The 142,576-nt window shown below is 35.4% G+C and overlaps 13 protein-coding genes, 1 non-coding gene and 1 pseudogene across 18 annotated transcripts; 11 read left to right on the top strand and 4 right to left on the bottom strand.

Moving 5' to 3' along the window:
* Positions 1-6,981: 6,981 nt before the first annotated feature.
* On the top strand, positions 6,982-7,677 carry LOC126689970 (uncharacterized). Its single transcript, XM_050385119.1, has one exon. It carries the CDS (start codon positions 6,982-6,984, stop codon positions 7,675-7,677), a length of 696 nt encoding a protein of 231 aa, XP_050241076.1.
* A 19,042-nt stretch (positions 7,678-26,719) lies between these two features.
* On the bottom strand, positions 26,720-33,678 carry LOC126733193 (glutathione hydrolase 1). 2 transcript variants are annotated; one of them, XM_050436403.1, is made up of 9 exons: positions 33,514-33,655; positions 31,879-31,946; positions 31,493-31,781; positions 31,071-31,417; positions 29,745-30,260; positions 29,406-29,641; positions 28,371-28,635; positions 27,913-28,050; positions 26,720-27,160 (listed from the first exon to the last, which is right to left on the bottom strand). In XM_050436403.1, the coding sequence occupies exons 3-9, from the start codon at positions 31,503-31,505 to the stop codon at positions 26,921-26,923; spliced, it is 1,755 nt and encodes a 584-aa protein (XP_050292360.1). In that variant the 5' UTR covers positions 31,506-31,781; positions 31,879-31,946; positions 33,514-33,655; the 3' UTR covers positions 26,720-26,920. The 2 variants fall into 2 exon arrangements, with proteins under 2 accessions (XP_050292360.1, XP_050292361.1); XM_050436404.1 differs by lacking the exons at positions 31,493-31,781; positions 31,879-31,946 and having other exon boundaries at positions 33,514-33,678.
* A 17,350-nt stretch (positions 33,679-51,028) lies between these two features.
* Positions 51,029-55,841, top strand: LOC126733192 (uncharacterized). 2 transcript variants are annotated; one of them, XM_050436402.1, is made up of 8 exons: positions 51,029-51,708; positions 52,484-52,706; positions 52,997-53,153; positions 53,764-54,102; positions 54,198-54,244; positions 54,507-54,569; positions 55,186-55,318; positions 55,640-55,841. In XM_050436402.1, exons 3-8 carry the CDS (start codon positions 53,051-53,053, stop codon positions 55,654-55,656), a joined length of 702 nt encoding a protein of 233 aa, XP_050292359.1. In that variant the 5' UTR covers positions 51,029-51,708; positions 52,484-52,706; positions 52,997-53,050; the 3' UTR covers positions 55,657-55,841. The 2 variants fall into 2 exon arrangements, with proteins under 2 accessions (XP_050292359.1, XP_050292358.1); XM_050436401.1 differs by having other exon boundaries at positions 52,479-52,706.
* A 1,398-nt stretch (positions 55,842-57,239) lies between these two features.
* On the bottom strand, positions 57,240-57,343 carry LOC126690684 (U6 spliceosomal RNA). Its single transcript, XR_007644721.1, has one exon. It is a non-coding gene; the product is annotated as a U6 spliceosomal RNA (small nuclear RNA).
* Positions 57,344-64,058: 6,715 nt separating this feature from the next.
* LOC126733191 (short-chain dehydrogenase ptmH-like) lies at positions 64,059-68,950 on the top strand. The gene is made up of 3 exons (XM_050436400.1): positions 64,059-64,766; positions 67,823-67,982; positions 68,499-68,950. Exons 1-3 carry the CDS (start codon positions 64,430-64,432, stop codon positions 68,833-68,835), a joined length of 834 nt encoding a protein of 277 aa, XP_050292357.1. The 5' UTR covers positions 64,059-64,429; the 3' UTR covers positions 68,836-68,950.
* A 3,420-nt stretch (positions 68,951-72,370) lies between these two features.
* LOC126733190 (uncharacterized) lies at positions 72,371-74,679 on the bottom strand. Its single transcript, XM_050436399.1, has 4 exons — positions 74,364-74,679; positions 73,966-74,212; positions 73,138-73,482; positions 72,371-73,034 (listed from the first exon to the last, which is right to left on the bottom strand). Exons 1-4 carry the CDS (start codon positions 74,504-74,506, stop codon positions 72,546-72,548), a joined length of 1,224 nt encoding a protein of 407 aa, XP_050292356.1. The 5' UTR covers positions 74,507-74,679; the 3' UTR covers positions 72,371-72,545.
* A 1,371-nt stretch (positions 74,680-76,050) lies between these two features.
* Positions 76,051-78,478, top strand: LOC126733189 (uncharacterized). Its single transcript, XM_050436398.1, has 3 exons — positions 76,051-76,193; positions 77,262-77,606; positions 77,712-78,478. Exons 1-3 carry the CDS (start codon positions 76,140-76,142, stop codon positions 78,198-78,200), a joined length of 888 nt encoding a protein of 295 aa, XP_050292355.1. The 5' UTR covers positions 76,051-76,139; the 3' UTR covers positions 78,201-78,478.
* Positions 78,479-80,694: 2,216 nt separating this feature from the next.
* LOC126733188 (endoglucanase 24-like) lies at positions 80,695-84,645 on the top strand (annotated as a pseudogene).
* Positions 84,646-87,841: 3,196 nt separating this feature from the next.
* LOC126733187 (uncharacterized) lies at positions 87,842-92,277 on the top strand. Its single transcript, XM_050436396.1, has 3 exons — positions 87,842-88,086; positions 89,432-90,297; positions 91,744-92,277. Exons 2-3 carry the CDS (start codon positions 89,435-89,437, stop codon positions 91,916-91,918), a joined length of 1,038 nt encoding a protein of 345 aa, XP_050292353.1. The 5' UTR covers positions 87,842-88,086; positions 89,432-89,434; the 3' UTR covers positions 91,919-92,277.
* Positions 92,278-101,400: 9,123 nt separating this feature from the next.
* LOC126733186 (transcription initiation factor TFIID subunit 14b) lies at positions 101,401-104,813 on the top strand. 2 transcript variants are annotated; one of them, XM_050436395.1, is made up of 6 exons: positions 101,401-101,774; positions 102,720-102,808; positions 102,893-103,114; positions 103,192-103,379; positions 103,490-103,621; positions 104,371-104,813. In XM_050436395.1, exons 1-6 carry the CDS (start codon positions 101,646-101,648, stop codon positions 104,388-104,390), a joined length of 780 nt encoding a protein of 259 aa, XP_050292352.1. In that variant the 5' UTR covers positions 101,401-101,645; the 3' UTR covers positions 104,391-104,813. The 2 variants fall into 2 exon arrangements, with proteins under 2 accessions (XP_050292352.1, XP_050292351.1); XM_050436394.1 differs by having other exon boundaries at positions 101,402-101,774; positions 103,490-103,611.
* Positions 104,814-110,228: 5,415 nt separating this feature from the next.
* Positions 110,229-110,843, top strand: LOC126689667 (protein SMALL AUXIN UP-REGULATED RNA 12-like). The gene has a single exon (XM_050384881.1). The coding sequence runs from the start codon at positions 110,313-110,315 to the stop codon at positions 110,628-110,630; it is 318 nt and encodes a 105-aa protein (XP_050240838.1). The 5' UTR covers positions 110,229-110,312; the 3' UTR covers positions 110,631-110,843.
* Positions 110,844-121,011: 10,168 nt separating this feature from the next.
* LOC126733184 (60S ribosomal protein L8-3-like) lies at positions 121,012-123,005 on the bottom strand. Its single transcript, XM_050436393.1, has 2 exons — positions 122,503-123,005; positions 121,012-121,554 (listed from the first exon to the last, which is right to left on the bottom strand). Exons 1-2 carry the CDS (start codon positions 122,940-122,942, stop codon positions 121,209-121,211), a joined length of 786 nt encoding a protein of 261 aa, XP_050292350.1. The 5' UTR covers positions 122,943-123,005; the 3' UTR covers positions 121,012-121,208.
* A 1,139-nt stretch (positions 123,006-124,144) lies between these two features.
* Positions 124,145-127,243, top strand: LOC126733183 (peptide methionine sulfoxide reductase A5). 2 transcript variants are annotated; one of them, XM_050436392.1, is made up of 5 exons: positions 124,145-124,562; positions 125,699-125,811; positions 125,895-126,039; positions 126,716-126,887; positions 126,956-127,243. In XM_050436392.1, the coding sequence occupies exons 1-5, from the start codon at positions 124,272-124,274 to the stop codon at positions 126,970-126,972; spliced, it is 738 nt and encodes a 245-aa protein (XP_050292349.1). In that variant the 5' UTR covers positions 124,145-124,271; the 3' UTR covers positions 126,973-127,243. The 2 variants fall into 2 exon arrangements, with proteins under 2 accessions (XP_050292349.1, XP_050292348.1); XM_050436391.1 differs by having other exon boundaries at positions 126,716-127,243.
* Positions 127,244-128,649: 1,406 nt separating this feature from the next.
* LOC126733182 (60S ribosomal protein L8-3-like) lies at positions 128,650-130,603 on the top strand. Its single transcript, XM_050436390.1, has 2 exons — positions 128,650-129,165; positions 130,030-130,603. Exons 1-2 carry the CDS (start codon positions 128,726-128,728, stop codon positions 130,373-130,375), a joined length of 786 nt encoding a protein of 261 aa, XP_050292347.1. The 5' UTR covers positions 128,650-128,725; the 3' UTR covers positions 130,376-130,603.
* A 4,289-nt stretch (positions 130,604-134,892) lies between these two features.
* On the top strand, positions 134,893-137,782 carry LOC126733181 (peptidyl-prolyl cis-trans isomerase Pin1). The gene is made up of 2 exons (XM_050436388.1): positions 134,893-135,357; positions 137,385-137,782. The coding sequence occupies exons 1-2, from the start codon at positions 135,105-135,107 to the stop codon at positions 137,507-137,509; spliced, it is 378 nt and encodes a 125-aa protein (XP_050292345.1). The 5' UTR covers positions 134,893-135,104; the 3' UTR covers positions 137,510-137,782.
* The last annotated feature ends 4,794 nt before the right edge of the window (positions 137,783-142,576 follow it).

The raw sequence follows: 142,576 nt of genomic DNA, 5'->3' as shown, positions 1-142,576 counted from the left end.
CTTACCAAGAAGGGGAAACACCACAACGACCCGTTGCACTTCACTGTAGATGCCAAAGGGAAGAGAATACCGATGGTCTTGATAGATGATGGAAGTACTTTGAATGTGTGTCCTTTAAAGATTGCAAGTTGCTTGGATCTAAGCATCGAAAACTTTGTGCCTACCGATCAGCATGTAAGGGCATACAATAACAGTAGAAGAGAGGTCTTGGGAACCATAACATTAGAGCTCACCATAGGACTGATAGTCAAGAAGGTGGAGTTCGAGTCCTTAACATAGCTTTATGCTTCAATATGCTCCTTGGGCGACCGTGGATCCATGGCACAGAGGCCATACCTTCCTCTCTATACCAAAAGGTTCGGTCTCCACATGAAGGAGCTATTGTGACCATATATGGTGATACTTTGATAGTGCCTAAGCCTATTTTTGGTATTAATTCTGAGAAAGAGCCATTGACCTTGGATGGCTTTGAGATTGAAAGGCTTGATTTTGAAACGAGAGAAGAAGAAGTGGAGAAGATCCCGATGGACTTTGCTTCCTACGGCAACAACAATGTGGTAGCAATGATGAGAAAAATGAGTTACCTTTTGGGGATGAACTTAGGGAGAACTGTGAAGAAGCCTATTGTTTAGGTCCCGATAATTCCTATTGCCACACCCCCTTTTAGGCTAGGCTATATGCCCACTGATGATGATTTGTTAGAGATGGAAGTGAGAAAGATGGCCCGAGCCAAAGCAAAAGGACTCCCTTGTCCTCCAGAACCTCTGAAGCCCTATACTCCTAATTTGAACAAGAAGTTTTTCAAAGTTAAGGAAAGTCAACACTATTGGGGGTTCCCTGAACCAAGATTTGATCTTGTGACAAGGACAATGGTGCCAGGGTTCGAAATACTACTTGATTGCAGCTAGGGGTGTCCAATGACCCCGATCAACCGACTCGCCTGCCCAAATCCGCCCGAACCGAAGGTCCACGGGTGGCTCTAAATCCATTCTACTGTCGGTCACAAGCTGGCAAGTGAAAAACCCGAATAATTCGGTCAGATTCGGGTTTCAAAATATTTCACCCGAAAAACCCAAACCGACCAATTATTTATTAAAAAAAATACTGTATAGGATTTGACATCACATGCTAGGAATAGCCCATGCCCAGCAATGCCAACCCGAGACTCAAAGCAACTTTTTCTCACACACCATCCTAACATGAATATCAGGCATTCATCTTAAATTAAAATTTAAAATTAATGGTGTTGATGAGAGTAAAATTGACCACAATATGACCGGTTACAATGGCACAATAACCCATTCTAAATCAACGATTATAATCCAAGATGAAGAGCCAATCTAACGGTGAGAATTAAATAGGAAAGATCTGATATCTCTCACTTCCTCTCACGAGTCTCTTCACTCTTCAATTTTCACTTCAGAGACAGAGTTCAAGTCATGGACTCATGGCTTCCCATTCACGCCTCTTCCTCCCCTTTTCACTCTTCCTCACCTCTTCAATCTTCACTTCTTCAGTCTCAGACTCTCAGTTCTTTACTTGGCTCTCTCAAACTCTCACAATCTCACACTCTATAAAGTCTAAACCATTTCTCCAAATCCAAAGTACAAACCCTAGCCTCCTCTAATGCCGTTACCCACTCCCCTCTCTGCCTCCAATGCCTAGGGCTGCCGCCGCTGTCCACTCCTCTCTCCATAGCTACTGCTGGTGTTTAGTCCTCACCCCGCCATTATGTACTCTTCACTAAGTCAGTAAGGTAATTTTTCTTCGTTTCTCATCTTTCTTTTTTGTTAGTCTCGTTGGTTTCATTTGTTATGGAAATCAAATGTTAAAATCAAATAAACCCAAAGATTCATACTATGAAACCCTAACTAAAAAAAACTTAGAAACCCTAACTATTTTACTTTTATTCTTTGTTCTTTTCTTTAATCAATTTTGATCCTGTTTTAATTTTATACAGGATTGAAAGTTGACTCCAAGTATCATTATCTACCCTCAAGTTTGAAACCCATACACCCACGGTTTTTTTTAAGGTATGGTTTTTGCTTTCCTTTGTGTTTAGTAAAAAAAAAAAATAATAATGTGTAGTGATTGTGGTGATTATTTGATGTTTCTTTTTACAAAAAGGGGTAGAGTAATTAAAATGATGAATAGAAGATTGTTGAAAGGGAAACTATTGAATGTAATTCATGAGAGTTGCATTAATGTGGCTTGCAGATGCTTTTGATTTTGCTTTTCTATTAGTTTGTAGCTTTGTATGTTCTCTATTGCCCAAATGAGACAAGGTTTATTTAACATTTTTTGTTATAGCATCTTATGGAAGTTTTAGTTTACCTTGCTTTGCTTATAACACATTTAACACCTGGAAGTTGATTATATGAGAAGATTGTTATCTGTGATCTTGCATGTCCATAATTAATTTACTTCATTGAGTGATCTGTGATCTTGCTAAGAAGAGATATGCGATCTGTGATCTTTCTTTACCTTATTATTAAAGCTATGAATTATACATGTTACTCTAGTTTGCTAATACGTATCTTTGTTTTTTTAGGTCATGGAAACCCCCAATAATGAACCCTCTGTCCAAACACCAGCTGCTACAAAAGATGATGGTGCTATTCCCACCCAAGTTGAAGATTCTGCTGCTACCCAAGCTAAAGCAGCTGCTGCTTCTGAGTTGCCCCCAATTCCACCATGCCAAGTGAGTATGACAGCTCCTGTTAGTGGTACTTGTAGTGGTAGGAAAAAATTCCATTGTTTGGGGTCACTTTGAAAAAGTAAAGATAGGTGAGGGTGATACTAGTAAAACTAAGACCATTTGTAATTATTGTCAAAAATCATATAATGCTAATAGTAAGAGTTGTGGTACTAGTAATTTGTTAGCTCATGTGCCAATATGTCCCAAGAACCCTAATAGAGAAGATCTAGTTAAAGGGCAAAAAACATTAGCTTTTGAAGCCAAAAACGATGGAGAAGACGGATTCTACCTTGTGTCAACATCCTTTTCTGTTGAGGCTTCTAGAAAGGCATTGGTCGAAATGATTATAATTGATGAGTTGCCTTTTAGGTATGTCGAGGGGTATGGGTTTAAGAAACATGTAACTACCTTACAACCTAAGATTTGATTAAAGGATATCCCATCTCGTCAAACTGTGGCTAGAGATGTGATTGGCATTTATAATAGTGAGAGAGAGAAGCTAAGGAAATCCTTGAAGGGTTGTAAGGTGTGTCTCACTACGAACACATGGACTTCTATTCAAAATTTAAATTATATGTGTCTCACATGTCACTTTATTGATAATGCTTGGAAATTGCATAAGAGAATTTTAAATTTTTGTCAAGTTGAAGACCACAAGGGGGAGACTATAGGTAGAAAGATTGAGATGTCATTGCGTGAGTGGGGTATTGATAGGATATTCACCTTGACAGTAGATAATGCTAGCTCAAATTTAACAACAATCAAATTTTTACAAAGGGTGACTAAAGATTGGAATGGGACAGTTTTAGGAAATGAGTACATGCACATGAGGTGTTGTGCCCATATCCTAAATCTCATTGTGGGGGAGGGTTTGAAAGAGATAGATGCATATGTTGCTAAGGTGCGTGAAGCTGTGAGGTATGTGAAGTCCTCACCCAATAGAAGTCAAACTTTTAGGAGTTTTATGGAGAGGTTAGGTATGGAGTCCAAGAGTCTTCTTAGTCTAGATGTACCTACTAGGTGGAACTCGACCTATATCATGTTAGAAACTGCTGAAAATTTTGAGAAAGTGTTCCTTCGAATGAATTTTGAAGATGATGGTTATTCGTCATACTTTAGGACCAAGGAAGATAGTGGTGGCTTGGGGTCTCCGTGTATGACTGACTTCCAAAATTGTAAGGCATTTGTGACTTTCTTAAGGCTTTTTTATAATGCTACAAAGAAATTTTCTGGTTCTTTGTACGTTACTTCAAATGCCTTCTGTGATGAGATCTTTGTTATTCAGGAGAGTATTTCCAATTTAGTTAAATCCCAAAACACTCTTTTGAAAAGCACAGCCACAAACATGCAAACTAAATTTGAGAAGTATTGGGGGGAAGGGGAGAAAATTAATCCTCTTTTGTATGTGGCTATGGTTCTTGATCCACGAAAAAAATTGAGGTTTTTGAAGTTTTCTTTTTCTAAAATTTATGGGAATGCAGTTGCAAAAGTGATGGTTGATAAGGTGAAAGACCTTTTGTATAAGTTGTATAATTTTTACACTTCTATTCATTCACCAAATGTGCAAGAATAAAGTGGGAGTGAGAGGACAGAATTGGAAAGTGATGCTAGTGATCCATAAATGATGGTTCACTCGCGATATGAACATTTTTTGCAAGTTGAGCAATCTGTAGGTTGTAGTAATGAGCTTGAGAAGTATTTGGCTGAAAACTATGATGGTAGAAAGGAAGTGAATTTTGAGATATTGGAGTGGTGGAGGGACAATTGTAACCAAGTGTTGTCTAAAGTTGCTAAGGATGTGCTGGCTGTACCAGTTTCCACTGTTGCATCTGAGTCAGCATTTAGCACTGGAGGTCGAATTGTTGATCCATTTCGAAGTTCACTATCTCCTCTCATGGTTCAAAACCTTGTATGTTCACAAAATTGGCTTCAAGCCACAGTTCCAGTTTCTCATCGCCAGTCAAGGGATGATGTAGAGGCATTAGAGGAGGAGTTACTTGACTTAGGAAATATGTTTAAATTCTGAAACTTAGTCTATCAATTTTATTGAATGTCTCATGTATTCAAGCAAAATTTAATCTATTGTGTTTATTTCCTATTCTTTTCTAATTTTAAATCAACAACTAACCGCAAGTGCAACAGCAAATACCAGCTCAAGCAAGGATTCCACTTCAGGCAAACGACCCTTAATTAGCATTGATGATTAATTGCTGACTTGGTATGATATTGCCTTTAGCCCCCTACTATTATAAACTTGGTTTCCTTACTAGTTTGTCTTGTATTTGGTACTAATGTATTGTTTGTTGAATATTTTTTTGTCTATAGTAGGAGGATTGTAATTTATTTTGTAAATAAGGCAGCGTTTTGGGAATATTTTGGAAGCTGTTTTGGACATATCGCTTTTCTAACTTGTAACAATACTCAACTGTCAATGCTTATAGAAAAGAAATCTTAGTTCATAGGTTTTCTTTTCTATTAGTTATAGACTTATAAACTATAGAGTAGTCATTCAATGCTTTGGAAAAGCTATTTTTTGGAAATACCTATGGTATTTCATTGTTGTAACTAATTATATTGCTTGGAACAATGTATAACTAGCAAGCTTTCTGCCTTATGGGTTACTGCCCAAAAAACTTGCAATAATTGCCTCTATGTTACTAAGTATATATATCCATTAATTGGAATATTGCAGTATAGTATTATCTATTGTGATTTATTTGTTGCTGGAAATATTATTTGTTGTGGTTGGCAAGTTTTATAGGTGTTGAGCAGCTTACTGCCTTACTGCCTAGGTGCTTATTGTGTTGTTTAACAGATTACATATTATTTGTTGTGTTTATTTTTTGTGGTTAATGTGGGAAAGATTATGTATTTAGATTGATAGGTGCTTCTTGTTTCAGATCACAGGTGATTAAAAGAAAAGAAAAAGAAAGGTTTTTTGGTGTGTTGTGTTGATCACAGGTGATGAAAAGAATAGGCCTTTTTTGGGCCTTTTTGATATGTCTTGATTGAAGGCCCAATAGGTCTAGTGTAGTTAAGCTTGAAGCCCTATTTTAAAATAAATTAAGTAAAAAGAGGCCCAATTTGAAATATATAGGGAATTCAAAAAAAACTGAAATCAATGGGGTTTAGCAAACTGCCAAACCGTGTAATTTGGGCTAAAAAGGCCCAAAAAAAATGAAATTACCGTAATTTTAACTATGGCAAAAAGTCCAGCCCAATTTGAGACCCAGACCCGTCAAATCGATGACTCCGATCCGGACAACCGATTACCCAAAATGTCGGATCCAACCCAAATATTCGATCGAATACGGATCTAAAATTCAGTAAATGTCACCTAAATGTCACTTAGGTTTTTTACTTTTTAACTTTTGTCTAACCTATTTGTGCAAGTATGAAAACGTGCACTATGCAACACAAACTGTTTTTGTTTTTCTTCTTAATAGCCCATGTAGCAACACACTAAAAGTCCTCTGAAAACCCATGATCATGAGGGGCAAAGAAAAGAAACTCATTGAAAACGTGTATTGGGCTTTAGTGAGTTTCTTTTTTTTCTTCTTCTTCTTCTTTTTAATCTTTAAACTTCATGCTTTACTTCTCTTCATCATCATCATAATTTGTTTTCTTTTAAATTGGACATAATTTTCTCTCATCATCATCATATATATCATTTTTTTTTTCAAAATTGATTTGTTTTCTTTTGGGTTGAATTTTGGTGCCAAATAAGTTGTTCCAATAGTGATTTGTTCATAATTTGGGTTTGTTGCAAAGAGAAGATATATTTTTTTTTAAAATTTCCCTTTCACAGTAGAATCTTCTCAAGTTATTTATAATGATTTTAGTAAATACGTATGCTATACATAGTATTAAAAATATATATTTTATCTGCTTAAATTTTCAATTGTTTGTTAAGATTGATTAATACTAAAGATTTTTTTTTTTTATTATTGTGCTTAAAGGAGTAATTAAATATAGGAAGTGAAAGCCATACATTAGAGGGATTACTAATTAACATAAAACTATATGATTTTTTCTAGATTAATTTTTAACCATTTTATTAAAGATTAAGGAGATGCATGATAATGGATGATTTTATTCAATGAAAGATCATTTTTAAGCATAACTTTGATGGGAGATGCTAAATTCTTCATTAAAATATTTTGTACATCTTTATAGCAAAATAAATAATTTTTATATATTCATTTTAGTTTAGAAATATTAAAAATTTTTATTTGATATATATATATATATAATATATTTATAAAATAACGGCTAACATATGAATGTATAATCTGGCCCCCCCATGTGAAAATTCCTGGCTACGAGCCAATGATGAAGATGAGGAAGGGGGAGCAGCCCCTTGTGATGATGAGGATGGAAGTGATGACAAGAGTGATAGTAGTAGCAGTGACAGTGGACATGATGATGATGACAATAGCACCGACAGTGAGAGCAACAATAGTGAAGACTATGATAGCCAATATGGTGGCAATGATTGGGGTGAATCCCTTAATGATAGAGAAGATGAAGACGTAGATCTTTTCTATGAAGAATATGACGATGATGTGGACTACTACAATGAAGATATTGAAGATGATGCCAGAGCTAACAAGTGGAGTGACACTAATAGTGACCAATACAGGCTAATAAATGTATTGGAAAATGCAAGAGAGGAGAATGGACAAGCCAATGATGTGGACTATGATGGTTACCCCTACAAGCGTCCCTCAAATTGGAGTTGTATCACTGATGTTAGCTCAAGGTCTAGTCCTCAATATGACAAGCATGGAAGAGAGATTCCAAAATTTGGGTCGTATTATGATTCCGAACTTGGCTCATTGACCCCACATACTAAAGAAGAGGATGATATAGATGCTAGGTTGGTTGCTCTAGACCAAAAACTGATGGTCCACAATCTCAGAATCATGACACTTGAGAATGCTAGAGGTGATAATGAGAGGATGGAAGGAGGCGAGTAAGAACATCTCCCTCAACACACCTACTTGGACAACAAAGGGAAGCATGATTTGTTTGATAAATGGATGGATAGCATAGAGCGCCTAGATGCTTTTGTAACCAACAAGCCCACAAATATGGAAATTGATGATGAAGCCACTAATTATATGGATGAAGATCTCGTAATACTGATGCTGAAGGAAGAAGGAACTTACTGGGAGCCACCTGCCATCGTTGAAGCCACAACTGAGTTGAAGAACTGGGCATAGGAGGGAGTTGCCCAGCCCATGGAGGACTCCATGAAAAAGATCAAGACCGTCAAGTCAGTCACTCTTGCCAAGAAGATCAAGACCGTCAAGCCAGTCACCCTTACCAAGAACATTGTTTCTATCCCTATTGAGTCTATTTCTGCTAGTATTTATATTCCTGTTAAGTCTGTTTGTGATAGTTTTCCAGTTGAGTCTGATTTAGTTAGGTCTATTGAGCCTGTTAAGAACTCTTTTCCTTATAATACAATTTCTGATTCTACTTATTTGTTGGCTTTGAATGTTTTTATTTTTGAAATTGGTAAAGAAACTCTTAATAATAAGGAATTAAAACAAGGACACCTAGAACCCATAAAAGAAGAAACTCAATCCATTAACCTGGGAACCGATGATGAACCTAAAATGATACAAGTGGGCAATACCTTAACCACTTCTACCTTAACCACTTCTGAGAAAGATGCATTAGTGGCACTCCTGACAGAATTCAAAGAGATCTTTGCATGGTCATATGAAGACATGCTTAGGATTGATACAGATATAGTACAGCATTGCATTCCAATAGATCCAACCATGAAGCCAGTCAAGCAGAAATTAAGAAGAATGAAGCCAAAATGGACTCTCAAGATCAAGGAAGAAGTTGAGAAACAGTACAATGCAGGATTCCTGAGAGTAGTCAACTATCCAGAATGGTTAGCTAATGTGGTTCTGGTGCCAAAGAAGAATGGGAAGGTCAGAATGTGTGTAGATTTTTGAGATCTAAATAAGGCCAACCCAAAAGACAACTTTCCTTTGCCTTACATTGACGTCCTAGTTGACAATACAGCAGGTCATGCTTTGCTATCGTTTATGGACGAATTTTCAAGGTACAATCAAATAACGATGGCTCCAGAAGATATGGAGAAAACCTCTTTTACTACACCATGGGGGACATATTTCTACAAGGTCATGCCATTTGGCCTTAAAAATGTTAGTGCTACTTACCAATGTGCAACCACTACTTTACTACATGATTTGATCCACAAAGAAGTAGAAGCTTATGTTGATGATATGATAGTGAGGTCCAATGACCATGAAGGGCATATACCGGCTTTGAGGAAGTTCTTTGAGAGAATCTGGTTCTACAAGTTACGGTTGAATCCAAAGAAATGCACTTTTGGAGTTACATCCGGAAAGCTGTTAGGGTTTATGGTAAGCCAAAGGGGAAGTTGATCCTAACAAAATCAAGGCAATTGTAGAGATGAAGCCTCCAAGAACTGAGAAGGAGATCCGAGAATTTCTGGGGAGGATACAGTACATCTGCAGGTTCATAGCTCAACTCACCATGACATGTGAACCAATCTTCCAACTACTGAAGAAGGAAGTTCCTACAGTGTGGAATGAACAATGCCAAGAAGCCTTTGAAAAGATCAAGAATTATTTGATGAAGCCACCAAAACTTGTCCCACGGGTACCCGAAAAGCCATTGTTGTTGTATCTCACCACTACAAATACAACAATGGGAGCTTTACTTGCTCAATACTTAGAAGAGACTAGAAAGGAGAATGCAATCTACTGCATCAGTAAGAAGATGTTGCCTTATGAAGAGAAGTATTCGCCACTTGAGAAGACCTGTGTAGCACTTGTATAGGCAACCTGCAAACTTAAACATTATATGCTTGCCTACAAGGTTTTGTTGATTGCAAGAATGGATCCTTTGAAGTACTTAATGGAAAAGCCTATGCAAGATGGGAAGACTGCTAAATGGGTTTTGCTTTTGTCAGAATTTGACATTAAATATGTGACTTCGAAATCTGTGAAGAGGAGAGCGATTGCTAATCACTTAGCCCACTGTTCACTTGAAGAAGCTGAAAAAATTCAAGTGGACTTTTCGAATGAAGACATCATGGGGATTGAAGTAAAATCATGGAAGATGTACTTTGACAGAGCAACAAATCAAAATGGAAGTGGCATTGGAGTTCTTTTAATTTCTCCAAAAGGGACACATATCCCATTTTCTGGCAGACTCAACTTTCCTACCACCAATAGTGCTACTGAATATGAAGTTTGCATCATGGTGTTATGAGCAGCCCTAGGCCGAGGGGTGAAAGAGTTGGAGGTGTATGGTGACCCAGCGTTGATGATATCCCAAATTCAAAATAAATAGAAGATCAAAGAAGAAAGGCTGATGCTTATCATGAATGTCTTTAGAAGTGGGCCTTAAAATTCAGCAAGATCCAATATCAATATGTACCAAGAATGCGAAATCAGATTGTAGATGCTTTAGCAACCATGGCATCCATGATGGATGGGCCAAAAGAAGATGAAGCCAAATCAATAGTGGTGGAACAAAAAGAAGAACCAACATATTGCATGACAATAGAAGAGGATGAGGAAAAAAATGGAGAAGGTGAACGGTATTTAGACATCCTACAATACCTAAAGGACAGCATATACCCGAAGTTTGCAGACAAGAATGACCAATTAACCATTCGGAGGTTGTCTACTAATTACATTATTTGTGGTGAAAGGCTTTACAGAAGATCATATGATGAGATTGATCTCCTTTATGTAACCGCTAAGGAAGCAAGTTATGGGCCACATATGAATGCACACATGTTGTCAAGGAAGATAATGAGACAAGGCTATTACTAGACTACTATGGAAGCCGATTATGCGGCTCATGTTCGAAAATGCCATCAATGCCAAGTTCATGGAGATCTGAAGCACATGCCACCCATGCCACTACATACCATGACATCACCCTAGCCATTCTCTTCATGGGGGATAGACATTATTGGGAAAATTCACCCAACAGCATCCAATGGCCATGAATTCATACTTATAGCCATTGATTACTTCACTAAATGGGTAGAAGCTGCCTCATACAAGGTTCTGAATTCAAAGAAAGTTGCTCAATTCATTCAGACCAATATCATCTTCAGATATAGAGTACCACATGAAATTATCTTAGACAATGGGCAGCATTTCAAGGGAGAAACAAAGAAGCTGCTACGATAATTCAACATTCAACATCACAAGTCTTCACCTTATCGTCCTCAGACTAATGGAGCAGTTGAGGCTGCTAATAAAAATATAGGGCAAATCTTAAAGAAGAGCACAAAGAACAACAAGGACTGGCACCTAAAATTTCCCTATGCACTCTAGGGGTACAGAACATCAATTCGATCTTCCACAAGAGCCATTCCTTATTCATTGGTGTATGGGATGAAGCAGTCCTTCCCATTGAAATAGGTGTCCGTTTACTAAGGACAGTATTGGAAAGTGAAATCCCTAAAGTAGATTGGTTGCAAAGCAAATATGACTAGTTATACATGCTGGATGAAAAGAGACTTAAGGCCTTGTATCATATTCAAGGTTACCAAAGAAGGCTTAGGAAAGTTTTTGACAAGAAAGTAAGAGCCAGAGATTTGAAGTTGGGGGATTTAGTGTTGAAAGAAATCTAAGCCCCGATTCAGGATGCAAACGGGAAGTTCAAGCAAAATTAGGTAGGCCCATACATTATCAAGCAGATATACTTTGGGGGAGTCATAAGGTTGATGGATTTAGATGCAAACCCTTTCACTGAGCCAACCAATATGGATCAATTGAAGAAGTACCACGTCTGAGGTAGTAGTCTAAAAGCACCGCATCTGAAGTGGTTGTAAATAATGTTATTTCCCTTCCTAGGCTTGTTCCCAAAAAAAAAAAAAAAAAAAAAAAAACAGCAACAACAAAAAAGGTAGGTTGATAACCCAAAAGAGCAATCTATGCAAAAGGAGAGTAAAAAAAAAAAAAAAAAAGTGAGAGAGCCTGCTAGTCTGAAAACCCGAAAGGGCGGCCTAGGCAAAAATGAAGGCAAATAAAAAATCAATCAACTACATGATGACCTGATCCTTCTACAAAGGGAGTATGTAGGCAATCATGCATTGGTCCGGTCACAATTTCCCAAAACCACCACCTACCCATTAACCAAAAAATTCAACCATTCCATTAAATCATGTCATTACACAAAACCCTAAATCAAACTTGCAACCAAACCAAACTCAAGAACTCAAACCTTAAACCAAACCATAAAAAATAAAAAATAAAATAAAAAAAACAACAACAACAACCCTAAAAGCCTACACCTTAAACAGAACCCTTAACCTGCAAATCCTAAATAATTCCTAAACATAAGAGTTTTTACATCAACTTTAAAATAAACATGTTCAAAGCCAAAAATAAGGTCACTTTGTCTTCAATCTTTTCTCTTGTGGTTGATAATTGATTTCTTCTATGCTAGTTACTTTGTTACCTTCCTCCCTTCTTTTGAATTCATAGTTGTCTTCATCATGTCTTTCCCCGTTATCTCTAAGAAACTGCTTTCTCATAGCAATCATCTTAGCTTCCTTGTCAACAATCTTGTCCACCAGCCAGTTAGAGTATCCTGTAGTCATCCTATGAAAGTGAACCTTGACAAAAGACTGGTCCACTCGGTTAGCCATCTCCAAGCCCAACGGCATGTTCCTTATAGAAGTGGGATTTGTGTCCACAGGAGTGAAAGGTCTTCTTCTTTTTCCACCGGGCATTCCTTGCTCATATTGAAATTGCCTCAAGAGTCTATCTGCCTTATAGAAAGTTGCCCTTCGCAATCCAACAATGAAGATGTGATCTGATCCTGGAGATTGCAGTAGAGGGGGTGGGCACTTCCACCAATAACAGTTCCATTGGATTGGTAGGATCTGAATTCAAACTCAAGGACAAGTTCTTTTCAAGAAGGGGAGAATGATGCAAGAGCATAGTGGTAACTTATGTGGCAGCCACATAGGCAACATGTGTCATTTTCTTTTATCAATCTAGTTGTCTTTTATTTATTTTTATTATTCAATCAAAGTTAATCATGAGTCTTGTTGGTAGTTGTTCCAACCTAATAAATCTGATCATAGGGTGATGTAAAGTCTGTCTAGGGAGTCATCATCTGTATTGGAAGTTGTCATCTTTATTATTTTCGCTTGCAATGTATTCACCTATAATTATCAATAAGAAATCAGAAGAAGGCAGAAAGTTTCTATTAAGAAAATCATTTGCAAGTGTTCTTACTTTGGATTTGAGTGATTCCTCCGAACAATCAAGTGTGTGACTTGGTCGCATTGAGTGACATTCGCAATTAGTAGCGTTGAGTGACATCTGCTACCTCCAGTTTAGTGGCACCCCTAAACTATTCATCCTATCATTAGGTTAAATCTTTGATTTAGCCTATCTAGCGGGTCTCAGCCTGCATCACCTGGATTTTACTAACCTTATCTCTAAGTTTTTGCAGGTACATGATGATTACAGAGCTAAAAATTTTGCTCTCATAGCGTGGCTATTTAGGAACAGACAAAACTTGCTGCGCCTGAGCAAACCGATTCAACCACTGCAGCTGCTACCTTCCTTGGCTAGTGGTGTGCTTCAAGACTTCATCAATGCTCAAGACCCAGTCCCTTTGCCTATTAGGACATCCTCCACAAATCGTTGGTGTCCGCCTGATCCCCAATACTACAAAGCTAATTTTGACGGTGCTGTTTTCAAGTCGAGCAACATTGTTGGTCTAGGAGTGGTTATCAGAGATAGTCGAGGTGACATCTTGGGAGCCATGTCAGTTCATGTCCCTCTCCCTCAATCTATACCAGAGGTGGAGGCCCTTGCTTGTCATCATGGTATATCCTTTGCTGTCAACCTTGGTCTTCATGAGGTTATTTCAAAGGTGACTTGGCAATCGTGAATCAAGCTATCAACAGCGAACTGTCAAGCCCTGCATTGTATGGTCACATTGTGGACAACATCCTTCACCTAGCTTCGCAATTGCGATTCCACAAATTCTGTCAGGTGTCAAGAAATTGTAATAAGGTTGCGGATGCTTTTGCTAAGAAAGCTCGAGTTGGGTTAGATTTTAAGGTTTGGGTAGATGACGTACCTAGGGACAGTATCCCCCTCACATTGTTTGATGTTCATTAGTTTCCTTCACTTGTTATAATAAAAGCCCCAGTCTGCTCATAGATTGGTTTCTCAAAAAAAAAAAAAAAGTTAATATAACTTACAATAAATTATTTCTAATTTAGTTATTAAATGTCTATCTTTCCTTACAAAAAATTTGATGTCTATCAATAAATATGCTTGGTTAATAAATGGCGTAATGAGTACCTTGTAAGTAGTGTGATGTCCAATAGTTTCACACCATTTAGATTCTTAAATTACACTGTATTAAATGTCAAGTCTTTAAATGTTATCCATAATAAGTGACTATTATGTTGTGTATAAGTAAATGGTACTCCTTTCATTCCAAAATGTTGGTCATGTTTAGAAAATTGAACCTTTTAAGGCAATATTATTTAATGCACTATTTGTTAGTTAAAAATATACAAATTTCTAGAACCAATCTCATTAATCTACACTATTAAAAAATGGTATTAACTCTTCGAATAAAATTAAAAATATATAATTTTTTTTTTTTTAGAATACTAAGTATTTTTAACACACACACACGGGGAGAGGGGAGAAGGTTTTTTAAAAAAACTTACAGTGGCGTATATCCAAAAGGACTTATCTCTTGGATACACAGCGCAAGCTTTAAACCTCTTTTACTCACTCATTTTCCAATGTGGGATTAACCCTTTTTTAAAAAAAAAAAATACTAAGTATTTTTAACACATACACGCGGGGAGAGAGGAGAGGGGAGAAGGTTTTTTAAAGAAACTTACAATAGTGTATATCCAAAAGGGCTTAACTCTTGGATACGCAGCACAGACTTTAAACCTCTTTTACTAACTCATTTTCCAATGTGGGATTAACCCACTATTTTTTTTTTTTTTTTTTAGAATACTAAGTATTTTTAACACACACACAAGGAAAGGGAAGAAGATTTTTTAAAGAAACTTACAATAGAATAGAAAATTAACAATTTGGGTTGGCATAAGTAATATATATATATATATATATATATATATATATAATTTGTAAAACAACACGAGTCGTCAAAATTGTATAGAGAAGATGAGTTAAATGTTGTATTGATGATTGCATTATTGCACCATTGCATGTCGTTGTCCATTCACTACATGCCATATTACTTAAGCGACAAGTCGAGTGCATTAGTTTAAGTGACCTGGTGTGGATCAAGTGATTTTACTATGTTCAAAGATTATTGGTTAGAATTTTTAGTGTGGGTTGTTGGTTGAGTCATGCGAGGACCATAGCTTTTGCCGCAACTAGCTCATGTGGCAAGTTGTTAGGGAATTGTGGACCTAAATGGACCCACCACTCACGACTTGCTATGTGAGCAAGTTATAGTAAAAGTTGTGGTCCTAGCATTTTCCTTATTGGTTTGATTAGGAAGTCGTTATACAATTATAACGATGTTAGAGGCATTTTCTTAGACGACTAACTGGCAAGCTTAAAGCCCGTCAGTCCAATATCCTAGAAAATAAACAAATAAAATTGGGTTGAATTGGGCTGGGAAAAAAAAACTAACAAAGGCATACTAATTTTGCTTATTTTGTGAACCAAATTTATAGCCAAAAACCCCATTCAAATCAAGGCCCATTATCCATATGAATTAAGACTTAAAATAAGCTTTAGAGGGGGCCACTAGAACCTATTAATCATAAAAGAAAGCCGATTGTTCAAGGCTTACAACCCATGAACTCGGCCCATGCCAATGGCCTAGTGAATTCTAGAAATTAATTTGATTCACACACTTAGGCTATGTGGCTAATTAGGTTAACATGTAAATGGGTACGGCCCATTAATGTAAAACAAAATACCCATGAACTTGATTTATGTGAATGCTTCTACAAACATCAAATTTTTTTTTTTTTAATTTTAAAAATGCCTCCACAAAAATACACTTTCAAATGCCTATTGTGGGCACAATGCTTTTTAGAGGGGGGAGTATGCCTCAACCGAGTGGACTAGGGCAGAGAAAAGAAAATGGATTTGCCACCTAGTTTTATAACCTAGTAACCATGTATATAGCGCCCTTATGTGGAAGGGCTAAACTCACATAATGTGCTTTTGTTTTTTCCTTTTTATGCTTTTTAAGTCTCTATTCCTTTGCTTAATTACTTGTTTGCTTTTAATATGCTAGATTAGGGTTTTTTTTTTCTTTTCTTGTTTTAATACCATGAACATGCATACAACATGATCATGCATTAATGCCATGGGTGCTGAGATGCAGCAAAGTGAGTAAGGTAAGTCATGCATTCACATGAACATGCATTTGTTTGTTATAAAAGCCTTATCTTCCTTTAATGAACATATACGTGTAAGTCTATATGCCATGTTTTGAATGATAATATGATTTTTTTTTGTTGATGTCTACATTTTTGCCTTGATTTGATATGTACATGCTTCTGCCTTGGATGTAATGGATGCTATGTATGATAGATGTACGCTAGGGTTTGTGATGTGGTGATAAGCATGATAGATGTATGCTAGGGTTTGTGATGTGGTGATAAGCATGATAGATGTATGTTTGGTTTAGGATGAAATGTCATGTTGTATGCTTAGATGTATGCTAGTGTGTGTGTGTGTGTGTGTGTGTGTGTGTGTGTGCGTGCGTGCGTGTGTGTGTGTGTTAAGATGCAATGTTAAATGTGTCTTTAATAGGATTAAGACGTAGGACACAATTAGTGAAAGCCAACCCACAGGTCGAGCGATTTTGGGTGCCTAACACTTTCCTAAAATCATACCTAAACTCTGAACTCATACTTTGGTAGTAAGATCAATCCTTCCACGTAAGGGTGTTATATTCATGGTTTCCTAAACCATAAAACTAGGTGGCGACTCCTTGTTTCTCCGTCCCAGTCCACTTGGTCAAGGCATACTCCCTAAAACCACGCATTGCGCCCATAATATGGGAAATGTTAGACTATGGTGTTGCAAACTATGAGTGGTTGACAAAGTTCCCCACGGGTAGGGTACATCATCTGAACTGTTTTACTTCGGATCACCGTTCGATTCTCCTGTCACTTGATGACGACAAGGAACATCAAAAATGGAGAAGAAAGCCTTTTCATTTTGAGGCAATGTGGGTATCAGATTCTGGGTGTAGGGACATAATTACTAAAGCACAAGATTGTATTCCTGATGGTACTCAAAGTGGTGATAAGAATAAAGAGTTTTTTCATAGTCAGCAACTCAAAGGAAGAGGAATAATTTCATCAAGGGACTGAGAGATATTAATGGAGTGTGGAAGGAGGATGAAAAGGTTTTTTTGGGTTTGTTGACTGATTTCTATACACAACTTTTTACTTCCTCAAATCCACATGATTTAGAGCGTATTTTGGATGGAGTTCAAGCGATGGTAACTGATGAGATGATGGCAGATCTTGCACAACCCTATATTATTAAAGAGGTAGATGTAGCAATCAAGGAGATGGCCCCGATAAAAGCCCCAGGTCCAGATAAGATGCCCCCTTTATGTTTTCAAACTTACTGGACTAATGTAAGTATGGATGTTACTCAAGCTATTTTGTCTAGTTTAAATTTGGGTTCCCTCCTAAAATCCATAAATCACTCCTTTATCACTTTGATTCCAAAAGTTCATAATTCAGAAAGAGTGTATGAGTTTAGACCTATTAGGGGTTGTTTGGATTGGGTGGAAACTGAGTTATATAACTTAGTTTCCATCACCCATGATCCAAAAAATGTGGGACCCACAAAAAAAAGTTTGTTTGGGAAAATTTTTGAGTGTTGTTTCCATCACTCAAAACTCAAAAAATTGAGCTTGAGTGATGAAAATTGAAAACAAATTTTCTGTGTTTTCAAGTTATGGAATATGAGTTATAGTGACAAAGTTGTAAAAAAATCAAATTTGTGGGACCCAGTTTTCTGACTTGTCATTGTCAAGTCAATTCATACCACTTTGCTTTTCTTTTTTTTTTCTTTTCTTTTCTTTTTTTTCTTCTTTCTTCTTTCTTTCTTCTTCAGACAACTCCACCACCAACGACCCTTTTTTTTCTTCTTCTTTCTTTCTTCTTCAGACCCACTCCACCGCCAACGGTTTTTATTTTCTCTTTCTTCTTGCTGGTTTTTTCTTTCTTTCTCTTTTCTTTTTTCTTTTTTCTTTTTTCTTTTTTCTTTTTTCTTTTTCTTTTTCTTTCTTTCTTTCTTTCTTCTTCAAACTCACTCCACCATGGTCACCAGTCAAACACACAAACCCACAAGCATAAACCCACAACCATGGCTGAGGATTGGTTTTTTATTGCATTGAATGGGTCGGGTTTGCTTAACAAAGGGTTTTCTGACCCGTCTTTGGTGAATTGCTTGCTGGGTTTGGACGATGATGGTGTTGTTGGGATGGGATTTTTGACTTATGGATTTTGGTCTCTTTCTGGGTTTTGTGATAAGCATGGAAAAACAGAAAAATGAATTGAAAGAGTGAGATGTTATCGTTCTGTTTGTGGCTTTCGGTCTCTTTGTGGGTTTTGTGATGGGTAGCCATGTTACCATTCTGTGCAATACCAGTGGGTGGGCTCCATCATTTTGCCAAAAATTAAAGTTAAAGAGTGAGAGATATAACTCAGTTTTGGAACCAAACACAAATTGTAGAGAGATTTGAGTTATTGTGATTAGAGATATGAGTTATGGGTTTTGAGATATGAGATATGAGTTTTGAGATATGGGTTATGAGCAATCCAAACACCACCTTAGTCTTTGTAATGTGATTTATAAGATTGTAAGTAAGGTGATTGCTAATCGACTCAAGCCACTACTTAATTCTATTATTTCAAAAACTCAAAGTGCCTATACTGTTGATAGATTGATTACTGATAATATCTTAATAGCTTTTGAATCCTTACCTCATATGAAGACTAATTGTTCAAGAAAGAAAGATTTTATGGCTCTCAAGCTGGATATGAGCAAAACTTATGACAGGGTGGAATTGATTTTCCTTGAAAAAAATTCTCCTAAAGTTGGGTTTTCAAGATTCGTGGTTGGCTTTGATTATGAAATGTATTACCACAGTGTCTTATCCATACTTGTGAATGGAGAATCGAAGGGTATGATCACACCATCAAGGGTTTTAAGACAAGGGGACCCTGTTTCTCCTTATTTATCCCTATTTTATGCGGGAGGGTTGAATGCTTTATTTAGGAACACGGCAACAGAAGGGGAAATTCAGGGTTTTCCTATTTGCAAAAATGGCCCAAAACTTACTCATCTCTTTTTTGCAGATGATTGTTTATTATTTTGCAGATCTACCTTCGAGAAATGCGAAAAAATTCAAGATTTGTTAGCTTATTATGATGTAGCCTCGGGCCAAATAATGAACAAGGAGAAAACAACCTTATTTTTCAGTGGGAACATGGATGAACGAACCCCGGAAGCAATTAAAGTGTCTCTTAATGCCCCGACAATACAACATTAAGAGAAATTCTTGGGGCTCCCTTCTTTTGTTGGCAGAGACAAGAAAGCATGCATTACTCAGGTCAAAGAAAGGATATGGGTAAGGATGCAAGGGTGGAAGAAGAAGCTTCTGTCACAAGCTGGTAAGGAACTCATGATCAAGGCAATGGTCTAGTCTATTCCGACTTACTCAATGAGTGTTTTCAAATTACTGGTTGGACTGTGCAAAGATATAGAAGCAATGATTCGAAAATTTTGGTGGGATCATAGTGATTCAAAGAAGATACACTAGGTTAAATGGAGTTTTTTGTATTCCTCGAAATTAGTAGGGGATATAGGCTTCCGAGACATGCCAAAATTTCAATAATGCCTTACTAGCCAAACAGGTTTGGAGACTTATTCACCAAAAAGATACACTCTTATATAGAGTTTTTAGTGCAAAGTATTTTCCTAATGGTAGTATTCTAGATGCTCCAATTCATCCGAAATGCTCTTATGCATGGAGAAGTATTTTGCAAGCTCATGAAGTGATTAATAAAAGGGCCATTTGGCTGGTAGAGAATGGGCATATGATAGATGTTTGGAACCACAGGTGGCTTCTTGATCCCAACTACAGCAAAAATGTGTCACCTAGAGCTAGTTCAACAGTGAATCGGGTGAGTGATTTGTTTTACACAAACACTAGAATATGGGACCCGGGTCGTTTGAAGAGTAATTTCTACCTGTGGAAGGCTGAGATGGTGAGCAAGATTCATGTGAGTGAAGCTTGGGCCAATGACATTTTGATTTGGCCTTTAACTTCAAATGGTGACTAAAGTGTTCGAAGTGCTTATCGTATGTTGGTCGCTGATGTGGCAAACTCTAATCTGAGCTCCTCTTCTTTGGATAGCTCTCAGAGTGTTTGGAAGAAAATTTGAATGATCTGGGCTCCTAATAAGATCCGTAATTTTATTTGGCATGCAGCAAAAGACTCCCTCCCTACAAAGCAAAATTTGAAATCTCGACATATTCTGGTGGATGAAACATGCGCTCTCTATGATGATCATCAGGAAACTCTTATGCATTATCTTTGGTTATGTGATCATGCTTAGGCAGTGTGGAAGTCAGATCCTGGCTTCAACGTTTTGTATCAAAAATAGTACAGGTCTTTTGTGGATCTTGTGGAAGTCATGTTCCAAAACAGCTCGGGTTTTTAGGTTGCTTTGTTTTCTACTATTGCTTGGTGTCTATGGCAGTGGCGAAATCATTAGAGAGAACACCAACCTTCATGGGCGCTTCATGAGATTAGTGCCAAAGCTAAGGATTTGGTTATGGAGTATTTCGACGTACATAAACAAGCTCCCCGAGTGAATGTACGTCGTCCCCTGGTCCATTAGTCCCCTCCTCCTGAGCATTGTTACAAAGCTAATTTTGATGCAGCGTTTTTTGAGAACTCGGGCTGTGCTGGTATTGGGGTGGTGTACTGAGATCATGAAGGGAATGTCATTGCAGCACTAAACCAGAAAATTGCAATGGCCTAATCAGTGGAGTTGGAAGTGTTGGCAGCAAGAAGGGCAGTGGAATTTGCTAAGGTGTTAAGCTTGTTCCAAGTGATGATAGGGGGGGACTGTCTACAGGTAATCCAGGCTTTGAATAACTCAGGCCGATGTAACACTTTGTATGGCCATGTTGTTGAGGAAACTCAAAGTCTAGGGCGCACTCTCCAACACTGTCAGTTTCAGCATGTAAGAAGGGAGGTGAATAGGTTGGTTCACGCCTTAGCTAGAAGAGCAGTTATAACTGCAAACACTAATGTATGGGTAGAAGATCTACCTAGTTATTTGGATGATATGCTCCAATCTGATTTACTTTAATAAAATTTACTTACCTTTTTCTCAAAAAAAAAATTATTATATAAGGCGAGATATTTTGTAAATAATATAATGTGTGATTGAAATTTGTTTCTAGTGTTTCTTACAAACAGTTCATTTTCTATACGTCTTGAATAACCTAAAATGGAAGCAAATATAAGTAAATTCATTACTTATATTTAAAATATATAATAAAAAAAAACTTTAACAGCATAATAATAAAAATGTAAGACCTAAATGAATGTAGACTGCAATTAATCGAAGTGGACTGCAATTCTATGCTGACTTAGCTCAATAAGAGCGTAGTAATAATACATACTATACTTTTAGATATTATATATATAGATACAGATTTTAAAATATAAATAACTTGATATTTAAATATTTTATAGTTGAGATAATTATTAAAATCTATAATCATAGTAGTGTAATTAATAATCTTATTTAAGATAAAATTAGTAGGTTCGTGGATTAAAGTATAAACTCTGTAATTTTAAAGTGTCCCAAATAAAAACTCTTTGTCCTGCATTTTAATTTCTCACTTTATGTTCACTAATTTTGTATGCCATATGTCTAATTCAGATGCAAGGGAGACCTTTTTTCACATACTGACAACCCAATAAGTTCCGCTCCAAGTCTTCAAGAATGAAACTAATATTCCAAATAAAAAAGATTGTGGTGATTACTAACAAGAATTTTTTTCATATCTTCCCACCTTCGGTCACATGAACTACTTCTAAGTGCCAGGGTCAAGCCAACATATAGATTGGGGCTTAAAACAAAATTTATATGGAGACTTTTATATGTAAATATTAATTAAACAAAATTATTTAATACTAATAAATCAAAGTTAATTTGATAAACAATACCAACTAAACGAATGTTGATTTCATATAGAGAATTGAATATCATAGTTAAACTAAAAATTTTAATAAAATTAAATAAAAATATATTATGATTAAAAAGATACTTTATTTTTGATATATGGTGGAGCATAGTTAAATAAAGTTGTAATCTAATTTTTAATTCTATATCTTATTTTTAAGAGAGAGAGAGAGAGAGAGAGAGAGAGATTATTTTGTGTGTGATTTTGTGGGATATCAGTTTACAAAAATTAGTCTCAAACTATTATGGGAGATTAATCTATAATTGATAATTTAATACATTTGCAAAAAAAATTTGAAAACATTTTAGGCTTTCAGGTCTTATATTTTGGGAGTCTTGATAGAAATGAAAAGGAAAAATGTGTTAAAAACACTACAAAATGTTCACCACATGATGTGACAATGACTATAATTGATGAATTTCATCAATCTAATTAATAAATGTTTAAATTACTTTTTTTGTGATCAGCGACATGCTAATTTGTAAGTTTATAGTAAAATTTGTGATATCTTTAGTATCACTAATTTAATAATAATAAAATGTGCACAACCATTAATATATATATATATATATATATATAATTTTGGGCCTTAGAAAATGGGGGAGGGGCCTTTTTCCCTAAGGGTTTTTTTTTTTTTTTTTTTGGGCGGTGAGGCCTTAGTCCTAGGCCTAAGTTGCCTAGGCTGCTAAGTGCTTATTTGCCACACCCAAGTACTTTTGAAACCTATTTCCTAAGCATGAGTCCAAAGCATTCTTCATTGCTTTCAATAAAATGCTTTTGAGTTTGTTTAAGGGACTAATTTTTTATTTGTGGAAAGTAAGCTTTTAAACGAGCTAAGTTAAGCCAAGTATCAAAAGTTCAAACTTGTTTATTTAATTTTTTTTTTTTTTTTTTAGTACAAATTAGCCAATTTCAAGCTCAAAGATTTTATATTCAAGTTTGGCTTATTTTCTTTTTGAGCAAGCTTGAGCTTGTTTAAGAGTTACTTGATTAACTTATTTGTTTCCTATGTATTGTGAAATCATGACTAAAATGTTTTACATCTTCATAATTCTATGAATTTTGACTATTAATAGACTATATATATCATCAATAAGCAACAAATAATAATTCAATATCATATGAACCTATTAACAAACTTATAGTCTTATACAATCCAATTTTAAATTTATATTAATATAATTTTTAGACAAGTACACATATAAAATATACTCCCTCCGTCCCACTTTGTTTGTCCTCTATTCTATTTTTGGATGTCCCAAAATATTGTCATGTTTCTAAAAATAAGAGTTATTAATTTACTAATGTTCCTATTATACCCCTATTTACTAATGTTCCTATTAATAATTCAATTTTTTGATAAAATTTTTTTTTTTTTTTTTTTTTTGAGAAACCAGACCCGAAGGTCAAGGAAATATATTAAAGAAGAAAAGAAACAAATTACAACGCGTCACGCGCAACAAGAGGAGCTATATCCTCAGGAATGGATTCAGACCAAACCTGTAGCTCATCACCAGACTTACACTGTCTAGCGAGAAAGTGGGCAACAGAGTTACCTGCTCGTTTTACATGAGAAAAAGTGCATACACAAAAGTCAGCGGCTAGGAATAAAACATCACTAAGGACTTGGCCGTATTCTGGATGCGTAGAATCTTCCCTCCGGATGGCCTTAACTATGACTTCGGCATCTCCCTCGAATACACAATCAAAGAGGCCAAGCTCCTTGGCAAAAATCATAGCTCTTCTACAAGCTAAAGCCTCCACCGTAGCTACTGCATTTAGGAGTGGAATCTTTTCAGCTAGAGCACCAATGACACGGCCAGAAGAATCACGCACCACAACACCCATACCAGCACTACTCAGCTCCTTAAAAACTGCCCCATCGAAATTGATCTTGTATGATGGAGGTTCGGGTGGAATCCACCTCACAGCTCGAGTTGCAGCAACAGACGACTTCTTGAGAGTAACTTGGGCTGTCCTAAATTCAGAGATCAAACTTTCTGCCTTAGACTTTATCAAGTGATTATCTATAATTTCCCCACCACATCTTTTAGCATTTCTATTATTCCATATTAGCCAAAACATCATGGCCAACACCTCCACATCAACACAACTTTGCCTACTGAACACCACTTCCAACAAATCAGAGAACACACCAAATTTAAGCCTAACCATCTTCTTCAGCTCTTCATGAGGATACCAAATTGCTGAGAGAGAACTACAGCCCCACAGGGCATGGATTGTGTCTTCAGGTTCTGCCTTACACATTGGACAGCAAGCTACATTAACCACCCTCCTCTTCCACAAGTTGAGCACAGTGGGTAAAGCTTCATTTGCTGCCCTCCATAGAATGTTTCACCTTTTGAGGGGCCTGGAGATTCCAAATACCCTTCCACAAGGATTTTCCACGGCTGTTAGAAGAGGGTGATGGATTGGCAGCCCGGCCTAAGGTGGCTAGGAGTTGATAGGCTGATCGGGTTGAGAAGTCACCATTAGCTGAAGGCAAACAGACTTGCCTGTCCGGAGTAACTTGAAGGCTTAAAGGCAAGCCAACAATGAGACTTGCTTTGTGTGATAGAAACTCCTGGGCAATCAGCCCCTTCTTCCATGTATGTGTCGCTTGGTCTATAAGGTCACAGACCCGTGAATCTGGGGGCAAAACAGAGGCCAGAGAGACCACCTTTGGGGCAAAAGTTCTTGGCAGCCACTTAGCCACTTATACATTTTTAAAAGGTAGACAAGATAATAAATGATGTTTCCTTAAAAAGTTTGACTTTTCAAACAGGACAAACAAAATGGGACGGAGGGAGTAATATTATATATAGTTTAATGGAGCTCTCTTGTTCATGAGCTTGTTCACGACCACATTATTATGTTTGAGTTTGGCTCGTTTAATAATCAAGCCTAAACTTAAGACTTAAACTTGGCTTGTTTTCTAAACAAACGAACATAATCGAAATTTTTCCCAAACTGAGCTCGAGCTGTTCATAAGCGGCTTAGATCAATTACAAAGCTAGCTCAAAGTATAGTGGAAAAAGAGGACAAAAGTAGTTTTTTTTTTTTTTTTTTTTTTTTTTTTTACTTTTTACTTTTTTGGTGTGGCACCAATCATAATAAGCCAAAAGGCAGGTGTTTTAGACCTGCCAGGTGTAGCAACTCCTTAGCATTCACAAGGCTGTCCACAAGTCTAGGTCGGGTTTGTGCCCAACCCGGAACCGTCTCGACCACGTCGAGTCTCCAACATCTAGACCCATCGCCGACCATAAGATGAGTCAGTTCGAGCGACTCAGATATCGGTTGGTGTCGGTCGATAGTCAATCGGAATCAGGGAAGACGAAAAATGCCAAAATGTGCCAGAAATGGCCAAAATCAGGCTAGAACTAGCCAAAATCTACTAGATCTGGCCGAAACATGGCCGGATCTATTGAGATTTCTAAAGTTACTCACCAAATCTTGAAGAGATCTTGCTGGATCTCAACGGATTTTTCGAGAAATGATCGGAAATTCCTCATACCTGTGAAAATCAATGAGTGTTTTCAATATATAGGCAGTCAGATCAGTTGGAATCGAATTTTGAAGAGTAGACCCATCAACCAACCCCCCGGTCTTAGTTTCTGGAGATTGAGACCTGCTGCCGACCGATACAGGTGTCGGGTCGACCAGTTTTGGGTACAGATCGGATGGTTTGTCTCTGGTCGAGTACGGGTTTCAGTGGACAACCCTATTCACAAGAAGCACCAGTCATTAATTCCAACTTGAAACCGATATCAAGAAATTAAAGCTATGGCAGCAGTTCATCCAAACAATCATTCATAAGCAGCTTGAATTTAATAGCTGCTTAAAACACAGCTAAGGAACTGACATAAAGGCACGTAGATACGCGTGCATGAATATAGGCAAAGTGCTCGAAATGATTTCCATATTGAGTTTTCATTTTTGTGAGTTTTTTAATTAGCTGAAAGACATAGGTGAATTAGATCAAAGGTCTCAACTTGAAAAATAAAATTGTTGTTGCATTTCATGTACTTCCAGGATAGTAGCAAGGTCAACATTGCAACTGTCTTAAATTGAAACATTATATACTTTCTAAAATGGAAATGTTAAATATGCTAGCAGATGCACAAGCGAACCAAAACCATGTTGTACTGAAAAACAAGTGATGACATGCCAAACTTTCAATTAGGAGTGGCAAAATTGAATACGACCCGCAAATCTGACATAACACGAAATTAACAGATTATAGGTTGAAGCTTAACGGGTTCGTGTCATATTCGGGTTAACACGACTGACCCGTTTAATAAATGGGTTGGGATAGTGTTGAACACATAGAACCCGTTTGACCTGTCTGGCCTGTTTAATTAAATGACATTTTATCAATATAACCTTCAAACTCAAGATATATAAACTTATTAGTCGTTATGGTTTATTTTCTTTGAAATATCGTGATTGATTATTTGTGATATTGGGATATACTTTAGTTTTGAAAGATTATTTGTGATGCAATTACTCGTTAGTTTTGAATTTTATATTAAAAATATTGTTTGTTTTTTCACAATTTTTTTTTTTTAATTTTGATAAAATCTTATAAACAGGTACACAACTAACCCGTTTAATAAATGAGTCATGTTAGGTTTGAGGAATCTTGACCCGTTTAATAAACATGTCGGGTTAGTGTTAACTTATATAATCACGAACATGACACATGAACACAACACACGAACACGAATTGCCACCCCTACTTTCAATCCTGGTTAAGAACAGAAAAGTTGTATCTATCTCCTCTCTTACAACAACTAACAATTTCACCAAATTGGAAGAAAAATCATCTGCCAGCAGCAGAAATAAAAGACACAAACTTTATTGAATTGCCTAATACTACTCCAGCGTATCAAGAGATGCCTAATATTACTACAGCATTTCAATAACCAGCAGGAAACCCACCTTTTCTTGGATCACTAACAGCCACAAGCTTTCCAATGCCTCCATTTTTCTTCGAAGTCCCTACATCTTGAACTATAAACTGGCAAATAGTCCCACTGGAGAGGCTCTGTAGGATATGCCCCTTCTTTTGAAGAGCTACCCTGATATCAGCAGGAACTTCAAAGTGATCACCAATCACAGTTGTCCAGTTCTCATAGTATACAACATTAGGTATCAGCTGGTTAAACAAAATTGTCATATTAGAATTTCTAGTGGCTACTTATGGTACAATATAGAGTAAAAACTAATCCTCCACATTCAAAATAGAGGAAAAAAAGGGGGGGAGGGGGGGGGGTGGTTGTAGGAGGGAGGCTAACTGCTCAAAAATGGGCGAATTAATGCATTTGGCAGTGAGCTTATAGTGAAATGGATTGGTTAAGAGAAGCAAGAAACTGAAGTAGCAGTATATGACTAATATGGTGACCAGAATCCTACAATTACTTAAAAACAGAAAGCCCTCCAACCTAAAAATACAGCCTGCTCTTCAAGACACTTTTCTGTAAGACATTGATGTAGTCTTATATTAGATGAAATATTTTAACTGAACCCACATCTCTAACTAACAAGATAGGTGACCCAATGACATTCATCTTTTATTATATTATTCTGAACGTGCAAAATTTATCCTACAAGGAAATTTTATGCAGTTGAACCCAATCCACCCGTGAAACTTCAAGAAAAACATTCTACCTGTAAAATTTATCTTTGTTCACATACTGAGAAACTTGACCCTAACCCATAAACTTAGCAAAGGATTGACCAATCAAATCAGATATCTTTAGGCCTAAGCAGCAAATTTTTCTTGATCTAAATACAAGCATTATCACTTAGCACTCTATCAACAGCGTGCATGCATCATGATAGAGCTTTATATTGCAAGTGAAAATTGTAAAGTATACTCAGAGAGAGAGTTGGAATGTTCATAACGACCTGGTGATAGATTCTTGGTGCCATGACAGAAGAGAGTGGATCCATTCCCCTGGCAAAATGATTCAAGAGAACCTCTGCAGTTCCAGCAATGATCATGCCTCCCCCACTAGCACCTACCACGGCTTGCACTTGTTCATCCTGTAAAAAGCATTGACAAAAAGGTCACATGATTTATTGCAAATGAATATATTCCATAATATAAAAAGCTTAAAAATAAAAACAGATATCAGTATATCACAAAGGAACATAATATGATAAATAGACATGACAAACATTATTCTAAAACATTCCCTGAAATAAATTCTCCCAATATTGTACTATATGTGACTCTACTATTTAGCTGTTCATTCTGAAGGTCCCAACAAGCAATAGGAAAGTTTTGACCATTAGAAAATTAATCTGGTAGTTTGGAAATGCCACCAGTCCTAACTTGAGTGGAGAACACTCTTAAAGCATACCTTTAAGACAATAGTAGGTGACATGGAAGATAATGGCCTTTTTCCCGGGCGGATAAAATTTGCTGGTGCTGGTGGTGGAAGATCTGCGGAAACATTCATAGGGATCGAGAAATCATCCATTTCATTGTTTAGGACTATTCCTGTACTAGGTGACAGGAATAGTGAGCCAAAATATGCATTCACAGTAGCAGTCATGGATACAGCATTTCGCTCATGATCTATGATAGAAAGATGACTGGTGCCATGATCATGGATCTGATTCCATCTGTTAGAAAACAACATTTAGCATAAACATTTGGGTTCTAAATTGTGAATATATATGGCGGTCTTCTACAACCAAAAATGATAGACATGAAGAGGTAAAGACAAGTTACAGTTATAGTTAAGCATTAACTTCTGCCCATAATATCTAAATTGCAGCCTCTATTATAGACATTTTCATTATATTTCAACCACCCAAATGAATGAGAAGTGGCCTTTTCAAAAAAAAAAAAAAGTCAACCAATTTAAATCTTGAGGCAAAAAATATTTCTATGTAAGCAACACTGAATGTCTAATTAGAATAAATCTCACGTACAATGTCAAGATTATAATGCTTTATAAATCATCTTCATACTCGTCCTAGATTTATTACATCTCCACAATACTCAAATGGACACTTTCATTACCACCTAAATTGTGACACAACTAACATGGACCGCAAATTGATGATTTATTCAATGTCTGAGGAGCATCACCAGAAAAATAAACCAGAAAAAGTTCAATCTTTGACACGCAACCATCGCTTTTCTGGATTAGACACTTCAATTTTTTCATAAAAGAACCAAAAATTGAACTAAATTTAAGACCTTAACTTTGGCACTAAGATGACACAACAAGATTGGATTCTGTAAAATTACATGCAAGAATTTAAGACAGCACAAAGCTAAGTTCTTCAAAAAAATCAATATAATATAATATAAAAAAGTTGGATATAAGTTATTTATCTTTAAAATCTTATACACAAACCAATTCTCTACCAATGAAGCAGCTTACCTGCCACCATAAAGACTAGGATCAAATGTCATATTGTCATTTATTTGTTTCTTTAATTCTTTAGCGAACTTAGGAGAGAGCATATCAGCTAGAACTTTTGACACATCAACAAAGTCAGGATCACCAAGATTCATCCTCACAGCAAATACATGTTTCAAAGCCTCAATTTCTCGATGGAACCCAAGTGTGCCAGATACGCCCAAAGGGATGGCATATTGAGAAAGAATGTTTAACATCTGTGGTAGCAGACAAATAAAGCTGGGTAATAAAAATCCAAAAAAAAAAAAAGAGAAAGAAAGGAAAGAATATGACACCATAGCTGATCAGAAATATACTCACGAGTATCATTGGAGGACCCCCTGAAGGAGGAGGCATTGCAAGCAATTTAAGCCCTAAAATGTTAGCAGATATTGGTTCTTTCAATTTTACTTTATAATTTTGCAAATCCTTCATTGTCAGTATGCCTCCAACATTCTGAATATCTCTAACCAAATTGAATCCAATTGAGCCATTATACAGGGCCACTGGACCAAATTTTGAAATTTTTCTTAGTGTATTTGATAGTTTCTCATTGCGACAGATATCACCTGCCTGCAAAAGACTTCCATTTGAAGTAAATATATCTCTGAGTCCCTTATTGGCCAAGATCCCAGATTCTGTATTGACCATCTGCATGTGGAGATATGGTGATATCTTAAATCCCAAATGAGCAAGACGCTCAGCCGGCCTCACAAGCCTCTTCCAAGGAAGCCTTCCATGTTGTTTCCAAGCTTTGTAAAGGCCTGCAAGTGCCCCTGGAATTGCTATGGAGAGGGCACCTTTACGTTTCAGAGTAGCATTTCCAGCATACATATTCTGATAATGAATAACCATGTAAGAGAATGATTTCAAGAATCATTTACATAGAACATAAAGTTTAACAAGCAATATGAGTTCACAATTACAATTTCAATATATGTCAATTTCATCTGTATCTTAAAATGGTAAGTTTCCCAGATGTCTTCATGTTCGAAATATAAACTATGCAGATATGTATTAATTGCAACTACTAAATTTTATTTATACGGATTATTGGGTCATAATCTTTGGACATGCATGTGCACTCTTTCATTTTTTGGGGGATGGGGTGGTGATGGGGAAGTTGGGGGGCAGAATTGGACAGAGCTAAATAGAAGACCATTCATGGAAAAGAAATTGAGTTTTGTAGATGAAATGGATAAACATGGGAAATTACACAAATTATAAGATGGTTAAGATCCATTCAGCTAGGCAATGTTTTGACTGTCTTGGGTCTTTCAGGTGCAGAATTTTATCTAGCCAAACACTGGTGCAAGCTTCTGATCAGGTAAACAAGGTCCATTATTGTAATAGAAATTGAGTACTAACTAATAAGAGCTCTTCAACCAAAGCATACAACTCAAATGCTCCTCAACAGTAGACATGAATGAGATAGAAAAAATAAAAATATGTCATTTTTTTTTCTTTTTTAACATGTAAGAAATTTATTAAAAAGTGCCAATTGTAATGTAACCCTTGTAAGGAAGTATAAAAAGAAAGAAACCCCATTCTTTTGTTACAACTTACAATATTGAGCTTAATAGGAACTGTTTGCACTCAAGTTCAAAACCAATCCAAAGAAGATTTAAGTAAAGATATTTGGATTACCTCAGAAGCTTTCAAGGGGGCAGTTTCTCTCATATCAAAGGCTTGTGCCTTCCCACTGGATAGCCTGAGAAGCATAAAGGCTCCTCCACCAATGCCACTTGATGCTGGGCTTACAACCCCCAAGCAAAGAGCAGAAGCCACTGATGCATCAACAGCATGACCTCCTTCCCGAAGAACTTCCATCCCTATTCTGGAGCATCGACGATCATCAGTGGCAACAGCACCATGATGTGCCACAATTACCTCATGTCTACGTTTGGTTGGACCACTAACAGCATTAAGGCTTGAAGTTGGACGCAACAGCATAAAAAAGAGAAATGTAACGGCAGGCCATAAAAAAAAATGAGCTGCAGCCAAGAGATACAAGAGGGTTTAGTTCCCCAAGAAAACTTGTTATGATCAGAGGGAGTTAGATAACTTACATGTAGATGCCATCAAGTAGAGCAAAAGATCTCAGATTATTTTGCTAGAAGATTTACTTTGCACAATCAAGGAGAGGCCTAATACTAGTCCCCTATGTGGCACTGTTGGTTAGGTGCTTGCATGTTCTTGTGGTTGAAGGTTTAGGGGCCATTATACAGGGTGGAAGAAGAGTCTTTTTTTTTTTTTTCTTTCTCTTTTTTCACTCTTGCACAACAGGGTTGATGTGTAGAATAGAAATAGGTCAATGCCTCACATATACAGGGGATGTTTGGTACAAGCACTTAAAATCTGAAAACATGTGTAGAAATACATATGGATAAAAAAGCGTGTAGAAATATGTGTAATGTTATTTAAAAACTGAAAACATGTGTTTGAGTGGGTATACCAAGCGGGGGCATAGTTTCTTTAAATATCTTTTCCAGAGTAGACTGAGTTCTATGTAGTTGATCTCAACTAGCACATAGAAAATATAGGTAACTTTAACAAAATTAATAACCACTGACCAAATTAGCTTTATCATGATCTGAATATAAAAAATAAAATAAAAAATGCAATTAATGTGAACCATATGAGAAGGTCATCAATGCTAAACGTGTTGATAGGCAACAAGTTAATGTCAGTCTATATGGTGTGTAGAATTTGATAAGCTTTCATTATAACTAACTATAAGTAGTATCACCAAAACAATAACTCCAAACAAGGCCATAATCTATTATAACATCCTAATCCCACCGTGCACCCTTTTCACGTACAAAATCTTAAACTTGGAGATTTTAAATCTGTGGATTACCATACTATGTTGTGCAACTGAGCACCCGAGCGCAATAAGCATTCATGATCAAGTAAAGTTACATAATTATTGTTTCTACCTTTACCAAATCCAGTTAATTCCACCCTTGTAAATCTGATGCCTCAACAGACTAAAATAAGTAAATCAGTGGGCTTCAAATCTAAGTATTAGCACATAACATCCTTGTTTTCCTCCATATTTCCAGGCAAGTGTTCACATGTAAGCTTTCCTCTTGTGTTTATTTCTAAGTGTCTATGATGCATCCCCAGTTTGCTATACCCCATATTATGCCTTTTTTTTCTTTTTAAATTAATAATTTACTCACTTGTCTAGAGGATCTTGAATCCATGACCTAACCTTCCGTCTCATTTTTTACAAGAAGAGAAGTGTTACTTGAACTAAAACTCATTGGGACAGGAAAATTTTTTGAATACTCCAGAGCTAGTGCTCACTCTTCTTACATGAATAATAGATCCTATTAAGAATTTAATTAATGGGACCTATCATCATGTGAGATGGAACATTGCATCTATAGTACTGAATAATTACTTCATTAACAGGTATTACAAATCTTTAGGACCAGCTTCATCACATTTCCCACATGAAAACCAAACTCTGCCACTCTGTTATATTATTTATGAATGAATTATAAACAGCGTAAATATCATAGTTCAGGACATGGCAAAACAAATCCAAACAACACCCATTAATCTTTAATATTTTAGTTTCTTACCCAATGAAACTTATTACTTTATTATTGCTTCGACTATCCTATCAAATGGATAGTTGAATCAAATATTTTAGTTTCTTACCCAATGAAACTTATTACTTTACTATTGCTTTGACTATCCTATCAAATGGATAGTAAACGGTAATCATATTGAATCAAATATGGTAACGTTAAAAATAATGGGAAATGACTCTCAAATGAATACAAACTTATTAGAAAGAAAACTGATGATATTACCATTTTGATTTGAAACCAATCTGTTATTAACGAAAATAAATTTGATTTCATTTTTTCACTTAAATAAGCATTCAATCATTAATTGAAATATAATGATTTTATAAAAATACTTCAATACCTTGCACTAATCCGCATTCAATTTCCTTATCAAGAAAAAATCCTCATTCAATTTCTTGAAGCAGACCTTAAAGCAACATACTATACTAATATGAAAACCCATTAATAAAAACAAACAAACAAAACAGAAGTCTGAAGTCACTCACATGACATTAATCTCCTCTGCACAAATTAGCTCACACCCTTTGTGACTGTGTTATCTTCTTCTTCTTCTTCTTCTTCTTCGACTACTAGTACTACTTCAGCGTCATGGACTTTGATGGGACCGTAGTTGGGGTGGTACATGCACAGATGGCGTCTACCCATTGGCAAGAATAGTATTAAAAAAATAAGACAGCGACGTGGCTTTGGCTTTTGAAGTGCGTGCGGAGAAGTTTGGGCTGCAAAGTGGTCCAGTGCGCAGTGAGCTTTGAGTTTGAGTTTGACCAAGATGCAATATATAAATTGTTAATTTTTCATTCAAAAAGCTGCAAAAAGATTTTTAGTATAAAGCTGCAAAAAGTTACAAAATAGTACAAAATAAATTGTAAAAAAAAGATGTCGGTGCCCGTTAACACAATTTTTTTAAAACGCAAGGTTGGTAGCTGAACAAAAAGACAACAGAGAGATAAAGAATCATCTGATTGTTGCTAATTAAAATTTAAAAGATAAAGGTTTAAAAAATTAAAAGACAAACATACCCATCAACGGTTCAACACTGACTAGCTACTTTTCAAGGACAAAAAAGTCATTACGTTTAACATAAGCATCTAAACTTTCTTTTTTTGGCTAGATGCATAGGAAAAAGACAAAACAAATTCTCAAAATATCTAGCCTACTCGTATGATAAGGGTACAACGGATATTGCATTTATTAAACAAACAATAAAAGCCAAATAAATTTTTTAAAGTAGAGCAAGCAAGGTGCTCAGGTAAAAATAGTGAAATAACACGTTTTGATAAAATTTATGAGAAATTAGTATTGTTTTAAAAATGTTTAGCAAATTATCATTTTTTTTATATTTGAATTTCATAAAATCGAATTTTAAATAGTACTATGATACTTGATATTATGAAAATCAAATACTCCTCTATTCTTTACAGTACTCAAGTTTCACGAGTCAAGTACCTTATTTTTCTTTTTCTTTTTTCCTACTTTTTTTTATCCTACTAACTTATAAGGCTGGCGCTACTGCAGTACTTCCTGAAGATCTATCCTAGACCCATCTTCCCTTCTTTTCAAATGACAACAAGCCCGTTTGGTTTGTCATTTGAAAACAGTGTTAAGTGTTTAAACACTGAACACTAATGTCCAAAATTTGAAATAATATATCTGGTGGCAGAGTTTAAAATAGGGCTGTTTAGAAATGGTTGTTCAAAAACCCATGTTTGAAATATATTTTTTGAAACATGCTCGGCTGTGATTTTAAACACAGATGATTCGGATGGCACAACGGTAATAAAAATTGAACTCAGTTTTGACTGTGTCCGGACCCACTGATCAGTTTGGTTCTCTGCTCTGAGGGAAGACTGAAGAGAAAGGGATAAAGACGGAACAGTAGGGATAAAGAAGGGATTAAAAAATTATTATTTAATACGTTGTCAGCTTTTTTTTATCATTAAAAACATACATATCAAACACATATTTTACATTTTTTGAACACTGAAAAATATTGTTTAAACTATAATACCAAACACATTTTTTTTGTTTTATTCACACTAAAAATATGTTGTTCAACAACACTTTTTAAACCACAATTTTCACATCTTTTTAAACAATAATTTTTAAAAACTAGGACCAAACGGGCCCAGCGTAGATTTGGGTTCGGTTCTCAAAAGTTACCAAAGCGTAGATTTGGCCCATTTGGGTGAGTAGGAAAGGTGAAATATACTAGGCTTAAGGCTTGACAAGTTCTCAAACATCACAAAATCAAGCAGCTTGAGACGTAAAGTAGAGTAAAGAAAAATCAATCAGAGTCAAAGCATTAAATCGCGCATGCAGATTGGCTCAGCGAGCCAGCATAGCATGGCAGCAGCAAAGCAATAGTAGTAGCAGAGAAAGCAGTACTGTGGACTCATTCATGTATATACACATTCATGCTCAGTCCTCTCCGTTCTCATACTTCAAAGCAAACCCAAAACCCATACCCAATCCTTTATCCACCAGTATCTAACATGTGAATCCCATCAAAAAAAAAAAAAAAAAAGTATCTAACATGTGAATGCCAGACCAAATTCAATTTTGAACGCAAAAAAAAACATACAGTCAGAGAGAGAGAGAGAGAGAGAGAGAGACGAAAAAAGGCTTGATTTTGACCCATGAAAGCTATCCACCATTAAAGAATGACAGAGTACTAGTTCATGACTTCTTCTTTTTCCACACAATGTGAATATCTGAACCCAGTTCTTCTTCTTTTTTTAAATAAATAAAAATTATAAAAAAAAAACCCATTATTTAAATTTCCCAAAATAGAAATAAAATATTAATTTTTTTATAAGAAAAAAAAAACCCCTAAACAGCTAAACTAAAAAACGCTAACATTAACATTAACATGAAATTTATACAAAGAAGTTAATCCAACGGGTGAAGTGTAAAAAGGAGCTGCAGATTTAGGCTTTTGGGTTCGGCACAAGTTACCAAAGTGTGGATTTAGGTGAATAGGAATCAAATAGACTAGGCTTGAAACTTGACAAGTTCTCAAATATCACATGTGGTGTTGTCCCGGTCTCAAAAGAAAATTAATCGTAGCAGGTGGCAAAAAAAAAAAAAAAAAAAAAGACCGTATGGAAGAAGATGGGTCTAGGATGGATCTTCAAGAAATTTTGTAGCAGTGCCAGCCCTAAACCTTTTTAGGAAGTCAGTAAGATACAAAAAGTAGGAAAAAAAAAATTTGTGAAACTCGAGTACTATGAAGAACCTGGTGACTTATCTAGGAACTCGAGTTTACGAAACTTTAGTATTATTTAAAACTCAATTTTGTAAAACTAGAGTATTAAAAAAGTGATAGATTGCTAAATATTTCGGAAACAGTGCTAGTTTGTCACAATTATTATAAAAAAAAATTTGCAAACTACTAATGTGGTAAGTAGTTATTATAAAAGTAATATTAGTGGTGAGCCTAGATAAGAACTAGTAATAATTAGCCATAACAATAGTTTGTAAAAATATTATAAAATTGTTTGTAGATATAACATTATTTCTTTTTTTATTTTTATTCTAGATTTCTCCATTAGAAATACTAAAATGTGTCGATTGAGTTACAAGCTAGGTTCTTAGCAACCCCTTCAATTACTCTAATTTGAATTGTACTATCTAATTTTTCTTAATATACACATCAAATTTTGTGATACTCTAATGTTATTTACTATATGATATATAAACTCATATTTTGTATATAATTTTTTTTTTTTGAAGGATCATATATAATTTTCAAATATAAATAACTTGATATTTAAATATTTTATAGTTGAGATAATTATTAATATCTCTAATCATAGTAGTATAATTAACAATCTTGTTTAAGATAAACTTAATTATTAGGTTTGTAGATTAAAAAATAGACTCTCAATGTCCAAAATAAAAATTCTTTGTTCCGCATTTAATGTTTCACTTTATATTCCCCTAATTTTGTATGTCCTATGTCTAATTCAGTTACAAAGGAGACCTTTTCTTCATATATCGACACCCCAATGAGTTCCACTTCTAGAGTGAAAAAAATAGAGTGAAACTAATATTCGGGGTATAAAGGCTTGCGGTAATTATTAACAAGTTTTTTTTTCCCATATCCTCCCACCTTCAGTCACATGAGCTCTCGAGGGCTCGATCCAAATCTAAAAAATTATTTTTATGTATGTCTCACATCTTTCAGCTCAGTGAGAGTTTGAACCGCTTTCATCACATCGCTTATAATAACATAAGTACGCGTAGCATCATTTTCAACAGACCTCCATTGTACATATCTTTTTATACAGCTGCCAAAAAATTGTTTATACATTAAATTGCTGCTTATACACACTTACATCAGAGAACTCATATAGAGAAGGAATTCCCATGGTACGACAGTTCTACACTTACGATGGATTGGGGTTGGGTTGGGTTGGGTGAGAAGTTTCTCAACCCGATAAGGTTGTGTTGAGTTATGAAAAACCCTCCAACCCTATGCATACCCTTATATGCTTCAATACTACGTCTTTCTCTGCCGCTCGTTCCTCAAGGCACCAGTGTAGCTATGCAACAACCATAGTAGTCATTTTTGGGTCAATATTTTACATGTTTTATTTATGGACCATCTTACATTCGATTTGATCATTTATCCCCATTTTGGCCGTCATTTCACGTTTGGTAGTTTGGCCATTATAATATAGGAGTAATATAATATCTAATTTAAAAAGATTGTGTCGTTTTAGACTTCTCTTTTTAAACCATTTAATCACCAAAAGATGTCATTTTAGAGTTCTTTTTTACACAACTCTCAGTCTCCTTTTCAAGTGAAACGTAGTCTTTTAGGTTATTATTACTGATGATGCCGAAAATATCACCAATAGGTCACACAGCACTCACGACTCGAAGCAAACCTGCACAACAAAAACAATCGAAGGAAGACCTTAGAGAGCACCAGTGTGGTGCCGGCCAAATACTCTCCGAATGTCAAGTTAGAACTATTCTCATAACTCTAGAGTGTTAGAGAGGGTAAATTATGCGTACCTTGATTTGTGAGGGTATTAGGGCTTTTATAGTAGTAGAGAGTCGGCTTTTCCTTCTTGGTGTCCAAGTCTTTTCCATATGGGACTCTACTTCAAGTCTTTCTGAGCGTGGTGAGCAAGGTTTTCCTTATAGAAGAGATCTATTTTCAACGTGCGTGTCTTCTAGAATCACCCTTATGCTCGGATTTCCATATTGGAATTCTAGGGCGTTTCTAGGCTATGAGCGATAGAGATCTTAGATCATGGGCCCTTACTGTGCCCTTCGGCGATGGGCCTTCGAAGAGCGTTGGATCATCTTTACACTGGCCCAACAGTTCCTATCTGTCAGACCCATTACCATAGGCCCATCAGACTCATATTTTATCCTCTTCAGTTGGCCCCTTCACCCCAAAGGTCCGTCAGTTTTTAGGACAAAGGAACCATGGGGTGACGATCCTAAGGTAAAGGGTGTGACGGATATTTTCTATGACAGAATGAGGCCAATAAGACAAAAAGGAGGTTTTTAAGGTTATGGTGACAATGGGTTGACGGATTCATGCAAGCTAGGATGACGGTGCAAACAAGGAGTCCGTCGACCATACCAACCACAGACAGACTGTACGAAAGTCATTAAATGATGGTGACACGTGTCATAATTTGATTGGGTTTTATCTCGGATCGAAGCAACGCTTCGACTTCCGTGCATCTCCCTTATAAATAAGGGAGTTATCCCTCTCATTTCTCCAGTTTCAGCAAAAATTAACCTGTCAGAGCTCACCCGTCACACCTGTCAGAGCATACCCGTCACATTTTGTAAGGGGCTGAACCGTCCAGTTGCTTCAATCGTCAGTGCTATACTTCCTCATTTCGTTTATAAAATTGGTAAGTGCTCTTCTCAAAGTCAATCTTGTTTTAATTTTCCTTACCATCTACACCCGTTATGGACACATAGGCCCCGTCAGAGTCTTAGGCTCTTGTCGTTTCATGTAGGAAATGTCTAGTGCGTCCAGTAATCAGTCGGTTGTTCGTGACGGGCTGGATTACGAGGAAGTATATCCGTCCGGTCATAGAGAACAAGATAGTCCTGGTGATGTTAGGAGTCCGTCCACCTCCTCCTCGTCCTCAACATATGAGGATATGGAGGTGGTTGAACAAGACGAAGGCTCTGATGACGGTGAGGAACAGATTGTTAGATCCGTCGTTGGTGCTGATGGGCTCAGGGAGTTCGTCATGCTACCAAAGTGAACGGTGAATTACTTCTCGTCTGTCATCAAAGAGAAGCACTTTAAGACATTTAGGGATAACTATCAAATTCCAGAAAATATTTCCATCCGTCTACCCTATAAATCAGAGAAATGTTATTATGAAGGGGTAGAGGGTGTCAGGGTATATGAGCAAATGTTGAAGGCCGGACTCAGGTTCCCATTGAGTTCGCTTCACCGTGAGCTCCTCCGTCATCTGGGATTATCCGTGAACCAGATTTCCCCTAATGCTTGGAGGGTCTTCATAGCGATGGAGATCTTGTACGGCGCAATGTCCGACGGAGCCAAGAGGCTGACGGTTAGAGAGTTCCTTCATTGCTACCGTCCGGACGAAATCGATAGGTCTAGGGGAATATATAGCTTCGTCCCCAGGAGTCCGCTATTGAAAGTTATCTATGATACGCCGGACTCAAATAGGGATTGGAAGAGCCGTTACTTCTTCCTAGAGGGTGACGGTTGGATGTGTCGTCCAAGGGACACGGACTTCATGCCCGTCGACACCACCTGGGGCATATTACACCCGTCTAGTATGGACCGTCCTCAAAATTTTAACTTAATTTCATTATGTATGTTTGAAACAATCTAACCGTCCTCTCTTCTTTGCAGTTAGACGACGCCACCAAGTCGATTTTAAGGAGTTCGCCTTCCTTGAGAAAATTTTCTCAAAGACCCAGCCGGAGGAAAGGACTTGGGCGAAGCTGGTGACACTTAAGACCATTCATTGGTATTGCGACGGACCAGAGCCAACAGCAGCAGCCGTCAAGTACGAGGCACAGATTAGGAGGCGTAAGTTCGTCACCCTACTCTTAATAATTTGCGTAACTTATTTTGATAATTAATACCCCCGTCCACGTTTCAGAAATGGACGACACCAAGAGAAGAGCTTTGATCAGATCCAAAGCCGCAAAGAAGACCGGCGATGTTGCTCCCTCTATGACGGGCCCAAGCAATCCGTCTGCCAAGAGGAAAACTCAGCCCAAAGTGGATCGTCAGGCCAAGAAGGCCAAAGTGTCTTTGGAACCCGTCGTGGGACTTATGGCGGAGCCTCCGAAGACGGCAACTCCAATCAAGCACGGGGTTGGCAAGGGCCTCATGAAGGGACCTTCGAAGGATCAAGAGAAGCCGCCCATCCTTCTTCGAGAGGATTCTAAGCACGCCTTAGAACAGATTTCCTCCATCATGTCAGCGGAGGATTATGAAGACCTAGGCAATCACTCGACGAAGGCCATGGGTGAGACGGGCCTTTTTGCAATTACACAGGTAAGATAGCCCGTCTATTATTCAAATGCAAATTACATCTTTTTTGCCCATAGTTCATTTCATGACTATATCATTGTTATCATTTTTTAGGCAATGGTCATGATGAAGGGGTTGATGGGACGGTGCCTTAGCCACGAGACGGCCCTGGATCGTGTACGGGCGAAAGCGGAGCAGACGGAGGAAGAACTTCTTCAGTTGCGAAATTGGAAACCCAAGATGGAGAAGAAGCTTGAACTTTCCGAGAAGGCAAGGAAAAACCTTGAACAGGTGACGGAAGAGGTGAAGAAGGCTCTAGAGAGCAAGGACAAGGAGATAGAAGATCTTAAAAATGAAGTCCGTCAGGCTAAGGACGTTGCGGTTCGTGAGTACCGTGACTCCGACGCCCTAATTATTGAGCTGGGCGACTCTTTCCATCAAGGTTTCATGGATGCCATCCGTCAGGTCAAGCAAGCTTATCTGGACTTGGACATTTCAAAGTTCAAAGTTGAAGACCCAGCTCAGACATCCGTCGTGCCTGCTGCTTCAGAGGATACAGATGACCTCTTTGCTGATGACGATGCTCTTGGTGACGGGGAGTCAGCACCAGCAGAAGTTGAACAAGCTAAGCTTGATACGGAAACGGTTCCTCAGTCCGTTGTCAATGAGGACAAAGTTCAGTAGCTATTTTTTTCTTTTTTATGTACTTTGGGAACAATTCTCATCCGTCGTTGATGATATGTAAACATTGCCTTTTGATGGCCTATTTTTTGTCAAATGCATCCGTTCATTTCATTTATATGTTGAATGCTTTAATTTTTTTGAATTTTCTAATTTTGCGCGTGAATTCTGTCATTGTGGGACCTATTTACATCCGTCCAGCTATTAGTTACTATTGGATCCGGCATGTATAGATATGCTTTTGGTCCTAAGAATTTATTCTTTGGAAACCCGTCTATCCGTCCACTTTGGACTAGACTCGTCACCCTTGTAGAATGATCCGTCCACTTTGTGGACTCATTTTGGATTCGTCCATTTTGGACTTCCAATCGTCATCCTCGTGGGATGGTTCGTCCACTTTGTGGACATGTTTTATATCCGTCCATTTAGGACTTCAAATGGTCATCTTGTAGGATGATCCGTCCATTTTTTGGACTTGTTTTGAATCCGTCCGTTTTGGTCTTCAAGTGGTCATCCTCGTAGGATGATCCGTCTATCTTGTGGACTTTATTTTGTATCCGTCCATTTTGGACTTCAAGTGGTCATCCTTGTAGGATGATCCGTCCATTTTTTGGACTTATTTTGAATCCGTCCGTTTTGGACTTCAAGTGGTCATCTCGTAGGATGATCCGTCCATTTTTGGACTTCAAGTTGTCATCCATGTAGGATGATCCGTCCATCTTGTGGAGTTTATTTTGTATCCGTCCATTTTGGACTTCAAGTGGCCATCCTTGTAGGATGATCCGTCCACTTTTTGGACTTATTTTCAATCCGTCCATTTTTGGACTTCAAGCTGTCATCCATGTAGGATGATTCGTCCATCTTGTAGACTTTATTTTGTATCCGTCCATTTTGGACTTCAAGTGGCCATCCTTGTAGGATGATCCGTCCACTTTTTGGACTTATTTTCAATCCGTCCATTTTTGGACTTCAAGCTGTCATCCATGTAGGATGATCCGTCCATCTTGTGGACTTTATTTTGTATCCGTCCATTGTGGACTTCAAGTGGCCATCCTTGTAGGATGATCCGTCCACTTTTTGGACTTATTTTAAATCCATCCATTTTTGGACTTACTTTGTATCCGTCCATTTTGGACTTTCAAATCGTCATCCTCGTGGGATGATCCGTCCACTTTGGGGACAATAATAACACATCCATGTAGAAAATCAAAATTGTATCTGATTATTATTCTTAATAGAAATGCGTAAGGAAAAAGTGCCTGCCCTCTTGGGCTTAAAAAGGCACGACTAGATTGTAGCAAAAAATAGCTAAAGAAAAACTAATAATAAAAAAAACTTAAGAAAAACTGGTTGCCGTTCGTCTTTTTACTATTACTGGTAGTACTTTCTCAAGTGCTCGGCATTCCATGGATGCGGCAGCTTCTTTCCGTCTGTCGTCTCCAGGTGGTAGGTTCCTTTCCTTTTCCATGACGTAACTCGATAAGGTCCTTCCCAATTGGGGCCGAGCTTTCCCTGTGTAGGGTCTTTAGTTGCACCCATGACCTTCCTAAGTACAAGGTCTCCTACTTGGAAGTCTCTGTGTCGGACCCGGGAGTTGTACTGTCTGGCCATGCGATCCTGGTATCTAGCGATCCTTTGCTCTGCCGCCGACCTAACCTCGTCTATCAGGTCTAGCTGTAGCCTCATTGTTTCATCATTCCTGCTCTCGTCATGGTTGTGAATCCTGTAACTTGTGAGCCCAACTTCTGTCGGGATGACCGCCTCGCTCCCGTACGTTAGTCGGAATGACGTCTCTCCTATTGGGGTCCTCGCCGTTGTCCTGTATGCCCATAGTATGCTTGGCAATTCTTCGGGCCATATGCTCTTTGCCCCCTCGAGCCGAGTCTTGATAATCTTAAGCAGGGATCGGTTCGTGACTTCAACCTGGCCATTAGCTTGAGGATGGGCGGGTGATGAGTAGTGGTTTTTTATTTCTAGCTGTGAGCAGAAATCCCGGAAGTAGCCGTTGTCGAACTGCCTCCCATTATCTGAGACAAGGACTCTAGGAATACCAAACCTGCATATGTTGCACCTCTAGACAAAACTTCTAATGTTCTTCTCTATAATGGTGGCCAAGGCTTCCGCTTCTACCCATTTTGTGAAGTAGTCAATACCCACTACCAAGAACTTCAGCTGCCTTACCGCCGTTGGGAAAGGTCCCATGATATCTAGTCCCCATTGAGCGAACGGTCATGGAGCCGTCATAGGGGTTAGCTCCTCGGCTGGCTGTCCAATAACATTGCTGAATCTCTGGCATTTGTCGCAGCTTTTGACGTAAGACTCGGCATCCTTCTGCATGGTTGGCCAGTAATACCCAGCTCGTACCAGTTTGTGCACCAATGACCTCGATCCAGAATGGTTCCCGCATATCCCTTCGTGTACTTCCCTCATTACGTAGTCTGTCTCTTCGGCACCCAGGCATCTTAGATATGGACGGGAGAAACCTCTCTTGTACAGGATGTCTTTTATCAAGACGAACCTTGCCGCTTGGACCTTTAGCTTTCTTGCTGCCTCCTTCTCATCTGGTAGTAACCCGTCCTTCAAGTATGAAATTATCTGTGTAGTCCAGTTACTTTCGGAGCGTATCTCCTGCATGTTGCCGGGGTCTATTAGTGGAGAAAGTTGAACAAAAGAAAGTATATTACCCGGTGTTATCATATGTTCTGCTGAAGCGGCTTTGGCTAGCCGATCGACGAGCTCATTTTCTCCCCTGGGGATTTGGATGACCTTGGCTTCTAGCCTGTCGATTCTCGCCCTTACTTGATCAAGATATCTCTTCATCCTTTCCCCCTTGCATTCATAATCTCCGTTTACTTGATTGGTCACGACCTGAGAGTCATAATAAACGACTACGCTCTCGGCTCCGGCGGCTTTGGCTAGGTCGAGGCCTGCCACCACTGCTTCGTATTCCGCTTCATTGTTGGTGGTGGGGAAGTCGAGACGGACCATACATTCAATCTTGTCTCCTTCAAGTGACAGCAATACGATGCCGGCTCCCCCGGCTCGCCGATTGGATGATCCGTCGGTATATATGCTCCACTGAGGGGACTCTTCTGCCCCCTTGTCTTCGTCACAAGTAAATTCTGCTATGAAGTTGGCTACGACCTGTCCTTTAATGGCTGCACGTGGACGGTACTTGATATCAAATTCACTCAATTCTATCGCCCACAGCGTCAGTCGACCTACAGCTTCAGGATTACTCAATGCCCTTCTCAAGGGCTTGTCGGTCATTACGTTCACGGTATGGGCTCGAAAGTAGGGCTTGAGCTTGCGAGCCGCCGTGACTAATGCAAAAGCGAGCTTCTCCATAGGTGGGTATCTTTCTTCGGCACCGCGGAGCGCCCGGTTGGCGTAGTATACGGGCTTCTATACCCTATCCTCTTCTCTAATTAAGGCCGCGCTGACTGCGACAGGGGAGACAGCCAAGTAGAGGAAGAGTTCTTCACCTGGTTGCGAGGGACTCAGTAGGGGTGATGAAGATAGATATGCTTTCAACTCCTCGAATGCTCGCTGACACTCGTCCGTCCACTCGAAAGACTTCTTTAACGTGCAAAAGAAGGACAAACACGTGTCCGTGGCTCTCGACACGAATCTATTTAATGCCGCTATCTTGCCGTTAAGGCTTTGTACTTCCTTCACATTTCACGAGGGGGCCATCTCTACTATGGCTCGGATCTTGTCCGGGTTAGCCTCAATCCCCCTTTGAGATACCATGAATCCTAGGAATTTTCCTGCTGTTACGCCGAATGCACACTTTCCCGGATTGAGCTTCATGTTATAGGATCGAAGCGTACCGAATGTTTCCCTAAGATCTTCCAGGTGGTCTTCCTCCTTCCAGCTCTTCACTAGCATGTCATCGACGTAGACCTGGACATTCCTCCCGATTTGCTGCGCGAACATCTTGTTCATCAGTCTTTGGTATGTTGCCCCTGCATTTTTTAGGCCGAATGGCATTACTTTGTAGCAGAAGAGTCCTTGACTGGTCACGAACGAAGTCTTCTCCTGATCAGCCTCGTGCATGCGGATCTGGTTATAACCCGAGAAAGCGTCCATGAAGCTTAGTAACTGGTATTGAGCCGTCGAGTCTACTAGGACGTTGACCCTTGGAAGGGGATAGCTATCTTTGGGACACGCTTTGTTAAGATCGGTGAAGTCCACGCACATCCGCCACTTGCCGTTCGCTTTTTTCACCATTACTACATTCGCCAGCCAATCGGGATAGTAGACTTCCCTAATGAAGCTTGTCTCTTGTAGTTTGCGGACTTCTTTCGCTATTGCTTGGTCTCGTTCTGGGGCGAACACTCTCTTCTTCTGTCGGACGGGTGGAAAGGAGGGCAATACATTCAATTTATGTACCATGACTGAGGGATCGATTCCTGGCATGTCGTCATGACTCCAGGCGAACACATCTTGATTGCTCCTCAAGAAAGTTATGAACTCTTGACGGATTGTGGGTTTGGCGAGCGTTCCGATCTTGGTTGTTCGGTCCGGATTGGAGTTGTCGAGAGTTATCTCCTCCAGCTTCTCTGTTGGTTCTGCCACCGTTCGGTGCTCTTCTATGTTCAAGGCCTGGATTTGGTCTTCCATCTCCATCATAGCCACGTAGCATTCCCGTGCAGCCATTTGACTTCTGCGGAGCTCTCCTGCTCCATAATCCGTAGGAAACTTGATCATCAGGTGGTAAGTTGATGTCACCGCCTTCCACGAGTTGAGCGTGGGTCGTCCGAGGATAGCGTTGTAAGCGGACGAACAGTCGACCACTAGGAAGGTTACGTCCCTGGTGATTTGCTGGGGGTAATCGCCTACCGTCACTGATAACGTGACCGCGCCCAAAGGGAATACCCGGCTCCCTCCGAAACCAACGAGCGGGGCGTTCGTCGGTATCAATCGCTCCTTGTAAATCCTCATTTGCTGGAACGCCGGATAGTACAAGATATCGGCTGAACTACCATTGTCGATCAACACCCGGTGCATGTTGTAGTCTCCTACCCACATGCTGACGACGAGGGCATCATCATGTGGATGGTGTAGGCGTTGTGCATCTTCTTCTGAGAACCCGATAATGGGGCCTTCTCTCCTTGCTATCTTCGGCACAGTGCCCGTCAGCTGGACGCTCTGCACCATCCGGAGGTACGTTTTGCGGGCCTTTTTTGAAGACCCGGCTGCAACTGTTCCTCCAATTATCATCCTTATGTCCCCTATGGGAGGTCTTGGTCGCTCGTTCTCTCGCCGGGGGTGTTGTTCTTGCGGGGGTGGATCCGTTCTCTCCTTGCTGACGAAATTTTGCAGCTTTCCTTGTCGGATAAGGGCTTCAATTTGCTGCTTCAAGTCGTAGCAATCGGTTGTGTCGTGACCATGATCACGGTGGAAGCGGCAATATTTGTCCCTGGATCGTTTGTTGGGATCACTCTTCAGCTTTCCTGGAAACGTCAGGGTCCCTTCATCCTTAATCTGCATTAGGACTTGGTCTATCGGGGCGGTTAACGGGGTGAAACTTGTGAACCTTCCCCCCATGGGTTTAGGGCGTCTCTCCTCCCTTCGGTCTCCCATCCTACCCTTCTTCCGCCCCTGGTCCTGTCGGGGGTCTTCTTGTCTGTCTCTTTTCTTGGGCCTATCTTCTCGGGCTAATAGCGCGTCTTCAGCGTTCATATATTTAGTGGCCCTGTAAAGCACCTCTGACATGGTCTTTGGATCGTTTTTGTATAGGGAGAACAAAAACTTACCCCCCTTCAGCCCATTCATGAATACTGCTACCAGTATCTTGTCGTCGGCTTCGTCGATCGAGAACGCCTCTTTATTGAAGCGTGATATGTAGGCCCTTAATGTCTCCTCCTCTCGCTGCTTGATATTCATTAAACAAGCTGTGGACTTCTTATACCGATGTCCTCCAATGAAGTGCGTAGTAAATTGAGCGCTTAGCTCCTTGAAGGTGCTGATGGAGTTGGGTGCTAGCCGGCTAAACTAAACCCTTGCTGCGCCCTTTAGGGTTGTAGGAAAGGCCCTGCACATAATCGCGTCTGCCACTCCCTGAAGGTGCATCAGGGTCTTGAAGGTCTCTAGGTGATCTAGAGGGTCCTTGACCCCGTCATAACTATCCATATTTGGCATGCGGAACTTACTTGGCAAGGGGAAGGAGTTGACGGTTGTCGTAAATGGCGAGTCAGTCCGGTTGACAAGGTCGTCAAGATCACTGGACACTCGTCCCTTGAGAGTGTTCATCATCACTTCCATCTGTTCCTTCATCGCCTGCATCTCCGCGATGATGGGTGGTGGAGCCGTATCTGCCAGAGAGGGAATGCTAGTGTCCTGTCGTTCTGGTCTGCTTGGGGCGTTGCTCTCCTGTGGTCCTTCGTGATTCCTCCTTTCAGCACTGGTCCCTTCTTGATCCGTTCCTTGGTTATTGGTCGCCGCATTTTTCTGGTTCAGCTGCTCTTCTAGGTCGTGGTTTTGTTTGGTGAGGCGCTCCACGGTTGTGGCGAGCGTCCTGACCTGTCTCTCAAGAGCAGTCGTAGGGGCTTCTTCTTCTTGAACGTCGTTAGTGGTCGCCATTGAGCGAGTGAGTACCATGTAACTCTTTTGTCTAGGAAGCGATAATGTGCTACGTTTCCCACAGACGGCGCCAACTGATGATGCCGAAAATATCACCAATAGGTCACACAGCACTCACGACTCGAAGCGAACCTGCACAACAAAAACAATCGAAGGAAGACCTTAGAGAGCACCGGTGTGGTGCCGGCCAAATACTCTCCGAATGTCAAGTTAGAACTATTCTCACAACTCTAGAGTACTAGAGAGGGTAAATTATGCGTACCTTGATTTGCAAGGGTATTATGGCTTTTATAGTAGTAGAGAGTCGGCTTTTCCTTCTTGGTGTCCAAGTCCTTTCCATATGGGACTCTACTTCAAGTATTTCTGAGCGTGGTGAGCAAGGTTTTCCTTATAGAGGAGATCTATTTTCAGCGTGCGTGTCTTCTAGAATCACCCTTGTACTCGGATTTCCATATTGGAATTCTAGGGCGTTTCTAGGCAATGAGCGATAGAGATCTTAGATCATGGGCCCTTACTATGCCCTTCGGCGATGGGCCTTCGAAGAGCGTTGGATCATCTTTACATTGGCCCAACAGTTCCTATCCGTCAGACCCATTACCATAGGCCCGTCAGGCTCATATTTTATCCTCTTCAATTACTATGCAATTTTTTTTTCAACTCTTTTACTCTGTAACTTTCCAATTCTAAAATACACACACAGCCCAATCCCACCCAACAAACAGTATTTTTCCCTCTTATTCTCATATTCTCACCTAACCCTTCACTAAAATTCTAAAATACTTAGGTTATGTTTGGTAACAATTTTTGTTTTCTATTTTCAAAAACTTGTTTTTCGGAATATAAAGAAAAAACAATTTTCTTGTATTTTTGAAATTAAAAACATGTTTGGTTAGTTGAAATTAAAAAGATAATTTTTTGAAGAACAAAAAAAAGAAAATACTAAAATATGTTGTTACTAGGATTTGAACTCTAATGCTAACTCATTAAATGATATAGATTCATTAAATTAAATACGTTTTTTCATTGACTTTTAAAAATTAGAAACTGAAAACAGCATTTTGCATGTTTTCAGTTTCCTTCACAAATTAAATTTTGAGAACAATTTTTATTATCTGTTTATTTTGGATTGCCAAACAAGTTTTTTATTCTCAAAAATAGAAAACTATTTTTGAAAACAGAAAATAAGGGGAAAAAATAGTTACCAAACATACCCTTATACTTGGCCTCTCCTCTCGCTCATCTCAGACCTCACTCTCATAGTCACGGTCTCACTCTCTCTCACCCTTTGAAAAAAAAAATCTTCTCACAGTTTCACACTTCCTAAGCCAATCAATCTCTCTCTCCTCTCAGTTCTCCACCGTAGAGCTATGTAGCTCTTTCTTTGGTAAACCCTAATCCCTAATTTTTTTGGTTTTTTTAGTTCACCGATCTACTTATTTGGTGATTCTAATATATATATATATATTTTTTTGGGTTATTTTCTTGCAATTTCAGGGGCGTTTTAAGTGATTTAGCCTCATAAAGAATAATTTTGAAAGGATCAAAGACTTCTAGGGTATTTTCTAAATCTATTTTTTATTTGTTTTGAGTTCACTAATGTTTGATTTTTTTTTCTAGGGTTCAAATATTGTAATTTTATTTCTTGATTATCCTATTGTTCCATTATTCTGCTGTGATTTTAGTTGATTATGTCTTGCTATTGTGGTTTTCGGTGATTATCTTCTTGTTGTGAGTTTAGCAATGAAAAAGCTAATGTTATTATTTTATTACCAAGCTAATGTGTCATTTTAGCATTGGGAAAGCTACTTGAATGGTTGTTATCTACAGATAGTTATAGAACTTGGTGAATGGTTCTGTATATGTTGTAATTAAGTCAAAATGGACTCAAATGCTATTCTTTAGAGGCCTAAAAGCCCAAAATTTAGAATAATAATTTTAAAAAAGTCTAGCCCAAATAACCGAACTAACCACACTGAACTGCTAAAATTGACCGCACCTTGTGTAGATCAGTTTTACCCTTTAAAACTAAGGTGCGGTCATGCATTGGGTGAAACCGTACCCTCTAGGTGTGGTGCAAAAAACCTCTTTAAAACCGACCAAACCGAACCATGTACAGCCCTACTTGGAGTCATGAATCAGAGGTTCTAGTTATGAACATGAACGGGTTGTTCGTGAATGGGTGATGTACGAAGAGTTCATAAATTCTAAAACTGTTGTAAGTCATACCAATAAGTTCAACTATTAGGTAGTGTCTATGGTCAAAGGTTTTGAACTAGGTTTATAAACTTCTCTTTTATAGTAAATTACTTTAATCGGGGTGGGTGGGTCATCATGTAGTGGGTTTTTCTTTGAAGTTGTTCTACGTGTCCCTTTGGAATAACTTATTTAGTTGAAACTGAAAATTTTTTATTAAAAGTATAGAAAAAATATTTAAAAAATAAACTGAATAATATAGTGAGACCCATGAATAGTATCAAAAAGTGCAGTGGAACCCATGAATAGTATAAAAAACAAACTGAAAGTGGAGATAAGTTGAAAAATTCAACTCATCCCAAACACACACAACATCTGTTTTTCACTTTGTTATCATATTCGCTATGTTATCTCTTCAATGCTTTCTTTGCTTGCTTTATAGATTTGATGATGGCTAGTTTCATTCATTAAATTGTCGTAATTGTAGCCACATGCTTCAATTAACCGGTTATAATCAGTTAATTCATCGCATTATCATTTTACTGTTTTAGGGTTGAAATTGTACAACATGGAAGAAAAATGGAGTTTGACAATACACAAAGTGCAGTTAATTTTAGGCGAAAGCCACATTTTTGTCCTTACATTTTTACGCAATTCCACTTTGGTCCTTAACTTTTTTTTTTCCACTGCTTTTAGTCCCTAAAATAAAAAAAGCGATCTCGTTTTTGTCTTTATCGCCAATGCCCTAACGGCAAAACCTTAGGTGGCAAATGAAACACCCTATTAGCTGACGTGGCGCTAATGTGGCGATTAAAATATTATTAAAAAGATTATTTTGGCATTTTTATATGCCACGTCAGCATTTTAATTTCTTTAAAATGCCACATCAGAAATTTTAAAAAAATTAAATTTAAACAAAAACCTTAAATCTAATTAATTTAAAATTTTAATTAAAATTTTCTTTCCTTAATATTCATGTTCTTCAACTTGTTCTTCCTGTACTTCACAGACCAAACCCAGCAACGAAGAACTCAAACCCATATCAGAAGAACACAAACAAAAACAAGAAGAAAAAATTAAATTAAATACTAACAGGAAATTTTCATCATGTTCTTCTCAAATCCAAGAAACAACCAAACCAATCTCTTAGCAAACCCCAAATCCAAATCCAGCAACCAAACCCAATCTCCATCAAATCCAGAAAAATAAAAAATAAATACAATAAACAAACCGGCCCAATTTCAAAAAACAATATACAAATCTATATCAAACGCATTTGAGAATAGAAAGAAAAAAAAACAAAACAAAACAAAATTAGAACCTAGAATACAGACACTAACCCCACAAACCCAGACACAGCACAGGCCGCCACAAACAACACAAAGCTCAGAGGAACCTTAGCCCGGGTCCGAAAATCCGGCGATACAGAAGCCGAAGAGTCCGAAACGAGAAAGAATCGGACGAGGCCGAGAAAGAGCTCAAAAGGGTAAGCAGGGGAATGGGGATAGGGCGAGGAGACGAGTGAGAGAGAAGCAGAGAAGAGGAGCTGTGAGAGGTGGAATGTGAAGAAAGTGAGGAGTGAAATGAGTGATGGAGCAAAAGAGAGTAATGGGTTTTTACTAGTGGAAGTGGTGGTGGGTCCGATCTGCCACCACAAGGTCCGATCTAGCACCTCTCTCCGCAAGGTCTCCACCTTCGACACCGTCGAAGATTTCTGGTGGTACCTTTCTAACCTTCCTCAATTCCCTGATTTATTCATGTTTTTGTGTCTATTACTATGATTCTTGATCTGGGCTCCTCTTCATCTTTGCCCTCTTTCGTTTTTTTATGTGTTTATGGTTTTGTTTTTGGGATTTATTTTTTGTTTTTCTGGATTGGATGGAGATTGGGTTTGGTTGCTGGATTTGGATTTGGGGTTTGCTAGAGATTGGTTTGGTTGCCTCTTGGATTTGAGAAGAACCTGAAGAAAATTTCCTGGTAGTATTTAATTTAATTTTTTTTATTTTAGGAACTAAAAGCAAAGAAAAAAAAAAGTTAGGAATCATAATGGAAATTGCGTAAAAATTTAAGGAGGAACACGTGGTTTTCGCCTTAATTTTATCCCCAAAAAAAAAAAAAAATGTGTTTGTTTGAATTTTGTTTGACAAAAGGGCTCCAAAACGTTAAAACGGAAGGAGTGGATTTCATTTTGGGTTTGTTTAGTGTGTGAAGAGGAATTTACGCTTCTATCCTAAAACACTTTTGATTAAAAAAGGAGAGTTTGTTTGAATTTGGTTTGACAAAACGACTCCAAAACGTTAAAACGGCAGGAGTGGACTTCATTCTGTTTTGGGTTTGTTTAGTGTGTGAAGATGAATTTACGCTTCTATCCTTAAAAACTTATGATTTAATAAGCGAAAGAGCTGGGACAGTTTCGACTATCTAATCTCTTTGTTTGCTTTAGCCGTGTTTGTCAGAGAGTGAGAGTGAGTCTGTTCATTTTCACTCTAGTGCAGACTGCGGAATGCGGATTGAAATTTGAAAGAGAGACGGAGGGAAGCAGATCAATTGCCGGACCGGATACTTCGGCAGAAAGTCAGTGCCGATTGCAAACACTTTATTTGAGGAATTTGTGTTTGATTATCATACATTTATTCCCACTAATAACACCGAGAGAGAGGGAAAGGGAAAGGGACGAAATTCAAGGATTGCTTTACGAAGTGTCCCATTTTGTTCAAGGTAGGCATTCAAACCCTTCAATTTAATATTCTGATTTTGATCTTGATATTTATCGGCTATATTCTCATCTTTGGTATTTTCGATTGAAGGTTATTTTAAAAAACAATTGAAATATCTTATGATTGAACTTTCAGTCGTGTTTTAGCTCTTGAATCAGATTACTTATTTCACATTTGCCACTTAAAATTAGGGTTCCAAGTTAACTTAAACTAACATTTTGCAAAAATTGGAAAAAAAAAATGCTAATTATTTTCAGTTTATTTACATTAACATATCACTTTGCTTTGCAGAAAATTAAAAAATAAGAATAGCCGTTTGGTTGAGATAGAATTTTGCTTGTGAAAATGGCAAGGCGAAGAGCCAAGAAAACTGTTAAGAAAGTGGAGACGTCACCTGTGAATGATGAAAACGACGTCGTTGAAAATGAGGTCCAATTTGACAAAGAAGGTATGATTTTCCCTTGCCCCTTTGGTTATGTGCTTGCTGGCACAAGTTAGGCTTGGAGATGCTAACTCTTAAATTGCACTATATCGAGGCATCGTTCAAAATTATGTGTTAACTCTATCAAAAGAACGTATTAAGTTTCAACTCAAATTTTTGTGCCGGATCGTATGTGTGGATCAGACCTGCGTGTATTATGTGTAATACGCAATATGGTTTTCGTGTTTGGATGATACTTTTAAACTATGTTGATGTTATTGCTATTTCTTAAAATGATATCCCCGTTAGCCAAGCATGCCGAATTCATTTGCTTTATTTGAAAATGGAGAAGCTTCCTTTTACTTCTGTTCTTTTTGGAACACCATGCTTTTGATTTTTTTCATTTTCTCTAGGAAACAATATTCTTATGTCTTGTCTATCTTACTTTACCAGCTAACCAGCTGTGTTTGCGTGTGCGTGTGTGTGTGTGTTTATTTGAATCATGAAATGAATGTAAGGACTCAATTTTTATTGAACTTTTGATTTATGGTGTGTAATTCATTGGAGTGATTTTAGAATTGTTTCTCAATTTGTTACCTTTCTTTTATATTTTGTCTTTCTTTCCCTTTTTAAACAGTTGAGCGACAGAGTGGTGCTATTAGGGCTATTCGTGATGTGGAGATTGAGCATTTACTGACTGAATTGCGTTTGCTTCGCTCATATTTCAGCGAGGAACAACTACAAACCCCCACAATGCAATTTTTTAAAGAAAATCTTCCAAACCTTTCAGTTGTAGGAACTGAAGGAAACAAACAATTTGAAGTTCAATGGAATGATAAGGAAAGTAAGGTATCCATGAACCATGCTGATGAAAGAGACATACATTCTTCTCTTCTGCGCCAGTTGTCTATGGTTTATCCTGATTGCCCTGCTACTGTTGCATCTTTGGGTGGCTTTGAGTTTTCTAGCAAAGCAGGTATCAACAAATTTCTGATATTTTGATGAATAAAAATTGACATTTGAGTTTTTTATCATTGATTGTATCTCACAAGAGTGCTTGATTGGTGGCAGTGAAAACAAGCTATCTAGGTGCTGGTAATCTGCAAATAAATGACTTTGTATGTTCTCTAGCTTTTTATGTTATTGCAAACAAGGTTTCTGGATACAACTCTTCCTAACAAAAAAAAATAAAGGATAGTCTCAACTTTCATTTGAGTTTGTTTAATTGCATTGAAATGTGCTTTTCTTTTGCACCTCATGTGATTAACTCATTAAAGCATGGTTTGAGCCAAAATCCAAAGACCCTTTGACACACACACACACACACATACACTTCAGTCCCTTTCTCTTGTTATTCTGATTGAAATTTCCATTTTGTAGGTTTTGGAGGAGCCATCAGAAACTCAGATACTTGGGATGCAAGATGGTCTTCAAACTCCTGGGGTTTGTCTCTTCTTATTTATTTTTCATATTTAATTTTGTATGAAGCTTCAATCTTATTAAAATGTAACTAATCCAATATCTTGGTAAGTTTTAGTTAGGAACCAAATTCTTGTTTCATTTGTTGAAACAAGTAGAAGGGAAAAAATGTTTACTGAATTGCACAATTCATCAATATGCTATAGTCCAACTTCAGGACCTTGAAGAAGTTTTCAGCTGATGCAAATAAGTGCCTACAATGACCAGTGCGCCCTAGATGCTCCAATGAATTTGTACATATGGGTAGATGGGCTTGCTTATCCTTTGACAAGCCCATCTAAGGATAAGCAATGCGCCTGCAATTCATTTGTTAAGGGAGAAAATATAAGCATAAGCAGCTAGTGATTGCAATTGAGTGAACCATAAAAGCATGCTAACTTTCAAGTTTGTTAGAAGAGTGCATATTAGCTAGGAGTTTCAAGGGTTTTGGAGAGGGAAGGGGGGGGGGGGGGGGGGGGGGGGGGAGATGGGAACAACTTATGGTTGATGACTTCCCTGATACTGTGAGATTTCTCATGGGAGGTGTTGGATGGTTATCAAACGGGCATGACTTGATGTGACATCTGAATCATATTTGCAGGTGAGTAGCCAAAGGCTGTCTGTTGGAATGACACCCAAAACATTGAGGCTGCCTAAGCCTGGTGAGATGCTTTTATCCGTACATGGCTCACCCCTTGGAGTCTACAAAGAAGACAATATGGAAGCCATACACGGTATGAAGAGTATCTATATCTTCTCTTGTTCATGTTGTCAACACTGCATTGAGGGGGCATGCTTGCTATATTGGGGTTTTTATTTTATTTTATTTTATTTTTTATTTTATAAGTAGCTTGCTATGTTCATATTGTTAAGAAAGTGGAATACCAAATTCTCCTTGCTGTTTTACATCCTCTACTGTTATGGAGATTTGTTCCCCTTATAAATGTGAATTGAATGGGCTAATTTTATGCATTATAGGGGAAGAGTGTGTTCTTAAACTTTGATTATTATCTTAGTTTTGTTCTGATGTGTAAATTGAATCAATTGATGTGCAGAGTCAGAAGAGGATTGACTGGCTTCAATTTTACCATCAATGTGGTTCAAATAGATGCAAATACTTGCAGTTTCTAGTCCATTAGAATGTTTCTCTTTCACTGTACCAATGACTATTGTAAGCACTGAAATTGTTCTTATATTATAATGCACTGTTACCTTTGCAATGATATTCAAATTAAGAATACTTGAGCATTTCTTATTCGTATTGGTCTGTGTAATTCTTCTTCATTTGCTCTAATAATCACAATGGAACAAGCCTACTCCAATCCACTGATCATATAACGGGGTCCTGATGAGATTTGTCTATATTTGATGTTGAATTAGATTCAAGGTAGCATTTAAGTGGGTTTTCATATTATGTTGGCATGGCTCTGGGTTTATGAGATTCAGTATGCTCATGGTCCAATTTTCTGAGAATGTTATGTCTAAAATTCTGAATTCATGTTTACTTTTGGTTTGATTAAGAATATTTAGATTTCTATAAATGTGATAATTACATGTTCAGCTTATTCTTAAGAATCTTGTGGGATTTATTTATGTTGTTCAAAACTCTATAGTCTATACAATGAGAAATTATTCAATACAACAGGACTATCATGTAAGAGGTGTCTAGTATTCTTCTCACCCAAAAAACTACCGTCATCTGTTTCAAATTGAGTCAGGCCATTTTAACTTTTAAGAGTGGTCCACCCATAAAAACTTACCCACTCACCCAAACCCACTCAAAACTCAACGATCCACAACAACCATCATTTAACCCATATAATCGACCAAACAAATACTCACCCAAATTAAACACCCAGCTCTTCCATTTGCATTTTTTGCAACATTCGGGCATGAAAAGCCTTGATTCCAACTCGTACCATGAAGTCACCATGTATAAATGAATTATTTTCAAATGAATGCGAAAGATTTGCTATTGAAAATTGAAATCAACAGTTACCAAGCATTTTGGACTTGAAAACTCTAGATTGCCCACAAATGCCATTAGTTGAATTTTTGCATAAATGAATCATTCTCAGACTCGGAATGATATGGGTCAATTGCATTCAAAGCTAATACCATCCTTGTACTTTAATGTGAGTGTATTTGATCTGTAAACCTTCCAAAGACTTGTTCAAACTGAAAATTCAAGACTGATATTAACACTGACATCAAAGTTCAAGTGTGATATTTTAAGAAACCTCTTAAATAAATATATATACCCAAGATAGGGTGGGACAAAGTAGAACAATATGGACAAAGCTTGGCCAATGGTTACAACCCTATTCAATATTTTCCCATCGAATGTGAATTTTGACAAATTCACCATTAAATAACAATTTATTGCGAAATTTCCAAAAAATCAAATATCAATAGTTATATTATTAATTAATGTTTAAATTTCAAATTTTTGTAATTTAAAATTATGCGTCAAAAGTAAGTTTATGAATTAAATAGTAAATAATATTCGATTGACATGAAATTTGACACATGTGTTAAGAACATAAGAAACATGCAATTCAATGACTAAAATTTTGAAATATGTAGCAATGTTAAATCTTTTAGTGGAAGTTATAACCTTTAACTATAACCAAGTTTGTAATCAAATTTTGTCCTAACAATATAATCTAAATTATTGATTTATGCTTGTCATCCTTGCGCAGGGGCCATGCTAATCTTCTCTGTATCGTTCCAATTTTATCGGATGTCCCCGAAGGGACAATATAATCTAAATTATCAAAAGCATTAACTATTAACAATAGAATCATCCAATAGCATCAACATGCTCAAGTAAAGACAAATTCAATAAAATCAATATTAATTTCATATAGAGAATCAAATATTATGTTTCATGAGTAAAAATTAATAAAAAGAGATAAGCTTTTGTTATTATTTTTTTAAAAGTGGACTTTACTTTGTTTTAGTTAAGGCATGGTGAAAGAAAGTTGAACTTGAATTCCCAATTCGTGTGAGAGGGTGAATGACTAATGTTGAAAGTGTGAGAGATTGGTTTACAAAAATTGACATCTCATGCCATTGGCAAATCGATACTTAGTTTTGGGGTCTTATTAATAAGAGTGGGAGAGAAATACAACAAAATAAACTCAGATGCGAAGATAATCTCACTCTGTTTTTTATAACTATAAATCTATAAATGCTTTAAGCCAAAAAAAAGAGAGGGTGTTTAGCAGCTTACTAATAATAAAGGGTGTTTAGCAACCCACTAAAAAATTGTTTTATTGGATCTTCAAGTTGAAAATAATTTTAAAGATGATTATAAATTCATTATTTACTATTTATGTTTTATAAACTCAAAATTTAAAAACAACATTCACCATATTTTGTAAAACACTAAAATTCTACTAGTAAGATTCAACTCCTAATAAAATAAACTAGCACATGTTATAACCAGAAATGCATAAGGGGTAAAATGGCTAAATATCACTTATTTAAAACATATTTAACCAAACACCACTGTTTGCAAACTATTTAGCAGAATACCACTATTTTAGAACTCCATATTATGAAAATTGAGTTCCACATAGAACTCGATATTTCAAATATCAAGTTTCATGCATTTTTTTTTGCCACGATTGCAAGCGGTGATGTGGCTTTGTTCAATAAAAAAATCATGGAACTCGATATTATGAATATGGAGTTCTATGTAAAGTTGAACTTGATATTCATAATATTAAGTTCTTTGCAATTTATATTTTAAAAAAAAAAAAAAAAAAAAAAAAGAGTGAAACTTGATGTTAAAGATATCAAGTTCCAGTGCAGCTTAAACCCAAAAACAAAAGAATCTGTTCTCTCTCTCTCTCTCTCTCTCTCTCTCTCTCCTTACCATGGAAATCAAATCCATCTCTCTCTACCTCTCCTCTCACCAAAAACCCAAATCCCCCCCCCCCTTCCCCCCCTCTCTCGCTCAATCCATAGCTCTCTTTCCACCAGAAGATCCCTAAATCTGATCCATTTGAGCAAGATCCCTAAATCTGATCCATTTGAGCTCTCTCTCTCTCTCTCTCTCTCTCTCTCTTTTGAGTAAATTGAAGTTGATTTGTCAAACCCATAAGGTACAATTTTTAACCTAAATTACTGTATTTTCTTTACTAGTGGGTTTGCTTACCAAGTGGTTTGATTTATTTTTACTTATTTAACATTGATGCTAATATGAAGTTGTAGCCTACTGAATAAAAGAAACCATTTACATGATTTCATTGTACTATGGTTCAAAAATATTTTTTTCATTTAATTTGGATGTATATGGTTGAAAAATAATTTTTCATTTAAAATAATTTTTATTTTAATTTGGATGTATATAACTCGACTTTATCTTGCTGCAGTTTAGATGTATATTTTTTATAGTGAAGTTAGTTCAGTATGTCATGTTAAGTGGTAGCCGTGTATCTTATTGAGATGAGAATATCAATTACCATTGATGAAATCATTGTTGCTTCCATTTCAATATAGTTACTATGACACTAGTTGTCTGAAACTAAGAAGCATTTTAGATCTATATTGTTTATATAAATAGCTGTTGTTGCAATCATGGGTGGAGCCAAGGGTGGGGCGAGAGGGGGCAAGTGCCCCCTAGCTCCTTAAAAAAAATGACTTTTAAATGAACAACAACTTTAACTCTTTTAGGTCTTGCCCCTCTTGACATGAGAAAAGAAAAAGCAAAGAAGCATTCTCACAAATAAACTAATCTGTATCATTGACATAAGAAAAATCCAAAAAACCTATACTACTTAATCAATAAGCCTAGCACCTAAGAACAAGACACCAACTGTCACTTCTTTAAAGTCACTATCACCCATGATTTCACAACACCACACCATTCCTGCTATCCTTTTATATTTTCTCCCCAATCCCCGTTTTTTTTTTCAAACCGGCCACAACAACTCAATCAATGGGTCCCATATTAATATTATACACAATATAATATAATAATAATAAGTAATTTTAAAGGCACAACAAAATGTTATAACAATTATAGTTGTTTACAGTTATTTATTTATTTATTATTAATATTGATTAATTTTCTTTAGGCTATTTTTTTATAGTGTCTTTTAATTTTGCCCCTCCTAAATTGAAATCCTGACTCCGCCATTGGTTGCAATCGACTAGTCTCTTCTTCATAGTTGATGTTGTATTTTTAACCATTTTGGATTGTTTGGATTTTGTAAATGTCATTGGTTTTCGGCTTGTGTTTCAAAAAATAAATAATAAAATCTAAGTACCCAAAAATTTCCTTGTGTAAAAGACACTGCGGGACAATATTTCAAAAAGGTCTATTGGTAGTTAGCACAAATTTTTAAATTACAAAATTTCAACTTACATAATCACCTTTTGTTAGACATTAACAACAATGTCTTAAGTTCATAGGTAGTTTTTGGAAATAATCATTGCTTGAATCTGAAAAGTCTGAAATTTGTTTGTCATCTTCTAAGTTTGTAATTTCATCAATGGACTTGATGCTCACTCTTGTGCCTTCCCCTTTAGATGTTTCCTAACTTTTTGGATTACATGGAAACAATATAATCACATTTGCATTTGATTGTTCTCTCTTTCAAGGTGATCAAGTACCTTTGTAGATTCATCTCTAGGTAACTTTGTGTTAATACCCATTTTCACGACACATTTTTACAAGCCCAATTCATGTATTATGTTTTATTTTATTCTTTTAAGCATGACCCAAGCCCATGTGACTTTTTGAGGAAATTGAGGAAATGTGGTTTGGAGGGTATGGGTCGGTTCCTTTCGGACCTTTTACATGACCCCAGCCCATGTGTGCTACCAAGTGGGCAAGGGACACTTGTAGCACCTCAGGCTCATGGAAGAGGACTTGTATCCAAAATTTCCACCCCAAAACAGCTTTTATGCTCTATGTGATTGTGGCCCAAAGTTTTTGTCCAAACCTTTTTTTTCCTTTAAAAATGGTTGGCTCTCATTGGCCAACTTCAGCTGCTAGCTCTCATCTAGTTGAGCCTCCCAATGGTCTGAAACAACTGAAAATGAGAAGCCAATGAGGGTTTAGTCAAGCATTTCCCTTAATGATGATAAAAGTAATCCTTCCTTTTATCCAAATAAAAGCAAACCTGAAAATTACTACTTGCTTAACACCTTGGGGTCCAAAACCTTTTCTATTGACCAAAAACCAGTCACTTAAAGCACCCTAAACTCAATATAAATTCCACAATCAGATTCAAAACAAAGGAGGACGTTTTACTCTGAGAGCAACACCCCGAGCTCAATATAAGAGTCTTTCTTCAACTAAAAAAACAACCAACCACGTTCTACCTAAAGAGCTGAAATTTCAAAGCAAAATCCCATTAAGCCAGTCAATAATCTCACAATTCCAAAGCTTGGGGGTGGAAATATGGGTACAGGGGAACCTTCCCTCTCTTCCTCACGACCTCCCTCAATTTCCTCTTCTGTATGACTGTGGGTCGAAGTTTTAGACCTATTATGTTTTTATGCTTTTTCTGCACTTTTGTTGTTAGCATTTTGATTCTCTCTTGTCAAAGCACCATTAGCCTTTGTTTTTTATACATTGTGAATTTTGGGCTTGATTCTCCATAAACAAACACTTCTAAAGAACCTAAGGGGAGATTTGGGCTGTTTTCGCATTTTTGGCTGTTTTCGCATTTTTGGCCCTTGTCGCAAAACGTCCCCGACACTTTGCAAAGAACTAGATATTATGAATGTCAAGTTCTAAATTACACGCAACTCGATTTTGAAAATATTGAGTTCCATTTGATATTTTTTTATTAAGAAAAGCCACATCATCGCTTGCCACTACGGCAAGTTACTCATGTGGAACTCGATTTTCATAATATTGAGTTCCAAAAGGGTGGTATTCTGCTACATAGTTTGAAAATAGTGGAATTTGGATAAATATTTTTAAAATAAGTGGTATTTAGCCATTTTGTCCATGTATAGGATACAAATTCTCTCTGCCTAAATTATCGAATTATAAGGGGGAATTTTTTATATAAAAAAAAAAAATCACTTCTGCAATAAATGACAGAAACTTGGCAAAACAGGTCGGATTCTTTAAGCCAACCTGAACCCAAAATTTTTGACTCAAATAAAAAATGGGTTGATCCAGGACTCGACCCTTTTTTATGGGTCAACCCGACTAACTAGTGTCTTGGTCCGTTTTTAAATACTTTTTTTAAAAAAAAATTTAAGACATAGTTGGTTTACTTGTTTGTTATGGGTTTTACATTGTACAACCCAAACTCAATTGACAAATATAACGCACGTGACTTTTTATTCCCTAAAAACATCAAATTTTGAAGAAAAAAAATTTGGATGACACCATTTAAAAAAAAAAAAAAGCATCTATTTATATTTAATATCATTCAAAAACATTAGTCTCAAGAAAACAATTGAGAATTTTATCTAGTTGCATGCAAATGAATTGATGATTACATGCAATAAGTAAAGATTGAGACATTCTTCTTGCTTGAATAACAAGATAAGTAAAGATTTTAGATATTAAATAACAAAGTATTTATCAAAATAATCTGGATGCAGTAGACTTTAAAACAAAAATTTGAAATTATAGACATATATGAGAAGTATTTATAAGTGTGTAAAGGGTAAAGATGGAGTATATCAATGAAATTGGCTTAAATTAGGAATGATTAGGCTTATTTTTTATCAATCCATAGCCAAAATAAAATAAAATTTTCCTGGAGTGTATATTGCCTAACAATAATATAATATTTATAAAAGAGATCATATATAAATAAGTAAATAATCAAAATTTGATATATATTCCCAAATTGAAATAGAGTGCCAACCATAATGCATCAAAAATTAAATACAACTTTTAGATCATTTTTCAAGGTATTAGACTATGATATTAGTTTTCAAGATTTAAAAAAAAAAAAAAAATCATATGTTTTTATTCTTTGTCAAATTAGCTATCTAATTGGACATTTGTAATTTTGTTTTATATTTTGGGATGTTGATATTATGTAGTAGTGAAATTTATGTGTTTGTTCTAATTAGATTTTCAAATGGTAGATGTAAGGACCAGATTCGAGACTCAGTCCAGGATGAATGGACTTAGGTCCAAAAAGCTCAAAACAATGAATTTGTAGAGAGTGGGTTAAAGAACTAGGCCCTAATGAATTTGACAACGGCTAGTATGGATGTAGAAGATGATTAAGCAAGAACAAAGAATATAGAGCTAAATGAGTTCACCGTCCGAGGAGGTAAGTTTTTATATAAATCAATTAAACAGAGTACAAGTGCAATTTAGATTGCTACAGTGCCTTTTCTTTATTCCCCCCCCCCCCCCTTTATCAATGAAGGACCTCTTACATTATATAGGTCCCTCAGGATGATCTCGATCCTACATCTGTTGATTATTTAAGCCACTATTCTAGTGTCTGTCCCATCAGACACCTCCTCTGGCCTTCTGTTAGTTGTGATAACCAAGACAACACTGTTTAGTTGTTTTTTCCACATAAATGTGGTCAGAAAGTTAGCTGCATGGCATTAAATGCGGTGGCAACAGCTTTCCTTTAGATATTTCCTAGCTCCCATCCTACTTGTATGTTCATGAGGCATGTCTCTATCACTAAAGTTTCCTCGAAGGTCACCTTGACTTTTTAGGAGACATATTTGAGTTGTGCTTAGTCTATCCGAGGAGACATTCCTCCTCGGACTATCCTCCCATTCGTATTTCACTTATTAAATTCTAAGTTTGACTCTGCCACATCCATTTATTTGTCTTCAGATCACCATGCTCTCGCCCAGAGCCCAAGGCTCAATATGTGGGCTGGGCCCTTGACCCTACAGTAGACTATTCACCTTTTTGTATGTACTATTTATTTTGATCAGTAATATTAAGATTTGTATAATTTTATAATTATTGAATAAGTATCAATTTGTTGAGCTCAACTCTTGGATGGTGAATTTAAAGTTATATATATATTTTTTTGGATAGAAAAAGTAATGCATTTCATACTAAATAATTTACAATTATTATATGACCAAGATAAAGACATAATTTTTAAAATAATAAAAAATTTCATGCGAGAAAGTACTGATTGACCCGACCCTATTAAAGCTCTAACGAGCACATCTAGTGCGGTTTTTGAGTGTTTCTAGTGTCTCATAAATTCGCATGATAAATATCACAACTCATCATGTGATTAATAAGAGATAATGATGAGCCCATATAGGGACACTTCTCCACTAACTACCGCCCACGACTAATCCACGGTTTTTTTTGGATGGAATTGGAAACATCAAAATCATTATCAGATTTTCTTCTCAACCAAAAAAAGAAAATCATTATCAGATTTCATTTAGTCATTCCAGCCAGCTGGATGAACCACTGGTGGTGTGACACGATAAAAGAGAAAACTTATGGCCATAAATTATGGGTAGAATAATAAATAAATTAATAATAATATATCCATCACTAGTAATACTAATAGTGTAACTAATAATAGTACTACTGAGAGGGCAGAGGGCAGAGCAGAGAGATGAGAGGAATGAAAAATGGCGTGAAGCTTATCTTTTGATTTATTTAAAGGTAATTTGGTAACTTCATCCGGATTCTAACGGTAGGATTTCTCAACGTGCACGGGCTTTTGGAAAAGACTCCTCACAGCTCCATTAAGAGAACGCGCAATCTCTTCACATGAGCTAAACGCAACTTTTTCTGAAAAGTTGCTTTTTAGCTTCTACCAAACGCATATATTACATTTATGGTTACGTGCTTTTTGGGCTGGGAAAGCTGAAATAAACGGGCACTAAAACTCTTTCAGAACCGTGAAGAAATGGAACCTGACGGCAAAGAAGTGGTGCTAATCACGGGGTGTTCGGCTGGCGGTATAGGCCACGCGCTGGCACGCGCGTTCGCCGCCAAAAACTGCCAAGTCGTGGCAACGAGCAGGTCCAAGGTTTCGATGGGAGACTTAGAGCAGGATCCTAGGTTCTTCCTGCAAGAACTGGATGTCCTGTCCCACGACAGCGTGCAACGCGTGGTGTCCAGTGTCGTGGAGAAGTACGGTCACATAGATGTGCTGGTGAACAATGCTGGGGTCCAATGTGTAGGCCCTCTTGCTGAGATTCCTCTCTCTGCTCTCCAACGAACTTTTGATACCAATGTCTATGGTAACATACTGAACTGACTTATCAGCCTAATTTTTGTTAATTATTGTTGGATAAATTATGATAAAGATATATATATTTTTTAATTGATTTAAATGAATTAGTATGGATTATAATTAGTTAGATTAGTTTTGTTTAGGATGATTTTTTTTTGATAAATTTGATAGGTACAATGGGGAAGGCTGGATTCGAATATAGACGGCTGTGTTGAAAACATTAGGAGCTCTAGTTGAACTATGAGGCTCTTGGTGGTTTTAGAATGAATTGTGATTAGTTTTATTGATAGATTATAAGAATTTCGTATTTAAATTTTATCTAATACCAAGTCTATTTTGTATAGCTAGACTAACTTGAGGTATACACTCTCTTGAATAAGTATTTTTTATCAAAATTTGGAGGCTTGGTAATGGTGCCTTCAAAGCAACTAATAAAAAATTGTGCACATAACATATGCTTTACTAAATATTCTTCTGCTAACCTTTTATTTTGGTTTTTTTTTTAAAAAAATTTTAAGATGTGCTTAATCTGTGTTTTTGGTTTTCGTTACTGCCATGTTGTAATTGTGATGGTTATTTCTCAAAATTCACCGAGCTTCAACTTTGGGACAATTGAGAATAATATTAAAACAGTGGTTGTGACTTGTGAGTTTGATCCCTGCATTCTACACCTCCTCCCATTTAACCACTTATTAATAACGGGAGTCTGGGTCCACATGTGAGTGAGGGTGTTAGAATAATGATTAAGTGATTAAATTCACTACTGCCTATAAGTTTAAGCTTTTTGGACAATAGGTAATTTATCATTGCTATATGCTACTGTTTTAAAGGTTAATTTGAATGGGCATTTCTTCACTTATTACAGATTGCCCTGCCTGAGGTCAGCTTGTTTTTCCTTACTGCAATACTTTTTTTCAATGTTTCACACACGTGTTTTGTTTTGTTACCTCTCGGTAGTGATTGATAGCAGTTAAAGTTCTTGCTGCTATAATAGAAGGAAAACGGTATGACATTCAGAATTTATCTTTGGAACTTTGACAAACTTGTAAATCTCAAAATATTGGGGTACTTGCTATTTGAAATTTGATAGCAATATCTAGAAGGAACAAATTTGAAAAGAAACGAGTTTTATGTCCTTTAGGGAGAAAATTGTGATTTTTTTTAAAACTTAATGAAGCAATATCTAGAAACAGGTTCTTTTGTAATGCTTTTTATAGGAAATGTTAGAACTGAATATCAAAATGGTGCTAAACAACAATAGTAGACCCTAAAATAGATGCCCATCTTGATGCAGGCTGGTTGGGGTTGCTGTTTATGCTTAGAAATGAAATGAGAATGAGGCAAGCTTATAGGTGGATAATACCATTGCATAGAGAGAACACTTTGAAATACTTGTATTGCAATAATAATCTGTGTAACAAGTCATGCAGCAAATTACTTGTATTGCAATAAGTAGTTTGATTGGCTCAAACGTCGCTTATTTCTGATTAGTTCCTACAGAGCTAACTAACTAAGGCACTAACTAGTTAGTTACAAACTAATCTCATTGGCTGCTGCATTAACAGACAGCTAGAAACAATGTGATTGGCTGCAGCTTAACTAACTGGCAGCCTAACTACTTCTGTTACAACAAGTTGCTTTCAAAACCACTAAGCCTACTTCTAAAGCTTTCAACTAACCTGACATGAGGCTTCACCTTGAACTAAGCCACTGCACCAAGCCTAGCCCAGTTGCTGAAATCACTAGCTGGCTTATTACCTGCTGCTGCACTGGATTATGCCTGCTGTTACTGCACTCGGTTGTTGCTGCAACATACCAAATTACTACACAGCCAACTACTCCCAAAGGCATTTACCTATGTAGATGCTCCTGCATCACATCTACTTGGTATCTGCTATAGAATGAGTTTTTCAGAGGCCACATCACTTATGTTTATGCTGCGTCAGCACACTGATACTTTGCTAGTATCAATTCTTTAGTTCACCCAATGAAGAATTTTCAGGCCTCACTCAACGCTATTCTTTGTGATGGTTCAATTGGTAACTGCATGACAGCATTACAGTTAAGACGATAAATGTATCATTAATCAGCATCGATGCACTCCTTTGTATGTGTATATATGTATAAACACACAAGTTAATAACTTTTTATTGAATGTTTTTGTTTTTTGGATAAATTCGCTATCGGGTTAATTATCTCCTTAAATCAATAGCTATTTCATCTATGATAGTATTAAACTTAAAGTTTTTTGCACTTTAAAAATTATATAGTTTGTCATGCACATACATGTATATTTACATTTAGTTGAAAGAACTGAAGGATCAAATTTTCTACCTTCTTGTTTTTTAAGGGGAGATCTTTTGCTGGCCTTTCCATTTAAAATTGCATTTCAAAATTCCTCCCAATATTTGCCATTTGGAAACACAGATCTTCGCTAAGGTTGAACTTTGCCCTCAAATCCCAAGCCATGCAATAGGACTTGTGTAAACTTCAAAACTAATACTCTGCTGAAAAAGCATTGCCTCTCTGAATGATAGGATCTATTATTGCAGGGTTTCTGTTGCTCAGTCTTCATTACAAAGAACTTGAACAGAAAATGGTCAGGTTACATCCTGTGAATAGATTGACCACATCCTCAAAAACTTCTGAACCTCACTGCATTATTGACTTAGTAAACACATTGAAGTGATGCAAAATACAAATTACATCATTTGCATTATGCAATGTTTCTAATTATTTCTCATATGTTTGGCTTTGGATATGAAGCTTGTGTTTTCTTTACATCATACATGGTAACACATGGTGCTGCCTCTGATAAATTGGCCTTGTAACAACTATATGTATATGGCATTGCTACAAGATTGTTCTTTGTATTTGAATCTGTCCATGTCTAAATTATCTGTTTTTTAATCTGACCCTCACAGCAGATTTGATATGTTCTTCTATTTTCTTCCTGTAATATCTCATGGTTCTTTGTTTTCTTTGATTACATTCCTAAATCAATGAAAAAAAATTAAAACAATGAATAATAATATTCATTTATAATGTCATACTCTAAAATAGGTCCCATGCGGTTGGTTCAAGCTGTTGTACCTCACATGGCATCCAGGAGAAAGGGAAAGATTGTCAATGTTGGAAGTATTGCTGCTCTGGCTCCGGGACCATGGGCTGGTGTATATACTGCATCCAAAGCTGCTCTTCATGCATTGACCGACACATTGAGGTTTGTATACAACCTGCATACATCTTAATGCTGGGTTATATCTGCATAAAAACAATGATTGTCACATAGATAATTTTAGTAGGGCAAATTATTTATGCTATTAGGCATAAATATAGCTGTGCAAAGCCGTTGACAATAATTATCTTACCAAACGAAGAATTGCTGTTTAACAAATGAAAATCTTGGAATTGTCAAGAAGAAACACAAGAAGGCCTTCTTTAGGATAAAACCGTGTATGACTTTTCCAAGTTAAACTTGTATGAATACATTTAAGAATAAACACAATTTAGGGTAACTTTATTTAAACCTAAGAATGGGAACAGCATAGTTTTTAATTCATAAGATAGTCATCTCCTAGCCACAGCTTTTATGACTTCCACTTTCTTTAAGCCAGGCCAATGGTTAATTGAAATCTACCTTTGTAGTAGGAATATTGGTGGATCCTTTGTTATTTGATGATCGCTTAACGCTTAAATTCTCAATTAATATTCCATATACTTTCCATGTAACATGCAGATTGGAACTAAGACATTTTGGGATCGATGTTATCAATGTTGCCCCAGGAGCTATTAGGTCAAACATAGGAAATGCTGTCATAGCTAACTACAGCCAAATGCCTGAGTGGAAGTTGTACAAACCTTTTGAAGCTGCCATCCGGGCCAGGGCCCATTTTTCACAAGGAACTAAGTCAACCCCTTCGGAGGAGTTCGCGAAGAAGACTGTGGCTGCAGTGCTGAAGAAGAATCCTCCAGCCTGGTTCTCCTCTGGTCATCTCTCCACCGCAATGGCAGTCATGTACCATCTGCCCCTCTTTATTAGAGATTTCATAATTAAGATAGCAATGAAAGGTTGAATTTTACCTCTTTGGTTTCCTATATTGATTTTGGTCATATGTTGTACATTAACTTCTTGTTGTGTGTTCTGTTTTGTCCTTTCTTTTTTGTATTCATTACGCGCCTTCTTTTGTATACGGCCTGTGTACTGGGGATGCACTATTTTTGGTTTGAATGAATTTATTCACTCATAAGAAAAAAAAAAGATCATATCTGGTAGCCCCCAAATGCTAAAAACATGCACACGAATCCTAGTATTCCAGCACGATGATGCCTTGTTAGGTGCATATAGCACTCTGTTTCATAATACAAGAGAGAGAGATGGAATAACTTGCTGTTTTTATCTCCTGAATTATATGTAATCTTTGACTTCAATGGATGATGACTTCTCGTTGTTCTCGATGTTGCATTGGTGACAATTGAAAGATCCTTTTAGAGAAAAGTTGAGTCAGGATAGATGGTGAAAGTTGGATAAACAGAAAATTGACAGAAGTGTCTCATAGGACAATGTCAATATAGGAAAATATTACACATGATTCATGCAGGTCTGATCCACATATATGATCTGTACAAATATTTAGTTAAAACGTAATGTTTTGATACATTTAGTATGTCGTTTTGAACAATGCCTTGATATATTACAAGTTGAGAGAGAGCATCTCCAAGCCTAATATGTGCCGTCAAATACATCAATAATGGGTAATTAAACAATGTAAAAATACATTAGTCTAATCTCTTTATTATCCCAATATTCTGATCAGATTTGTACCTTTCATAAGTTAAAAAGATTAAAGGGAAATTACACCAATCTCCCTTGAGGTATAAGAAAATGAGAGTGATCCCTAATTTAGTTTTGCACAAATATCTCCCTAAACCCCCTTCCTTTTGAAGGCAGGGGAATCCATTTCCTTGTATTAAATATTAAAAATGATTGATTTGTAGTTCAAGGGCACTCTTCCTAATCTTTACCTAATTGAGCATTCATAATGTTTGGGTAAATAAGGTGAATAAGATATCTCAAGGGTTAGATAGAAGCTTCATCGATAAGACGAACAAATTAGGAACATGATCTCTTAATCAAGTTCAAAAAAGATATTTCATTGTATTGTAATGTTTATCACAAATTAAGGGGAATTTCATTTTTGCAAAATTTCAGGGTCATTGTCATTTCTAACCTCAAGGGAAGTGAGTATAATTTTTCAAAGATTAAATTATTTACTAGAATAATCAATTCTAACTAAATTTACTCACATTTTTTTTTTTTTGAGAAAGAAATTTACTCACATTTGATTTACTAAACAAGAACTATTAAATAGTATATATTCTAACAAACTTAACCTATGAAAATTTATCTGAGCTTGCCCACACTTAGTTAAGAAAATAACATACAAACGCCCCCTCCAAAAGTTGAAAATTTATCTAACTCTTAACAAATTTCATACACACAACAACAACAAAACACCCCACTATAGAGAAGAGAAGTAAAAATCATACCTTCTTTGACAATTTGGGCCTTCTCTTCAAGGACGTCGTTTTCATCAATCAAAAAATGATTTCAACAATACTTATTAGTCACCTAGGTAATCTTGAATATCCAGGCTTGTCACACCAATTCTTTTAAATAACAAATAAGCCCCTGGTATAGACAACAAAAATTGAATAGTTAGACTTTGTTAGAGTGAAATGTAAGATCCATGGGTATGAGTGCATTAGTTCTATTATATAAGGAGTTATCACAGTACTATTTTGAGAAAATACTAGTACCAAGCTTGAAACAAACAAGTAGTAGAAGTGGATGAGAAATTACAGATGTCACCTAAGGCAAACTGAAAATACAGTACCAACTAGCCCAAACAACAATATTGTGGTGAAATTCTTGAAAATTTTGCTTTTTCTTGGCCTGAAAACAGGAAACAAATGAAGAACCCATATCAGTATCAGCATGATGCAAGATTCAGTACATAATTCAGTCAGAGGACATTACATTTTCATAGAGATAGCATATAAGAAGAATCAAAATTAAGCAGGTAATGAATCTCACAAATATCAAGACTGATAAATCTAAATTCAATACGATTCAATTATTTGTTCATAATTCACATCATCATGTAACACCTTTCTTGCTGCATTACTTTAGCAAGCTTGGAATCAACATTGAAACTGGTACATTCAACTCAACATTGGATACTGTTTGATCTCTACTAAATTTATATAGAGAGAGACTGAGAAGAGAGGAGAGGCAATGGTGCCTTCAAGAGAGAGTGAGAAGAGTGTGAAAGAGAGAGAGAGAGAGAGAAACATATTAGTTCATTTGGAACTCAAGTCTCTCAAGTCTCAAAGACTTGAGTTCCATGGAGAGAAAAACATCAATTGATTTTTATTTTTATTTTGTTTTTAGTTCTTAGTGGAACTCAAGTTTCGGAGACTTGTGTTCCAAAGAATACTACTTAACTAATATGTTTCATTTTCGGCCACACTAATATGTTTGCAAAATAAACACAATTGGCACACCAAAAAAAAAAATTTTCACACGGAACAAATTTCTATAGGACTTGAGATTACTAATGTCGAGTTCCACCTAAGGCTAGGCTTTTCATATGTCACTGAGTTGTTTATATAGTTTGAGTTTAGCTAAAAAGGAATATATTCCCTTTTATTTAATAAGTAAGTTCAAACCTAAAAGTTTAGGCTCAATTATCAAACTATATGAACTTAATCATAATTGTATGGGTTGCGGGTACAAGACTCTAAATGTGTGTGTGAACTTGAGTTTAGCTTGTGTAAATTTGTAAATAAGTTTGTAAGAAATCAAATTAATTTGATATTCTACAGGGTAACGCTATCAAAGGTGTGTGTAACTCCTACTTTCCTAAGTAACTCCTATTTTAATGGACAAGTAAAAATTAATTGTACAAGAAAACATGTCGAGAAACACCTTAGGAAAATTTTAATTGAGAGGTAAATATAACAAATAAATACATCAATTGACCCAAAAGTTTACGTCTAGCTATGGGTTTGTTTGGGGTTAATTGTGCTATATTAACCACTCACCCGTGTTAGAATCTAATTTCCTCTCTCAAAGTGTGTTTGTTTCTCAAAAAAAATAAAAAAATAAAAAAATTACTCACACTTATCATTATCCTTTTTATTATTATCTAACATGGGCATTACTAACCAACCACTAACACATCAGTACTTCAATAAAAAGTGTTGCCTGTCTTTTCTATTGCTGCAGGCATAGTTGCGCTTTTATTTTGATTGTATAGAAACAACCTGTCCAAATCTTATTCATATTGGATGACAAAAATGCTTGACAACTTCCAATAGTTTCAGAGCCTGAGGATGCCTGGACTACTCACACAGTTTTGCAAATACCTAAAAAGCTATCAACCCGACTGAATGTAAGGTAAGATTATAATTCGTTTGCACACAAACAACAAATTAAGTTTTAGCATTAATATCATACTGTACTTCTATTGCTGGTAGTAACTAATTACAGCAATTGCCTTTTTCATCAACAAAACACCAAACAGAACCATATGGAGACTCGAGTCATTAACTTCACAACAAAATATGTTCACTTATGTTTGTCCCACGGATATGGTAATTTCATGCCATTTCCTAGTGAATTATACATGGATCATTTTCTAGGTCTCATTGTCCAAAAGTAAACAGAACCTACAATGACGTGATTACAACTGCCCAACTCCCTTGCCTATTAGCCTTTGCATCATGGAACACTAGGAAGCATGGCTTTCAACCAGGTCAACCTCTTCTCACTTTTTGTCGATATGAATGTTTTTCTCCAGGTTGGGTGCTGAAACAAATAACAAGCAACACTATAAGTACTGCAATCAACATCTTGCATACCATTTAGTATAGCAACACAATGACTTTCAGAATATGGGTCATTAGTTTGAGGTGTTGCAGTTCCATTTGATTTCAAGACAGAATTAATCTCCCTTGAATTCTCAGTTCCCTTGTGATATTTCTTGTTGGGTCCTGAACCCAAAAGCTGTGGTGACTGGCGCTTGTTGCATCCATGTAAAACGATGTCATCAACATTCTCCCTTGAGCGTGCAAGATAGTTTCTTCCAGACCCATCTCCACCAATTACAATGGCTTGCTTTCCAGTGACCATTGGCTTTGTAAATATTTTGCATAGCTCTTCATAAATAGGACACCCCCATTTCCTGTATGGCGCAATCTCAGGATGCACCTATAAGTTTCACAAGTTGAAATTTTGGAATACAGTTAAAATTAGATGTAAAAGAATGTGTGCATGTGTCAAGAGAGGGAGAGAGAGAGAAGAAAATATGTACCTGAACATATTCTTTCCACACAAGATCATCAACATCCATCATCTTCCTACGATAATTCCTACCAAAGTTGCCATGGTTATACAAAGGTTTTACGATGGAATATCGTTTTCTTAAAACAGCTAGGCGTTTTTTCAATTCCATCTTATCGTAATTTAGACCTGTTCGATGATTAAATTCTTTGCATACATGGTCCCATGCCTCCTCATTAAAGGCACTGACACACGCGTCTGGATGGTAGTTCATTTCTTCAATCAGCAATTCTACGAATATCTTCTCCAGGTGTGGTGCCCAGTTTGGACTGAACCAAACATCCTCTGATTGCTCTTGATTTGTCTGATTATCAATCTAGAATATGAAAGATTTTGCCCACATTTAGGTACAAAAAAGACTAACTTTCTACTAAATTCCATCTTTGATATTTCATAACCAGCAAAAGGATGATACAAATACAATCCCTTAATTCTTGCATATGCAACTCAAACGTGTGCTATTGACAAATTGTATTACATTATGAAGTAAAATTTGAATGCAAGATACCATTTTGGTTAACAGAGTAAAGATGGACACTTTTTGAACATTTCTTTTACCTGTAAGCCTACCATAAGGCACCATCACTAGAAATGTTCATATTCACTGATGTCATGTATGATATATGCAGAACCATAATACATCTGACACAGAACCCATCACAAAACCAATAATGAAATGTACTGCCAAATACCAATATCAGAGTCAAACAAAAGGGAACCACTTTTTTGCAATAATCCAAGCAACAAAATCAACAAAAGTGATCAATAAAAAAAAATGACAAAAAGCAATTGAATTTACCCCTGTTTTGAGGTCCTTCCCCTGGAACTTGAAAAGAGAGCTAAGCCCATCAACCTTGTCCTCCAATCTCTGAATTTGGCAACGCAAGTCTTGGGGATCTTTCTCATTCTTAGCGAGAACGGAATTGTTGGAGTCCTCGACTGACTGAAAGTAGAGGCGACTGACATTTTTTGCTGAACATTTTTGCATGCACACAGGGCAACTATATCTCCTCCTTCGCAAGCAGTGCTTGAACCAATGTTGTAAACTATGGATTCAAGCGCGCACACACCACCAGAATAAGTAAAAAACATCAATTCCATATTCTGACTTTTCATTTTTCAACTCATGCATTTATAGATAAAATATGATACATACATAAATATTATATTCAATGAGAGAGAGAGAGAGAGAGTGACCATGGCTCGTGGAAGACATGACCGCAGACGGAGATGGCTTGGAGATCTTGAGCAAGGGGCTTGAGATCTTCGAAGCAAATCGAGCAAATGGTCTTGACAATGCTCTTGCCACCCACCATATCTCTCTCATTTTTGGTGACCATATTTCTCTCTGTGCTCTGCGTAATTTTTTTTTTTTTTTTTTTTCACAGGCTTCTGTGACTTCTGTCTCATATATATTTTACTCGGTGGGGGGTGGGGAATGGAGCGAAAAGTTGAAGTGGTAGCGGGAACAAAGTGGAAAAATCCAACAATTTTACCCTTTTTGGCTCCAAAATCCAAGGATTTGCAGTAAATCACATTATTATTATTATTATTATTTACACTTATTTTCATTTCCTCCAAAAACAATGATTTATTTATAGATAAAATCTTAGAATAAACTATATGGGTAGAAAGTTAGTACACTTTTGACTTTTCATGGTTGGCTGAATCACCTTAATTAAATAAATAAATAATAATAAAAAAATAACCATAGTAAAATCAACATACATCATCTTCTTAAAATAAAACATAAAACATTCATCATCTTCTTAAAATAAAAAAAAACATACATGCAATGTGTCCTTCTCCCAAGTACGGTTTGGTTTGCATCTTCACAAGATTTTCCATCTTTTGCACTTTTTCTATCATCTGAAGCAAACATAGCTTAAAGTTAATACAATATTATTACTTCTTCATTTTTTTACTATGTAATTTTTGTATGAATAAAATCATGTCATTATTCATCAATTTTTTTTTTCATCAATTTTTTTTTTTAATAAATAATGACATGATTTTATTTAGAGCTGTAAATATGACGAGTCGAGTATTAAAAATTCAAGTTTGTTCATTTAATTTAATTTTTTTTCAAATATGAGTTGAGTTTGAGCTTATCACCGATCAAGATTTTATATTCAAATTTGGTTTATTTTCTTATCGAGCAAGCTCGAGTTTATTTATGAGTTATTTGATTAACTTATTCTTTTTCTATATACTATGAAACCATGACTAAAATGTTTTACTTTTTCACAATTCTATTAAATTTTACCGCAAATAGACTAATTATATCATCAATAAGATACAAATACAATAATTTAATATTATATAAACCTATTACAAACTTGTATAATCCAATTTCAAATCTATATAAATGTATTTTTAGATAAGTATAAATATAATTATATATAATATTATATATAGTTAAATCAAGTTCTCATGTTCACAAGATTGTTTACAAATGCATTATTATAATTGAGTTTGACTCGTTTAATAATCAAGCCTCAACTTAAAATTTGAACTTGACTTGCTTTCTAAACAGTTAGAATAAGTTATAAGGGTAAAAAGTTAGTACATGTGCAAATCTCCCCTCAAATTATTTAAAACAAGAAAAAAGTTTGTTTAACGGGTGTTTTAAAGTATTTGTTAATAGAGCATTTTAGAAATGTTTTGAACAATTTTTATGAAAAATGTAAAAGATTATTTAAAAAATTAGTTGTATCTTTTCCCATAAAAAACTTCTAAAAATATTTAATAAATCAATATCTATTAACTTTAATAATTGTAAAAAAATTTTAAAAAAAGATTTTGCAATCCCGCGCATTCGCTTCCCGCTACTATAAATCATAAATGGCTCTAATTACTAATTAGTAATTAGTTAGCTCTCAAAATATAAAGTTACAAAACTAGTCTTTGGCTTATGCTTAACAACAAACCCTGTGTTTCTCTGTCAGGGGTTTGCTCTTCGAATTTCCAAAGATGCCTAAGAGAATGTCAAGAAAGAAAGGCAAACGTGGCTCCGATTCTGAAAGGGTGAGTTTGTCAGAGTCACTCATGGCTCCCACCACAACCATGTCCTATTTATAACTTAAAAACATGCTTGTTTTATATATATAATTTCATTCACTTTTTATTTTTTGCCAAATCTGGTTTATGTGATTTACATGGTGATAATTATGATTCTCTAATTTGCCTTTTGATTCTGGTATACTATGTGTTTGATTTATGCTATGCTTATAAGATAACCCTGTTGTTTGGATATTTTGGCCTATTATCTATTAAGTAAGCAATCTAGTTAAACCTTTGACCACACTAAGTTATCTTGTTGCACTGCTTCGACCCTCACACTTATAAACCTGGAAATTATGATTTCAAGCAATCTAATCTGCGATAGGCGTTTATGTAGTTTGAATTTTACTAGGCAATGCATATGATTGTTGGTTTTGCAATAGATGTATAGTCCTACATATATGACATCAACAAATATCAAATGTTGTCTGTTCTGGTTGGGAAAATTTCGTTCAATCTATCTAACCTGTACAATATACTACAAATCGACCCTATCCCACCTCAGTCTAAATTCTGGCCAATTCCGTTCCATTGCCCATTTCGGATCATTCCACTAAATTTAGGCTATTATGTAAAAAAAGATTTTTAAATCGTTGATGTCATATTATTTGATTTTGAATTGATAATTTGATATGGTAGGAACCCTATGTGATGAAGACTTTTATATATATAGTGGTAATTTGGAATGGTATGCTGGAATAAATTAGTACCGAAATATTCCATTCCATTGAACAAATTGGAATGGTCACTGGAACGGAATTGACAACTTATAATTCAAGTAAAAGTTAAAAAGAAATGTTGCTATTTTACTGTATTAAATCCTGCTTTAACTTCATATTGTAATACAATTTGTTGATAGACAAAGTGTTTGAGCTGCAAGTGCAAGCATTAACTAATTGTATTTGTATGATTGTATCGTCCTTTTGTTAGCCTGTTTAATTACAATGCTGGCTTTGAATATCAAAGATGGAATTTAAGTAGAAAGTTATTGCCTCTTTATACCTAAACGTGGCAAAATGCTGCATATTCTAGATTGATAATCAGGCAAATCAAGAGCAATCAGAGGATGTTTGGTCCAGGCCAAACTGGCCACCACGCCTGGAGAAAGTATTCGTTGAATTGCTGATTGAGGAAATGAAATACCATCTGGACGTGTGTGCCACTGGCTTTAATGAGGAGGCATGGGACCATGTGTGCAAAGAATTTAATCAGGAGACAAGTCTAAATTATGATAAGATGGAACTGAAAAAACATCTAGCTGTTTTAAGAAAGCGGTATCGCATTGTAAAACCTTTGTATAACCATGGAGGCTTTGGTTGGGATTATTGTCGGAAGATGGTGGATGTTGATGATCTAGTGTGGAAAGAATATATTGAGGTACATATTTTCTTCTCTTTAGAGCTAGAGCTATCTGTCTCTCACACATTCTTTTTATGTTTAATTCTAGTTACATTACAAAATTTCAACTTGTGAAACTCATAGGTGCATCCTGAGATTGAGCCGTACAGGAAATGGGGGTGTCCAATTTATGAAGAGCTATGCACAATATTTACAAAGCCAAAGGCCACTGGAGAGTTTGCCATTGCAATTGGTGGATACAGCAGGTCTGGCAGCAACAATCTTGCACACCCAAGGGGGAATGTCAATACCAACATTTCAAATGGACGGAATAAGCGCCAGTCAGCACAGCCTGTGGGTTCAGGTCCCAACAAGAAACATGACAAAGGAACTGAGAATTCAAAGGAGATTAATTCTGTCTCGAAATCAAATGGAACTGCAGCACCTCAATCTGATGACCCAGACTCTGCTAGTCATTGTATTGCTATAATAAATGGGATGCAAGGTGTTGATCGCCGTACTTATAATGCTGCTCTGGATTTGTTTCAGAACTCAACCTGGAGAAAAACATTCATATCATTAAAAAGTGAGAAGAGGTTGAACTGGTTGAAGGCCATGCTTCCTAGTGTTTAATTTGCATGGGCTAATAGGCAAGGAAGTCAAGCAGACGTAATAACGTCACCTTTAGGTTCTGTTTACTTTTGGACAATGAGACCCAGAAAATGATCTCTGTATAAATAACATGAATTTCAGTACTATTTTCGTGGGACATATGTGGTGGACATCTTATGTAAAATGAATGACTCCAGTGTGGTTCTGTTTGTCATTTGATTGATGTTCTCATGAAAAAGGAAACTTCTGTTACCTTAAAAAAAAAAAAAAGTATTAATGCTAAAACTTATTTGGTATTTGTTTGCAAACCAATTACCATCTTACCTTGTATTCTTTTTTGGAAAATAGGTTTTTAGGTATTTGCAAGACAGTGTGAAGCAATTGCTGAGAAGGATTTCATACCAATTGGCCTTGCCGTCTAACGTCTATGAATTTGAAGATGGCCGTAATCGGTAAGGTTGTTCAGGCACATTATAACCACAGAAGTTAAAAAACAGTAGCACTAAATTCTCAAGCATTCACATAATTTTACATTCTGAAGTCATCTCATTTCCAATAAGAGATATCACAAAAATTATCAGTGTCTCTTCCAACTCTGTCAACCCAGCTAGCAATATTTTGTTACCAGACTTGTACTAGCTACTTTATTATTAAGCTTCTTTAGCAAGGTTGTCAAAATCGGGATTCTATGTAGGATCGTTGAAGGTAGGTGAGATCGTAGATCGTAGGATCGGATCGTGAATCGTAAGATCCTACATATTTTCAGATTTAAAGCAAAAAACACATTGATAATGACTTTGTATGTTGAATAATTATGTAAATTATAAATTCATCCATAAAAAAACTTAGATTTGCATCATATGATGTAATTTGCATGTCATACATCGCTAAGTCTATACTAACAAAACAAATATATTTAAGTTTTGACTTAATGTATCTAAAAAGTTCAATAAATATTTAATTAGCAACCAAATACCAAAATATTTACCAAAACATAAGGAAAATATTTTTAAGTTCTAAGTTTCAAATTTGAAATCCAAAATAAGTTAGCAAATGAAAACTAGCTAACTACAATATGAAATCCAAAAGTAAGATGAATATTAAGATAAAGTGAATATTTAATTATTCACATTCTAAGGTTCTTATAACCACCGTCCTAAATTTCTAATCATCATCATTCATTTCATCATCTATGTAGACATTATATATTTGTATACTAGAGTTGTAAAAGATATCAAGATACAATTTCACACTCAACTATTCAAGTTATACCACTCAGCAACAATTAAAGAGTATACTCAAAAAAATCAATCAATCTATATACAAATACAAGCATAACTGATAAAATTATATATAAAAAAATATATATATTTTAGTAATATTAGAACACAAATTAGTATATTGATCAAACAAATTTAATAATATTATAGCTTAAAATGCAGCAAAGCCAAGTCAAATTCTTCATTTAGAAATGATGAAACATTCTTTCATTTTGATTACAAGTGAACTAGAAACTAGAAAACATTTGCTTAGGTTGACATAATTTTATAAAATAAAAAATAAAAAGTCATACCATCACAACATGAAAAAATAAAAATCCTCAAAACTTCATCAAAACAAAAAATTTATCCAAAAAAAAAAAAAATTATGTTTTTGGTAGGATCGGTAGGATCGGTAGAATCCCATACGATCCTACGATCCTATACGATCCTACACGATCCTACGTACGATCCTACCATTTTTACGATCTTAGTGCGATTTTAATCGTTTTGGTGAGGTGGGATCGTAAAATCGTGCGATCCTACGATCCAGATCGCGATTTTGACAACCATGTTCTTTAGTCGTTTCCTTTCTCTGAGCATTTAAATCAGTGAAAAACTCTGAATATTTTTTGAAAGAAATAATCAAAGTAAAGTTAAAACATGCAATTGAATTCTTGATAACATCAAAGGAAAACATCAACTATAAAATATCCTTACCCTTAATAGTTCATACATACATATTTCCGAAGCAAAATTTTGTAAAATAAAAAAATCCAGTGCTTTGGTTTATCAAAATTCTAGGAAATATGTTGTTTACTAGACTCGAGTTCCAGAGCCAATCTCAACCTCGTGCACGTGCAGGCACTGAAAGCAACAAAAGTGATCTTCCATTTTAGCTGTTTCTAACAAAAACGACAAGCCGACCAGTTGTTTTCACAGAATCACAAAACAACGTTGCCGGCTACCTTGACGTTATATCTCCGGCTATATCTCCACCTTCCACGTCATCCAGGGCCCACAGTTCACACTGTTCGCCCAAGCAAGCAAGGGCATCTTTGTCAATCCACTTAAAAGAGGGAATATTACCTAAAAATTTGGCTCCAACGATATTCCAAACTCTCACCCACTTAATAAAATAGTACACACAATACAACAGTCCCTAACCTTTAAAACCTTAAAAAGAAAAAAGTAAATTAGCATTAGAAACTGTTTTCTTTGAACTGAATTACAGTTACACTTCTGAAAAATTGAGAATGGGAGCTGAGTTGGCTGAACAAAGAAAGTCCAAGGGCTGGTGTTGGTATTTAATTGTGTTTGTGATTGGAGCTCTGGTTGTAGCAGCGGCTACACTCACTATATTGAAAAATTTTCATAACTAAGCTAAGCCTAATTCAATTCCCGGCGCCATTGTGGAAAAATATGTGGACGCCTTTGAAATCACTTTGCAATTCTTTGATGTTCAAAAATGTACACAATTCAGTCTAGAAAGTCTAGAGACAACTTTTACTACAACTTTGATATGGTCAACTATGTGTGGTGGAGAAAAAATTGTGAGTCCATTTGAAAGTGATTCTCTACCGGTCAGAGTCGATCACTTCAATAAACTGCAATTTGGTCACACACCTTATTGATCTTATTTTTTAAACCTTAAGTTGAATGTCCTTAATTAATGAATTAATTAGTTTGTTTGAATTTTGTTGTTGCAGCTGGTAAGTTGGTGAATAATAGGATTGCATGGAGAGGGGACTCGGGGTTAAGAGATGGGAATGAGGAAAATCTGGATTTATCAAAAGGAATGTATGATGCAGGTGATCTCATTAAGTTTGAATTTCCAATGGCTTTTACAGCAAACGGTGTTGTCATGGGCGATTCTTGAATATGGAGATCATATGAATGCGGTGAAGCAATTGGAACACGCTCAGGACTCGCTTAAGTGGATAACTGATTATCTTATCAATGCTCATCCTTCTGCAAATGTGCTCTCTGTTCAGGTTTGTCACTTGTTTTTAACTATTACTTCCTTTTGATCTTATGATAAGTTGATACTTGATAACATGTTGTTTCATTTAATATACCAATTTCATAGGCTACAGAATCACAGAGATAAGTGCATAAACTATTTTGATACGTGCACATGGCATTGGGATATCTGTAATGTTTCAACAAACTTACAACATTGTCAACAACAGGTCCACAGGTCTTGTATTTTGTGACAAATTTCTGAAACTCCCAAAATCTTAAGCTCTGAGAAAATAGTAAATTTAATCATTTAATCAATTTTCTGCTTTTTTTTAATAAAAAAATGTATATGTTTCACAAGCACCAATCCGTTCACCATTACAACTTATGTTTTTGTATGCTTTTAGTATAGCATGATATGTAGTCAATCAGGTTCGTGTGTTGAGGATCCATAGTTGACTCTTTAACTTTGGGACTAAAAGGCTTTATTGTTGTCAGCATATGCTGTTCATTCTTAGAACCCACATTTGAAGTTCCATAAAAATTGTGGAGTATACCAACTATTTGCCTAGTAAAATTTTGTATAAGAAAGAATTATTGTCTAAATTGTTGTGTTCTTTTTGTTTTTGGTGGTTGAAGGTGGGTGATCCTGAAGTGGACCACAACTGTTGGGAAATGCCTGAAGCCATGAATGAGAAAAGGCCTCCTGTGCAGGTTAACATGTCATTCCCAGGAACAGAAGTTGCAGCAGAAACTGCAGCCACTATGGCATCAGCATCAATGGTTTTCAAGAAAATCGATTTTACCTATTCTAGTATGCTCCTTATGCATGCCCAGCAGCTGTTTATTTTGGCTGATACTTACCAAGGTTCATACAGTGTCAGCATCCCCCAAGTGCAGAAATATTACAACTCCACAGGATATGGAGATGAACTCTTGTGGGCAGCTACCTGGCTCTATCATGCAACTGGGAAACAATTTTACCTCAAATATGTAACTGAACAAAATGGGAAAGAATTTGCGTGCTGGGGCAGTCCAACTTGGTTTAGTTGGGATGACAAGCACGCTGGAACTCAGGCATATTTTATGATACAGTGCTTTTGTTGTTTCAATTCTTGTTTTTAATGAAGTACTTTATCTTTTAGATAGATGTTGATGTTAGATCAGGTAACGCATAGGCTAATATCAAAATTACTATAGCTTGTTTTTAGCTTCTTTTTTGGTCCATTACTTCATATGAGCTTGAATAGTGTACCTTCTTAATATGTTGTTTATATCTTATGTTACTTATTAGAGCACTCTTTGAGACCATACTATCCCCTGTATGATACTATCCATATCATAATACGGATTCAATCTACTGTCTAATTTTGTATATTGGAGGTGTGCTGAGAAGAGAGAAGGCAGCTCAAAGTTGTACATGCAATGTGGTCCTGGGTGTTTTGGAATTCAAAAAATGATGCATCAAGTGCTAGGCTGCTAGCTGACCTTAAATAGTTGCATAATGTGAACCTATGCTGATAATTTTGCAATTTCTGAGCAGGTTCTCCTCTCGAGGATAAATTTCTTTGGTGCAAAAGATGAGTCAACTTCTGAGAATCTTGATCTCCAGCTCTATAGGGAATCTGCTGAGGCCATCATGTGTGCTCTACTGCCAGATTCACCAACAGCCACTTCAAGCAGAACAGAGAGTAATTTTCTTTTCTCATATATATGCATATATGTGTGTGTGTGTGTGTTTCCTAAGACCATGGATATACCGTAAAGTCATTATTTTGTTTTTATGGTGTGCTTGTCTTTATGTGTGGGATATTGAAGAAAAATAATACTAAACAAAAAAGGTCGAAAAACTTGGTCTGCCTTTTTTTTTGGCCCCAAAAGAAGAGGGAAATGGAAAAGTTGAACCAATAATCTCCTAAATAATCCTTTTTAAGAAACATTTCAAAGGAAAATTTGGTGGTGGGTACCAGCTAATCTGGTTAAAGAATCTGGCATATTCACTAGTGAAGGTTCTACTATTTTCTTTTTATATTCTTTATTTATTTGTTATGTATGCAGAGCTATTAATCAAACGCCTGAAAAATTAGCATTAACAATGGACAGTCAGTGTGGATCTCATTGCAAGGCTTCTTAGTTTTTGGACTACCTTTCTTTTCTTGAAAGCTTTGTTTCCAATTCTTGCAAGCTAGGTTCAACTTAAATAGCACTGATGTCATGATCACAATTCTATTAATGAATCATGCACCCTTCTTGTTTGATATACAGCAATATTAATTCCACTTGCATCATGAACTCAGTCTTAATTTTTGGATTGGAACCTGTGCTTTTAAAATAGGTGGTCTGATATGGGTGTCAGAGTGGAACTCATTGCAGCATCCTGTGGCATCTGCATTTCTAGCTGTTCTTTATAGTGATTACATACTTCCACCCCAGACTGAAACTCTATATTGCAATGGTAAATCTTACAAGCCCGAGGATCTTCACAAATTTGCCATTTCTCAGGTATTCAATTTGTTGGAATAAGGTGCAATGATTTTGCACCATTAATCAGTCTGGACTCATTATTCAATGTGTTTCTACAGTGAATTCCTGAAACATCCTGCCTGCATTATCTGTGGTCTAGTTTATCCCTAAGCATATTCAATTACTTTCTTAGAGTGCTTTTAAGCATGCCCTTAACGTGTTGCTAGAGACATATTTCAACATTCATATTTAATGCACTTCTCAGCATTGCTCCTCACCTAGCAAGATATATACAACATGCATAGTTCTTCACTTCTCTGTATAACTCCTGAACCCATTTCAAATACTTTCAGGCAGATTATGTGTTGGGCAATAATCCAATGAAGATGAGTTATCTCATTGGATATGGGAGTAGCTACCCTCAATATGCACACCACAGGGGATCTTCAATTCCTGTTGATGCTTAAACTGGCTGCAGAGATGGGTTTAAGTGGCTTAACTCTTCCCATCCTAATCCAAATGTAGCTGTTGGAGCACTAGTGGGAGGGCCCTTCCTCAATGAGACCTATAACGATTCCCGAAGAAACTCAATGCAATGTGAACCAACAACATACAACAGTGCTCTCATTGTTGGCCTCCTCTCCGGCTTGATAACCAGTTCTTCAATGGTAGAGTCTTTTGCATAAAAGAGCATGTTAGATGATTCCATGTTGTACCCTATGAAAGAAATATAATTCTTTCCAGAGTGAGCCACATTGTAGAGGACCTTCCATGTGCTTATTAATTAATGTCTGCTAGTAGTGTTTGATTCTACATTATTTTTTTTGTCTATGAACTGCAAAGTCGTCTTTTTCAAGCTTTTTCTTAGTGTATATATAAGCTGAAAGGAGTTGTATGATTATGTGAATGAAAATAAGATGATCAGGCATTATGAGTAAGGTTCCCGTTTGTAGACAAATTGTACAAGACAGGAAGCCGATACTTGTCTTGCTTAAACAAATATGGAATCTGTTTGATAATTGAGTGAGATTAACTTTAACAATATTTGGCGTAGAGGAAACTATCATAACAATTGAGAGGAAAGGAATGTGTACATCATTCAAAATACCTGCATAGTGAGGCCAGGGGCACGAGATAGCAGACTACAGATCATCCGAGCAATGCTTCCCTGAGATATCTGGAGGCTAGAACAAATTGGCAAGTCTACCATAGAGCATAGACTATTCATTTAATTAATTTTTATCATTCTTCTAGAATGGCTACTAAGAGAGTTCCTTCAGTCTTCCGACAGTTCAAGTTCAATCCTTGGTCTTCTTTGGATTAAGATAATTCAACCCACCATAATGCTACAATCTAAAGTAAACCCATGTATGTATGCAAGATGACCAAAAATATGTACTACATTAAGCAGATTTCACAGGAATCATACCTTTCAAGATCCACAATGAATGTACATATGTAGAACAAAATAGTAATACAAACATGTGAATATGTGATAACAAAATGAAAAGATTCTATGTGGTTTTTACTTTGTATACTGCTTTTAGTGCGGATCACATAACAAATCTTCTTGATCCCTTGCAGTGAGATTAGTAATTAGCTCCAAAATTCCTTTTAGAGACGTGGATGTGATGACACCACGCCTTAAGACGTCTTCATATTAGGGGCACCCCTGAAAGCAAAGGTGCGTGTTAAGCTTGAAGATGCATTCAGTAATAATAATTATCTTATGCATTATTTATATGCATCATTTCACAACCGTGTGAGACCCACATACTAGAAGAGGTAGGATATAAAGTGATGTTATATAGTTCATTAACATAAATCTACAAGATTTTATAAATTTTTGATACAAATGTTATCACAAAAGTATATTCGAGTATAAATCTAAAGTTATTCATACAAATCTATAAGTAAAATGATATAGATTTTATAGGCACAGATCTAAAGGTTTGACACAAATTATTCACACAATTATACACAAGTAAAAATAAATTTATTAACATAAATCTGCAAGCAATGATCTTATAAAGTTCATTTACACAAATATACAAATTTCGTACAAACTTTCATTCAAGTATATACGAGTGAAAATTCGAGTCATTGATGCACCTCTACAAGCAGTCATGTGAATATAGTTTGATTGGAAAAAAAGGTTTGATATTAGAAGCCTACAATTGGGAATAGTAGAATTATACTTTACGAGTAATGAATAATGATTGCACATTTATAGTATTGCGTAGAAACCTAATAAATTGAAATTGAATCTTTTTATATTTTTTAAATTTAGATGCATGAATTTGTATGTAATGTAATTGACGTAAAATTAGATAATAATTGGAATGAAATTAGAGTGCCTTTTTTTTTTTTTTGAGAAAAAATTAGAGTGCATTTAAAATATAAAAACACTCAGGCATCAAATTATAGGACAATGAAAAGTACAATTCACACAAAATAAGAGTTTAATTATAATCAAATTTGGATTCTTGATTGAGCATAAAGATTTAAAACCTAACAAAATTAATCATTGTTGTCTCTTTGGGGACAGCCTGGGTGGTAGATTAAATGAACTTATGGGACAAGTCCTAATCTCAAGAGGATTTAGGTTCTATCTATTGTGTTGCCGGCTAATGAGTTTCTAAGCTATCTCAAAAGCAGGGAGTGGACTAGTCTAACAAAGTTGAGACATCATTTCTCTTTTAATTATAATAATAATATCTAGCCTTATCGCAGTGTGCATGAGACTCTTTGCTCTCTTTTTTTTTCTTTTTTCTTTTTTCTTTTTTTTCTTTTTTTTTTTGGGAGCAACCAGAGAAAGAGAGACAAACAGAAAAACAAAGGAAAAGAGAAAACAATAGATAATTCTAAGTACTCACACCTAAGTCAAATTAATATTCCTTATCAAATACTGTAATATCACATTTACAATAAATTCTAAGCGATAAATTGTTAAGTAATAACCCACCACTTAAGATTTGCTATGAAAATGTTGTATCAAATTTGGTTATTGAAAAATGAATTTTATATATATATATTTATGGCAACAAATTTTCGGAACAACTAGATTTTTTTTTTTTTTTTTTTTTAAAATGAGAGTGTCCAAACCTCTTCGAGTATCTGATTAATCCCCTTAGGTGTATGCAATCATCCTGTCCCACACGTACCAAGTTATTACAGGGAGAAATCCAATGGAGTGGCCCCAAAATGCGGGCAAAAGCTTTCGAACTTAGCTTAAAAAGCCAGTTTTTTTTATTATTCAGCTTATTTTTGCTACTATTCATAAATCCTATTGCTTTTTTGGTACTATTCATAGGTCTCATTGTACTATTTTAATTACATTTTAGTTTTATCTACAGTATTTTCAGCAAAAAAATTTCAATTTCAATTAAATAAACTGTTCCTAAACAGACACTTAGGATCTTATAAATATCATAAAGCTTTAGAAACCACTAAGCCAACCCCTTTAAATTGAGACTTTGAATCTTTTTTTTTTTTTTTTTAGAAAGAGAGACTTTGAATCTTGAATGATTTTCTTTGCAGACACTACAATGTGCCAACTAATTAAGCTCCAAGATTTTTGTCACAACTAGATTCCACTTTGGACCAATTTTCATCTCATCCTAATATCTTACCTGATTTTTTTTCCTTATCTTTCCCCATCGACAATAATCTGTCAATTTCCTTTTTTTAGAGTTACAAATAGTGATAAACTATATTAAATTAAATTAATTATAACTCAAAATATAATTCATAATAGCCACAGAATTTTTGTCTTTTTTGGATAGTTTACTGGTTAACCGTTTTTTTTTTTTAATTATGAGAAGAAGAATTCAATACTTAAAAATTGATCTCATAAAAGTCATCTACCCTGTTTAAATTTTCAATAATCTGCTTCATACAGATTGAAAAATAATTATAATAAAAAAGTTGGAAGAAGAAGAAAAAGGAAAGGAAAAAAGAAGAGAAATAGTATAGACAAAGAAAGAAGCACCTTCCCATCAAAAAAAAGAAAAAAAAAAAAAGGAAAAAGAAAGAGGCACCTGCCCCCGCTACCTTCCTCATAATATTCTTTTGTTGTTTTTATTTTTCCTTTTTGTTCTTTTTATAAGATCGACGCGTACTATACCAACCAAGAATACCCAACTCCAACATCACCACATTTCATCGTCATCTCCATCTTCATCTTCATCTTCATCGTCATCGTCATCGTCATCCATCCCAAGGTTCTGTTTGTCTTTTATTATCCTCTTTTTTTATTTCCTTTTGTTTTTTCAGTTTTGGGTTTTCTCCGTTTGCTTTTAAGGTTAGTGTCTTGGTTAAGATCCTAATTATGCTTCTTCTTTTTTTTGAAGATTAAGTTTGTTGATGGATTAATTTGAATTTTAGGGCTTATGGTTGTCCTTCTTTTTTGCCGATGTGATCACTTTGAGTTTGGGATTTTGTTTGTTTCTTCACTTGGTAAAATGAAAATTCACATTTTGATTTGGGTTTTATTCCTCCTTTATTTTTAAAGAAAAAAAAAATTAAAAGAAAAGAACTTTGAAGTGGGAATGGCTTTAGATTTGCGATTTATATGTTGCATAATTGCATTATATTTAATTTAATTTTGGCTATGACCTGCTTGTCAATGATGATTATGAGCTGATTAGTCATAATAAAGCAACAACAGTTACTTTGAGAATAGAAGCAGTTGATTTTGGCTAAAAATCTTAGTTGGTTTGTGTAATACAAGGAGGTGCAGTTTAGATGTGTGAGAACTGGGAAGGTTTGTGATTGCAACGATTTTTTCCTTGTCTCTCCATATTACATTTTGAGGTATTGTGTGTATCTGTGATGCATGAATAAGTGTCATTTTTGCCAATTAGCTCTAGCTTAGATCACACTTCCTCCCCTTGTAGAACCAAAGTGGATGGTGAGTTTGTGAGTTCAGGACTTATTGGGTGCGTGCGTAATTAACAATTTGGGATGAAAAGAAGTAGAAGAAGAGAATAAGTGTCATTTAAAGTATTGAACAAACTTCTTCTGATCTATTATGCATGTAATATGTTTAGTCAGTTATCATATATTGGTTATAATACTTTTTCGGTTTATTTTTTTTGTTTTATGGGTGGACAATGCAGTCCTTGTGAAGCTTGTGAGCATTGTAAATATGTATAGATAATGCATTTGTAAGGGCTCATTGTAAGAATTATGTTTGTTTAGTTGAAGAGGCTGAATGCTTTCAGTGTGGATAAGCATAGATTTTCCAGAATAAGTGTACAGTTACATTCAACTGTTTTTACCAGATAAGATATGCATTCCATTATTCATCCAAAAAAAAAAGGCAGGAAGAAACAAAGATAGACCTTCTTTTGCAAGATGGAAACTTTGATGTATGGTGTTCAACCTATTAGGACCTTTGTCTGCTTCATCTTGCTTGGTTGGGCTAGCTGGCGTGTTGTTAACTACTGTGTCTGAGCTTCATAGCTTTGTAATGCATTATTATTCTTATCTTCAAGGATCCTATAAGAATCTCCATGTAGTCAGTCAATTGGAATTCTCATGTTCATTTCTGCATAATTTTGACAGGGGATGGCTGCAGAGAATAATATTGACTTGTCAAATTTGAAGTCTCAGCTAAGCCAAACACATGAAGAGTGGAAGCACGAAATGGAAAGGAGCCAGTCCCAAGTGGATGTCTTGCAAACAAAAATTATGGAGGTAAAAATATCTATACAGGGGTCTGAGGAAGATGCAAAAAAGGAGTTAGAGGTTCTTTGGCGGAGAGTTAAAACTACTGCAACACTTTTAACTTACTTGAAATCAAAGGCACGACTCATGGCTGTTCCCCATTTAGCCCATACATCATGTGGCATCAAACAATTAGAAGGGGTAGGGTTTATTGACAAAAATGGTACACCATTGTCTGGCTGGACTAGGAATATTGATCTTTCTTCATTTGACAGTCCAGATGAAGATACATTGATTGGAATTAGTGGGAAACATGTTTCATCACTGGATGAACAAGATGCAACGTACACTGGTGAAATACTCAAGTCTGTGCAGATGGTTACAGATGTAATGGAAGCTCTTGTTAAAAGGGTTATATTAGCAGAATCTGAAACTGTAATTGAGAAGGAGAAGGTAACTTTTGGCCAGGAAGAAATTAAACGGAAGTCAATCCAAATTGAGAACATGTCTTTGAAATTAGAGGAGATGGAACGTTTTGCTCTAGGTACAAATAGCATACTGAATGAAATGCGGCAGAGAGTTGAGGATTTGGTTGAAGAAACATCTAGACAGAGGCAGCGAGCTGCAGAAAATGAACAGGAGCTTTGTCGTGTGAAAAGAGACTTTGAGTCTCTAAAATCATATGTTAGCAGTCTCATCACTGTGAGAGAAACACTTCTTTCATCAGAGAAGCAGTTCCAAACTATTGAGAAGCTGTTTGAACGGTTAGTATGCTTTTTAAAACATAAAAAAAGGGCATGTTTTTACTTTTAGGTATCTCCAATGTATAAGATGCTTTGGTCACATCCTTTTCGTGATTGTCAAGAGTTTACTAGATATTATTTGGTTGGCTGTGTAAAGTGTTTTATTACACTTTCTTATGCATTTCTGCAATTCATTAGCTTTCTGTTTTGTTGATGCTTGCATCTTCTGTGTTTCTGTCTTGTGCAATTTGTCACATATTAGCACGCTACAATGTTAAGGTTATTAACCTTATTTCTTAGTTGGACAGGCATCTCTTTGGTTTTAAAAATATACATTAGCGTCCAGATTTTGGAATTTCTGGAGCTATTTAGTAGGTAATCAAATGAAAAAATGTGTGAAATTGGTACCATAGGATTTATGATTAGTGCCAAATAGATAATTTGTGAGATTAGTACATTTAAGTAATATGTCTCATATTAGTGCACTACAATGTTAAGGTAATTAAACTTATTTCTTAGTTGGAGAGGCATCTCTTTGGTTTTAAATATTTACTTTAGCATCCAGATTTTGGAACTTCTGGAGCTATTTGGCAGGTAATCAAATGAAAAAATGCGTTGGATTGGTTACTGTTAATATGATCAGTTTTTTATGATGACAATTTAGAAACTCGCTTTATAGGTTTTTTGGCTTCTTTATTTTGATAGCCGGGTAGACATCATACTAGCACAATAATGCATTGAAAAATCAGTGCTTAATCATAACTCTTTGATTTGAAGGAGAATTTCATCCCTCAAACATGAAACCATTCCTTATGCTGTATCTTATTTCTGTTGTTTTTCTCTATTAGCAAGTAGCAAATTATTACTGAATCAATATCACTGTTCACTTTGTGTTTGAGAAGAGATGGCTAGAATAAATTATTTACTAATACACTTCTTTTCTTCGTCTCTCCTCTCTTTCGAAACATAGGGTCAGGCAGACAGGTTGGTAGATGTTCTGATTGACTTTTTTTAATTGTCTATCAGATTAAAATTTTTATAAAGGTTGTTAGACTCTGTTTAGATCTTGGAAAAGTTGAAAGAAAGGGAAAAAGATCACACAAAATGATTAATGAAGAAAGTTGACTGGAAGCCAGTCTCAAATTTTGAGTTGCCAACCCAGAATAGTTTGAGTAACGAAAATAAAATTGTAAAAATATATGAAAAAATGAAGTTTATTTGTTAAGCAGAAATTGGTTTCCTCTCCTTTTTGTCTGCTTTCCCAATACAGTTGGACCATATCTAAAATCCCCAACCTTCAGGCTCAGCAAGCTTGTTGATATCTTTTCCTGGTATGGAAAATTTGCTTCCCTTGATAATGCCGGTGATTTGCATTGTCTTTGTAGCTAAATCAATTTTTCTATTCTTTCCCGTTGCTATATTTTTAAATTTTTGGTGGTTTTATTATCTGATGTTGCCATGAAGCAGGCTAGTTGCAAAGACAACACAGTTAGAGGGTGAGAAGATGCAGAAAGAGACTGAAGTGCAGAAACTTATGGAAGAGAATGTGAGGTTAAGTGCTCTTCTTGACAAGAAAGAGGCTCAGCTTTTGGCCATGAATGAACAGTGCAAGGTAATGGCCTTGAGTGCTTCGAATATCTAATTTGGTAGGCTGCTCTTGTTCGACTGCCTGTTGGCTTGCCGTGCAAGGTGGTTTGATTCTTACCCTCCTGCTGACCTACCATGGAGTCTGAAAATCAGCAGCACTGGATCAGAGCTCTTTCTGGGATCCTTTCTTCCATATGTAACTTTGTGAAAAGCCCTGTGAGCTTAGCATCCAGTGCTCTTTTCTTTTATTAGTTGGTGCTGCACACTGCTGTTAAATTGAACCCAGAAAGTAATTTTAATTGGAAAGAAAACTTGGTGTTGTGTTCATCAAGTAGCCAAGATGTGCTAAAATTAATGATGTAAATGGTTGTGATTGCAGTTTGTACTTTCAATGTTTGCATTGCGATTTCATCAGTTCTTTGTTTCAGTTTATGATACTCTTGATCAAGCTGCCACCTTCAAAGCTGTTGACCAAATAACAGTTTCAGGGTTTTTTTTTTTTTTTTTGAGAAACACAGTTTCAGGGTTTTATCTTGATATTTTGGCCAGTATTAGTATAAAAAATTAATGACCAGGTTAAGTCCACGTTGACCCTAGCATCTCAAAGGGAATATTTAGTATTTCTGCTAAAATATAAGGAGAATCTTTTTGGTTTTGGGTTATGACACATTATTGCTAAGGATTGAGGACTAATGCCATTAACTTGCTAATGTGATTTTTGTGTACAAAAATTCAGGAAATCAAATGAATAGCTCTTTGGCGGAAAATTAAAAATGCCTCATATTTTGAAACTGTGATTGATATTGTAAAAGGGATGACTCTTGAGATTGATCACCAGATTCACCCACCTCCAGTTATATAGAAATAAGTTTGGTTGAGAACTCTTTAGTTTCATAATCACCTCAGCTTATATGGTAGTAAGTTTGGTTAACGACTCTTGAGTTTAATCATCACCTCCATTTATCTGTTAAAAAGTTTGGTTATGTTAAATCCCTTAACTATGGTATAGTTATGTTCCTAGACTATAAACTGAGTAGTATTTCCCTAAACTATTGATAATAAGCATTTTGCTCATTGTATGTTAGGAATTTTGTTAAAATCAACGGGGAATTAAATTTTTTAAAATAAAAAAATTGACATTTCTGTTAGACTTAACTGAAACCCTTGCAACAGTAGGCAAAATAGTCATATCCGATTCAAGATACCGTACAATACCTATTCCTTGGGGTGCCATTACCCCTCGTTCTTACACAAAAAAGCATTAACTTCTTTACTTTTTAATTTTTCACTGTTTTACCTTTTAAAACTTATTTTATTAAATAATTAAGATTTAAAGTTGCTTCTTAAACTTTTAATCTCAGTTATTGAGAACAATTGCACCATTTGCACGTAATAATATTGCACATAATCTTAATCCGTCATATCCAATAGTTAAGGGGAACACTACCCAATTTCAAAGTTTATAAAATATTATAATAACACCATAATTAAGGGAAAGCGCAATTAGCGTAAACGTTAAAAGTTTAAATAAAAGCAAATAAATTTAAACTGTGTTTTCATTTCAGTCTAGTGTATTATATATAGGGAAGAAATAAATTAATCAAATATTTTGTGACCAAGATAAAGCTTGTCTGGCGCGAGCACACACACACACAAAAAAAAAAAAAAAAAAAAAAAAAAAAAAAAAAACCAAAATTAAATGAGAAAGTCTAACTAGAGGCATGACAACATGTCACAACATTTTAATAATACTTTTATTTTTAATTGTGGTGGTCTAATATTTTATTATTTTATATTAACCTATGAGAGACTAACACCACAACTATTATAAAAACGAGTTTGAGATTTATATTTTTTAATAAATTAGGATTTAGAATAGGTACTCTCAACTTAAGCCAATCTTTTTCCATTTGCACCAAAATTGACCAAATTGGATTGAGTAGACCAAATGGAACGAAGTGGATCAAATGGACCAAATAGGACCAAAGTGGACTGAAATGGCCTGAATAGACAGAATGGGATCTAAATGGACTGAAATTAACCAAAAATGGACCAAATTAGATCAAATGGACCGAAGTGAACCTAATAGGATCGAATTGACCAAAATGGACAGAATTGGACTGAAATGGATCTAAGTGGACCAAATAGACAAAAGTGGACCAAAATAGACTGACTATGATAGAATGGACTGACGTGGACCAAAATGGACCAAATAACATTGAGTATACTAAAGTGAACTAAATGGAATGAAATACTATGCAGATGTGACTTAACAAGAGCATATCAACCATAAAATGCTACGCTTTAACTTTTTAAATATTAATAACGGTAGTTCGTGCGTTGCACAATTTTGGTTATAAACTTATAAATATAATTTTTTATATATAATTTTAGAACCTAATATGATGTAAATCATTTTCAACATTTCTCTACCCATTAATAGAAGTATGCATAGAAAAATTTGAGTAACAACATGTCTTTCAAAATAATATTTAATGCTCACACCCAACTAAGTTAAGGATGTCAATTTTGCCACGCTCTACTTAACCCACCCCTCTCCGCTTCACCCCGCACTAGTTATCCCTTCCCCGCGAAGATGGTAGGATAGGGATGGAGCAAGATTTTAGCCCTTCAGCACAAGGCAGGATGGGGATGAGTTTAGAATTTTTAGACCCACTCCACCCTGCCCCACCCCATCCTTGCCCTGCCCTGCGTTGATAAAAGGGCTAAATTATAAATTTCTCATACCCTATAACCCTACTATTTAAACAAACATATCATCATCTTATTTTATTCTACCCAATGTGGTTCTCTGCTTCTTTTTGTTCTCTAGCAAGATTGGAAATAAGGTACCAATTTTAACGTTTTCTTTTTTCTTTATTAGAAACAAATTTATATACTATTGAACCATTGATTTTGTATTATGAGATTTTTGTTTTTGTTGTGATATTGCCTTGTTAAAAACTTGGATAATATTATTCAATTTTTGCTAAAAATTTGTTTGATTTGATGGGATAAATTTATTTGCAATTTCAAGTATATTTTTATCAATGAAATAGGTTTTATTTTAAAAAAATTGTAATAGTTATGGGCAAATTAATAAGAAGTAGAATTTTACGGGGTAAGGTCAGGCTTCGTGGGACCCTAAGGGGCAGGGATGGGGCAATAAAATTTTCCCCGAGACGGGAATGGGGTAAGACAAAATCATGCGAGGTGGGAGCAAATATCTCATCTTTCAGCCCCGCCCGCCCCATTGACATCCCTAAGTCAAGTAACTATAAATCTAACATACAACATAAACTAAACCAACATATAACCTTCTTCTTAAAAAAAAAAACATATAACCTGCGTAGCAAACTCTATTTGAGGCTTTGAACTTTTCAATTCGTATTCCTTAATTTCTCCGTCTTACAAAAAAACATATAAAAATTATTTTCTTAATGAGAAAATTAAAAACAGTTTGAAGTGATAGAAATTGTAAATTTATTTTTGAAGTTGTACTTGCTTCTTCACAATAATTTTTTTTAATCTAACAATACTTCTAAACATTTGTAGGCCTCAATTTGCATAACAAATCTCTAGAATAATAACAAAGATGAAGATGATATTAAAACAAAGACAACATACCTATCTACAACAAACAACGACATATCAATATGCATGTAAATTACATATTAAAGAAGGAAAGATAGAATTAGTAACAATCTAGCATACATCAATCAAACATTACTTCTCAGCTCTCGATACTCTTCTCAAATTCTCCTCTCTTTTCAACATCAACATTGGATAATGCAGTTTAAATGTCTGATTGTTATGCAAAGTCAAATATTTTCTTAAACAATTTAATAAAAAAGAAGAAAATGTAGATAAGAAAAATGCAAATAATTATACCATAAGAAAATTTTCCATCAAAAAAGAGTTTATATTTATACTTTTTTTTTAGAAAGAGTTTATATTTATACTTGATAATGAAATCTTTTTCAAGAGAAATTTTCTCCTTAACAAACTATATATTGTTTGAGCTCTTATTTACAAATAGATCCAGTTAATATATACCCTAGGAGTATACATTAATCATTCATTTTAAGAAAATTTTTATGAAAAATTGAAAAAACTATCTAAAAAGTTAATAGCTTTTTTATTTTCCTATAAAATATTTCTTAAAATGATTTATTAACGCATGTTGTAAGAACATTCGTTAGAAAAACTAAAACCCTTTACAAATTACAATGGCGAAGAATGTCCATCTATGCCCTGTCAAAGCCATCAGCCCCAAAGCCCCCAACAAATGATGAATTGAGAGGAGAATAGAATCAATAGATGCATTATCCTCCTTTCAACAACAGCTTAAAGAAAGATATGAGGAAGTCATAATGAGAGTAATGTGACTCATGTCACACATATCAAGATTAACATATAAAAAAATAAAAATAAAAATAAAAACTTCTAAACCGTGTGCGCAGGATCCCAAGTATACTGTAGAGTATATACTATTTTGGATTAAATAATAAGAAAAATGATTAGATTGTAAATTTGTAACCATGCCTACAATTGAGTAAAACTTGAATGCACAGAAGTAAACTTTAACGCAATTAAATACTGTGAGGTTGAGATATAAATATAATGCTTTAATTACCCGTTTAATTACAAAAGCAGATTCTTGGAACATGTGAAAATGGATCACAAGAAAAATGCCTGTGTATCAAATAGATTTTGTCGTTTTGTCGTTTAGAGGCAAATAGATTTTGAGTTTGATGCTCATCAAAGATGCTATAAGTGCTAAAATGCTATTTTTAGTATCTGAAACCACAAAATGCTTCCCCATCAAACATGCTATATCCTAAAAAAAATTTCATCTTGCTACAGTGTACTCTCATTTTTGAGAGCACACTATAGTAAGGTGTTATCATTTTTTTAATATTTTTTCTCTCTCTTCAGACTATCACTCTCACTCTCTCATTCTCGTTCTCTCTCATCTCTCTTTCTCAGATTCTCCCTCTCGTGAGTCTGATGGGTCTCGATGACTACAAGTGGGTCGTGGGTCCGACGGTGGAGGGTCTAATGGTGGTGGGTTCGACGGTGGTTGGGGTTGGTTGAGATTGGGGGTTGAGGTTGGTTGAGGCCATGGGTTTGTGTCGTGGGTTGAAGTTGGTTGAGGCCGTGGGTTTGTGCCGTGGGTTGAGGTTGGTTGTGCTGGTGGGTTGAGGCCGTTGGTTGTGTATTTGTGGTGGTTGGGTTGCTGGGGTGGTGGTCATTAGAGAGGTTGGGGTGGGTTTTGGTTGCGGTTTTGTGGTGGGTTCAGATCGGGGTTACTAGGGTGGTGGGTTTTTGGCTACGGTTTTGTGGCGGTTTTGTGGTGGGTTTTGGCTACGGTTTGTGCCATGGGTTTTTTTTTTTTTTTTTTGGTGGTTGGGGGTTGAGGTTGTGGTTGGTGGTGGCGGCTGTGGCTGTGGCTGTGGCCGTGATTAGAGGTGATGAGCTTGAAAAGCTCAAGCCATGGAGGTTTTGAGAGCAGAATATCAAAGAAAGGGAGAAGCTTCTAGACCGGGTTGAGAAAGATGGAGAGACAGTGGGAGAGAGAGACAGAGGGAGAGTGAGAAATAAAAAAAATGAATAAAAAATAATAAAGAAATAATATTTAAATGAAGTGTTAAAAAAAATATAAGTTTTGATGTAAGGGATATTGGAAAGTGATGTATTATATGTTATAGAACCCAAGCTAGGCCTTCCCCATGTTCTCCAACCTGGACAGCTCTTAAAAAAGGGAAAAATATATTCATTAAGGGCACTAAGTGGATTCCTGGAAGGGAAAGTAGCTTATCTCTTTGGTTTGACAAATGGATGGACAAAGGTACTCTCCGAAGCCTTATCTCTGGTCCACTGAATAAGAATGAGGAGAATTTAAAACTTAAGGATGTGGTTGGGTATGTTGGTTGGAATCTGGAGAACGTATCCTTCTTTTTCCCGAAATCCATTCTTCTGGAGTTAAAGGCAACTCCCCTCTCATTCTCTTGCCAAGATGTGGATAGACTTACATGGCACTTTTTTTCAAATGGTGAGTTTGATCTGAAAGGAGCTTACCAGTTGGTAGTTAATAAGGATGAAAATTTGAGTAGAACTTTTTTTTCCAGGTGCTTAGGTGTGGAAGATCTCATCCCTTCCAAAAATCCAGCACTTTTTATGGCATTGCTGCCATTATAGCATTGCTGTGAAAGCAATCCTTAATGAGAGGGGGTTGGGAATCCCACCAGTCTGCCCTGTTTGTAACTCCGAACCAAGGACCATTGTTCATGCCTGAAGAGATTGCCCCAAAGCCAAATGTTTTTGGAACTCTTTGCTTCCTCCCATGCCGCCAAATATCTTTTATGGAGTTCCTCTAGTTGATTGGCTGAAAATCAATAGCAGAAGCACACGGATTAGTGCTATTTCTGAGATGAAGTGGGGCACTATTTTTCCTGTGGTAGTGTGGATTCTTTGGCTTCACCGTAATAGCATTGTGTTTGGTAAAGCAGGGCCACATCGAAGCCTTTTAGATGAAACTTTGGCTAGAGCAGCAAAGGTAGCCTATTTGGTGAGTAATGGGAATCAAAGCACAATTAGAAACCAAGTCTAGGTGAGGTGGCTGAATCCTCCATGTAATTGGTTCAAATTAAATTCGGATGGTTCGTCTAGGGGAAATCCGAGTTTGGCTGGTGGTGGAGGGCTTATCCGTAATGAAAAAGGTGAGTGGGTGAAAGGTTTTGCCCGAGCCATTGGTATCAAGACCAGTGTTGTGGCGGAATTATGGGCTTTACAAGATGGCATTCGTCTTCGCATCGCGCTCAAGCTTCCAGCAGTGGAAATAGAGTTGGATGCCAAGGTGGTCATTGATTTAGTGAACAAAGATTCCAACAATCTTAACAGCTTAGATGCTCTAGTGGCTGATTGCAAGGAGGGTCTGAAGCTAATTCCTCATGTAAGACTTATTCACTGCTTCAGAGAAGCCAATAAGTGTGCAGATAACTTAGCTAGGCGAGGTGCTCTGTTGAATCAAGATTTTGTGGTTTTTATCCACCCTCCTTCAGAGGTGGAGTTGCTTATTAGATTAGATTTCGTTGGCACTTTTTATGACAGATATGTAACCTCTTCTGCAGAGGCCTTTTAATTTGTTTATGAAAGTTCCTTCTTACCAAAAAAAAAAGTTGGTTTTTAAGATGGTAAATGCTAAATTTTTTAGAAGCTTTGATGGGAATGCTCTAATATGGCTCTTTCATTTGAATCATTTCAAATCCTAGAACATAGGTTGGATAATAACAAAAAAGTCATATATATATATATTATGTTAATAATATATCAACAAAACCTAAAATCAAATAGGATAAAATTTACAAAAAGAAAAAAGAAAAAAGAAAAACCAAAAACTTAAAGGGTCCGATTAATATTAATCATCCAATTTTGAAATATTTTATAGGAAATTGAAAAAGCTATCAAAAAATTTGATTACTTTTTCCTTTTTTTTTTTCATAAAAATTTTCCTAAAATAATTTACTATTGTGTGCCCTTAGAACATACGTTAGTAAAATCCAAATTTAAATACTATTGTGTCTTTTTTTTTTTTTTTTTTGTTCAAAAATACTATTGTGTCTATTAAAATATTATCAAAAAAATATATAATCAAATAGGATAGAATTTTAAGGAAAAAAAAATGTAGGGTTGTGTAAGGACCAAATTTGGCTCCCTAGCCCAAAAGGTGGATGAACTTAGGCCCAAAAAGCCAAAAACAATGAATTTATAGAGAGAGTTGGAAAACTGGGTTTTAGTGAACCAGAAAACAAGTAAAGTAGGTCTTAATGACAAGAGAATGAAGATAGATAAGTTTAAACTAAAGAAAGTCATCCTCAGCATAGTCCGAGGATATCAGTTCTTATATATTGATTCTCAAATTTGATTACAAGTTTGGTTCTTGATTGCTATAGTGTTTTTCCCTCAATTTCTCTCCTTGAACCATGAAGGGTCTCTTCCATTATATAGTTCTCTTTAGATGATCTTAGCCCTCCAAGCCACTACTTAAGTGCTTGTACCATCGAACACCCTCTCAGGCCCTCTGTGCGTTAGGACAGCCAATGCAGTACTGTTTAGGGGTCTTCTCCACATTAATACAGCTAAAAAGTTAGTTGCAAAGCATTTAATGCGGTGACAGTAGCTTTCCCTTGAGATATTTCATGGCCCCCTCTGTCCTGTTCCTTTTGGATATTTATCCACATTAGTGGAGTCGTCCGGATCGTTGCCCCTAGTGTCAAACCACACCTTCTGACCTCGGCTTTGCCCTGCCTAGGAATTACTCCTCCTTGGACAGCCTTCTCGGATGATTATGATCAGACCTCACCTCTTTACTTACCAACACGGGTTCCTAGGAAGGTGTTTTTTTTTTTTTTTAAGAAATAAATATATAATTTAGTGTGCATTTGGGTAGAGATTAAAAATTAAAATGATTTCACTATTCAGTTTATTTTTGTTACTATTAATGGCCCCCCTGCACTTTTTGACACTATTCATGAGCTTTACTGTAGTATTTCAACTAACTTTTACATTTATTTACAGTACTTTTAGTAATAATTTTTCAGTTTCAGCAAAATAAGCGGTATCCAAACACACACCCTTAGTTTAGTAAAGAGTTGGTAAAAAAAAATTTGAGAAGAACGTTAGTTATAAAATTAAGGCAAAAATCCAAAACTGACCCTCTAACTTTTAGCTTTTGTCATTTCAATCCTCTAAGTTTTAATTTTTGTTAATTTAGTATTCTATTAGGTATCAGTTACTCCTCCCATTAAGTTTGGCCTTTTTAAAAAAAAAAAAAAAATCGTAATTAAAAGAAAATTTAAAAAAAAAAAAAAAAACCTATGAAAAAAAATGTAAAGGGAACAACATCATTCCCCTTCTCCTAAAATCAAAATCGGAAAATGGAAAAAGTCAATCTCAATCTCTCTCTCAAGATCAATCTCTCTCTCTCAAATCCACCATCATATATGCATTATGCTTTAAAGTAGACAACCACCAAACCTCAATATTTCAACAAACCAATGCATAACGCACAAACAAACCCCAAGCAAACAACACACCCTCGCCAATTGACCACCCATTAACAGTAAGCATCGGCCATGGGTCACACTCACTGATCGACCACCATTGCCATGATTGAGAGAGATCAAGAGACGAACAGAGAGAGAGAGAGAGAGAGAGAGAGAGAGAGAGAGAGAGAGGGGGGATGAAGACTGAAGGGGACCTTTCATGTTTTTTTTTTTTTCTTAACTACAAATTTTTTTTTTTTTTTTAAATTTTAAAAATGGCCAAACTTAACGGCGGGCAGCAGTTCTTGAGACCTAAGAAAATACTACATTAATAAAAATTGAAATTTAGAATACTGAAATGACAAAACTGAAAATTATGGAATTGAAATGATAAAAGTTAAAAATTATAGGATTAGTTTTTGATTTTTGCCAAAAAATTAAACGAAAAAAAAAATCTTAAACGTTTAAATTTGGAATTTGGACGTTTGGTTTACACTTTACAGCTGACAAGCTCTATTCATAAACGGCTCGTTTCTGAACTTCCTAGGAAATGTAGAAAACTAAACCGTTTAAAACCCTAACCTAACCCGTTAACCCCATTGTTTCAACTCTCAAGCATGATTCACGAAGCCCCAATGCATACAAAATTCACCGATTCAAATCGAAGACCCTTAATACTAAATTAATAAACCTCTTTTTCGTTTTTGTGTTTCAAAGAAAATCGAACTCCTAAAAATGTCACACTCACACCTCACAATTTCAGCAAGAAAACAAGGCGAATACCAGTCCGATGATGGTGCTTCTGCTGCCCCAAAGCAACCTCGTCTCAAATTTGGGAAGTCCGCTGAAGATACCGACAAAAAGGTACCACATTGTAGCTTTAATTCCTCATTGTGCTTAGCCCTAGTTTTCTTTTGCTTTCCCCCTAATTTTTTCGTTGTTTTACTTTATATTTTTAATGGGGTTTTAGTTTTAGAAGAAAACTAGTACGTTGAAAGAAAAAAAAAATGGTCTTTGCGTCCCAAACACGTAAATTGACTGGTCCTATGATTTTGTGTTCCCAGTAGTTGTTTTGTGTTTGTCTATTAGACAACAAATTAGAAGATGTTAAACCTTGCAATATATTGTGCATAGGATATTTAGATTCTTTTGTTGGTCTAGCTATCAATCACCTCTCTTGGACCCCGCAAAATTGGGAGCTTTGTGCACTGGTACAACCTATTTTTGTTGTTGTTCTAGCTACAGTTTCTACAAATATCTGTAATTTGTAAAGTTTATGTTGGATTAAGTGAAGAAACTGAACTTACCTATTAAAAAAAAAAACTAAGAGAAGAAGCTGTGTTGAAAAGTTGTAAGTTCACTTCATCTTGTAATCAGTATGCCAATATTTCATGTTTAAGAATTTCGTGTTCCAAAGTGGATATGATCCTAATTTAGATTTTTTATTTTTAATTATATCTGTAATTTGTAAAGTCTGTTGGATTAAGGGAAGAGACTGGATATGTTTGTGTGTTCACTTCATATCGTAAATTAAAACGCCAATATTTCACGCCTAAGAATTTTGTGTTCCTAATTGAATATAATACTAAGGGTCTTGTTAACGATAGTGCCCTTAGGACATTTGTTAACGGACCATTTTATGAAAGTTTTAATATCACTTTCATGGGAAATATAAAAAGGTGTAAAAAAAGCCAGTTGCTTTTTTCTTTCCCCATAAAAAGTTTCTAAAAATATTTCCTAAACCAATGCCCTTATTGCGTCCGTTAACTTTTCCCTTATACTAATTTAGATTTTTCTGGGCTGTTATAGGGTGCAAACAGGAGGCTTAAGGATGTTGAAATTTGTGTTCCAATAGTATATGGAACAATTGCATTTTATCTCGGTAGAAAGGCCAGTGAGTAAGTGCTTTCTTTTATTGGAGTCCCTTTTAAGGCCTTCAACATATTTGAATAATTTATCTGTAATGTTTATCCATCTCTTAGGTCTCAGTCGCACAAGTGGACTGTGTATGTACGTGGGGCAACAAATGAGGATCTTGGGGCGGTGATAAAACGGGTGGTATTTCAGTTGCATCCTAGTTTCAATAACCCTACAAGAGTGGTTGAATCGCCCCCATTTGAGTTATCAGAATGCGGATGGGGTGAATTTGAAATTGCCATCAGCCTTTTTTTCCATAGCGACGTCTGCGATAAACAAGTGGATTTGTGAGTTGCTTCATGTGTTTCTTATTGATTCACTTTAGAAGGTAGTTTACTAACTTTTGGTGCTTTATTATTCACAGGTATCACCATTTGAAGTTATATCCTGAAGATGAATCTGGCCCCCAGTCAACCAAGAAACCTGTTGTAATGGAATCATACAATGAAATTGTATTCCCTGATCCATCAGAGAATTTTTTGGCTCGTGTGCAGAATCATCCAGCTGTTATTGTGCCTCGGCTGCCTGCTGGTTTTAACTTGCCTGATCCTGGTAAAATTCCCTATTGTTCTGTTTCATAAACTTTTTTGCCTCTTTGATTTCTACTTAATGTTCAAGTTTTGTCGCTTCTTTGTTTTTTTTTTTTTTTTTTTCGGGACCAGTGCCAATTGAGAACTTGCATGAAAAGGAAAAGGGTGATACCAAAGATCATCCCCATAGTCAGTGGTTCATGAATTTCTCAGAGGCCGACGAGCTTTTGAAACTGGCAGCAGCTCGTCAGCAGGTTAGAATAAGTTGGTTTCTTTCTGCTCTTTTCTGCTGTATTATACTAACATCATTGTGACTAGTGTGCTCTTATGTTTTTTTCTAAAAGCATCTTGTGAGAAGATTTTAGTTAAAATCTCTTTATTTCTACACAAGTAAGATCATGCATTGGAAGATCTCACACTGATCATGATTATATTTATGTGCCAAGCTCTAACTCAAATGGTGCTTCCTTCGTTCAAGAAGAATGGGTGGGGGATGGTCACGGGTTCAAGACTTCTTGGGTAGCTTACAACAACAAACAAAGCCTTTGTCCCAAAATTTTGGGATTGGCTATGGATCCTCAACAAATTAGTTATATGGATCCTCAATATGTGTAACTTACCAATAAATAAAAATTTATATTTATGAATACTAGGGTTACATGATATCAATACCCTTTTTTTTATTGAGTAGTTCACTTGTTCATGATTAGTGTTTCAATGCCATGCCATTTTATGTGCACGACTATAAATGGGTGCTGAAGCATGATTTGGATGAAACTCTTGTATGTCCCCTACTATCTTGGATACTTGTTGGGTTTCACTTTGGGAGCTACATATCATTCCATATACCATTGGTACCACATTGGTGCTCATAACTTTTTTTCCTGGGGGGGGGGGGGGGGTGGGGGGGGGTTCTCTTTGCATGCTCAATTCAATGGTCTGATATGTAAACTGTCTTAATCTTTTGAAATGCTTCAGTGAATGTTGTTTTGACATTTTTTGCAATGTGATAGGTACAAGCGCATATTATTAAGCTGAGAAGACAATTGAGTATGATGGATGGGCTGCCTCAACTGTCGAAACCACCCACTGGTTATGAATTTACATGATCATAGGCTGTTCAGAGTGTGGTGGGTAGTACACATGGTCACCCATGTATATAGTAGAAGACATGATACATATAATGTAATGTACACATCTTGGTAGTTCTGTTCTAGGGACCGTCAATTGTTGACTGATGTTTAGCATATTGAAATATGGATGGTTATGTAGCATCGCAGAACCTGAGTAGTGTATATATGTGCTTTTAATTTCTTGGTATGTTAGGATAGATAATTTCCCACTTGATATATTCATCTCTAATGTCATGGGAGCTGGTATTATTATGAAACTGAAGCTAAGACATTTAGGATATGCTTTCAATTTTAGATTGAAGAAATAAAGATCCTTTTTCTAATGTGGAACTAGTAAATAGAAACGATTTAGGAGGTTGGAGTTCTTTTTAATCTATTTTATTTTATTTTGGGAATCGGGAGAGCTCCTTGCTATGCCTCCTATGAAGGTGAGTTATAGCTCACTCATCCTTCCAAATGTTGTGCTTGTGATTTGAGGAGGTACAAGTTCTTTAATGATTCTAGCTAATCCCATTTTAAGTCTTCTATCTAAATGAGAATAGTGATGGAAGCGCCCTTCAAGAATTGCAAAAGTTCACTGAATTTTTTAGTTTAAAAATTATTTCTAGTAATTTATGCCGACCTTAGCTCAGTTGGTTAGAGTACAGGATAACAAAACTCTGAAACAGTTAACTTATCAAAAAAAAATTTATTCTCCTTTATATTTTAATTTATATTTAGAATAGGTCAGATTATCCTCTCATGGTAGATGAATCTTATTGTTTGTAATTGGCGTTTCCTACTTATAAAATAAATATAAAAATTGGTGTTTCCTGTTTTTGGGCATATTAAATGGAAAATAAGGAACTGATTGTTGCTTTAAGTACTTGCAGCAAACATTTTTCTCTCTTGAAGAAGAGTTCAGGTTTTTTCCTTGAATATGAAACATGTGTAATGTGGAACATTACACATGGCAATCGTTCTGCGTTGCTTTTATTGTCTATAAATTGTAATTGGTGTTTCATGCGTATTGGGCATATCAAATGGAAACTGAGGAGCTAAGTGTTGTTTAAAGTACTTGCAGACTTGCTGCGAACAGTTTTCCTCTTAAAGAAGAGTTAAAGGTATTTTTCCTTGCATATGATGTAATGAGGAACAGTCATATGGCAATCATTCTGCATTACTATAGTTGATACTTTCTATATGTTCTTAAGTTGGTAGTAGCTTGCATAAGTGACTGCATGACTGCTTTGCAGCGTACAATCACACAGTATGTTGGCAAGTTGTAGAGTACATGATCATGTGGCTAGCTACAAATGCTTTCAGGTACATCTGGGCAGGTTTTAGAATGAGTCCTTATGGGCCATAACTTTTGATTTCAATTGCATCACTTTTTGTTGTTATTCATCATTTAGGTTTCAACCTTATCTTCAATCTTGATGGAATTTTTTAGGTCTTGGGTTGTATGGAAGCAACTAAATAGGATAATGACTCTAGTGGTGCTTAATTAGTATCTTTGGCACATTTCCTTATGACTTTGTTTTCTATATAAAATGTGAGGGTTGATTAGCCAAATGGGGGTTTGTTTGGCTGATTGAGATGCATGATACTCCAGTCCTCAAGCAGTAGGTCTTGCTCAGCATTAGGTGATTCCCATACTAGATTGTTTGATAAGCGTATGCTTAGTGTAATTGTAATTGGATAATGATCAAAATATACTTATAATAGATTGATTGAAACATTTAGGAAATATTGGAATGGGCTTGGATGCTTCTCTTAGGATTATTTCTGTTCCTTCTTTTTTAAAACAGAGGAGCCCTGTGGCTAATAGCTCCTGTTAAATTTTTTAGAGATTACATGTCTTAATTTTGACGGATGTGATATAGCACCAATTGGTGTAGATTGAAAAGTTTATGATGAAAGTTTTTTTTTTTTGGGTTGAATTGACCTCTCAAAACACATTAAAGGGTCCAATATTCTTTATTGATCCAATTATAGATTCCTCTAGTACACTCTGACATCACCCTGAGAAGTTGGAACTCCAATCCTGCCCAGTCATCTTAATCTCCCTGTAACTTTATTTTGGCCTTTAAATTGGGGAAGAAAAAAAAATGGTGTCTGTAATTCTTTCATCATGTACAACATTTTTGTTCCTATGAATCATGCTCTCATTAATTTTTCACTGTAAAAGCAATATATTGGAAGAATAAATGAAGCTAACTTATCAAATAACTTTTACAGGAACACATATATGAAAGAAATTTCTAGCATGTAGTTTGAGATGGTTAGATTAATAAGCTGATGGAATTTATGGTCTTAACTGTTTTGTCTTTATAGATTTTTTGGAGACAAGAGTAACATGGCCACCACATGTTCGTCTTTTGATATTGTCACCATCCTTAAGAAAATGCCTTCTGTTGATTAGCTATTATGAGTTCTGTATTCAGTGACAATGATATGTTACCTTCTAAAGTCTATCCTTCATATGATACCCCATTTCATTCATAGAATGTAGACGCACCTTTTTACTTCTTGAATCCGGATTGAGTTCGGCAAGTTGTACTCAAACCAGATTGCTTGTGTTTTAAAAACTGTTTGAATTGTTATGAAATTTGTGTTGCTATTCCAGCAAATGGTAGGTAAGTCAGCTTTAAATGATGTGTAAACATATATCTGAGTTCAACCCAAATAAATTTCTAAACTTGATGTCAAAGATGTGTTAAAACCAATCTTATTATGTAGAAATGCAGAAATGTGAATATAATGGAATGCCATGAATACAAAAGGTAAGCAAAGGAAGAGAGATGACTGACCATATGGCTATCAAAGATGGCTTTGCTGGCATTAGAGCATGGGAATCAAAATCCATCTCACCAGATGAGACCTGAAACTGAAATACTTGCGGTGTTCGATTTTAGGAGGAATATGCTTAGTTTGCATGTATCCTATATCTTGGAGTTGTGGTTTTTAGGCTTTGGCAGAGCCACATGTGTAGTCCTATAATGTTGAGACATTTCCTAAAGTGACTGGTGCATGCAAGTCTTGTTGGAAATGCAACTAAAACTAAATCCTCCTACGTTGGTCTGTTTCGTATAGACTCCTTACATCGGCCTGTCTCATACAGTCAGACTCTCTCATATAGGATTTATTTATAAATCCAACAAGACATTGAATAAATTTGATTTGTTTTTTATAGACAGTATGACAATTTATGAGCCATGTGCCCTCCGTGTCAACATAAAGTAATTTGGGTAGGGTACGAAATGTAGAGCTACCAGACCAACAAAATTTTTTGAAAGGGTTAATTATCTATTCAGATAACAAATAATATGCATGCTAAGCTTTGTTGAATTACTTTATGGAAAAATTATTTAGTCCTCGTAGGGGACCACATCAGCAATACTAGTGGTCTTTCATTCCAATAATAAAGTGGAGGGGCACTGGATATTGCTGATGTGGTCCTCCATAAAGACTGAATAATTTCTCCCCTTTATGAGCCAAGAGTTTTCTAACTCAATTGGCTGACACCTATAGGTGTTTCTAACGGAAACATTTAGAATTCAAATTCCCCTTCCCATAATTATCGATTTATTAAAATAATAAATAAATAAAACTATAAGCTTGCTACACTTTTAAACATTTCACTAGTTCAAAGCTATAGTATGATTAATTTTTTTTTTTTTTTGGATGGGTATATGTATGGTTAAATTCTAACGAATTAAGTGATTGGTTTCTTAATCCCATTGGTTTCTTAACTCCGATATGAGTTTTCTCCTATTTTAACTTCTCCATAGGATTTGATTGGAATTTTGAGAATTAGTGATTTAATTGCTTAGGGGACAAAGTTTTCTTTCAATCCGAGATGGAGGAATCTCCTCACTCATTAGGGGTGGTTTATAATGACATCTATATGTATTAAATCACATGATTAATTAAATCATTTAATCAAGTTACATGACTATTAAGTAGGTCATGTAACTAAAATTTCCCCCAAACCAATTTAGAGAAAGGAAAAAAAATCCCTTTCTTAGGTAGTTAGCATTAAGTTACACTTTGCATAATATTATTGTTACTAATTATCACACTATTTAATAACCTTTAATTGGATTAATATTTTGAAAATTCCACAATTGTATTATATATTTTATTTGTTCTTACTATGGACACCTATTTTTGTATTAATAGGATTTTTTTTATTGTCTAATCCATGAACTTATGTTTTATGTATACTTTTAAATGAGATAATAATTAATTTCTAATAATTTTGATATTTAAAACACATAAAAAAAGTAATTAAGAAATTTACTTATTATGTGGTTGTCATGACATCAATCACAATTATTATCATGTAATTTTTTTTTTTTTTTTTGAGAAGAATTATCATGTCAATTTGTAAGCATTTTGTAATAAAATTGATATAAAAAAAAATTGTTTCTTTCATTCAAAAATTAATTTATTTAGTTGTTGATATGACATCAATCATTTTTATTAATACATTAGTTTCTTTTTCCTTTTTATTTTTTTACAGTATTTTTTAATATTTACATGATATCACGTCCTTCGAGGAAGAATATATATAATTTTTTTATTTTATGGGAGAGGAAGAAAATATTGATATTGAGAATTTCAAGTTGCAAGTTGGAATGCGCCTGCTCCCATCCATGAGCAAATCCTCGCACGTTCCTGGCAGAGCCATAATGTCTTGGTCGATCGAACTCGTGGTCCAACGATACTTAAACTACTTGCAGCCGCAATTCTGTTTTGATTTACTAATATCTAAGAAAACTAGCATTTGGTCCTTAAAATGTTATATATATATATATATATATATATATAAATAAATAAATTAAGCTATAATTAAGTGTGTGTTTAACAGTTAGTTTGTTTCTTAAAAAAAAAGTATATAAATTTTATAAATATACCATAAAACTTATTTTATGATATATATATATATATATATATAATTTTCTTTTGTACATGAAAAGAAAAGGTCAAAAAATAAGAATATTAAATATAAAAAGAATTCTTTAAATTGTTTTAAATATAAAACATAATGATATAGTCAATAGGCTCTAACTCAACTAGTACTTTTTTAGTTTTCCTCCTTGCAAGTTTTATGTAGAGGGTAAGATTATAGATTTAAGATTCACTAGATACGTGTGTAACTTACCTATAATAAAAACATATACATTGTAAACATCTTTATAAAAGCAATATGTCATAGTTCAATGTGATTTCTTTTAAAATGAACTTTATTTTAATAATAAATATCTTGTGGTTTTTTTTTTTTTTTTTTTTTTTTAATATCTATTCTTTTAGATATAGAATAATTCAATATGTATAAGATTGAGAGATTAAGCACAGCCCCCCAAAAAAAAAAAATTCTGGCTCCACTACTAATTTAAAACGTGAAGTTGGAGCACTTTCGATATTAGTAAATTCCTTAAGTATTGCAGTTTCAAAGTTTGAAAGATCAATAATGTGTGTATAAATACAATAATTCATATTTCTTCATGTCAATTATTCCTTCACAGTTCACACACATAAGCACATAGACACGCAAAGACACACAGATAAAGGGCATGCCCCAGTGGGGTTGGAACTAGTATGCCTTTGTTCATAGTGGCCCCAAAAAAGACTTGTGGTCTGTTCTTTGCCCCCACATTCCACATGACCTTGTTTCTCGCCCTCCCTTCCAAGTTCCAACTCTCCCAATAAATACCTATCTATCCCTCCAATCCTCTCTCGCCAAACCTTCATCTTTGTAGTCCCTTAAACCGTACTACTTTCCTTACAAGTTTTTTTTTTTTTTTTTTTGAAAAAAGTGCTTTGAGAAAGCAAAAATGGCTCTGAAAAAATCAAACAAACTACCTCAAACAGCAGCTTTGAAACAAATTCTCAAGAGATGCTCAAGCTTTGGGAAGAAGAATAATGGGTACGATGCAGAAGGGCTTCCTGATGATGTGCCAAAAGGCCATTTTGCTGTCTATGTTGGAGAGAATAGAAGCAGATACATAATTCCAATTTCATGGTTGACTCACCCTGAGTTCCAAAGTCTGCTTCAAAGAGCTGAGGACGAGTTTGGCTTTAATCATGACATGGGCCTTACCATTCCTTGTGAAGAAGTTGTTTTTAGGTCTCTAACGTCAATGATCAGATAAAATTGGAAGTATGACAAAGATTAAGCGGCTTCATTTTGTTATGATATAAATAACTTCTACTCGAACTAGCTAGTATGATCAATGAAGAGATTAAGGGGTACTATATTGGTGGTTTTGACCATAACTTGTTGACAACTTTTGTATTTAAAGTGTGCGTTTGGATTGAAATGGAAAATTAAATTTATTTTACTATTCAGCTTATTTTTGCTACTATTTATAAGCCTCACTGCACTCTTTGATACTATTCATAGGTCTCACTGTACTATTTCAACTAATTTTTACCTTTATCTACCTTACTTTCAGGAATAAATTTTCAATTTCAGCAAAATAAGCGATATCCAAACACACCCTAGATATTTTATTGTTGATTTGTGTCTGGTTTTCCTTAGTGATGCACTTTGTGTCCTTGAAAGAACTATTACAAATGTAGAGGTTAAGAGATTGTTTGGATTTGTTGTTTTCCATCACCCATTACTCTGTTTTCATCACTCATAACTCAAAACTGGTGAGTCTCATGGTTGAAGGGTTTGTTTGGATTTGTTTTCAATTTTTGTTTCCATCACTCAATTCTCTGATTTTTTAGTAATGAGTTATGAAAACTGAAAACACATTTTAAGTGTTTACAAACTATGGAAAACTGAGTTATGTGGCATTTTTGTAATTTTACTCAATTGGATGGGACCTACTATGCCTTGTCTCATCAATCTGACTTCATGAGCATGTGCTCTCCCCTTCTCTCTCTCTCTCTCTCTCTCGTCTTTTTTTTTCCCCTCTTCAAACGCACAGCTCTCATCTCCTCTCTTCACCGGACCTCCATAAGTCCATAACTCACCGCCACATGAGCATCACATGCCACCTCCATAGACCCATAACTCTCTGCCACCAAGAGCATCACCGGACCTCAAAACTCAAATGCCAAAAACATAAATAAGATCCATTCATAGGACTGGGTCATGCAGCTAGGTCGCACCGCTGAGTCACGTCGCCGCTGGGTCACACCACCTCCACAGACCCATAACTCACCGCCACCACTAGCATCACAGCATCACCAAACTTGAAAACAACATTCGAGCTGTTTGGATTTTAGCTAGGTTTGGGTTTGTATTTTGGAAGAGTAACAGGACTGAAGGGGTAAAGGGGGAAATGAGCACTAAGGAAAATGGTGGGGAATGAGGGTGAGGCTGGAAGGCTAACTATACTCACTGACATAGTGCTTAGGTAGTGGGTCCTACAAAAAGTAGAAATATTTGAGTAATGAAAAGCTGAAAACAGTGTGCCAAATGTGTAGAGTTTAGGAAATTTGAGTAATTTAAGTGATGAATGATGAGTGAGTTTTTTAAAAACCAAATAGCTCCTAATTATTCATGAGTAATTCTCGTTTCTTTCAACTCTCTCTTCTGTCTTGTTTATACGCGTACGTATGTGATGTGTTTTGGTTGATTGATGAAGTAGCTAGTGCTTGCATTGCTTCAATCATATTACCAAAAGTCATTCAGCCTTTATGGATGGAAAGGTTCTAACCGATTGAAAAGACGCAGGCAATGGACAAAACCTCCAGTTGTATTAGTGCTTAATTTCTATCTAGTATCACTTTCAACATCATTTTTGTATATGTACGTTTGGTAGCGTACTACTTCTTGTGACTTGCTTGGTACAGTGTTAGTGCTTATGTACATCTTATATATGTACGACTAATTGTCTAAACAAATTTTTAACGTAGGTAATAAATAAAGTGATATTATTAATGAGTTTAGATAAAAATTTATAAAAAAAAAATTGATGATAGAAATATTACAAAGTTTATGATCTAACTTTTACAAATTGGTATGTCACAAATTACAAAAAAACTATTCTAACATTTATTTATTATCTTTTTTATGAGCTTATTTGTTATGTTTTAAGAATTTTTCAATCATATTTATTATCATAGGAAGTATTAGTCTATAAATTTTTTTTTGGTAAACAGTATTAGTTTATAAAAAAATATTGATAAAATATCAAAATAATTTTAATTTTTTTCCTCATAAAAATCTGTGAACTCAATTATTTTCATCATTAAAAAACAAGCAAAACAAAATTTCCAGGATCATCGTATCAGTTAGAGTGTCAGGGTTGCAACTACATGGGTACGTAAAATTCTCTTTCGTCATTATTGACCCCCCAATTCGAGGCGTTCATTGGCGAGAATGTGAATATGTGATACCAATTTTCTAGCACTCGATGACGACGTAATATGGTTCTGAAGAGTGTATGGGCTATATATTGATTGGATGGATTCCCAATGTAATATAAGCAAGAACTTTGAGGATACACTGTGATGGGCCAGTGCTTTACCCCTTCGTGGGCCGACCCGACACGAACAGTGATTAGTCTCTGGTTGAAAGCTTTGAGGATACACTGTGGGAAACCAAAAACAAAAAAAACAAAAAAAACAAAAAAATAAAAAATAAAAAAATAAGCAAGAACTTTATTCTTCTGTTATCAACCAAGAACGATACACATGTGATGTGACCATGAACTAAGTTTAGGTTATTTGGCTGCTAATTTTTACTAAGAGAAAATAGACAGTGGAGATAAGTTTATGAAAATACATTTTGTCTCGTTATTATAATTAACCGTGGTGGATTAAAACATTCCCACTATTTCAATTTTTCACTTTCCCAATGTGAGGATTTCCATTTATGTTTTTACAACTTTGGCAAATTTAACATGTAATTTAGTAAATTGTTTACTTTTTTTGACATACTAATTATTAAAAAATGAGACCACCAAATCCTACTCTTTCATAACAAGTGTGTAAATTACTTTAATTATTCCAAATTAAAATCCAACATGGATTTAGTAGATGAAGAAAGTCATTTTAGTTTTGTAAGGTGATATTAATCATCAGCACTAGATTCAACGTTATGGGTCTCTTTCTATACTCTTTACGGCATTCTTTGCTATAGGTCTCTTTCTTTACACTTTTATGACATTCTTTGCTATAGCTATAGGTCTCTTTCTTTGTTAATCTCTCGCACAAAATTGTTTTGTTTGAAGGAAATATAGGTAGAGAACCACTTGCATTGGGATTTTGTTAATTTGTTAGGCTGAGTTGTAGCCTGTAGGGCATATTATGTTGGGTTCATGCACAAGGAATCTGCAACTTTTCTGTTCTCAATTCACTCAGCTCTCGAGGGCTCTCAATGCCACACAAATATATTGCAAACCAAACTTATGTCTTCACAACTTACCAAATTTAATTAACATGAAGAAAAAATATCAAGATTGTCTCCCTAAGAGAGAGCTAAATATTCAAGTTTGCCTTTTGTTTCCTTTGTTTGTCTGTGACATTAAAAACTTGCTGAGTGCATTTCTTCATATCCATCTGTTCCCCTCTAAAAATACGAGGATTTCAACTTTCAGGGAACTTCTGAAATGGGCCATGATGAGATGGGTACTATTCTCGCATGTGAATCGTTGATTTATTGCAAAACAAAAACAGTGAACCTTTTGTCCTTCGACCCATCAAATCGATGCGGTTTAGATCAAGCTTATTGTCCTAAAGGCTAAGCCAATTACCACTTAGCTTGTCAAATATCTCTCCAATGTTGCTGTTGTTTCTGTTTCTTTTTTGGGTACGCGGACCCTCTATGTTGGGTAATAAAATCTTCTCTGCGATTTTGGTTTTTTAAATAATTAGTCGGTAGCACGTGCTGACACTTGCTTGCCATGGAAAAAAGCAGTGATTAAAGTTATTTTTAGAATTTAATTGTATTACAAAACAAAAATATAAATTATTTAATTTTTAAAGTATATAGAGATTTACATTAATTAAAGGAGACATTAAAATTTTGATAATTATGTTATAAGAAGTTAATTTCATTTGTATAAAAATTTTGATCAACCATAAAGTAATGGTAGCTATTTAACATATAAATATCTATTTTATTATAATAGTTTTTCAATTCCTATTTGCTAAATGCAATATATCCATTCACTAAAAACTTCTAAAAATAATAATAAATATCATCATCTTCCAATAATAAACAATTGAATTTTGTTAAGAAAATTATATATATATGTGTGTGTGTGTGTGTGTGTGTGTGTGTGTGTGTGTGTGTGCGTGCGCGTGTATAAGGGGAAATTATAGTAAACTCACATGTGGTTTGTTCTGTTTTCACTTTGCCTATCTGTGGTTTAAAACTTAACACTTTGCCCACCTAAACTTCAATCTGTTTGCTCTCTGTTACCCACCTCACCCTCAGACGTTAGAAAAAACATATTTTTAATACAAATTAGAACATAACATGGATCAAAAACACGAACCATTGAAACTTTTCCTCACGAGCTTGAAAAACATGAAAAACCCCCATCTTAACAAAGACGCAAAGCTTCATTTTTATCAATTTCATGAAGTGGTTGGAAAGTTGGGTTTTTAAAGCCTCTTGGTGGTTCTATTGCAGTGAAATTTCAGATTTAATATATTCATTGTCCATATTTTTAGTTTCACTAGCTTTTGTTCAAGTGGGTTTTTAATATATATATATATATATATTTTTTTTTTTTTTTTTTTTTGAATGATTCATTTCACTATGAAGGCTTTGATAATGGGATTTGTTTCAAGGACTAGATTGCCATGGCTTTTGGTGGCCTTATTGATGTAGTGATTTTTGTTCAATTGTGGTGGGGTTAGTGTTTGGATTTTGAGAAAAATGGGTTGTGCTAACTCCAAAACTGATAAAAATGAAGCTTTGCGTCTTTGTAAAGAACGAAGAGATTCAGGCCATTGATTCAAGGTATGCTCTAGCAGCTGCTCATATCTCTTACACACAATCTCTTAGAAACATTGGCATTGCTCTTCAGCGGTATGCTGAGGCCAAGGTCTTGATTAGATGGGGTTTTTATGCAAACAAGGAAATCTGATGTTGGGGTTGAGTAATAGTGGGAATTTGAGTTTTGGGTCGAGGGAGGCTTCAAAATTGAATGGTATGTTGAAGAAGTTGTAGGGCATAGACAATCTCAAAGGGTTTCTAATCAACGAAATGTTATTGATGAACATGTGGAAGAGAGTAGCAGTGGTAAGTCTTTGGATGAAGTGGATTTAACAGATAATGAAAAGTCTTTGGATGAAGTTCTTAAGCAATCAAAAACCCTAACTTTTTTTATTTTTGTTATGTTTGATTTTACCTAAAAATATGTTTTTCTAATGACAAAGGGAGAGGTGGGTAACAGATCTCTAACGGAAGTTACTTCAGGTGAGTAAAGTATTAAATTTTGAATCATGGGTAGGTAAAGTGAAAACGAGTCTAACCACAAATGGGTTTATTGTAATTTCCCATATATATAAAGATAACAAAATGCACATGTCATCAAATTTTCCATTAGATAAATTATAAGTTTCGAAAATTTAAACCTAGAAAATCAACATTCTTTAGATAACAAATAAAACACCTTATATTATTATTTTAACTTTCCAAGAATTACTACCATCTAAAACTCAAAATACATGAAGAAAATTTTTGGAATGTTAAAATTTAGTGGGAGAATTTTAGACATTACACAATAAAATATTTTAAGAATCATAAGTTTTCAGTAGAATTTAAATAAGAGAATAACTATATGACATATTTGCTATTTTCCAAAATATTAAGAGAAAAATTGCTTGATTTTAAAGTTTAAGAAGGAATTGTAAACTACCTTAAACATAAAGGATGAAAAGTGTTTTTATCCTAAGTTTTTGTTTTTGTGTGTAAAACTATGTATTTTTACTTAAAATGGTGCGCAAAGCAAAAAAAAAAAGTCAGCTCAATAAAATTGTAAGTGAAACTGTGAATTTTGACTCAACAAAGCTACTAAACCAACAAAAAATTTCTAAAAACACAACAAAATGGCACAACATTTCTATAATACCTTTATACTTTTATTATATTTTATTTTGACTTGTAAAGAATTGACAGCTCAGTAGTTTTGAAAATATTGTGATAACAACAAGATATCTTAACATTTTCACACCAAAAAAAAAATGCTATGTTCACTACATTTTCACAACAAATCATAGGTAGTAAGTTGTTACAGGTTGTTATTGGTGGGCAAAAAAGTAGTTTCATTGATAAGTTTAGATTGGAAACAATAACAATTTACTACCTATGATTTGTTATGAAAGTGTTGTGAAAAATATTGTGGATGTAGCACTTCATTTTTTACAATTCCTTTATTTTTAGTTGTAGTTGGTTCCAGTATAATATTTTATTATTTTATTTTGACCTATAAGAATTAACACCTCAACAATTGTGAAAATATTGTATTAGTTTGTTGTGTTAATATTTTATTATAATGTGAAACAGTGCTAATTGGACAAACAAAAAATAATGTAGAAAATCTAGTGTAGTTTTATGCATTCACAAAAAAGAAAAAAGGCCAATGAAATAGTGAAAATTGAATAAACCAAAACTACTATAGCAAAGCTACCGTAGCTTTTCTCATTCACTCTTTTTATATATAGATTTTGAACTATAAAGAATTAACACATATATGTCACAACATTTTCACAATATCTCTATATATACATTGTACTTACAATGTAAATTTATATTATAGACATATAAAATTGGCAGATTTTGTACACATTTGCAAAATTTGTATAGTATTTACCTTTTTTTTTTTTTGCAAATGTGTATAATATTTGCCATTTTGTATGTATACAACATAAGCTTACAAAGTAAACATACAAAGATCCTTTAAAAAAACACAAAAACAAAAAATAAAGCTCAAACTAAACGAGTGTACAGCTTGAAAAAAAAAAAACTCACCGATTGAATAAACCAAAGACACTATTCATGAGTTTATTGGCTTTTTTTATATAGTTAATAGATAATATAATAAACGGGCCCTCTAACAAAAGTTTTATTATTTTTTGCAATTATGATAGTTTATTATTATTTTTATTATTATTATTATTAACCATATTATTGTGGGGAATAGACAAGGTGGAACACATGAACAACCAGAACTTATGAAAAACAATTTTATTTTATACTTTAATAATTACAATGGAGAAATGATTATTGAACTATGGATATCTTCGTTTAGAAACTTAGGGGCTGTTTGGATTGCCTATTTCCATAACTCAATTCTCAGTTTCCATAACTCATAACTCAAAAATGGTGGGACCCATAACTCAATATCCGTTTGGCAAACGATAACTCTGTTTCTATCACTAAATTCTCTGATTTTTGAGTTATGAGTTATGGAAACTGAAAACACATTTTGGCTGTTTTCAGTTTCCATAACTCATAACTCAATGTTAATATTGTAATTAAACACACATAGAGGACCCACAAACAATACCAGCCACACCTTTTGACCACTTTTGACTTTTTTTTCCTTTTTTCTTCTGGGTTGGCTGTTTGGTTTTTTTTTTTTTTTTTTTTTTCTTCTTCTTCTTTCATTGGGTCGGTTTGTTTTTTTTTTTTTTCACTGGTTCAATCTTTAGTTCTAGTTTTTTTTTTTTTGTTTTTTTTTAGGTTTAGTGAGTTTGGGTACTTAAAAAAAAAAAAAAAAAAAAAAAAAAAAAGTTGCACCGGCTGAGAGGTATGGGCCCACAAATAGTGTGAAAAATATTGAGTGATAGGAATTGGGTGATGATGCCAAATGGATGTGAAAAATTGAATGTTGAGTTATGAGTGATGAGTGATGAGTGATAGAAATTGAAATGACAGAAATTGAGTGATGAAATTTTCTTATCCAAACAGCCCCTTAGATGTCAGCAAATTAAAATGCATGACTAGCGACCCCCCCCCCCCCCCCCAAAAAAAGTTATTTATTGATAAAAGCATATCTTTTGCTCTTAATTTTTTTTTTTTTTTTTTTTACTTTTCATTTTAGCGTTTTATGCTTCAAATTTTTTATTTTGACTCTCCAAGTTTGATTTTGTTTTCATATTAGTTATATCGTCCATTTTCTTTATTAATCTAACTATTAAATATTATTGGTGCTTAATTAACTATTTCATACAATACTAGCATCATTCATAATTTCCCTCATCCAAATTATTAAAAATAATCTTAATAGATAGAAAATTCAATGTTTTATAAAAATATGAACATGTTGATGCCTTATATAAATAGAAAAATACGAAACTAGAAAATATTGATTTTGATCATTTAAAAAAAAAAACAATTATATTACCAAGTAAGAGTATTAAATTCAGTCATGTTAAAGTCATTTCATATAAATTTAATACAAAAAATTTTAATAAGTGTTTTATAGTTTAATTATATATATATAAACTTGTATTTTTAGAAATTTTTTTCCATGCACAAATAAGAGTTTTTTTTAAAAATGTGCATATATATTGTGGGAGGATGAATGTGAGCTTGGGATGAGAACCAAAAACCAAGTAGATCATTTTTAAACAAAAATGGGGTCAACCCAAGATAAATATGTAGATGAAATAGTTTGTTAGATGAAGGGAAACCGTCCAAGCCCACTACCATCGAAGTCTAGGCTAACTTCCTTTCCCAAGGTTCATTATCGAGGGAACGGGCAAAACTTTCTCTTTTGGCAAGTAATAAAGGAACCATAGTTGACCAATCCCCTTCTAAACCAAGATGCCACCTTTTCTCAGACTCATCCCGAGAAGCAGAAGGAACAAATAAGAACCAATGGAACAGTCACCTCAGCATTAATGAGATTTCTCACCTAATCTCTACCACATTAAATGCTGAATGTCTAACTTGAACAATAGAAACCCCCTAACAATCCTCTTTTATGATCAAAAAGCGGTAGAATAGATGGATGATGGGATAAGTATCTCCCAAATCCAGTTGAGAACAAGCCAACTGGGGAGAAAGGGGAAGGGGGGGGAGATTTTTTTAAAAGGAGGAGAAGAGGAACAGGGTGGGGCGTCAAGGAAATGAGAGAGAAAAAGTTTAGGTAAGAACAAGAGAAAGAAAGAGAACAGAGAGAGATAATTCTAAGGGTTTTTAGTCTTTGAACCTATCTCATGTATCTCAGGAACTTCATTCCCAAGCATATATATATTTGATTCGATCACTTTTCATTTTTAATTTGTTGCTTAGACTTCCTATTGTGGATCGTTTCTCTTTCTTTAGAAATTAGTTGTGTAGATCTTATATCAATCTCACTGAAAAGTTGTTGGTTGTTTTTGACCCCCACATATACATATAACATATATGATCGATATAGTATATGTAGTTTACTAATTATTCTACTTTGATTTTAGCTTCACCTAAAAAGGGTGTAAGTTATAACATCACATTTGAATGATTTGATTGGTTGGCAATAAGTCTTATATCGCTTTTTATAGATTCACATTCATCACTATAATTACTTTTATTTCTCATCCAGAACTTGTTAGTTTAATAGGTTGCTAAAAAAGTTTCATTTATTTTTATTTGTGGATAATTTGATAGTTATCATTGAGAATGAATGATTTAAATCGAGAAACATTATGAGATGTCAATTGAGTAACAAGTCCACATGCTATTGGCAAAGTTCTATTTATTTTTTAAAAGAACAAAAACAGGCCCATATATCACTCGTGTTCATCAACTGCCTAGATTGACAAAACTTGCTGCGGCGACATACCCACCCTGTAACACCTCCAAAAGTCGTGCAATCAAACATTAGTAATACTAATAGATAAGCCTAAAGTCAATCATCAATAATTCGGCTTGGCAAATCGCTAATACAATTATGAATCATCACCTTCTTTTTAAATAATTCAATAATTCGTTACAACGAGAGGATTTGAATCTATATGTTTCATTAAAAATACCAGTAAGTGCCAATTGAGCTAGAATCTATATGTCTCATTAAAAATACCAGTAAATGCCAATTGAGCTAGAGACTTCCGACTCCAACAATTATCATGGGTGTCAACTCTCATAACTTGTAAATTCCAGAGTGCCCAAGTATTTGCGAGAGATGCCACATTTCGCGAATGTACAACATACCTTCCCTGGGCAATCAACCAACCAACAAAAGAATCTATAACTCCAGTTATTAATCAATTGTACAAGGATTTATCATAAATATGACAACACTGCACCTCAACTAAACTTAGCTCAGGAAGTCATGAAAAAAAGTATTGCCCAGACTTCCGACAAGGAAGCCGATGGCAGTGAAAATTGGCTTTTCGATCAAAAATGTAATACTTGCAACAGAACTTTACATCTGATCAATATCTCTGAAACAGAATGGAGTCAATGGACATACCCATGACTCCATTTTGGCCAAAATGACAACACTGCCACCACCATGATGTCCAAAATTTCTATATTAATAAAATTTCCTATGTCATTGACATAATGCAAAAATTATTCGGATTAACAAGATATGCTAAATTTGGATAATCAGCGTAAGGTAAAGAGACTCCTTAAGCAGAAATAGGAACAACTAAATTGGAATAATTTCAAAAAGTGCATAAACCAATAGTAATAAAAATAAAACATAACGACATTCCAACCAAAATTTTGACAATAAGGTTCAACAACTAGTCTTAGATGATAATCAAGATACGCGGCAGATCTAAAGTATAACACTCTTTTAAGCACTCTTATCAGCCTAAAATTTTCAAGAACCCTTGTCAGCTTTAGAAGCAGTTGCAGCCGCTTGTCCTCTGAGCCGACCAGTCCTCCTTGCAGCAATGAGACCAACCTTTTGACCAGGAGGTGCATCACGCCTAACAGTACTTGCATGCCCAATATGCTGGTGGTTACCTCCTCCATGAGGATGCTCAACTGGGTTCATAGCCACACCACGTACCTTGGGCCAGCAATTTCTCTTCACTCTGAACTTGTGGTAAGCATTACCAGCCTTGAGAAGAGGCTTCTCAGTTCTCCCTCCACCGGCAACCTGCCCAATCATAGCTCGGCAGCCACTTGGAACAATCTTCTTAGCACCAGATGGGAGTTTGACCCTGTCAAATTGAGTAAACATACAATCTGATGATCAGCTACATAGATGGTGTCAGCGCAAGAAATCATGTATTCTCACAAGTTTAGCAAAAGTAATCAAATTTAGATGTTTAAAATACTCAAAAACTCCAATTATTAATCAATTGTACAGGGATTAATCATAAATATGACAACACTGAAATCAGCTAAACTTAGCTCGGGAAGCCATGCAAATATTGCCCAGACTTCCGACCAGGAAGCTGAAGGCAATGAAAACTGGCTTTTTGATCAACAATGTAAAAGAATATGCTAACAACACAAATCATGCAAAGTCATCAGGATTTAACATAAACAAACAAAGCTACTATAAAAAGCATAACAATCTTTAAGGTACAAACAATACGAGAACTCTATATATGTACATAGAAGATGATAAATACATAATATCAGTTTGCATATTGGTACAATTGGTTCAGTGCAACAACATGGAGTTTCAATTATCAGAATCTTATGAATATATAGGATTGGAGCGGTAAACCTAGAGTCCCTAGTCCCCCTTCTCTTTCCCACGATCTTATAAGGAACCCAACACTCCAACCATTATATTATTTATCTTTGTGCAATGAATTTCATTTCAAAAAGATTAAAGACTCACTAGTCTCTACATCAACAAACGTCCACTAAATACCCAAACCAAATGACCAAAAGTTTCGGGTTATGCAAGAAGAGTAAACGTTAATCAAACAGATCATTCACAAAGGTACCTAGCATTAACAAAAGAGCCACATAGCAGAAGATGAATAAACTCCTTTATCAAAAGCAAGCATATGCCATTCTATGTAAGGAGTAGTAGTTAAAACATTTGGGCAAAAACACATAGCTCACTCAAGCAATTCATATTAGAAACGACATTTTCTACAAATTGTAACTATATATAAAACAATTAATCTTAAACGACAAAAGATAGATACCTGCTAGTGTCGTTATCAGGGTTGTGGCTAATGACAATGGCGTAATCACCAGAACACCTAGCGAAGACACCACGGTCACCCACATGGTGCTCCACGTTGCAAACCACAGCTCCTTCAGGAATAGATCTGAGAGGCAACACATTGCCAACAACAAGAGTAGCCTTTTTCCCACAATACACGAACTGACCAGTGTACATGCCCTCGGCAGCCACGAACAGCTCGTTCTGCTTCTTGTAACGGAAGGGGTGGCGGAAAGTGATCCGGGCGAGCGGTGCACCGCGACCAGGGTCGTGAATGATCTCAGTGACCACGCCCTTCAGGTACCCATTGCGCTCACCAAAGTCGAGACTGCGGAACCTCGCTGGTCCCTTGCGGTGGTGGGTGTGGGACTTGAACACAGACCCAGCACCCTTACGTTGAGCTCGGATCACACGACCCATGGGAACTGGGAACGACTAGACGGCTGAGAAATGAGGAAGAATATTGAGAGAGAAATATGAAGCGGGGATATTAGGGTTAAGTATAACAAGAGCCAAGCCAAGCCAAGTTAGCCTGGTAATGGGTCGGATGTGAACCGACCCAACTGGACTTCGGGTTCAGCACAAGCTTAGCTAAGCAAACACGTGAAATGTTTAATGTGACTTAATTTTTATTCAAATAATAAAATTTCTTTAATTTTTTGAGAAGGAAATTTAAAAAAAAAAAATTGGTTTTGAAACTTTTAACTGGAATATTATTTTTAAACTTTTTGAATAATATAATTTCCCATAAAAGTGAATAAATATACTTATACTATACTATAGGAAAAAAAATTAAGATGACATATACTTTTATTATAGGTGCCCATTAAGCATTTTACTTTTTTTTTTTTCTCTCTCTCTTAGCTTTAAAAAGAATTAACAACTAGATTTTTTGAAAATAAACTTTTTTTTCTCACACGTTTAGCAAATAAGCAACCAAAATATATATGGTATTAGCACTAGGTCCATGTGATTGGACATGGTAAAAAATCATCTATAAAGTGAAGAAATATTTTAAATTATAAGTTAAATGAACAATAAAATTACTATTAAAATTAAAAAAAAATTAAACAATGTCACAAAAGCACATTATGAAAGACTAGGTTTTCTTCAAAAATAAATTGAGAGAAAGGTTTTCTTCAATTTAGTACATTAGTTTGATAATAAAAAACAATTATCAATAGTAAAACTATCTCTTTATCTCTCTTAATATAAATAGGCATTATCGTCACGTCATACTCATACATAATTCAATATATATTTGTATTTTGATCGTTTAATTTAAATGAAATTCTATAAAAGTTTCAAGTCATCAATTGGTTTTTTTTGTAGGGGAGATTCCTCCAATATTTTATTCAACCAATTCTTTTAAAGATTCTCAAAATAAATAAATAAATAAATAAAAATTGGATCCCTTACATACACGATACATTAACTAGTTATTACTAAAAAAAAAAAAAAAAAAAAAAAAACTAGCTATTACTAAAATGGACCCGTCTTTAACCAAAAAAAAAAAGGACCCGTCGGTTTTGAACGGGCTCTTTTCCCATTGAACGTGGGCTTCCTTCTACGCTGGGCTTAAAACAAAAACCAGAAACAAAAACAAAACAAAAAATCCAAGCCGAACTCCAATCTATTTTTTCCCGTGTCAATAATTTTCCCTCAGAATCCCGTTTCGAAAATTAACGATTCTCATAACTGCGAATTTGACCAGCTCTTTCTCTCTCTCTGAGAGAATCTGATAAGCCAATGGTTTTTTTACAGAGCAGAGGCAATCTATTAATCTTTCTTCTCCTTACCACATGCGTGATTGATAAAGCACAATGCATCAGAATTCCGGATCGGATTTCGGAACCCGCGAGGGACCCACCTAGCCAGCAGCCCTTGAAAACAGCGGTTTTCGCTCTCGGAAGCTTTTGGAGGTCCGAATCCGTGTTCGGGTGCTTGAATGGGGTCGTACGGACCACAGTTGGTTATGCCGGCGGATCCAAATCCAACCCGGAGTACCGAAGCTTGGCCGATCACGCCGAGTCCGTCCAGGTCTCTCAACCCCCAAATTCTCAATTCCTCTCTTTTTTTTCTTCTTTTTTTTTCCATGGAATTTCTGTAATATAATTCTACATTGGTTTGTTAAATGTTACTGGTTTCATACTGAGCTTGAGCTCACAGCTAAATTAGATTTTACATGTTTAAGTTTTGTTCATGTTCCTCTTGAACAAGTTTGAGCTTGTTCTTATAACTTTTACTTTTCCTATCTAGTGACTAGGACTAAAATTATCAATGCATTATAGATAATAATTCGATATGATAGGAACTTATTTACAAACTAACCCAATCCAATCTCAAGTCCATATTAGTATATATTTTTAATTGAAACCCATAATCATGGGCTTGTTTAGGAACACATTATTATGTTTGAGCTTGGCTTCTAATATTCAAGCCTAAAATTAGGCTTGAGCTTAACTCATTTTCCAAATAAATGATCATAAACAAGCTTTTTTGAGCTGTTCATAATCGACTCGGTTAATTTATCGCCCTATTTGTTGCTGGATTGATAAGGGTTGTTTACTGGTCAACATATGGTATAAAATTCTCTAGGACGGACCTTTTAAAAGCGTGTTGGGAAAAATTATTCAATGCAAGAGCTATATGGGAATTTTTTGGCAAGTCTGGGAATGATCATATCATATGGGAATGAATACACATTTTCTTTTGAGGAATTCAATACGTACCATCTGTATGTAATGTCTTCCTCCCTATCGAACAAATTGTTATTACCTTCTATTCCGCCCAAAAGAATACCAAGTTTAATGTCGGTTTAAAACTTTACAGTTGCATATCTCTAGGTGTTGTATGCCTAAATCTTGTATTAGAAATTCAGTCATTACTGACTCTGTTAGCCTAAATTTGACTGGTGTATTTTGAATTCTTCCTTGTTAAATTGTACATGAACTGGGTTCACCATTGCCAATTGTATCTGTTTTGGGTTGGCATGTAAAGAAGGCTGGCCGTTGGAGCTACATTTACTTTGGATTTTGAATAGGGATTCTTGTCTCATTTGCTTTCATATCACTTATTTATGTGCTTCTCACTTGGAGTTTATTATCTTGCGTTTTCTTTTTCTGTTTGAATGATAAGGAAGTTTGTCTAATATAGCTTTTTTATCTCTGTAAAAGGTTGAGTATGATCCCAGGCTGATTAGTTTCAAACAACTTTTGGAGGTTTTCTGGTCCAGTCATGATTGTAGGCAAGTATTTGGTCAAGGTCCTGATGTGGGTAGCCAATACAGGTAAAATTGATGACCCCTCCAAAAGCAGATCCGTACTTCATAGAGACCTCATACTTACCAGCGAACTTCCCATATTTTAACAGGTCTATTATATTTACTAATGGAACTGAAGAGTCTAGAATGGCTGCTATCAGCAAAGAAAGAGAGCAAACTAAGTCAAGGAGCAGCATTGTGACTACTCAGATTCAACAGCTGGGAACGTTTTATCCTGCAGAGCCTGAACATCAGGTTTAGTATTTTGAATTATTGTATGATATTTAATATAAATTTTGTGGCTGATCTTCTAACTTTATAACCTTTGAAATCATCACACTGCTAAGTCCTCCCAGATTTCTGGTGTTGGAGTACTTAGGATGGTCTGTGAATTTGAATTTTAGAGTTGGATATAAATAGATGTGATTATGCAAAATGCCATTTTCTTTAAAACTTAAGAACAAGAAACATGAAGCAAGAAGATGAACTTCCTGAATTTGGTGGTGAGCTAACTTCTGTTTATGATAATATTTATTTGTTTATTATGTGGTGGCAATCATGATTAGAAGTGGATATGTTTAGCATCTGAATTTTAGAACATTTATGAGGTTTCAAAATTAGGGTTTTGCTCATTTTGTCATATTACTGAAAAAGGCCTGTGATAGTCTCACTTTTGTTGGGTTCGGAATTTGACCATCTTTTATGAAGTGATTTGTTATATGAGTCTGCTGTAGTTTTGTGTAGAGACTTTACTTTCACTACTCAATTGTCATTTATACATTCATTAAAAGAGCATTGCTGAGATATAGTTTAACTTTGAAGGATGGGAAGTCATGTAGCATTGGTAAATTCTGAAATTGCTTTATCAGATGTTAATTTCAACAATCTTTATTGAATGTCTGATCAACTTTCCATCTTCTAAAATTTTCAGAAATTTGAGCTCAAGCAAAATCCCTTCTTTCTTCAACTAATTGGAAACCTGCCAGAAGAGGAGCTTGAGAGGTCAAGTCTAGCCACAAAGCTAAATGGCTATGCTGCAGAACTTTGCCCTCCAAGGGTTCAGAAGCAGATTGATGCAAAAATAAATGACATTATGAGAAAAGGTTGGCCCATTTTAAGAGAATTGTAGTTTAGTCTTTTGGGGTATTAACTTTAGACAAATATGCTTCAGCTGACAAGCACCTGTGATCGCACAACAATCAATTTGAGCAATTTGCTGGAGCGTGCTGAATAGTTGGAAATTACAAGTTATTGGAAAGACGAGCTAACTGAGTTCATTGATTCAACCAGCAGGAAACAGGTATTAGAAATATAAGTGCCCCTCAAATTTTACCAGTGGTATTTGCTATTTGGTTGATGGAGATTTTAACCTCATAGGCATGCGATAACAGTTCACTGTCAAATCATTGGTTTGTGTAATTATTAATTTGAATAAGAGTTGTCTTTTTCTTCTTCCTTAGCGTGATTGTGTTTCTTATATCTGAGCCTTGGCTACGTTTGGTGTTGTTTAAATTGTCATTAAAAGGACTCTATTTTCTTTTTTCTTTTTTGGGAGTCTTTGTTTTGATTGGACGACTTTATGTGCAGAAACATTAGATAAATTGCATTCATATGGGTTATTGGGTTTCCGTACGAGTAAAATTGCACCGCAATGGCTTTCACATCTGCTCTTAGAACATTGTCCCTTGGTTATGTAACTTTTGTTCTGCGAGCCAACGCAAGAAAGAATAGTTTTGGAGTCATCCATATGGAACCTTTTTTTTTTAATTTATCCCATCCTTGTACTTTTACTAGTTCTTCTATTAACAAGTGGAGAAAGTCGATTACAATCCTGCAATCTTTTTTTGATAATCACAATCCAGCAATCTAATCGAGAAGTAATGGCTGCGCAAAGCGAGAAAATAGATCTTCCCTAGTGTGGAAGCATTGGCGGCACGAAGTGGTCTTAGCTATGGAGAAAATAGATTTTCTACCCACTAGCAGTGGCTGTCTCACACATTTCGCTCAAAGAGATGTGAGTACGATAACTATCTAATTAGAAATGCACAAGTTAATAATGAGAACAACGGGAGCACAATAGATACCTTATTGTTGGCCGTAACCAAATTAGAGTCTAACAAGTGCAATACTTAAGTTAACAAATCTACTCCTAGTTCATGCCAGGCGTTAACGCACTTATAAGCATAGAATATAACCTCTGAATTTCAAGAATATGAGAACATGTCTCCAAAAAACTACAAAAGTAACCACTACTCTTGTTCACGTGCTTTGTTTATTATCTTTGTACAAAGAAAAGTTCCTTTTATTCACTGTGCAAGGGACTATCATAAACATTCAAGTGATCGTCTCATGTTCTTGAATAGACATGCGAAATATTTATGTAACTTAATTACTCATGCCAACTTAGCATCCTTTTAATCATTGTGCAAGGGATTATCGTAAACGTTCATGTGATCGTTATATGTTTTTCTCAAATAAACATATATGAACTATTTCTGTAGTTCAGGTAATAATACTAACTTAGTTTTTAATAATATGAAGCCACTTGTCTCTCTCTAAAGGTTTTACGTTACTGTTATTATTTCAGATAAGATCTTCATATCATTGTTACTATGTCAGATAATATTATTAAGCCATGCGTAACCCAATTGAGAACTAATTCAAAAAAAAAAAAAATGGTAGAAAGAATTAATTCATGATATAATAATGTTGTTAGTTTGTTACAAAAGTGGACCTTTCTATCTTGAATGGCCTTTTTGCCTAGGAAATATGGGCTTCCTTTTCGTACTTTTTTTTCTCATTCGGGCCCATTGATAAAATATATAGGGTCTCTTCCCTCTAAACCCTAATTCCCTGTTGGTACTAGCATTTTCTCTGAGTCGGCCGTCACCACCAGTGCCAGTGCCAGAGCCAGAGCCAGAGGACAGAGAAAAAAGCTACAATGGGTCGTGTAATCAGAGCTCAGCGTAAGGGTGCTGGGTCTGTGTTCAAGTCCCATACCCACCATCGCAAGGGACCAGCAAGGTTCCGCAGCCTCGACTTTGGTGAGCGCAATGGGTACCTGAAGGGCGTGGTCACTGAGATCATTCACGACCCGGGTCGCGGTGCACCGCTCGCCCGGATCACTTTCCGCCACCCCTTCCGATACAAGAAGCAGAACGAGCTGTTCGTGGCCGCCGAGGGTATGTACACTGGTCAGTTCGTGTATTGTGGGAAAAAGGCTACTCTTGTTGTTGGCAATGTGTTGCCTCTCAGATCTATTCCTGAAGGAGCTGTGGTTTGCAACGTGGAGCATCATGTTGGTGACCGTGGTGTCTTCGCTAGGTGTTCTGGTGATTACGCTATTGTCATTAGTCACAACCCTGATAACGACACTAGCAGGTATATCTCCTTTGTCGTTTAAGATTAATTGTTTATATAGCTGCATTTTGTGGAAAATGTCTTTTTTAATGTATTGCTTTTGATTGATTACTTTTCTAATAGTTTTGTAGTTGGATTAGACTTGGTTGTTGGTTCTAATATGAATTGCTTGAGTGAGCTATGCGTTTTTGCCCAAATGTTCTAACTACTATTCCTTGCATAGCATATGCTTGCTTTCGATAAAGGAGCTTATTCATCTTCTGATATGTGGCTCTTTTGCTAATGCTAAGTACCTTTGTGAATGATCTGTTTGGTTAATGTTTACTCTTCTTGCATAACTCGAAACTTTTGGTCATTTGGTTCGGGTATTTGGTTGGCATTTGTTGATTTAGAGACTAGAGAGTCTTTAATCTTCTTTGAAATGAAATCCATTGCAAAAAGATAAATGATATAATGGCTGGAGTGTTGGGTTCCTTATAAGATCGTGGGAAAGAGAATGGGACTAGGGACTATAGGTTTACCACTCCAATCCCATATATTCATAAGATTCTGATCATTGAAGCTCCATGTTGTTGCACTGAACCAATAGTACCAATTTGCAAACTGATATGACGTATTTATCATCTTCTATATATATATATATAGAGAGAGAGAGAGAGAGAGAGTTCTTGTATTGTTTGTACCTTAAAGATTGTGATGCTTTTTATAGTAGCTTTGTATGTTTATGTTAAATCCTGATTACTGAGCACAATTTGCGTTTTTAGCATATTATTTTAAACATCTAAATTTGATTACTTTTGCTAAACTTGTGAGAATACATGACTTCTTGTGCTGACACCATCTATATAGCTGATCACCGGATTGTCTGTTTACTCAATTTAACAGGGTCAAACTCCCATCTGGTGCTAAGAAGATTGTTCCAAGTGGCTGCCGAGCTATGATTGGGCAGGTTGCTGGTGGAGGGAGAACTGAGAAGCCTCTTCTCAAGGCTGGTAATGCTTACCACAAGTTCAGAGTGAAGAGAAATTGCTGGCCCAAGGTACGTGGTGTGGCTATGAACCCAGTTGAGCATCCTCATGGAGGAGGTAACCACCAGCATATTGGGCATGCAAGTACTGTTAGGCGTGATGCACCTCCTGGTCAAAAGGTTGGTCTCATTGCTGCAAGGAGGACTGGTCGGCTCAGAGGACAAGCGGCTGCAACTGCTTCTAAAGCTGATAAGGGTTCTTAGAGATTATTATTCTTTTTTTCTGTTAATTGTGTCTTTTAGATATCTGGATTTTCCCATAGTAGATTAAAATCTAGACTAGCTGGTGAGCTTTGTTGCAGAAATTTTGTTTGGGTTGTGATAAACATCTTATCTATGACATTTGGTTTATGCACTCTCTGAAATTAGTCCAAATACACTATTTGTATTTCCGCTGATCAATGGATGATGGAGAGAACTCTTCACTGATTATATATGAGTATGGATTGTGCTTTATGCCAATTCTTTTCTTTGGAAACTCTGGAAGTTGCAGTAAATTGTAGGACATTAAGGTGTGGGGAGTGTCAGATACTAAGGTGTTGTGGTGGCCACAATGGAGGTATGGTGGTTATCTCCATTCTGTTTTACAGATGCTGAAATTCAGATGTTATAGAGAAGCCCAATTTTTCACTGGGACTTGACCTTTATTAGCATATGGTTATGACTATGAGCTATTCTTTCTTCTGCATGAGGATTTTAGGTAGATGTGGCAAACGGCCAGATCAAGTCAGTTCAATCGGGTTGCAAATCAAAATAGATTCGGTCAAAAGCAGTCATTTTAAGCGGATTAAAAATTGGTTTGAGTTGCTAGTACATTTTTTACATGAAAATTTTTTTATTTAGAAAATATGTATTTGCCATTTTGGAAAGTCACATAACAAATTACTTAATGTAAAATGTATTATTTTAAATTCACCACTCATATCAAGAATGAGCTTAGGTAAACAAATTAATTCTTGTTCAATAACCTTAAAATTATACAAATCTTAACATTACTAACCAAAGCAAAATAGCACAAAAATAAGTAACATAAATACACAAGTCTTATTTCTACACAATATCAATGTTCCAAAACATAAAACAAAATTACAATGACTTGTTGGATGACTCATTGGACAAAGAATAAAAACATATAAGAATTTTAGAATTTTGAAAATTAATTTTATAATCTATTATCAATCATGGTAAGCACTCTATTTCAATCTGAGAATATACATTAAAATTTGATTATTTACTTATTTCTAAATGGTTTTTTATATGAATATCATGACATTGTTAAGTAACACACACTCTAATTTATTTTGAAAAGCCATTTATTTTAGATATGAATTGTTAAAAAATAGGCCTAAGCACTTATAATTTATGTTAATTTCATTGATTTCACGCTTATAAATGTTTCTCGCACATATCTACAATGTTAAATATATGTTTTTAACACTATTGTAACCAGATTATATTAGTATATACTTTGTTATTTGATATCTAAAATTTTTTACTCATTACAAAGTGCATCAACCATTCATCTTTCAATTCATTTGCATGTAGTTATGTAAACGTCTCAATTGTTTCCTTAAAGCTCACAACAAACAATTAAACCAATATATTCTTAATTTTATTTATTTTTTACCAAAAAAAAAAAATTATTTGTTTGGGTCATGGGTTGGGTTGGGTCACAGGTCAACTCATTTTTTCTTCGATTCAAAAAATTAAGGTTTGGGTGGAGTATTTTCAGATTGGGTTAGCAAATTCTTATCTGTTTTGCCATGTCTAATTTTAGGGTCTCTTGTGTTGTTATGGGACTTAAATGCTTCAGGCCTAATTGACTTGATTCTCAAAGAACACTTTGGATAACAAATTAATAGTAAAAGAAAGAAGATAAAATAAAATTAGTCAAGGGATAAAGATTAAAGGAAAAGAAAGTTGATGTCAAAAATTAAGTTTTTGTGTCCATCTAAAGGATTGATAAAGCTTGATAAGATCTGTAGAGTTGATTCTATTAAATAAATTGCAATTTGCTATTGTTTTCTATTAAATGAATGACAAACTTTAGTTGTAGTCTAAGACTACAATTTATAATTTTACTCAATATATTTTTATTGGATATGAATTTTTTTATTTTTTTTTTAAGTTTCTATGCTTGCAAAATTTTCAGAAAATTAAAGATTAATAGTTATATTATCAATCAATAGTTTAAATTACAAATTTTTGTAGTTTAAAATTATACATAAAGAAATAAATTTATGAATTATATAGTAAATAGCTTCTAACTAGCACAAATTTGCCATGTGTTAAGAGTATAAAAAACATGCAATCTAACTATTAAATTTTCAAAATATGTAATTAAAAGAAGTTGTATCCTTATGTTACAATAAAGTTTGTGGCCAAATTTTGTTCTTAAATAAATTACTGCATTTTTTTTTTTTGTGGAGTAGAAGAAGAAATTACATGCAACCACTTGAGAATAAAACAAAATTATTATAATTTGGTAGCCTAACTTTTTATATATATATATATATAGAGAGAGAGAGAGAGAGAGAGTGAGTTTAGGTTAAAGTTATACATGGAACATGGTGTAACTCTAAACTATGTAACAACACTTAATAATTTTTTATTGAATGCAAATTTATCATTGGATTGGATTTTTTTTTTTCTTATACCCTACATGTTTGAAAAAATTCAAGATGATCTGAAATTAATAATTATGTTATTGATCAAATACTTAAATATATAAATCAATTATAATCTAAATTTCTGCTATAAAATTATATATCGTTCACATATAATAAATGCATTTGTTTTCATATATATTATTTATTCTATTTAAAATGACCTATGATGAATCTTTATAAGATTTATATAAGAAATAATGATTTGGACGTAGCTGAATTGGTACCTCCCCATGCACAAAGTGCTCGAGGGTCTAGGGGGGAAAGGGTTCAAGCTACGGGGTTAGCAGCATGTTGTAATTATTTCTCCAAAAAAAAAAAAAAAAAAATTCTTTGGCAACAATTAAAGCTAGGTAAAGATAAAAGCAAATTGAATTAGACACAATCAAGAATATCAAAGATACGGTCACAATTTATGTAAAGTTATGTGGGAACAATATATTAAATTATCTAATTAAAATCTAACACGTAGTTGCAATGGCCAATCAAGTAATTCTCTCTCTCTCTCTCTCTCTCTCTCTCTCTCTCTCTCTCTCTCTCTCTCTCTCTCTCTCTCTCTCTCTCTCTCTCTCTCTCTCTCTCTCTCTCTCTCTGGGCATTTCAAGAGGCTTTTTACATTTGCAACATTGACACAAAACCAACAACAACATTAGCTAAGTCAACAACCCTAATCCTCTTGTAACTATTAACTAATTAATTAGATAATTAGATGATTATTTTAAGCATTGACCAATAGGATTTAGACACTTGTCAATCATCTAGAAGGATGTCAATGACAAACAATTAGTATAAGTACCAGATTATAGTTACTTTATAATCAGTTTTTGTATGTGATTAAAAATAAGACTTGAGAGGGATTTTATTTGAGAACTTTGTGATTTTTGCAGAGGTGCCTAATCAACTATCAATGTGTTTTAAGCAACTCACCTTTCATCTAATTCTAAATCATATCACAGCCCATCACCTTCCTTGCATCAACTTGGTATAAGAGCTTAGAAACAATGAAAGGGTTGAATTGCTTAAAGCAATTAATAGGTGGATAATCACATCTGCGAGAACAAACAGTTCCAAAATAGCAAACAATTCATTCAATTACCAAAATGGATTACAGAATGAGAGACTACGTGTATTTATAAAACTAGTTTGAAACTAGAAGCCACTTGGATGAGTGCTAAGTGTCCTAATCCTAATAGCTATAGCTTAAACAATCATTTAACTGACGGACTAATCAGATACCAAATGATAAGAATGGTTGCTGGCTTGTAACTACCTACATCCCCTTGAAAAAATGTTGAACATGTGAAATGATGACTGAAGATACTCCTGCATCTCTCTCTCTCTCTCTCTCTCCATGTAATATAATTGAAGTTTTTTTAGAAGGATAATATAATTAAAGTTGATTCCTTGCATAGTATCCATAATAAGTATAATACATGGAACATAACATAATTTTTTATAAAAAAGAATATTAAAATGGAGTGCATATAATTTTTACGGAATGAATGGGAACAATTGTAGCTAAAACCCATCTTGAGAGGGGAAAGGATAAGTTAATACAGTTAGATTTTTGGGTTTTTTTTTTTTTTTTTGTTATACATATTTAACTCTTATCGTTTTTATTTTTTGAAAAAATTTAGGTAATCTTGCATCCCTACTCTATTTCAAGTTAATTTTTTTTTTTTTTAAATGGGCAAATATGATATATTATCTTATAAATGTGTTACAATAACATTCATAAATGGGCTTTGTCCCACATCGGATGCGTGAGTTTGTGTATGTATATTTATCACTAGCTCCACACAACTAACTGTTGTATGCGGTTTTAGTTGTGGCGTGTTAGTATTAAAAAAAAATTGTAACTTGTAATAAAGTTATAATTCATCAACTTAGCAACAATTATGAAATTGATTGTAATATAGAGTATATTGAGTGTGATTAGGATTACTATTGTAGTAGATGCCAGGAATTGCAAACGATCTAGACCATCAGCGTTGTGGTTCCATGTGGGCCAAAGAGCCCAGATCCAGAATACTCACCTTTATAAAAAGGCACAACTTGTAAAACCAAAATCCAAGTAGAAGCACTGCGCAGACAAGACTAACCTCAGAGATAACACTAACACAAAACCCTTGAGCTCGTGATCCTCAATCGACTCTGCCAAAATAGATTCCTCCGATCGCAAGCGAAAGAAAACCTCGTCGTCGATCTCATCGTCGAGAGACAAGGACAAGGACAAAGACAAGCACAAGCAAAAGAAGAAGACGAGAATGTCGTCATCGAAAACGACAACGACGACCAACCAGGTTAGAGCATCGCACATACTGATCAAACACCAAGGCTCTCGAAGAAAGGCTTCGTGGAAAGATCCAGAAGGCCGTGTTATCATGAACACCACCAGAGATAGCGCCGTGTCTCAGCTCAAATCCATCCGCGACGACATCGTTTCGGGCAAAGCCAAGTTCGACGACCTCGCCACTCGCTTGTCCGATTGCAGCTCCGCCAAGCGCGGCGGCGATCTTGGTCAGTTTTTACTTTTATTTTTAGATCTTGAATGTTATCGTTGAAAGCAATTGGAGAGGATGTGTTTGTTTGGTTTTGAATTATATTTTTGCTGTTTATGTTAAGGTTTAGATGTTTGGTAGGAGAGAAAATCAAAACAATTTTCACTTGTGCTAATTACAATAAGTTAAAGATAATTTCTTGAAATGCTTGCTCAAGCTAGGTAAAGTAGAGTACTTGTGATTCATATGCGAAACAAACAAAGGGGGCGGAACTTTGGTAAAAGATATAAGTGGAAAACTAAGGAAAAGGGCAAAAGAAAAGGTGAATTTTTTTTTTTTGTTCTTTCATATTAATATGGAAAAACTAAGAGCAGAAATAAATGTTGCAAGTGATAAAATTTAACAAAAAATGGGAAGAATTGTAAATGCGGTGCTGTGAAATCATGTTGTTCTTCTTATTTTTATGCAAATTGTGTTAAATGTTATCAGCAATATAATGTGACAGTCATGCATTCTACTTTATGTTTCTAAAACCTTGTATTTCATGTGTTGTGTGAATTGTATCACACATATCTTGAACCAATGGTGTGTTGTAACTATCACCTGCATAGATTGGGGGTTTAAATTTTTCTCAATTGAACTGCCCCCGACACATGCACAAGTGCATGTACATTTTAGTGTGCTTAAATTTTCTCAATTGAACTGCCCCCAACACACACGCATGCACGTACATTTTAGTTTGCTGAAATTTTCTCAATTGAACTGCCCCCAACACGGACAAGTGCACGTGCATTTTAGTTTGCAGAATTTATTGTCTGATCTTGACCTGATTTCCTTATTTGCTCAATTTCATTGTCTTATTTCTTGATTAGAACCTTATTTAATAGTACGTTACACTTGCACCCACTAGAGCCTCGCCATGCACCCGTTCTTTGGGAAGAGTTGTCCTTTGAGCTATTGCTCATTGGCAATTCGAACTTAAAGATAAATGGAAAACATGCCTTTTTAGTTATTTATATCTATGTTCTACATATTTTTTAAGGTACTGGTTATTTGTTTCAAATACTTGGGTGTCTTACATTCTGATTGATTTCAATATGACTTCTCTTTCTATTTCATCCATCAAAATTTATTTTGATTTGGCAATCTAGATAAGGATTTTTGGTTTTCCTGTTTACTAAAACTCATTTTTTCCAGCACTTTTCTGCAACTTTCCTATTATGATATAATCTAATTTTTTTAGATCAATCATTCTTCCCTTTTTCCGGGGGGATTTTGTGAAATATCTGCCTTGTCAATCTCTATAAATAGTATTCTTTATGGTAAGTAAATTTTTAGTAACAATAATATTATCTGTAATGCTGTGGCAACTTCCATTTCAGACTTTTTTTTTGTGGGCGGGGGGAGGGGGTGGGGGGTGATTATTTGAGAATTGAGATAGAACCTCACTATCATGTCATTGCCCCAAGTGCAAAGATAGTAGTTTCTCATCTTCCTTTTTCTCCATTTCCCCCTTTGCTTGTAAATGGGTTTCTTTTCCATTAATTGGTGATGTTAGAATCTGGGGCAATCAGAATTGCATTTACACAAACAGGCAATTACGAATATCCACATAACACACAAAGTTTAACGTGGTTAGGCCATCTCCATGACTACATCTATGGGCAACAGCTAGCAAAATCCATTAGAAATAGTATGGATTACAATTTCAAACCAAACTGTACCTAAAAACTCACATATAACACAGAAAATCTCACAAACACAAAGACACTCAAAACTTTCACAAACTCAGTCCAACTCAAATCCTGTTACACCCAAAACAAACATGAAATACCTACTAACAAGTTTGCTCGTAAGGCATATTCCTTTTCTGACTGCAAGGACTTTTGTGCATGCCCGTGAAGTATCTTCCTACTTATCTCTTTCAGTCTCTGACATAATTTTGATTTTTACATACTACTTTTGGAGCTTGTCTGATATTAGAATTGGATACCATCACAACTTATACTGGTCTAAACAAAGCTGTATTTTAAATATTTGCTGCAGGTCCTTTTGGCAGGGGCCAGATGCAGAAGCCTTTTGAAGAAGCAACTTATGCTCTCAAGGTTGGTGAGATAAGTGACATTGTGGATACTGACAGTGGAGTCCACATTATCATGAGAACTGGTTGACCATTTATGGAGAAACTGTTGGGCATATTTGAACATTAATTAGTGTGCTGAGCGAACAGATTTATGTATCTTTCTCAAATATAATTTGCTCATTGTCAGAGCAACACAACCCTCGCATGAATCATTGATAATTTGGTACTAAAAAGATTGGTCTGACCAATGTGTTTGGGAAGTTTATGTTGTTTCTTATAAAACAATAATTATTTCAAGTTCTTGGTTGGGATGTTATGAACTTATGGTTGTCCTAATGATGAAAGCTTTCGGTTTGATTTCTTTCTTTGTGTGTCTGTGTCCATTTCATTCGTTTGAAGATTAATTAGTGCTGCATAATTGAGTAATTCTGAGAGCTTGACTTCCATTTAGTCTTGGGTCTTTTAAATGCTGATATACATACACACGCGTGCGATAGAATTTTGATCTATGGTGTCGGCTTTATAATGGTTGTTCTCTAGCAAGAATTCATAGGTCTTTTAAGTACTTGAAGCTGAGTGCATGGGACTATAATAAATTGTTTTGGATACGAAGTACACGAAATTGTAGGTGTAGGTCATATTGATGGCTAAGACCTACAAGTCTAAAAAGTTCTATCTGAGAAATATTAGTTGATTTTTGTTTTGTTTTTTATTTTTAATTTTTAGAAAACAAAGTTTGACTATAAATTTGGTTGTAGTCTTAACCAACAACTAACAATAAAAAGATGGCATGTATAACTATCATATTCATATGGCTTACTAAATTACATTTAAGTTATTGTATGTAATCATTTTAAGTGAGTCATGTCATGTGAATTGCACATTATAGGGACACATTATCTTTTTATTATTGGTTGTAGTCTCTAAGGTTACAACCAAATTTGTAGTCAAATTTTGTCCATATAATTGGGCATGATTATATTGATTAACGATTATTTGAATATTTTAATCTTAAATGTAGAACTTGAGAGTTTCAACGTATGTATGCATAAATAAAAACCACAACATAAATAAATAAAAGATACTAAAAAATACAAATTAATTTTTGAAAATGTAAATGTCCTGTCATTAGTCATGTATGTTTTATTTGATCTATTTTTTGGGGGGTAAACTACACCACCCTACTTTGAGGTTTTACAAAGTTATACTCCACCCAAATTATACAAGAAATAACACTCCCTCTTGAGGCTTGTATAAATGCAACAATGGAGTCCAAACCCTTTTAAAGTGTTATTTTATTAACAAAATATTCTATTTTTAGAAAAGATTCTTATCCAAATTATGGACAAAATGAAACTCTCATCCCTTTAAAGTTCTTTATAATAGTAGAATATTTCATTAATGAAAACTAAACAATTAGATTTATACAAACCTCAAGGGAGGGGGGTGTCATTTCATAAACCTTAATGAAAGTTGGTGTAAATTACCTTTTTATTTTTTTTTATTATAAAAATAAAATTAAATAGTAAGTTACATAGATGGGCATTGAGCCTATATCCTTACCCTCTATCTTGCTTTTTCAAGGAGAGGAAGTTCCATTTGAATTAGAACTCATTTGCATATTAGTTCATTCTTTTTTTTTTAGATAATATGGAATCTCACCAAGAGAGGGTCCTTTGTACTCACCCCAAGGAGTAAACTCTGGATTCACGACCCCATTTGTCACATTAGGCATAATGCATTTCTACTCAACTCACACCTTTAATGGGTAATTGAAAGAAAAATTAATAGTAAATGTCTAATTATTGGGACTTTACAATGAATGTAAGTCTTTTAAGGTGAAATCACGTTAATTGATTGGGTTCTCTCTCTCTCTCCTATTTCTTGTTTCCTATTTTGGAGAGAGAAAAATAGCATTGCATAATGTTTGTGGGGTTATGGTTAATACGAGGATTGTAAAGACCAACTTGCCAACAAACTATATACAAACTTTAGTGTTGGCATTGCAAAAATAAGAACTACAAGACTATACTTATCTAAAAAAAAAAACTACAAAGACTTTATTGACTATAAGAGTCTGATTGGTTGGAGTGAAAATAGAGAGGAGAGAAAATGGAAAAGATGAGTGTTTGGTTGGAAAGGGAAGGAGGGAGAAAATGGTGGGACCTTATAGTTCTCTCCGGGCCCACCAAATTTCAGCCCCCATTTTGGAGAGAAAATAGGAGAGAAGAGAGGGGCTGATGATAATTACCATTTTGCCCCCACTCCTTAGGGATGGCAATTTTGCCCTGCCACTCCTCGCTTCACCCCACGCGGATTTTCCCCACCCCGCAAAGGTGGTGCGGCGGCGATGGGGTAAGATTTTAGCTCCACACCACGGGACGGGATGAGAATGAGTTTAGATTTTTTAGACCAACCCCACCCCGCCCCTCCCCGTCCAAGCCCCACCTCACATTGCTAAGAGTTATAATTGTAATTTTTTCATACATTAAAACCCTACTATTTAAATAAACATATCAATATTAGCTTATTTTATTCTACCCAATGTGATTCTCTGACTTTATTTTATTATGTGTTATATTATGATTTTTTTTTTTTTTTTTTGTGATTGTCTTGTTAAACACTTCGATATATTATTCAATTTTTTTTTTTCTAAAATTTGATTTGATTTGATGGAATGAATTTAGTTGTAATTTTAAGTATATTTTTATTAATGAAATAGGTTTCATTAAAAAAATTGTACTAGTTGTAGGGAAAATGAACAAAAAGTAAAGTTTTATGGGATGGGGAGGGGCTTCATGGGGCCCCAAGGGGCAGGGATGGGGTGAGAAAGTTTTCCCTATCATGCAGGGCGGGGCGAGGACGGGGCAAGACAAAACCATGCAAGGTGAGGATGAAAACCCCATCTTTCGGCCCTGCCCCGTCCCATTGTCATCCCTACCACTCATTCCCTCACTATTTAACATTAACTCTCTCCTTTTTTTTTCTTTTTTCTTTTTTTTCCTTTGAAGTTAACATTTGGAATAATTTATCTATACCCAACTCCAGTTTTTTTTTTCCCTAATAAAATATTTATATAAAAAATTATTTAATAGCGCATGAAAGTATATTTTTACAATCACCATTTTCTATCTCATCACCATTTTCTATTATTATTTTTTTTTTCTTCCTTTCAACTAAACGGACCCTAAGGCTAAATTTAGGGGAACCCAAATGTAATTTAGCCAATGTAAAATATTTGTCTAATCCCACTTCCAATACACATAAAAGTGTCCACACGTAAAGACTAGTGTGTAAATAAGAAATTAATTTGTCCAATCATATTAAAAAAAAAAAAAAAAAAAAAAAAAAAAAAAAAAAAAGAGAAACCATCCCAACAACCTAGATTCATTCCTTTTACTAAAATGCATCACATTTTATCTAAGAAGCATGCGCACCCCAAAATACCTTTGATTTTAGAAATAATTTTTTAGATTTTACTTATTTTAAGAACTTAAAGGTAAAGATGTTAATTTATTAATAAAATAAAGGGTAAAATACTATTTTGGTTTCTAAATTTTACCAAAAGTTTATGTGGGGCCAGAAAATTCATGGCCCAGACCCGCTCTACATCAGGGCCCAAGGCCTGATCTGAGGAGACCTATTGTCAAAGATGAGTTTAATGCAGGGATAAGATTAGTGAAAAGACTGCCAATACTGTAGTAGAGAACTTTGTGCCTGACAGGCCCCTATTCTTGACCATGCTATTCAACCTTTACGTCTACTCCCAACCACTTGAGGTATGGGCTGATAGGACAAGTCCTCTTCCCAGAAGGTAAAGCTTACACGTGGACCCTAAAGAGAGGAAGGAATACGAGTATAAAAGGAAACGAAAGCCAAGAGAAAAAAAAAAAAAAAAAAAAGGAGGAGAAGAATGGGAAGAACTTGATGCTCCTCGGACTAAGTTCGAGGAGTCCAACCCTTCAGGCTACATCGTTGTAGGGCTTTGATGTTCAGACCGAACCCCCTTCTACATGAGCCCCCCTAAAATCAGGACCGGACCGTTGCCCAACGATCAAAGGCAAGCCTTTTAAACCCATTCTCTACAAATCATATTGTGAGGGATCTTTTATGTACGAGCCCAATGTCATTCTTGGGCCGTTAAATAATCGTGTCCTTATAGTTTATTTTTCATTTCTAGACTTTAAAAAGTTCTTTTAGAAAGTTATTTTACCAAAAGTTCTTTTCTCGTTTCTAGACTTTAGTAGTTTAGAGACAAAGATTTGATAAAAAATAATTTTTTTTAATAGTTTAGGGACAAAAAACAATTTTTTGGTAAAGTTTGATAGGGCAAGAATGTATTGACCACTTTGGTAAATTAATCAATTAATTAGACAAGTGAATTAATTAAATTCAATTTCATGCAATAAGCGTGATAACACAAACAAATCACCAACTAAGTTAAATGCAGCAGAAAATAAATTTGACACAAGTGATTTATTTACGAATGGGAAAAACCATCGAGGCAAAACCCCACTGGGTGAATTTAAGGTCACCACTACTGAGATCCACTATTATCAAAATAAGTAGTTACAAGTAAAAAGAATCCCAGTACCTAATACCAACTTACAATTGAATCATTACCCCAATACGCAATTGGACTTGTAATGTAGTGGCAATATTTCATTTCAATGCACGGCTCCCAATACGTGACTCACCAATGATGCATGGATCACAATACGTGACTAACACACCAACTTGAGGAATATGTTGGCTACAAAGTTCTTCAGTTCATTCAACAATGAAGATCAAGAAGCTCCTTAGTTACAAAACTCTTGGCGCAAAGACATAGTAGCTTCTAAAGAGAATATGATGAACTAGGGCAAATTGTCTCTGATCACAATATGCATGTATAATCACTTTGTATCAAGTTGCATCATCTATGACGGCCCCTAAAATAATCCTTATATATGTCTAGGGTTGTGAGAAAAGAAACCCTATACAAATACACATGGATATGCGTGAAATCAGATCTTGAAATTCTAATTTCGTAATTCTCAACAGATACAGCTACTGTCGAGCTTCAACATTAAATTTCGATAGATATGATTTTCTTGAGTTTTAATGAACAGCATTTCTTCACTTGTTTCTTGGACAGATTTGCATGGCTTCAATA

This window comes from Quercus robur, chromosome 6 (genome assembly GCF_932294415.1).
Source record: "Quercus robur chromosome 6, dhQueRobu3.1, whole genome shotgun sequence".
Lineage (NCBI taxonomy): Eukaryota > Viridiplantae > Streptophyta > Magnoliopsida > Fagales > Fagaceae > Quercus > Quercus robur.
The sequence above is the reverse complement of the archived record's forward strand: the minus strand, read 5'-3'. Positions and strand labels throughout refer to the sequence as shown.

What these genes read in the sequence shown, in the direction of transcription:
- LOC126689667 (XM_050384881.1), top strand. Translation starts at nt 110,313, where the DNA reads ATGGCTCTGAAAAAATCAAACAAACTACCTCAAACAGCAGCTTTGAAA.
- LOC126733193 (XM_050436403.1), bottom strand. An exon ending in GGGGTCCTCCAATGATACTC is followed by an intron (nt 29,642 to 29,744) that starts GTGAGTATATTT and finishes CTGCTACCACAG; the next exon opens with ATGTTAAACATTCTTTCTCA. An exon ending in CACCTACTATTGTCTTAAAG is followed by an intron (nt 28,051 to 28,370) that starts GTATGCTTTAAG and finishes TGCTTTTTACAG; the next exon opens with GATGAACAAGTGCAAGCCGT.
- LOC126689970 (XM_050385119.1), top strand. Translation starts at nt 6,982, where the DNA reads ATGTATAATCTGGCCCCCCCATGTGAAAATTCCTGGCTACGAGCCAAT.
- LOC126733192 (XM_050436402.1), top strand. Translation starts at nt 53,051, where the DNA reads ATGGCAAGGCGAAGAGCCAAGAAAACTGTTAAGAAAGTGGAGACGTCA. An exon ending in TGAGTTTTCTAGCAAAGCAG is followed by an intron (nt 54,103 to 54,197) that starts GTATCAACAAAT and finishes GATTGGTGGCAG; the next exon opens with TGAAAACAAGCTATCTAGGT. An exon ending in ATGGTCTTCAAACTCCTGGG is followed by an intron (nt 54,570 to 55,185) that starts GTTTGTCTCTTC and finishes TCATATTTGCAG; the next exon opens with GTGAGTAGCCAAAGGCTGTC.
- LOC126733181 (XM_050436388.1), top strand. Translation starts at nt 135,105, where the DNA reads ATGTCGTCATCGAAAACGACAACGACGACCAACCAGGTTAGAGCATCG. An exon ending in CAAGCGCGGCGGCGATCTTG is followed by an intron (nt 135,358 to 137,384) that starts GTCAGTTTTTAC and finishes TATTTGCTGCAG; the next exon opens with GTCCTTTTGGCAGGGGCCAG.
- LOC126733190 (XM_050436399.1), bottom strand. Translation starts at nt 74,506, where the DNA reads ATGGTCACCAAAAATGAGAGAGATATGGTGGGTGGCAAGAGCATTGTC. An exon ending in CATGTCTTCCACGAGCCATG is followed by an intron (nt 74,213 to 74,363) that starts GTCACTCTCTCT and finishes TTGAATCCATAG; the next exon opens with TTTACAACATTGGTTCAAGC. An exon ending in TGTGGAAAGAATATGTTCAG is followed by an intron (nt 73,035 to 73,137) that starts GTACATATTTTC and finishes TGAAACTTATAG; the next exon opens with GTGCATCCTGAGATTGCGCC.
- LOC126733183 (XM_050436391.1), top strand. Translation starts at nt 124,272, where the DNA reads ATGGTTTTTTTACAGAGCAGAGGCAATCTATTAATCTTTCTTCTCCTT. An exon ending in ATCACGCCGAGTCCGTCCAG is followed by an intron (nt 124,563 to 125,698) that starts GTCTCTCAACCC and finishes TCTCTGTAAAAG; the next exon opens with GTTGAGTATGATCCCAGGCT. An exon ending in CTGCAGAGCCTGAACATCAG is followed by an intron (nt 126,040 to 126,715) that starts GTTTAGTATTTT and finishes TAAAATTTTCAG; the next exon opens with AAATTTGAGCTCAAGCAAAA.
- LOC126733191 (XM_050436400.1), top strand. Translation starts at nt 64,430, where the DNA reads ATGGAACCTGACGGCAAAGAAGTGGTGCTAATCACGGGGTGTTCGGCT. An exon ending in TTTTGATACCAATGTCTATG is followed by an intron (nt 64,767 to 67,822) that starts GTAACATACTGA and finishes ACTCTAAAATAG; the next exon opens with GTCCCATGCGGTTGGTTCAA. An exon ending in GCATTGACCGACACATTGAG is followed by an intron (nt 67,983 to 68,498) that starts GTTTGTATACAA and finishes TGTAACATGCAG; the next exon opens with ATTGGAACTAAGACATTTTG.
- LOC126733184 (XM_050436393.1), bottom strand. Translation starts at nt 122,942, where the DNA reads ATGGGTCGTGTGATCCGAGCTCAACGTAAGGGTGCTGGGTCTGTGTTC. An exon ending in CCTGATAACGACACTAGCAG is followed by an intron (nt 121,555 to 122,502) that starts GTATCTATCTTT and finishes TCAATTTGACAG; the next exon opens with GGTCAAACTCCCATCTGGTG.
- LOC126733189 (XM_050436398.1), top strand. Translation starts at nt 76,140, where the DNA reads ATGCCTAAGAGAATGTCAAGAAAGAAAGGCAAACGTGGCTCCGATTCT. An exon ending in GTGGCTCCGATTCTGAAAGG is followed by an intron (nt 76,194 to 77,261) that starts GTGAGTTTGTCA and finishes TGCATATTCTAG; the next exon opens with ATTGATAATCAGGCAAATCA. An exon ending in TGTGGAAAGAATATATTGAG is followed by an intron (nt 77,607 to 77,711) that starts GTACATATTTTC and finishes TGAAACTCATAG; the next exon opens with GTGCATCCTGAGATTGAGCC.
- LOC126733187 (XM_050436396.1), top strand. Translation starts at nt 89,435, where the DNA reads ATGGCTGCAGAGAATAATATTGACTTGTCAAATTTGAAGTCTCAGCTA. An exon ending in ATTGAGAAGCTGTTTGAACG is followed by an intron (nt 90,298 to 91,743) that starts GTTAGTATGCTT and finishes GCCATGAAGCAG; the next exon opens with GCTAGTTGCAAAGACAACAC.
- LOC126733182 (XM_050436390.1), top strand. Translation starts at nt 128,726, where the DNA reads ATGGGTCGTGTAATCAGAGCTCAGCGTAAGGGTGCTGGGTCTGTGTTC. An exon ending in CCTGATAACGACACTAGCAG is followed by an intron (nt 129,166 to 130,029) that starts GTATATCTCCTT and finishes TCAATTTAACAG; the next exon opens with GGTCAAACTCCCATCTGGTG.
- LOC126733186 (XM_050436394.1), top strand. Translation starts at nt 101,646, where the DNA reads ATGTCACACTCACACCTCACAATTTCAGCAAGAAAACAAGGCGAATAC. An exon ending in TGCGATAAACAAGTGGATTT is followed by an intron (nt 103,115 to 103,191) that starts GTGAGTTGCTTC and finishes TATTATTCACAG; the next exon opens with GTATCACCATTTGAAGTTAT. An exon ending in TTTTAACTTGCCTGATCCTG is followed by an intron (nt 103,380 to 103,489) that starts GTAAAATTCCCT and finishes TTTCGGGACCAG; the next exon opens with TGCCAATTGAGAACTTGCAT.